This window comes from Notechis scutatus, chromosome 8 (genome assembly GCF_049901735.1).
Source record: "Notechis scutatus isolate UNSWTSFEM ecotype Mainland chromosome 8, rNotScu1.2, whole genome shotgun sequence".
Classification (NCBI taxonomy): Eukaryota; Metazoa; Chordata; class Lepidosauria; order Squamata; family Elapidae; genus Notechis; species Notechis scutatus.
This window is the reverse complement of record NC_142016.1, coordinates 25,501,701-25,604,784: the sequence shown is the minus strand read 5'-3', so window position 1 is coordinate 25,604,784 and position 103,084 is coordinate 25,501,701. Positions and strand designations below refer to the sequence as shown.

The following is a 103,084-nucleotide window of genomic DNA, read 5'->3' as shown; positions in this document are numbered from 1 at the left end:
GTGAAGCGTTCCAGTGCGGCTGTGTTTTTGGACCTGCCGGCTGTTTTCCGTGCTGGGATGTGACCTATTCATTATTTCTCAAGGGTGGGATTGAGGGAGGGAATTACTCCTGGTTTTGACCTGGTTCTCCTAAACCCTGATCCACGGGAGAAACGACGTCATTGTGCCGGGGTCAATCCTTCACCGACGGCACCTCTTGGCTGCACCTGGAGAGCAAACCGGGGCCAGCAATGGTGAACCTTGGCCGTCCAAGCACCCAATTGTAACCCGTCTCCTCTCTCGGCCAGATTCCATTACTGGGACTTACTGGGACCTCCAGGTTCTCTCCCTCCCCCCCCCCCCCTTTGGACCAGTTCCTAAAGCAACCCTTCCTGGATGCATGAGTGGCCTCTCTCCTCTCGGTGCACGGAGGGACAGTGTTGCTTGAGCAAAGCAGTGGTGAAACAAGACTTTTGAGCTTTTTCATGTGCCAAATATGAGCCAGATGTTTTTTCTGAAACCCATAAGGACAGATATTTTTGGGGTGGGGGGAAGGCAGCCGGGGAAAGTGTCCTGGCCCCGCTGGACTTGTGCGATGCTCCCTCTTCCTGGTGTCTAATCCATGGCCTCCTGTCCTGCTTGGATTCACTCCCTAAGTTGCTCCCGTCTCCTGCCAAACCGGAGCAGGGAAAACCTCCTTGGTGCTTCTGAATACAAGCTTGGAAGATGAGGCCTGAAAGATGGTCAACCCCGGAGGAAAAACACAGACACAAACGGGGGTGCGTGTGTGTGAAACGTTCCTCTCCCCAAATCCCAAACCCCGAACGACCAAGACGCAACGTCGTCGTAGCTCCTATAAGTCACCGTTCACCCAGCCGGAGAAACGCAAGTGGCGAGTTGCGTCCTTGCGTTCCTTCCCTTCCTCTCCGCATCAATCATCTCCGTGGTGGCTGGTTTCTTGTCTTCTTCCTTTCTTCCTTTCCAGGGGATTTGGATCAAAACCAGTGGTTTGGTGGCAGGAGGAAGGGGGAATGAGCAAAGGGGGCCTTCTGCAGCTAAGGTCTTCTCCCGGGGTGACCACACGCAGTTGTACATGTACATTGGCCAGGCGCAATTACCACCCCTCGTGTGAACATCCCCATGTTTCGAATACCAAGCCTTCATATGTTTTCCCTCTCCGCCGCCCCTTTCCTTAAAAGCCGCCTGATAACGTCTTATTTTGGTTTGTGTCGGGACATTCTCATTTACCCGGAGCATCTTTTTTTCCATTCAGCATTTTGACACGTCCGCTCACCACAAAGTTCTCTCTATAAATATATATATAAGTAAATATATATATATATATATATACATATTATTTAAAAAAAACCAAACACACACTTACTCTAAAGCAGCGTGGGACTCTTTATTACAATAGCTGGCTACCTCCGGACTGCTCTTTTTCCCTCACCCACCCACCCAAAATCCACTCCATATCTTCCTCCACATCAAGAACATTTCTCAAGTGTTGTTTTCTTGGGCGACGCAACCTTTCATCTTTTCCAACGTTTGTTTGTTCGTTTTTTCCCCAAAGTCAACTTTTTGGCTTCATCTGAATTTGGGGGGGGGACTCCCCCATCTCGAATTATCCCGCTGCCGGGGACCGCTCATCTCGTTCCGCTCCGTCTTCTGAACTTTTGAACTTCACCCCTTTCATCATTTTGAACTTTTTAACAACCCACCTTCTGTGTTCATTCAACCTGTGTTTTTATGGAATTTTTCCTCATCTTCCATATTACAAAAAAAAAGAAAGAAAGAAAGAAAGAAACAAAGAAAAACATTTCAAAAATTATATATATAAGTATATATAAACATTAGGGGCGGGAGGGTGCGAAAGGAAGACAAAAAAAAAAAAAAAACCCTGCAAAAGACTGTCCAATTCTTAACGAGTTAGATTGAAGAGGGGATTTGATGTTACAATTTTTTCCCTTTTAACTGTGAAGAAAAAGAAAGAAAGAACGAAAGAAAAACCGTTTCTCCACCATTGCTTCATTGTAAATGCTTGATTTCTGTTTCAAACATGTCTGCGGAGTTGTGGGAGGTGGGGTAGACAGGGGTAGAAGGGAGACTATGACTTATTTTATTTTGTTTTACTTTGGGGGATTTTTGTGTGTGTGTGTGTGTGTTCTCAAACATCAGAGACACGGCCGTGCATAAAAGAACTGGAGGTTTGGAATGCAAAACAGGTCCGTTAATTTAATTGCCTGCGAAAAGTTGGCGAGCCATGAAGACATGGGGACCATTTCCTATTTATTATTGCTCGCTAATGCAACTGGAAGTGATGGAATGGTACCCCTTCCGTCGTGAGGGGAAATGTTGCCCATGAAACCATCTCACACGGAAAAAAGAAAATGAAACTTACCTTTCATGGTCTACAGCTTTGAGAGAAGGATACGTACAAAAACACTCAAAAATTGAAGTCTCTTTGTCCCTAATGGGATGACGCCATTCAAATTTGGGAGGAATTTCAAGACAGTTCAAATGAATCTTCTGGTGAACCCGGATGGACGATATTGGCACCATTCGTGGGTTAACCCAACTTAGTCCCCAACATTTGCAGCCAAACAGCAGGACGAGTCTCTGTTCCTTTCTTCTTTCTGGTCATAATGGACTCGCTGAGGAAATGAAGGAAGATTGGAGATACAGGGCCGAGAATGAGTTGGAACAGGCAGAGGATGGACAATCCCATCCTACCGTATTAGGAACTGTCCAGTTTGAGGAGTGAAGTGAATCCCGTCATTCTTGGGATGTCTAGAACCAGGAAAAGGAGAACTACCAATTAATTTTGCATGATTTCAGTTCTGCTGTCTTTAGATAGCCTTTAGTGGTCAACAGTTCTCTGCTTCATGCTTAATGTTTCTCAACTTTAACCATGTTAAGATGTTAAGCATAGCTGGCTGGGGTATTCTGGGAGATGAAGTCCACACTTCTTCACATGGCTAAGGTTGAGAAACCACATGCCTTAAAACCACATGTCTCTTTCTTTCTTAGTGACCATATCTTAGAGAGTCTCAGGTATGGGGGCCTCTTTACAGATGCTTTCCCCCCTGAACCCCCCCCCCCTCAAGTTCTGACCAAGATCTCCCCAGTTGACACCACAGGGAAAATCCGGAGAACTCCAAACAGGGCAGCCTTCCAGGCGGTCAATTCAAGTCAAGATGATGACCACTGTAGAGCAATCAATCTTCTCGAGAACTTCCATCGCACAGGTGCAACCCCTATCGGGACGACTTCTTTTTTTTTGACCATCCCTTGTAGAACGTCTTGGGCAGGGGTCTGCAACCTTAAATGCTCAAAGAGCCATTTCCCAAAGAAGAGAAAACACCGGGAGCCTCAAACCCTGGGTGGGCGTGGCCAACTCAACATCACTCCCACTCAGTCACATGACCCCACCACCACCACACTTACCCTGGTTTTGTGGCTCCCGGTGTTTTCTGTGGGAAATGGGTCTCTCCCTTCTGTTTTTTGTGTTTTACTTTCTCAGGCCAGGTGAGGAGTGACTGGGAAGGGAGGGCGAGGGGCAGAGCCAGCCAGTGATGGGATCATCCAACAGGGAGCTTCAGCAGAGGGCCCAAAGAGCCTCATGCGGCTCCAGAGCCATGGGATGCTGACACCCGATCTTGGGGAAGAGGTTTCCTCGATCTGGTTCTCTCCAAGCTGAATTGGGGTTCAGTTCCACTCCATCCTTGGTCAACATCGGTCTGACCATCCTGGTAACCCAACACCTGTGAGGTTGTCCATTTCGGAAAGGCGGCTAAAGACAGTTGAAGGTTCAACCATGCCCACTTGAAGAAGACCAGCGGGACGTGTCTCCTTACAGACCCACAAACCTCCAGTTCCTTTTATACAAAACTCGCTTGCAAATCATTCCGGAACTTTTTTTGTTTCTCCATCTAAACCTCTCCCTTTGAGACAGAAGGTCTTCTTTAAATCTTACGGGGGCGTTGGTGCCAAAGGGAGTGGCCACTCAGCCAAGGAAGGGGTTATGGTCGAAAATGGGGTTATTTTTAATTGTTATTATTTTTTAAAAAGGAGCAACTAAGTAAACCAATTCCATCGTCATGGCTACCTAGCAAAAAACAAGAGAAGAGACAAAAAACAATTTAAGAAAAAAAAATTCTGAATGTCTTGGTAGGTTTGTGTGTTTTAGTGTAAAGTTGTGTATTGATTTTGTGCTTGGTGGAGTCAGCCTTTTTTTTTTTTTTAGTGCTAATACTATTAACTCATTTCTTGTCATGATAAATGTCCATTCACGACATCTCTTCCGTCTTCTGTTGTCGTTTTTTCTTTACATTTCACGACAATCTCTTAACCCATTTTAACGAATGGAGTTTGGGGAGGGGGGAAGGGGGCCTACCAACAAGGAAAAGGCATCGAGGGTTCATCATCTCCCCACCCCACCCCCTTCACACACCCCTCCTTCGTCCCATTAACCGGGCAGAAGGGTCATTCTCAAACCGCCATCCCACCACGCACCAGGTTCCTTCACCTGTGTTGGACTTCCTTCATCCTCACCCACCAGAGGTGTTGTCTGTGCCAGAGATCACAACATTTGGGGGGTTGCTCTCAAAAGTGTGGCCTGGGGGGGGAACCAGTGAGGGGTCCCCAAGACCCTTTTTCACGGGCTTCTCCCGTGTCCGATGTTTTAAAATTTCTCCAATCTTAATTTCTGCAGGAACTACGGCTAGATGCCACCTTAAAACTCTTTCTGAGTTCCTCAGTCAGAAGCTAACAGGATCCCTGAGAGCAAATTTTGATCCCTGATCCCGATGGACCTACAGAACTTCCAGTCTTTGGCTGAAGGTCCACCTCTTAGTTGCTCCCCACCCACGTCTTCAGCCATCAGGGGATCAAGTCAATCCAAAAATGTCCCAAGGAAGCTGCCCTGATGTTTCTTCTGCATGAAGCGTGGTTGAAGGACGGGGGAGACTAAAGAGGGAAACGAAGCCAGCGCCCCCCCCCCCCAAAAGCAGCTCCCCAGGGTCTAATATTAAAGTAGTACGGCCATTTTCTTCCCTCAGGGGCACGGCTGGCTCAGTCCTTGGCTCCAGAATGTCTCAATCAGCTACGCTCAAGTAGTTATGGAAGCTACCTGAGATACATTAGTGGCTTGGGCAGAGATGCAACCCCACCGTGCCCTGTTTCGGCCGTTCTGTTGGTGACCCTAGGAGTAGAGGAGTTGGTGGGTCTTCCAGGTGGGGCATGGTCCATCTGCTTGGCAGCCCCAGCTACAATCGCCACTGGCCGGAAGCGTTGAATTCCTGCATCCTCTGCAGAAGATCTCAGAACTTCTCAAACGCTCTAAACAGAGGTGTCCAACCTTGGCCCCTTTAAGACCTGTGGACTTCAACTCCCAGAATTCCCCAGCCAGCAAAGCTGGCTGGGGAATTCTGGGAATTGAAGTCCACAAATCTTAAAAGTCCTCAAGGTTGGATATCCCTGCTCCAAAATAATTGTTCCTTCAATTCGCCCAACGTGGCAGGTCCCAACCCAGCCAGATCTCCTGATCGATGATTATGACAACGCTTAATTGCCTTAATTGGATCAAACATCACGATTCAGTCCCATCCCGCTTGCTATGTCACCATCTCGGTGCCAGGTGACTGGCAAGGCTTCATGGCTTCACCAGCTCTTTTTTTTCCTTTTTTTTTCTTTTTCCCATTGGCTGAGTAAGAAATAATAGGCGTGGCACGATGACCACAGCAGCCAATCCCTGTTTGGGAGAGACAGTCTGGGCTTCCAGGTCTTTGTGACCGGTTCTGTGATGGAGACCTTTTTGTGGGGTGGGTGGGTTTCAGCCTCTCTTTCTCTCCATCTCTTTGACTTGGAGGACCACAGAAGCAAAAAGGGTCAATTAATTGGATTGGCATTGGCAGGCTGCTTTTTTTTTTTTAACCCTGTATACAGGATGGTGGTGCAATGGTTAGAGTGCTTCTATTGCAAGTACTTCTGCTGCAACCAGCTGCCTGCAGTTGGCAGTTCGAATCCCACCAGGCTCAAGGTTGACTCAGCTTCCCGTCCTTCCGAGGTGGGTAAAATGAGGACCTAGATTGTTGGGGGCAAGAGGCTGACTCTGTCTTCCTTCCTTCCTTCCTTCCTTCCTTCCTTCCTTCCTTCCTTCCTTCCTTCCCTTCCCAATTCCCTTCCTTCTGACTGGCTCCTTCCACTTCCGCCTTCCCCCAGATTCCTTCCTTCCTTCCTTCCTTTCCTTCCTTCCTTCCTTCCTTCCTTCCTTCCTTCCTTCCTTCCTTCCTTCCTTCCTTCCTTCCTTCCTTCCTTCCTTCCTTCCTTCCTTCCTTCCTTCCTTCCTTCCTTCCTTCCTTTCCTTCCTTCCTTCCTTCCTTCCTTCCTTCCTTCTGGTTAGAATGCAGTATTGCAGGCTAATTCTGCCAATTGCCAGGAGTTCAATTCTGACTGGCTCAAGGTTGACTCAGCCTTCCGTCCTTCCAAGATGTGTAAAATGAGGACCCAGATTGTTGGAAGCAAGAGGCTGACTCTATAAACCTTCCTTCTTCCTTCCTTCCTTCCTCCCTCCCTCCCTCCCTCCTGGTTAGAATGCAGTATTGCAGGCTAGCTCTGTCCACTGCCAAGAGTTTGAATCCCACCAGGCTCAAGGTTGACTCAGCCTTCCATCCTTCTGAGGTGGGTCAAATGAGGACCCAGGTTGTTGGGGGCAAGAGCCTGACTCCGTAAGCCACTTAAGATGGTTGTAAAGCACTATAAAGCGGTATATAAGTCTACGTGCTATTGCTATTTGGGTTTTTGGCTAGTCTAAAGAAAAGCAGAATTCAGGGCGACATGATATTAATATTCCAGTATTTGAGGGGCTGCCCCAAAGAAGAGGGGGTTAAATTAATTTTCAAAGCACCTGAGGGCAGGACAAGAAACAACGGATGGAAACTAATGAAGGAGAGAAGCAACCTGACATTAAGGAGAAACTTCCTAACAGTGGGGACAATTAACCAGGGGAACAGCTTGCCACTAGAAATTGTGGGTGTTCCATCCCTGGAGGTTTTTAAGAAGAGATTGGACAGTCACTTATCTGAAATACGATAGGTTCTCCTGCTTGAACAGTGGGCTGGACTAGAAGACCTCCAAGGTCCCTTACAGCCTTAGGATTCTATGAGTCAGGGAGGGAGGGAGGGAGGAAGGAAGGAAATGGATAAAAACTCATCAAGGAGGTTTGTAAGAAGAGACTAAACAGCCACTTGTCTGACATAAATATAGATTTCCCTGCTTCCACAGATTGGAAGACTTTTAACCCCCAGAATTCCCCAGCCAGCCGTATATGACTGAGGAATTCTGGGAGTTGAAGTCCATCCACCTTTAATTTTGCCAGGGTCGAAAAACACGGCCTGCCCTCCCAACTCAAATCCAGCCCCAATATTCCCCCCTCCTCCCTTCTTTACAAGAGGTCAAGGGAGTCTCCCTGAGGGCAGGGACCAATCACGTCCGGCTCTATAGCCAAGTGGTCCTCGACTTACGACCACCACGCAGACCAACATGGCTGTTGTTAAGCGAGACCTCCATTAAGTGAGTCTCTCGCCCCCATTTGACGACCGGCCTTGCCCCAGTCACTGAGTGAATCCCTGGCCATTGAGAAGTTTAGTCACCTTTGACTAAACTTGTTAAGTGAATCTGGCTTGTTAAGTGAATCTGGCTTTGACTTGGTCGCAAAAGGAGAATCGCGTGGGCCCCTGACGACACTGCAACCGTCGTAAGTCGGAACCAGTGGCCAAGCATCTGAATTCAGATCACATGCCCCGCCCCAGGGAATGCCGCAAAAGACCGTAAGTGTGAAAAGGGGTCATAAGTCAGGGTTATTTTTTTTTTCCAGTGCCGTTGTAACTTTGGACGGTCACTAAACAAAATAAGTCCAGGACATCCCGTCATTCGAACCCAGAAGCCGTTTTTCTTCCTTCAAATTGAGGGTGAATCTCAGCCTTGGATGTTCCTGTCGAGTTTTATGCCCCGAATTTTCCTTTCTAACATAAAAAGAAGAAAGAATGGCTCCCATTAACATCCCCTCCCCCAAAATCTATAGGGCAAAGGGTGAGGGAGGACACAGGCTGCTGACCGCTCCCCCCCAAGGAATCTGTGGGGTTTCATGCTACCACCCTCTCCTCACTCATCCCCCATCGACTGCATCCCCTCCCCCCAACGCCTCACCCTGAAGCCACGGCAGGAAGTCCTCGACTTACGACACCCAATTTGGACCCCAAATTTCTGGGGCGGAGCAAGACGTTCCTTCGGGGGGGGGGCATGTCCCCTTTCACGGATTTCCTTGCCACCGTCGTTAAGCAAAACACCGCAGTCGGGAAGGCCGTTCGCCCAGATTGCTTGCCGAATGGGGAAATCTCGCGACGTGGCCCTCCCTTGCGACGCTGCGACCGTTGTAAGTACGAGTCCAGCACCTGAATTTTAATCACCTGACCAACAAGGGGGCGGCCATGTTTTTTTCTTCAGGGTGAAGCACAACCGTCCCCAATTCGCTTTTGTGTCCGTGCTGTCGTAACTCTGAACGGCCACTAAACAAACCGTTGTAAGTCGAGGACTACCGAGGGCCGATTCATTGTCACGACCACCTGTGTGACTTTAGGGTGGAAGCCCCAATGTTGCTTAATGTCAGCCCTGCCCATGTGGTGAGACTCCAATGTGTAAATGCTTAGTAGGGGGATCGGGGCAGGGGGGAGGGTCGAACAGGATAAGAATAGGGCTCTCCTTGACCAAGTTCATTGGCCGGGTACTGAGTTCGAATCCAGATCTCTCAAGGACTTCAATAGCCACTGACTCTAGAAATTGAACTTGCCCAGTTGCCTTGATTGATTGTGTTCATAAGGTAAGGAGTCAGATTTCCAACAGGTGAGCATGGTGGTGGTTTCCCTTAACAACGGCTTCACTTAACGACCGAGTTGCCAATCCCAATTGTGGTCGGTCAAACAAAGACCAGTAGTCCTTTCATCACAATCCCCAGTTTTCTCCCCACCGCAGCCCAATGAGGTCAATTAAAAGCTAACAGACTCCTCAAAGTACCTGATTCAGATTGGCTCCTGAGCATATGGTGAGTTCCAAAGCCGGATCTTCCACAGGTTTCTGACTCAGCCTCTCTCTCCTAACCAACCTCCGCTGCTGGATTTGAACTCTCGCCGCTAAACCTGCGAACGCATCGCAAAATGTTGGAAGGTGAGTTTAGCCACGAAAATACGATTGTTAAAAGATTGAAAAATGAATTTAAAACTCTGACCGCATCGGTGGGAGGGGGAACAGAAAGGGAGTCTTTTTTTAACATTGGTTCGAGAGCAAAGTGCATCCTCTCTTATAAGCATTAAAAAAAACACACAAAAAAACGATGTGGGTTTTTTTCATTTTTGGCCGATGGAGCGTAAGGCCCTTTTTAAGTTAATTAAAACTGGCCTAATGGATCCCGCCCGACAATTAATCAGCGAGAAAGGTTGCACGGTTTTCCCGGCTTTTTTCCCTTCCAGCGGTGCAATTTTGAATGTGTGCGAGAAAAGGATGGGTGGGGGGGAGAGAAGGGGGGGGCTTTGGAGGCCATCGTGCCAGGCTGCCCTTTGGTAGGAGGTGGGTGCAATTTGGACGCCGGCCAAGAGGCAACGGTCCGAAGCCGCCGCTGCGCCTTCCCTTTCTCCAACGGCCAGGAGTCATATGAGGTCAACGTCGGTCTGCACTCTCACAACTAGGATGGGAAATGACCGCCTTCAACTAGGGAGAAGATGGCCAAGTGTAGAACGTCTTCAATCCTTCACCTGGAGAGAGTCGAGCGGCACGAGGAGCTGAGAAGGCAGTCCTTGACTTACAACAGGACCAAGAGACAGCAAAGTGTTCTTTCCCCCCAAAAGCACTAAGCCGACTCTTTGTCCCGGCAAAACCCCTTTTATTAAACAAAGGTGAATTTCTTGCATTCGCTTTCCGCCAAAGGCCTGGCAAACAGGCTTTCAAGGGTGCGATTAGGAGCACAGACCTCATCTAGCTTGGAGAGCTGCCCAGTAACTATTTCCAAACGCAGTGCTGACAAGGAAGGACTCGGCACAAAGTCTCTGATTTGCACAGACAGATCTTCACACGGCTGCAACGGATGAATTCTTTCCTGCAAAATCCCCCTCCCCTTTTGCTCCTCTTTTAATCCCTATGGGAGGGGGCCATTCACCGTTCACCCTTGCCTTTACTCCCAAGTCGACACTTGTTCTTTAGCTGTTCCCTTCTTCTGGCAGCTCTGCGCATGTGCACATCGGGAACAGGCTCCAGCTGTTCTTCTGCCTCACTGATGTCCAACTCCGAAGGCAGCTGATAACTGCCAGACTGCCCTGGCCCCACCTCTGCCTCCAACGCAGAGCCCTCGTCCGAGCCTTCCTCAGCCTCCAGGACTGGCCCAGGTTCCTCCCCAACCTCTTCCCCGTCCGAATATGCTGCCAGCTCCGCTAGCCACCGGCGGGCCACAACACAAAGCTTAGATCGTTTGTTTGGGAGGAAGAGAGTTAAGATGCCTCCTCCCTAGACATTCTCGGAGTCTGTCTTTAACGGTGCAAGCACAGGTCGTCCTCCACTTACAATGGCTCATTAAGCGACCGTCCGAAGTTACCACGGCGCTGAAAAAAGGGGGACTCGTGACCGTTTTTCACCAATACGACCTTTGCAGCTTCCCTGTGATCACGGGATCCAAATTCGGACATTTGGCAATGGGCTCGTATTTACGATGATTGCCATGTCCCGGGGGTGGGTGGGTCACGGGATTCCCTTTTGCGACCATCAAAGAAGATGAGTCAATGGGAAGCCGGATTCATTTAACGACCGGGTTAACAACGAACTGAACCCCTGCAGTGATTCATTGAACCGATGAGGCAAGAGAGGTGGTGAAACAGGGCAAAACTCCACAAAGGTTTCACTTAGCAACAGAAATGTTGAGCTCAAATTGTGGTCATAAGTGGAGGACCGGTGCCATCAAGAGTGAAACCTCTCGGCAGAACGATGCCCCATCCTCTTCACCGTCTTCTCGCAAGCTTTGGATCGCACCTTCTCGGCTGAGCCTCCCTCCAACACCCTTTTGTCCCCAAGCAGGCTGCCCTTCCTCCTTCCAAAGCTTCAAATAGTAATTTTCTTTTTCTTTTATAAAAAAGGAACTGCTTCATTCATTGGGATGGAAAAGAAAGGGCTTTGCATGATTTTATTTCAAAATTATAACGTTAGGGCCCCGTTCTGGGAAATTCTGGGCGTTGGAATCCACCCATCTTAAAGTTGCCAAGGCTTCAAAAGACTTAGAATAACAGAGTCGGAAGGGACCTTGGAGGTCTTCTAGTCCAACCCCCTGCTTAGGCAGGAAAACCCTACACCAACTTCAGGCAAATGGTTATCCAATCTCTGCTTTAAAAAAAAAAAACTTCCAGTGTTGGAGCATTTACAACTTTTGGAGGCAAGTTGTTCTGGTCAGTGCTTTGTCAACAGACCTCTGGAAAAAGTCTGTATTTTCACTACCGGAGTCACATTCAAACTCTTGAAATCTGTTGAACGCAGCCAAAGAACTCAGAGCTTCCTTTCCTACTTCCACACATTGTTTGCGCTACACAATTGTTGCTCGATTCAGTTTCCCTTTGCCAGCCTGCATGCTGGCGCATAATGTTGTGCTAAGCATCGGTCAGGAATGGTCAGAGTGCCTAGGGTTTCCTGCATGAGCAAAGGGTTGGACTAGAAGACCTCTGGGGGCGGGGGCTTCCAACTCTGTTCTGATCGATTGAGTGTAGCTGGACCTTTTCATGGCTGAACAAGGCTCTGAATTAATACTCAAGAGTCCATTATCCCACCTGAATAATTTTTGGTGGTCGTGTGGATATACACCGCAGGGCTGCCAGAACAGCCAACCTCCCCACCAGTATATATAGGGAGACAGGAGATAGGCAGCTCCGATCACATTTTGCTTGCACAAGCACGAAGCCGAAAGCACCAGCCTGAAGATGGTGAGTGGGACCTTGTCGAAACGTACAGAAGCCTGATGATGGCAGATGAGATTCTGCTGAAACGTCATTCGCTACAACTTTAAAAGCACAACTACTATGACGTGGGAAAATACCGAACAAAGCTGAATGCCATACATGTAAGTACCCACGAAAACTTAAGAAAATATATAAATACCCGAACCAAGCTGAACACCATATATATATATATATATATATATATATATATATATATATATATATATATATATATATATATATATATATATATATATATATGTGTGTGTGTGTGTGTGTGTGTGTGTGTGTGTGTGTGTATATGGTATTCAGCTTTGTTCGGGTATTTTCCCACGTCATTATAGTTGTAGCAACGTTTCAGCAGAATCTCATCTGCCATCATCAGGCTTCTGTATTGTGTTCACCAGAAGCCTGAATACCATACATATAAGTACCCGCGAAAACTTAAGAAAACAAATATCAATATATATATATATATCAACATATTAAATTAGATACATAGATATATCAATATATATATATATATATTGATATATATCAATATATATCGAGAGAGATATATATATCCGTCTATCTATATCTCTATCCATCCATCCATCCATCCATCTACACACACACACACACATGGTATTCAGCTCTGTTTGGGTATTAACTATACATACAAATACTCACGAAAACATAAGAAAACATATCTATATCTATATCTATATCTATCTATCTATCATCTATCTCTCTCTCTCTCTCTCTCTCTCTATCTATCTATCTATCTATCTATCTATCTATATCTATATCTATATCTATATATTGTTAAGAACTTGAGCCCAGCAGGTTGCAAATAATACTGCAGCCGTTGCTAAGCAACCGCCTCCCCTCCAGGTACCACAAAGGGGCTTCCAATACAGATAGCCAAATCCCCGATGTCAGTTTTTTGTTTTTTTTTGCTGCTGTTTAGAGGAATCCAAATAAATAGGTGGACAAAAAAAATGATAAATCTGATCTAAACATTTAGCTGACCACACAACCAACCTTAATAACAATCATAACTTTCACCTTCTATCCGGTTTGCCTGCAAAAAGAAATATCAGTTTTCAGTTTTGAAATACAGGTAATAAGTATTCCTTATGATCATAATTCAGCCCAAAATTTCTGTTACTGAGTGAATCTTTTGTTAACTGAGTGTTGTCCCATTTTATAACCTTTCCTATACTTAACTCTGCAGTTGTTAAGTTCGTAATACGGTTGTTAGTGCCTCCCCCATTGACTGTGTCCAGTCTCTTCTTAAAAACCTCCGTTGATGGAGCCCCCACGACTTCTGGTGGCAAGTAGTTCCACTGGTTAATTGTTCTCACTGTCAGGAAATTCCTCCTTAGTTCTAAGTTGCTTCTCTCCTTGATCAGTTTCCATCCGTTGCTTCTTGTCCTGCCTTCCAGTGCTTTGGAGAATAGCTTGACCCCCCCTTCTTTGGGGCAGCCCCCCCCCAAATCCTGGAAGACTGCTATCAATCACCCCTAGTCCTTCTTTTCATTAACCCAGACTAGATTTAGGAACAATTCAAAGGAACGACAAATAAGAGGAGGAGGAGGAGGAGGAGGAGGAGGAGGAGGAGGGCGGCTATGGGATCCTTGGTGCTCTCTGAGCTTGGTTGCTTTCTTGCAGACATTTCATGACCCAACTAGGTAACATCATCAGTGCTAGAAGGGAGAGGGGTTTGTGGAGAGGAGGAGGAGGAGAAGGAGAAGAGATTTATTCTCAGGTAGCATCTAAATGAGGGCAGCTGTCAGAAGAGATTTTACTCCAGGGGGGACAAAAGGCTTGAAACAAAAATGATTTGCAAAAAAAAGAAAAGAGATCAGAGGAAATGCCTCCGAGAACGGATGAAAAGAAGAATTAAGCAAGAAGAAGGGAGACAAGCAATATCCCCTTAAGGTTGTGTATATATTTTTACACACACACACACACACACACACACACACACACACACACACACACACACACACACAAAGGGGGGGCAATGGTCATATGACCAATGACCAATTCAGCATCCTGATCACGTGGCGCCCCCTAGTGGACTCTTTGGAACCAGCACATTTTCAGGACCTGAATTGGCCCTAAAATGTCATTCTCTCTTTCGGAATTTCAGGTGGAGCTCGACTTATGACCATAATTGAGCCCCAAATGTCTGCCATTAAATCAGACATTGGTTATATGAGTTTTGCCCCATTTTTACAATCTTTCTTGCTCCAGTCGTTAAGGGAATCACGACAGTTGATAAATTAGTAACCCGGTTGTTAAGTGAATCCGGGTTTCCCCACTTGACCTGGCTTGCCTGAAGGTCGCAAAAGGAGATCACGTGACCTCAGGTGACCGTCATAAGTATCAGCCAGTGAATTTTGATCAGGCAACTGTGGGGAGGCTGCAACAGTCATTAAGTGTGAAAAAAGCATCATAATAAGTCACTTTTTTTCAGTGCCGTTGTTCACCTTCGGTCACTAAATGAACTGTTGTAATGTTGAGGACCGCCTGTATTTACCACATTCTCTGACCAAGCAGGAGCCCACAACTCAGCCTCTTCCTACAAGGAGTAACCCTGCCCTCGAGGACCAGTGTTTATTCCTGGAGCAATGGATCTAGATAAATGATGAAGCTTAAAAATCAGGCCACCAATCATGGCTTGAATCTTTTCTGCTTCCCACCGGGCAGTTTTTGTTTTTTTAAGTTATTAAACAAAAACATTTAAAAGCATTGAACGTGGTGTAATCATCCTGTTGTCTTACATAGCTAGTAAATAATACATATTGACATAATACATACATCAATATCACCAATTCTTATACATTCCTAGTCTGTCATCTTAACATCCTTATCTTGTTTTAATTTAAAGTTTTAAGTCCTTCCTTTTTCCCAACCAGTGGTAAAACTTTTCCCATACTTTGTAACATTCAGATTCATCTTTATTTTTTAGTTCCAGTGTTAATTTGTCTATTTCTGTGCATGTCCATATCTTTTTAATTATCTCCACTTCATCTGGAATTTCCTTAAGTTTCCACTTTTGAGCTTAGACTAGTCTTGCAGCCGGAATCACAGGTATGATTAGGTGCATCATATCTTTATTATGTCTCTCTATATTAATTCCCAATAAGAAGAATTTTGGTTTGTATTCAAGTTTGATTTCACCCATTTCCTCCAACCAGCTCTGAATTTTATGCCAGAAATCCTGGGCTTTCCTATAAGTCCGCCATATATGCCAGAAATCCTGGGCTTTCCTATAAGTCCGCCATACATGATAGTACGATCCTTATTTCCTGGGCGATAAATTTAGATACATTTTAGCTAATTTTATTTATTTATTCATTTATTTATTTATTCATTTATTGTTTATTTATTATTTTATTTGGTTTGTCAATTGCTTACAAGGTAATAGGTATAAGTAAAAACATAGTTATGAATACATGGGTGCATATAAGAAAAATAAAAAGAAACAATAGGACAGGGACAGTAGGCACGATTGGTGCGCTTATGCACGCCCCCTACAGACCTCTTAGGAAAGGGGTGAGGTCAATAGTAGACAGTCTAAGGTTAAAGGTTTTGGGGTTTGGGGAAGGAACCACAGAGTCAGGTAGAGTATTCCAGACATTGACCACTCTGTGGCTGAAGTCGTATTTCCTGCAATCAAGTTTGGTGCGGTTAACCTTGAGTTTGTATCTATTGTGTGCTTTTGTGTTGTTATGGTTGAAGCTGAAGTATTCATTGACAGGTAGGACATTGCAATATATAATTTTATGTACTATACCTAGATCAAACCGAAGGCAGCGTAGTTCTAGGTTGTCTAGGTCTAGAATTTGTTGGTCACCAGACAGTTTTGATTTCCTACTGCAGATATTCTTCCCTCCCACTCCCTCTCCCGGTACTTGGTACCACCCTGCTCTCCTCTTTCTTGTCCCCATGGCGATGAGAGGCAGCCCCAACAAGAGATGCTTGAGGTTGTCATGGTGATGCCTGAGGTTCAGGGGAGAAGCAAATGTGGCCCCCAGTTTCTCCCCAAGCCCACTTCTTTTTTTGGGGGGGGGGGCAGAGTTAACTGTGGCAAGAAAGCTCGTAAAACGGGGCAAAACTCCGTTAACAAATATTTCACTTGGCAGAAGAGATTTTGGCCTCAATTGCAGTCATAAGTCAAAGATGACCTGTCACAGGTGAAACTGGGAGAAACAGGGCACGATGGAAGGCTTTCAGAAGTTGTGAGAGCTTCATCGCTGGAGGTGATGATCAGGGAGCTGGACTAGAAGACCTCCCAGGTCCCTTCCAGCTCTGTTCTGATTGACTGATTGATTGATTGACTGGAGACACCGCTGAAGAGAGGCTGAAGGTCTTCTGCCGATGCTGGCTGGTTGTGATGCTTGGCAGTTGGCCTGGCCAACTTCCTAAAAGCTGAGTGTGTAGCAAACACGGTGAAGAGAAAGAAAGAAACATTTATCCCACTGGATGGGGAAAACGGAAACAAAACAAAACAAAACAAAATAAAAGGAAACATGCACCAAGTGGATGTGAATTTTGTTTGATAATGGGAACAAACTCTACTGCTCTTCTTTGGAATGCCTCTCTCTTCTCCTCCCTCTATCAGAGAGAGAGAGAGAGAGATGGAAAGAAAGAAAGAAAGAAAGAAAGAAAGAAAGAAAGAAAGAAAGAAAGAAAGAAAGAAAGAAAGAAAGAAAGAAAGAAAGAAAGATGAAGAAAAAAGGAAGGAAGGAAAGAAGAAAGGAGAAAGAAAAAGGAAAGAAAAAGGAAAGATGAAGAAAAAAGGAAGGGAGGAAGAAAAATAAAGAAGGAAGGAAGGAAGGGAGGGAGGGAGGTTGGTTTTATCCTTTCTCAGATCCTTGCACTTGGAAATAGCAAAAGATAAGCCATGCAGCTCAAAGTGAGCCCTGATGCAGGGACTTTATCATTCTTTTTCCTTCCTGGGAGAATTCTTGTGTGCAACAATTTACTTGCAAAAGGAACAACGGGGAAAAAAAAATAAACCGCGGGGAGCCCATTCTCCTTCGTGGCTTCATTATCTCCGCATTCAACCCATAGCTAACGAAGGAAGCCAGTGCCCTCCAACCTCAGCCATGGGAGCATGGGAGCCCCCAAATCCTGTGGATCTGCAGGCATCCCCCACCATGCTGAGCCGTAGCCCACATTTGGGGTCTTCAAGGGTGGAGTGCAAGGCAGCCACATACCCTCCCTCTTGGCTGCAGCCTGACCCCACCTGGAAAATGGGGGGGGGGACTTCAGGAAGTCCAAGATTAAGGCCCCTCCTTGCCCCCAGCAAGCTTAAGTAAAGCTGCTTTGGAATAATGGATCGCTTGGGGTTGTGAGAGTCCCCACCATGAACCTCTTGTTACCATTGAAGGGGTCCACAACAATACACAATAGATACAAACTCAAGGTAAACCGCTCCAGACTCGATGGCAGGAAATACAATTTCAGCAACAGAGCGGTCAATGCTCTACCTGACTCTGTGATTTCTTCCCCAAACCCTTTAACCTCAGACTGTTTACTGTTGACCTCACCCCCATTTCTAAGAGGTCTTTAAGGGGGCGTGCATAAGTGCACCAGCGTGCCTACCGTCCCTGTCCTAATGCCCCCCCCCTTTTATCCGTACCCATTTCATGTCATCCTAATCATGTTTATACTTCTGTATATGATCAAAAGCATGCTTGGCAAAATAAATAAAACAAAAATCTTTGTAGCTCAGGGTTGAAACAAAATATTGGTAGCTTGGTGCATGGTGTAGGGTCTGCTGCTTTGGTCAGGGGGTTGGACTAGATGACCTACAAGGTCCCTTCCAACTCTGATTATCTGTTACCAACTCTCAGCTCAGAGCAGACCCCAGACCCCTAACCTCTTATTTTGGGATGAATGGAGTGGGATGGGGCGGGAGGGGGGAGGGAGGGGAGGGCAGGGCAGGAGGGTCCCAATGTTTTCTCTTCTCCCTGTAGCTGTTAGGTCAGTTTGAAGAGAGTGTCTACTTCAAACCCCCCACTGCTTTCAGCAGAAGGGTCGTCTGCTGAAAGATACAAAATTCCAGTTTGACCCAGGACTTTCTGCTCTCAGAGGCAGAAATCTTGTGGCTGGGGGGAAGGAGGGTTGGGTTTCCTGCAAGGAGGAGCTGGAAACACAGCCTGAAGCTGCAGCCCAGCCATGCAAACCCAGGAACCACCTGGGGGTGGGATGGGGGCTATCAAGGCTCCATGCATCCAACCATGAGGGGGGGGGATGCAGGAGGAGCATTTAAAGGCAGACCCTCCTCCAGATCTCTGCAAACACATCTGCCTTCCTTCAACTTGGGTCACCTGCAAAGGTGCTGGACCTGCGAGCCCCCATGCTCCTCCCCAACGGATCTTGGAGGTTCTCTAGGTCAGGGATCCCCAAACTTGGCAACTTTAAGACTTGTGGACTTCAATTCCCACAATTCTCCAGCCAGCTATACTAAGCCAGCTATCCTCAGCCAACAGCTATGCTGGCTGGAGAATTCTGGGAGTTGAAGTCCACAAGTCTTAAAGTTGCCAAGTTTGGAGACCTCTGCTCTAGGTGAAGGAAGACTGAGAGAAGGTTGACCACGCCCAACTCAAGGTGGACAATAGGAAGTGAAAGCGTGCGGCTCTGGAAGGACATTGGTGTGGTGGGAATGTTCTAATTCGATTGTTCAATTTTGGCTGCTTGAAGACGGGTGGACTTCAACTCCCAGAATTCCCCAGCCAACCAATGAAGCCCACCCATCTTCAATTAGCCAATGCTGAGATACCACTCTTCTAAATGGAATTTCTGCCCAATCCATCATCTTCCAGGGTCTGCAATAGCCATAAGGCCGGGACAGGCTGTTCTATTCTCCTGCCAAATGGCTTTTCCTAATCATCCAAGATCAAAGCATGCTGGCTGGGGAATTCTGGGACTTAAAGTCCACACATCTTAAAGCAACCTAACTGATTGAATTAAATCAGTGTTTTTCAACTCATCAGTTGAAAAACACTGATTTAGAGTTATATAAACAGTATTTTAGGAGCTACAATCACAACACATGTGAAAACACCAGTTGGTGGAGGACTGAGGAGGCTCTTCCTCTCCCTTATCTTATTCTTTCTCTTTCCTACACACAAACACACACACACAGACATTCACGGGTTATTGGAGAATTGTTGCTATTCAAACAAACACCTGATGTTTTGGGGCAGAGTTGTTTCCTAACTTGGTCCAACTGCCAAACTGACTGTTTAATCCTTTCCTTTTTCTTTCTCTCTCAACTGATTGCAAACCCTGAGAAAAGTTCATTTGGATTTGCAGGATGGAATGATATGAACGAATCAAGTTTCTAGCCCCTGGGAAGGCTCAGGTAATAATGTTGGGAGAAACCCCTCCAGCTGGGCAGATGGGATTGCCTCTTGCAGGAAAGAATCCAGCACGTTTTGTGACGTTTCCAAACTTTTCAAATAGGTGTTGCTGCCTGGGCTTGGGTTCTGTGCAGGACAAGAAGCAATGGGTGGAAACGAATCAAGGAGAAAAGCAACCTAGAACTCAGGAGAAATTTACTGACAGTGAGAACAATTAACCAGTGGAACAACTGGCCTCCAGAAGTTGTGAATCCTGCAACCCTGGAAGTTTTTAAAAAGAGGTTGGATAACAATTTGTCTGAAGCGGTGTAGGGTTTCCTGCCTAGGCAGGGGGCTGGACTAGAAGACCTCCAAGGTCCCTTCCAACTCTGTTATTCTAAGTTCTAGGTTTCATTTGGAGCTGCTTAGAATTCCATTCTTCCTCATGCCAGCAAGGCAAACCTAATATCAGCAATGGATTGCAACCCTTTGTGTGCTATTTAAGTCTATACAAAACCCATACCACAATAAATGTGTGCAAACTAAGACAAAATGATGATGGTGCGAGACTCAAGAGCCAAAAAGAGAATCTGGAATTTTTCAAGAGAGTTTTCACTGCTGGAAGTAAAAACTTGATCCTCCCCAAGCATTAAAAAGCTATGCGGATTGCAGAAATAACGGCTGGTTTTCAAGATTTGCAGAGGTTGCAAAAATAAAACAAAAAACAGGATTGGCGTGCAGAAAAAAGAATATCATTTTCAGTTTGTGATTTCCCCCCCTAACTGGTGCGTCAAAATACCACAAGAATTGCATCTTAAGATACAACTACGCAACTTGAACCAAGTGAAATCTTCTTCGGTCCAAATCAAAATTAAATGTGAAGTTTTGAGTATCACCCAAAGAATCAACTGTAGAGAACCCAGGAAACTTCAACCCAGGGATTAAAAACAAAGAAAGGAAGCAGTGATTTGATGCACTCATGAAAAAAAACACTGTTTATTAAAAGTCAACATGGTAGTTTAAAAACAACCCAATCATAATAAACTTTACCTATTACAAACCCAGATATAAATACTGTTCAAGGTAGCTCAAAACTTTGTCTAACATGGGCCAGTAAGGAACATTTCAAGAAAAGGAAAGTAACCCACCACCTATTTTCCTTTTATCAATTTAAGGCAAACGGTGACTTCTTTTGCACATTATTATTCAAGACAATTACAAACAAACAAACAAACAAACACAAGTTTAATTTTGGAAAATAAGAGTCCTGCTTTTTTCTGTCCGAAACTGAAGTTTGGTGCAGTTGAAAGACACAAATCTTCCTCTTTTTCAAAACTAAAGTTTGGTCTCACCCATCATATATATATATATATATAAATATATAAATATAATAACACTAAAGTCATGCAAAATCACCTCTTTGGCAACTGTGATTTTTGAAGAACTGGAAACTGGAAGAAGGATCAGGGAGGGGGGTGTAGCTCCTCTCGGGGGTGTCCCTTTATCTCTTGATCATGCGTCCGGCCGAGTTGCGCCCACTTCTGCGGTACAAAGATTGCTTGGCCTTATTGTTGGGGCAGTATTTCAGCGTGTGGGCCTTGTCGGCGGTGGCCCCGCAAAGCGGGCAGGTGTAATTGCGCAGAATGGGGCAAACTACCACCCCGTCGGCCCTCTTCAAGGTGTGAGAAGAATACACCTTTTTGGACTCTCCGTTGTGCTTGCAAAAGTTGCAGGTGCCTTGGCTTGGTTGGTCTCTGCGGGTGCCGTGGGTCTTGGGACTGGGGTTCTTACTCTTGTTGCCTCCATTCACCCAATGCAGAACGGTGACGCTCAAAGGGTCTTTCCGAGGAGGGGAGAACCTTTGTGGCTTCTTCCGCTCCCCAACGATCTCCATCACCACTTTGGAGAGGTTGAGGTAATCCTTCCATCGGTCAAAGAAGACCCCTTGGGCCATAGCTGGAACGCAGGCTGGAGAAGACCAGGATGAAGTGGAGAACATGGTGACCAGGGCAATCTATCCCAGCCAGGCCCCCCTCTCTGAATGAGCAGAGGACACACAAACACACACATGAAACTGCAATTTAAACAATGTTAATAACTGCACCGGAGAGGTGGAGTCTGAAATGTAAATGGCCAGGGAAAACAGCTCTTCCTTTTCAAAGGTCTCCATCTAGGTCTTCCTGGAGTGGATCCTGACCAGATCGAGACAGATCCCTTGATCTGCCAAGGAAGAAAGCTCAACTCTCCCCCCCCCCCTTTTTTAAAAATTGCAATATTAGCTTAGGCATTGGGCAACCCTGAGCGCAAAAGCTGCAAAATTGTCATTGGATCCGTCTAAAATTTGGTCCCGCTCCATTTCTGTTTTAGGTGATGTATTGATGGTGGAGATGGTGGTGGAGGAGGAGGAGGAGGAGGAAATCGTTTGTCAACTGTGGTTGGAAACTGATGAGATTTCCCTGTCAAAGTCTCATAAAACTGAGAAAAAGGGGCCACCGTTTTAATTGACCATTTTTCTCTTCAAGAATTGCCGGCTAGTAGTACACTCGTGATGTGAACTGATTGGCTGACGTCTGCAAGAAAACCACCAACTCAGAGAGCACCAAGGACCCCACAGTCCTCCTCCTCCTCCTCCTCCTCCTCCTCTTCTCTACTCCACAAACCCAACTGCCTTGTAGCCCTGATGATGCTACCTGGTTGGGTAGTGAAACATCTGGAAAAAAGCAACAACGCTCAGAGAGCACCAAGGACCTCAGGGTCCTGGAGCTGTGGTGGCACAATGGTTAGAATGCAGTATTGAGGGCTATTTCTTTCCACTGCCAAGAGTTCAATCCTGACCGGCTCAAGGTTGGCAGTTGTTAAGTGAATCTGGCTTCCCCTCCATTGGCTTTGCTGGTCGGAAGGTCACAAAAAGGGGACCCGTGACCCCGAGACACTGCAACTGTCATAAGTCCATGCCAGTGGCCAAGCCTCTGAATTTTGATCACGTGACCACGGGGAAGCTGCGACGGTGTTAAAAAAACTGTCATTAAGTCCCTTTATTCAGTGCTGTTGTAACTTTGGTCACTAAATGAACTGTTGTAAGCTGAGGGCGATGTGTAGAACTTTACTTCGAGCTCCAACACTGGAAGTTTTTCAAAAGAGATTGGATGACTATTTGTCTGAAGTGGTGTAGGGTGTCCTGCCTAGGCAGGGGGTTGGACTAGAAGACCTCCAAGGTCCCTTCCAACTCTGTTATTCTATTCTATTGTATTCTCTATACTCTCTTCTATTTTCTCTTCTATTTTCTCTTCTCTTCTATTTCTACTTCTCTTCTATTCTCTTATGTTTTGTATTCTCTTCTATTTTCTCTTCTCTTTTATTCCATTCCATTCCTTATTCTATTCTATTTACAGAATACAGGCTAACAGAGTTGGAAGGGACCTTGAAGATCTTCTAGTCCAACCCCCTGCTTTACAATGTGCTATTTATAGTGTTTCCCAGCCTATAATGATAGCAGAAAAGTATCACCCAGCACTCAATGCAACAAAAACCTGCACCAGGATAGCTTGGACTTTTGAATTCAGGGTGGGCTCCGAACTTTTGTCTAATTTCCAAGGGACTGAAAATATCCTTGTCCGGCCTTTTCGGGATGGGTCAAGCCCCTAGATCTATGGCCCTCTTTAAGAGCTCACTCAAAACAAAACCAAAGTTTTCCTGTGACAAAGATCTTCCAAGGCCGAACTACCAGGCACACATGTGTGTGTGTGTGTGTGTGTGTGTGTGTGTCCCCGTTGTGTTACCTTTCCCTGCGAACTCCTCTCTATTTCAGACAGAGTCATCAAGGGAAGGGGGGGGAGAACGGAAATCATGAATGGAAAAGGGGCGGAGTTGTCGTTCCCATGCTGAATGGAAGTGGGTGGGGCCCAAGGGCCCTCCCGTGGGACGATAATCCAATCAGAGGACGCAGGGAAGAATGGCAGAATCGGCCTCCAGTAAGAAACTGAAACATGAAGAAGAAATCAAAACATGTCACTAAAAATTCCTCAGAATAACAATGACCTTCTGCATTGAAACTGCTTTCCACTTTAGGTAGATTTCCAGATGTTGATGTTGTCTTCTTTGACCGATTGTCTGTATTCAGTATAGGTCTAAGTCTACATGGAGGGAAGTAGGCAGTGGGGTGCCACAAGGTTCCGTCTTAGACCCAGGACTCTTCAATATCTTCATTAATGACTTAGATGAGGGAGTAGAAGGGGAACTTACCAAATTTGCAGAGGATACTAAGCTGGCAGGAATAGCCAAGAAGATAGGCTCAAGATCCAGATGGATCTTGACAGACTAGAACACTGGGCCCTATCTAACAAAATGAAATTCAATGTAGAGAAAAGTCAAGTCCTGCACTTAGGCAAGAAAAAACAAAAGGACACATATAGACTGGGTGAAACCAGGCTCAATAGCAGGAACTGGGAGAGAGATCTTGGAGTCTTCGTGGACAACCAGCCAAATAGGGGCCAGCCGTGTGCAGCAGCCGCCAAAAAAGCTAATGCAATCCTAAGTTGCATGAACAGAGGGATACAATCGAGATCAAGGGAGGGACTAAGACCACTCTATAAAGCCTTAGTAAGACCACACCTAGAGTCCTGCGTCCAGTTTTGGTCATCATATTATAAAAAGGAGGTTGAGACTCTAGAAAGAGTGCAGAGAAGAGCAACCAGGATGATGAGGGGACTGGAGATTAAAACATACGATGAACAGTTACAGGAACTGGGCCTGGCTAGTCTAGGGAAGGGAAGGACCAGGGGAGACAGGAGAGCATCTTCCAATATTCGAGGGGCTGCCACAGAGAGGAGGAGGGGGTCAAGCTATTATCCAAGGCACCCAAGGGCCAGACAAGGAATAATGGAGGGAAACTGAACAAGGAGAGATTCAACCTGGCAATAAGGAGAAATTTTCTGACAGTGGGAAGAATCAACCAAGGGAACAGAAGTTGCCTTCAGAAGTTGTGGGAGCTTCATCCCTGGAGGCTTTCAAGAAGAGACTGGACTGCTGCTGGTCAGAAATGGTGTAGGGTCTCCCGCTTGGGCGGGGGGTTGGACTAGATGACCTACAAGGTCCCTTCCAACTCTGATTATCTGTAATTATAATCACATTATTTATTATTATTATTATTATTATTATTATTATTATTATTATTATTATTATTATTGTCATCATCATCATCATCACCACCACCTAGGCTTAATGCTGAACAGGAAGAGACCCCTCTTAATTCCCCATTGTGAATACAATCACCCTGTTTCCAAAGACCAGGTGGGAAGAAGCAGTAATAGAATAGCATTACAATGGAGCTGTCAGAAACGACTGTCAGAAAATTTCTTCTTATTTCCAGGTTGCTTCTCTCCTTGACCAGTTTGCATCCATTATTCCTTGTCTGGCCTTCGGGTGCTTTGGAAAATAACCTGACCCCCTTCCTCCTCTCTGTAGCAGCCCCTCAAATATTGGAAGATGCTCTCCTATCTCCCCTGGTCCTTCTCTTCCCTAGTCTAGCCAGGCCCAGTTCATTGTATGTTTCAGCCTCAAGTCACTCTCTCTTGCTCTCTCCCCCCTCTTTCTCTCCCTCTTTCTCTCCTTCCTTCCTTCCTTTTTCTCTCCCTCTTTCTTTCCCTCTTTTTTCTTTCTCTCCTTCCTTCCTTTCTCTTTCTCTTTCCTTTCCTTTCTCTCCCTCTCCCTTCAAATATTGAAAGATGCTCTCCTGTCTCCCCTGGTCCTTCTCTTCCCTAGACGAGCCAGGCCCAGTTCCTGCAACCGTTCCTCGTATCTTTTAGCCTCCAGTCCCCTCAACATCCTGGTTGCTCTTCTCTGTACTCTTTCCAGAGTCTCGACATCTTTTTTATAGTGTGGTGACCAAAACTGGATGCAGGATTCTAAGTGTGGCCTTACTAAGGCTTTATAGAGTGGTATTAGTACCTCCCTTGATCTTGACTGTATCCCTCTGTTGATGCAACTTAGGATTGTGTTGGCTTTTTTGAGATGACAGACTCCAAATCACCTCTGATGAGGAATGGCTGCCTCTTCCCCCAACCAACCCCTGGGTTGGGAAGACGACATCCCACAATTCTGAAGGAGTTGGCAGGTGTGATCTCAGAACCACTGAACCATATCTTTCAACAGTCTTGGAGCCCCTGAGGACTGGAAAACAGCGGATGTGGTTCCCATCTTCAAAAAAAAAGTGGGGGGAAACAGACCCAGGAAACTACAAACCCATCAGCCTGACATCAATATCCGGGAAGATCCTGGAAAAGATAATCAAGCAACCGATCTGTAAAAAGAAGTATGCAGTTATAACCAGAAGTCAACATGGGTTCATCAAAAACAGATCATGCCAAACCAATCTTATTTGAATTGAATTGAATTCTTTATTGGCCAAGTGTGATTGGACACACAAGGAATTTGTCTTGGTGCAAATGCTCTCAGGGTACATAAAAGAAAAGATGCATTCATCAAGAATCATCAGGTCCAACACTTAATGATAGTCATAGGGTACAATAAGCAATCAAATCATACTAGGAAATAGTCAATATAAATTGTAAGGATACAAGTTACATTCATACAGTCCAGAGTTGGTATTTCAGCAGGTTCTGACTGGTTTTGGAGAACCGGTAACGGAAACTTTGAGTAGTTTGGAGAACCGGCAAATCCCACCTCTGACTGGCCCCGCTCCCATCTATTCTCTGCCTCCCATTGAGTCCCAGCTGATCGGCTGGGTCTCCTTGGGTTGCCCTGCACAGGCGAACGGAGCTGGAAAGCAGGTTAGTGGGGTGGGGAGGGAAGGGGGATTTTGCAGTAACCTTCTCCTGCCATGCCCACCAAGCCACGCCCACCAAGCCACACCCACAGAACTGTTAATAAAAAAATTTGAATCCCACCACTGATACAGTCATTCATACAGTCATACAATAATTCTTCAACAAAGCGACTAAGTGAATGAATAAAATGCTGTGGACATAGTATATTTAGATTTCAGCAAGGCATTTGACAAAGTAGACTACAACCTACCTCTTAGTAAGTTAGAAAAAGTGGGATAGGAAGCATCACCACCAGATGGATTTGTAACTGGCTGCCAAACCGTACTCAAGAGTCATCCTTAATGGTACTACATGGAGGGAAGTAAGCAGTGGGGTACCACGAAGTTCCATCTTAGGCCCAGTACTCTTCAATATCTTCATAAATGATTTGGGTGAGGGAATAGAAGGGGGCCTTATCAAATTTGCAGGTGATACTCACCTGGCAGGACTACCTCCCAAACCCAAACCCAACCTCCCCAAAAGATTTTGACAGACTTGAACAATTGGCCCTATCCAACAAAATGAAATTTAATGTGGAGAAAGCAAGGTTTTACACCCAGGCAAGAAATAGCCCTGAAAGCTAGCTTGGTGACTTTGGGCCAATCCTCAGGAGACTGGGAGTTCTAGTCCAACATTAGGCATGAGAGCCAGCTGGGTTTCTCTGGGTCATTCCCAACCCACCTCACAGGGTTGTTGTTGCGGGAAAATTAGGAGGTGTGTTGGATATGTTTGCCACTTTGTAAAAATAATAAAGGCAAGATCGAAGTCAATACATTATTTTCTCTGTTTTCAGAGTTCCAGGCAGAAATGGCGTAGGAGCAGAGAACGGCTTTCCCATCCTTTGTGCACTCTTAAAAAAAACAAGAGAGACCCCTGAAGTTTTCTATTTGCCACAATTCTGCTCCTTTGGTCCTGATGCAAAAGCTAGCTAAGATCTTATAAGGATTTGTGGATTTTCCTTGTGTCGTATTCCAGAATGTCTGATGACATCCTGCTGGAGTTTCATGCTGCCACACTTAATTGAAATTTGTTTTTAATGAGAGGAGGATCAATTTTCTTCATTAAAGAAGTCTTGATGATGCTGATTCTTTTAAATCGGATATGGATTTGGATGTTCTCATTTTTTCCCAGAATTTATTCAGACTTCAGTTCTGCAATTTCTGGCTCTTTTTTTTTTTTTTTTTAATGGTCAGGTTTCTTAGTTGAAGCAATTTTCTGTTGGTGCCTGGAGAGGTTTGGAATAAAGACAAGCAACTTCTGGAAAACCAGGCAGAAAATATTAAAGCTTGAGAAGGAGAAGTGTCCTGATGTGCCTCCATCCGTCGCTCTTGGATACTGAATTACTTACATAGTAACTGAACAGTTATTGATTTGCCATTCACTACATTTCACTGAATGCTCAGGAAAATGCCCACGTTGCCACTTGTCCCGTTAAATCAAAAGAGCTGCACGTCTAACAATGCAGAATTCTTAAAATTTCCAGTCCAATGAAATAACAACCAATGCATCGAAAACTCCACATGCCAGTTTCGTATCTGTTTGGAAACTGGAGCGTAAGCGCATCCCTAATTGAATACCGTACACTAACGGAGGTAAAAAAACAAAAAAAAAGCAATTTTGCTTTCGGTTTCTGCAACGCGCATCCTTTTGCCTGCTTTACACCTGGCGCAGGCGGGTCTCGAACCTGCGAAGTCTATGTCTGAAAAGTGCTGGTCGCTCCGCTTCGCCCCGAACAGCCGCTAGGTGACGCTAAAGGCGGAATCTTTTTTCAACCTTTTCTCCTCCCCTTCGGAGGGGCGAGGAGCATCCCCGCCGGCTCCAGGATTGACAAGCTGAGCCTCCAGTAGACGGGCAAACGGGAGTTCTATGCGTCCTCAAGGGACGAATCAGGGACGAGCTGCCGCGTCCCCACCCCACCCCCGCGACGCAGATGGGGCGGCTCTTCAATCAGAGGGCGCGACACCAACAAAGCGAAGGGCGGGGCTTCGCTAGGGGGTAGGCTCTATTTCTTTGAATGACGGGCAGCTAGGCCTACCACGAAGGGAAAGGAGGATGGACGTTTCCATGAGCCAATGACAGCTCGGAAGCGGTTGAAGCAGAGCCCAATGGAGGGAAGAAGGCGGAGCATCTCCCAGAGGCGGCAGTTGAGGTTCGACGGCGCGCAGGTGAGGGCATTTTTTTTTGGGGGTCTCGTCGTGTTGCGCCCCTTGAGACGCCCCCCCGTTTCCTCGAGCTGCCCCCGTTTTCCTTCCTCCGTTGCCTTCAATCCTGCCCGGCCGGAAGCTCGCGGGGCGTTGCGGACTACACCTCCCATCCTCCCCAGCCAGCCTCCTCTGCTGAGCGGGGAGGGCGGCGTGGGTCCCCGTCCTTCCCCGAAGATGCCAGGCTCTCCCGGGAGGCGGCTTCCCGTCGAGATCCCGTGGCTGGGGAGGATGGGATGTGTAGTCCGACCCCCCACCCGGTCTTCCTTGGACGCCAGGTGGCCCCCGCGGGTGGGGGGGGGGGTTGTGGGCGGCTGATGGGAGCTGATGGCCCGACCCCCGTGGGACTCATTCTGCGTGGGATGATGGGTTGTGTAGTCTCGCTTGCCAGCCAGCCAGACTGCATTTGCCTCCTTTCTCATCTCCCCCCTCCCTAAACTAGCCCCCCTCCCCATTGAACCCCCTTATACGCGCACATAGAGGAGGATTCCTTCATTTGGGTTCATACAACAGGGCTTAACTAAGTTACTGAACTGGCCCACTTTCTTGGTCTGCCCAGGAATAGTGAATAACAGAATTGGAAGGGACCTTGGAGGTCATCTAGTCCACAGGTCTCCAACCTTGGCCACTTGAAGACTGGTGGACTGCAACTCCCAGAATTCCTCCGCCAACCTTGGCCACTTGAAGACTGGTGGACTGCAACTCCCAGAATTCCTCCGCCAACCTTGGCCACTTGAAGACTTGTGGACTGCAACTCCCAGAATTCCTTAGCCAACCTTGGCCACTTGAAGACTTGTGGACTTCAACTCCCAGAATTCCTCAGCCAACCTTGGCCACTTGAAGACTGGTGGACTGCAACTCCCAGAATTCCTCCGCCAACCTTGGCCACTTGAAGACTTGTGGACTGCAACTCCCAGAATTCCTCCGCCAACCTTGGCCACTTGAAGACTTGTGGACTTCAACTCCCAGAATTCCTCCGCCAACCTTGGCCACTTGAAGACTTGTGGACTTCAACTCCCAGAATTCCTCAGCCAACCTTGGCCACTTGAAGACTGGTGGACTTCAACTCCCAGAATTCCTCCGCCAACCTTGGCCACTTGAAGACTTGTGGACTTCAACTCCCAGAATTCCTCCGCCAACCTTGGCCACTTGAAGACTGGTGGACTGCAACTCCCAGAATTCCTCCGCCAACCTTGGCCACTTGAAGACTTGTGGACTGCAACTCCCAGAATTCCTTAGCCAACCTTGGCCACTTGAAGACTGGTGGACTGCAACTCCCAGAATTCCTCCGCCAACCTTGGCCACTTGAAGACTGGTGGACTGCAACTCCCAGAATTCCTCCGCCAACCTTGGCCACTTGAAGACTTGTGGACTTCAACTCCCAGAATTCCTCAGCCAACCTTGGCCACTTGAAGACTGTGGACTGCAACTCCCAGAATTCCTCAGCCAACCTTGGCCACTTGAAGACTGGTGGACTTCAACTCCCAGAATTCCTCCGCCAACCTTGGCCACTTGAAGACTTGTGGACTTCAACTCCCAGAATTCCTCCGCCAACCTTGGCCACTTGAAGACTGGTGGACTGCAACTCCCAGAATTCCTCACAACCTCCATGAGCTGTGGACTGCACCGATTCTTGGCCACTTGAAGACTTGTGGACTGCAACTCCCAGAATTCCTCAGCCAGCTTTGCTGGCTGAGGAATTCTGGGAGTTGAAGTCCACAAGTCTTCAAGTGGCCAAGGTTGGAGACCCCTGTTCTGGTCCAACCACGCTGCTCAAATACAAAACCCTAAAACCTTTCAAAAACCTCCCGTGATGCTTCACCCACAACTTGTGAAGGCCACATGGAGTCCCCAGGGCACCAGGTCAGAAGGTTCCCCTTTTGGCGTGTCAGTAGAAACACCTTCCCTCTCTTGTCCCCAAGCAGGTGACGAGCACGTTTTGTGCGTCCCGGTCCCGCCATGGCCAAACAAACCGACTACGGCCTGCAGGTCGACTATGTTTTCCGCGGAATGGAGCACGTCATCCGGATGACAACGGAAGGGAACCTGCTCGAAGTGGAGGTGGAAGACCGGCTAACCACTGACCAGTGGCGAGGGGAATTCGACGCTGCTTGTGAGTCTGGGAGGACAGGCGAGAAGGTTGGGGGGGAGGTCATCCTGAATGTTGTTGTTTTTTTGAAAACAATTTTATTGATTTTTAAAGACAAACAAAACAGACAAAACATAAAAACATCCAATTTTCTTTCATAAATATACAAACAGTGTATTGGTTGGTTTACCAATTTTTTGTGCATCCATTTCGTGGTCTCAATTACAATTACATTACATAATATCTCATTGTCAATCAGAAATTATATACCCTAGTATCGGTATTAAACAATCATTTGACCATGATTTTATTCATTCATACTTTGCGAGATAACAATAGTTTACTTAATTTATTTTATAACAAATCATATCATCATACCAAATCTATCCTAATAACATTTTATAAATATAATATCAAAAAAGAAAAGAAATAGATTTTTATATATTCGTTATTTTCTAAAATACTAAATATTCTATTATTGTATTTTATTATCTAACCATTGATAGAAAAGGTCCCAAATTTTATAGAATTATTTATCCTCTTGTTCTCTAATTTCAAATGTCAATCTACTCATTTCAGCACATTCCAATATTTTCTTAAGAGGTCATCCTGAATCTTGAGGAAGCTTTGCGGAGGTAAACCTGGCTAGTTTGCCTGGTCATTGGGCACATGATGGTCAAGAAAACACCCCCTCATCCTCATAAGCCACTGGTCCTGTTCTGACCGAGCTCCCGAAACAAGACAAACTCTCTGACGTGAACTCAAAAGATTCCTTTATTAGGAATGCCAGCAGCCCCGACAAAACGTTTCTCTCTCACTGCGGGCTAATAAGCCTGTCCGGTAGGGAGATGAATAGTTGTCTACCACATCTATTAATCTCCTCCCCCTGCCTTTTCTCCCCGGAGCTACGGTGGGGCTTCGCTAGCAGTGGTGACTTTTCCGTCCTAAGGACCGGCTCATAGATTTCCACTGCTCTCTCCTCTCCTCTGCCTTCTGCCATCCATGTATCAGGCACTGGGCCCAGCTGTTCCTCCTCTTCTTCATCAGCCACCTCCAGACCTGGGGGCTGTTGACTCTCCATCTGAGGGCTGACGGGATGGCCCAGGCCCTGCCTCTCTCTCTTTCTCTCCCCTTGGAGCTCACAGTTGCCCTGACTCCCACGCCGCCGCCTCCTCCGATTTGGCAGCTGGAGGGGCTGGCGACTAACAGGCCACAACAGGTCCTGAACCTTTCTGGCTCTGCGGAGTGGTGGCTCCAAGGGTGGGGATGGGGAAGAGAGAGGATGGTTCAGTGCAAATGGAACTTCGTGTGCAAGCGTGCGTGCCTGCTGCTTGTGCAAATGGGGTTTTGCACACACACCTGCCCCTTGCCAGGACCCCAGAGTGGGAAAGCAGGTAAGACTGCAAACCTCCCGTCCCTGAAATGCAGCCATTTCTTGAGAAACTCAGGTCTCTCTCTCTCTCTCCCTCGTTCTCCCCCCCCAGTTATTGAAGATCTGACCCACAAACGGGGAATTTCAAGCAATTTGGGATTTTCTGCAACATGCTGGAATCCGCCCTGGCTCAGGTGAGGCACGAACCAGCTTCCGGTACGTGTGCCCCCCCCCCTGCCCCCATGCACCACTTTCACATTCTGGGCAGGAGTGGGATTCCAAATTGTGTGCTACCAATTCTGTGTGCTTCGCGCACACACCCTGTGCTCAAAGATTACTTCCCGCACGCACACAGCACTCAAAGATCACATTGCATGCGCGTGCAACACTCAAAAGATCTCTGTCCGTGTGCATAGAACTCAAGGATCACTTCACATGTGCGCGCAGAACTCAAATATCGCCCTCGGTGAGGTGAGCTGTTTTTTACCTCAGCTGAGGCACGGCAATTTGCTTTGCCGCACGAATCAGCTGAGGTAAAAATCAGTGGAATATAGGACGGGAAAGGGTGTGGCGTGTGGGCGGAGCCAGTCAGAGGCGGTATTTGCTGGTTCTCTGAACTGGTCAAAATTTCCACTACCGGTTCTGAAGAACCGGTCCAAACCAGGTGAATATCACCTCTGGTTCTGGGCCTACATTCAGACTCTGGCTCAGCACGAAGATTTATCAAGGCAGGGGTTGGCCCAGTCTTCCATCCTCCTCCCTGCCACCTCCTGTTTGCTTATACATAGGTAGTCCTCGACTTGCGACAACATTTCTGTGGCCAAGTGAGACGTTTAAAGTGAATTTTCTACAGCCCGGGAAAGGGCTCCGTTGGAGAATGTGATTTATGACACGCCCTGGGAGGAGGAGGGGGGGGAAACAGGGTCATAGGTTGGCAATAAATTACCTAGGACAGAGCCGACTGCACTTGGGAAAAGTGCCGACAGATTGCTCCTAATAAATAATTGGATTTCTTTTGAAACTTGGCTGGCGGCTCATGAATTAATTAGGGCGTCCGTTGGAACCCTGACATTCTTGTTGATCAGTAACAAGTTTTTGGACTCCAAAACCTGTCTGTGTGAACGATTCTGGGAACAATCTGGTGTGTCTTTTTCTCTTCTTTTTTTTTAACCTCTTTAAAACAGAGCAGCGAGTCTGTAACATTGGACCTCCTCACCTACGCAGACCTGGAGGCGCTGCGGAACAGGAAAATCGGGGTGGGACCCCGACATCCCTCAGCCTCCAAAACCTCCCCCTTGAACTCCAAGCGTTACCTCATCCTGATTTACTCCGTGGAATTTGACAGGCAGGTTTGGGGGGTCACCTGGAATCAGGGTTTAAATATTTTCTTTTTGGGGGGGGGGGTAAATTTTTTATTATTATTTAACATTTCAAAAACATCTTTTTTAGCGAACAGCACGATTCTAGGTTTTCATATTTCCATACAAACATGAATGAATGAATGAATTTGATTACAAATTCATCTTTCACATTTAATTTCATATCCTATCCTTACATTACATATTTTCTATACATTTTCTCAAAATATTTTTCTCAAACTTATTTTATCTATTTTCTAGTCTTTTCTTGACCTATTTCTTTGAACTTTAAATAATTCTTATTCCTTCGTATTCATTATACTTTATACTTTTATCTGTCAGGTGTGCTATTGCATCGCATATTCTTATTTCATCATTTCAAAAATTCCATCCCAATTCAAACAATTCCACAATTACCCATTTGAGTGTACCACCCCTTTACCTTATACATCATTGAATAGGGTTCAAATCTTGAGTAATGGGTATTTTGAGAGACTCTGTTGCTGGTTTAGGTCTTCAGGGGTGAGGGATGGAAAATTTGAGGGACACTCAGTCAAAATTCAGGTGCAACCCTCTGGCCACTTGCGACTTCACTGCTAATCAGGTGAAACTGCACCCCGCAGGCCAGGATGGGGCAACGACAGTAGTCCTCAACTTAAAACCGCAACTGAGACGCAAAGTTGGGTTAAGTGAGACATTTAAATGAGTTTTGCTCTATTTTACATCCTTCCCTGCCACGGTTGTTAAGCAAAGCACTGCTGTTGATAAGTTAGTCCCCCATTGTTAAATGAGTCTGGCTTCCCCACTGAGAATCACGTGAGCTTGGGACACAGCCACGGTCATAAGTATGAAGCAGTTGGCGACCGTCTGAATTTTGATCCCATGATTGTGTCGCAAAGGTCGTAAGTGTGAAAAAACAACGGTCCTAATTCATTTTCTTCCATGCCGTTGTAACTTTGGACGGTCACAAAATGAACTGTTGTAAGTCGAGGGCTGCCTGTATGACAACTATACGACCTGCGGACTTCAACTCCCAGAATTCCTGAGCCAGCCAATATGGCTGGCTCAGGAATTCTGGGAGTTGAAGTCCACAGATTGTAAAGTTGCCATCACCCCGCCATTGTATAGGGCCAGAAATTCAAAATGGCGGCTGGATTTGGGATTCCTCCCCCCCACCCTTTGGGGCATCGAGGAGACCTCGGCTCTCGACCCTGTGAGCCTGTTTGGGATGCTGTGTTTGTCCCAGTCTTCCGCCATTCCTGACTTGCGGCCTGGTTGTCTCGATTCCCGGCAGGATCCATTACCCCCTACCCCTGCCCTACGTTGGAAAGCCGGATCCGGTGGTCCTGCAGAAAGTGATCCGGGAGCTGAAGCAGGAATTGGCCATGTTGAAGGCTAAGCCAGGCAAGGACTTCCGGGACGTGGAGATCCGTCGTCTTCGGGAGGAGTGAGTGAGACCGAAAAGGAGGGCGGGTAGATCTGGGCAAGGGGGGTTGATCCGGAGACAGGGCAGGGGTCTGCAAACTCTCCTTGGAATACACAGAGGGATAGAATTAGATTCCAGCAGTTCCCCCCATTTAAATTCTGAGTCTCGAGCCAAACTTCCAGAACTGCGAAAGGATTTATTGGGAGTTTAACATGTCCTGCACTGCCTGGGTGTAGCCAACTCTGAGGCACATCATTCATTGTCACCCTTGACCCTGGTTTTCCCTCCACCCCCCTGGATGTATCATAATTCATATTCTCCAATGGGACACATCCATAGCCCAAAGTCATCAATCATGCTCTCCAATTAGGATTGTGCACGGCAGAAAACTTCGGTCACCTAGTTACTATCTTTGAAAACATTTATGGAATGCACTTTTGGTTTCCAAGCTGCTGCACTGCTCCCCCCTCCTCCCTTTCTGTTGGCAACTCTAAAAAGACCAGAGAAATATTTGATGAGTTGACAACTGGAGGGTCTAAGAGCCAGGAGTTAAATTGCAGAGAGCAATTAAATTAAATCTTAAGGTAGTCCTCCATTTATGACCTAAAATATCTGTTTCTCTCTCTCTCTCTCTCCTCTCTCACCCGCCACCCCCCGCCCTGCCCTGCAGGCTGCAGCGCGCTCTGGAGGAGAAGCAGCTGATGGAGTCGGTGCTGCTGAACTCCCAGGAGGAGCTGCAGGTGGCCGCCAAGGGCAGCGGCTTGAAGGAGGTGAAGATCCTGAAGAAGGTGGTGCAGACGCTGGAAGAGCAGCTGGCCAAGGAGCGGGCCAAGCACCAGCGCCTGGCCGCCCGGCGCCTGCAGGAGAGCCGGCAGCTGGCGGACGAGGTAGGCAGAAGCCCCGCCCAGTCTGGAAGCCCCACCCCCCCACCCCCGGGCTAGGGCCAGCATCCTCCCGCTGGGAGGGCAGGCGGACTGGAGCCACTCGTTTGGGGTTACGAGAGAGACACACACACACACCCTTGAAAAAAATGCTATTTATCACCCGGTTTCCAAGTTCAGAAGTTTGGATTTTCCACCACCGCATCGGGTTGCGGAAAAAGGACGTGCAATCTAGTGGTTAAGGCACCGGGCTGAAAAATAGGAGACAGGGAATTCTAGTCCCGCTTCAGTCATGAAAGCCAACTGGGCCAATCCCCAGGAGACGGGGGGTTCTAGCCCTGCCTCAGCCCTGAAAGGGTTGGGTGACTTTGGGCCGGTCTCTCTCCCTCCCTCTCTCAGCCCAACCCACCTCAAAAGGTTGTGGTTGTCGTAGGGAAAGGAGGAGGAGGAGGAGGAAGGCCGCGTCGGATAGATGTTTCATGACCCAACTAGGTAACATCCTCAGTGATCTCCCTCCCTCTGGGCCCTCTGAGCTTAGTGGTTTTCTTGCAGACATTTCACGACCCAAATAGGTAACATCAGTGATTTTCCTCCCTCCATTCCTCTTTTTCCTTCCTTCCCCCTTCCTTTCCCCCCTTCTCTTTCCTTCCTCCCTCCCTCTTTCTTCCTTCCTTCCTCCCTCTTTTCCTTCCTTCCCCCCTCTTTCCTTCTCCTTCCATCTCCTCCCTCCCTTTCCTTCCTCTTTCCTTTCCCTCCCTCTTTCTTCCCTCTCCCTCTCCTTCCTTTCCTTCTTCCTTCCTTTCCTTCCTTCCATCTCTTCCTTCCATTCCTTCCTCTTTTCCTTCCTTCCTCCCCTTTCCATCATCCCTCCCTCCCCTCTTTTCTCCTCCCTTTTCCTTTCTTCCTCCCCCTCTTTCCTTCCCTCCCTCCTCTCTCCCTCCCTCCTTCCTCCTCCTTCCTCTTTCCCCTCTTTTCCTTCTTCCTTCCTTCCTTCCTTCCTTCCATCTACTTCCTTCCCTCCCCTCCCTTCCTTCCTTCCTTTCTTCCGTCCTTCCTTCCTTCCCTCTCCTCCCTTTCCTCTCCCTCCTTTTCCTTCCCTTCCCTCCCCTCTTCCCTCCCTTTTCTCCCTGAGCTTACAAACATTTTCCATTGTGGTTGTGGTTTGTGTGTTGTGTTCCACACAACACCCTCTTTGATCCCTCTTTCCGATCCTCACAGCTGGCCGAAGTGAAAGCGGCCGAGAGAAGCCTCCGGATCCGTGTGAAGAACCTAACCAACGAGCTGGCTTTATACAAAAAGGGAAGGCAAGTGGTCCTCGCTTAACGACCGTTCAAAGTTACAGCAGTCTCCGAACGTTACTCACAACTCTTCCTCAAGGCTACCTCCACAGTCAACTGGGTCCCATTTTGGCCCCCTGGCAGCTGGTTCAACATTTGCCGTATCCCTGAGTCACAAAAATGCCCATTTGGGAGCGTGGGTTCCCCTTAACGGCCCTGTGACTCACTTAGTGACCAGGGGGGACTTGCTTTACGGCCTTTGTAAAATCAAGTCAGGTCATATGTGGCGACTGGATTTAAAACCGCAGTGATTTATAAACACCCCAAAATCGCCCAGGCTCCGTTTTGGTCATTAGGTGAGGATCACCTACATTTGCCACGTAGGTGCCTGCTTTTTCCAAGCTGAGCCCATTCCATTTCCACTTTCCCTCCCTCCACTTCACGCCCACTTTATACAGGCAGTCCTTGACTTACGACGACAAGCCCAAAATGTTCTGTGGTTAAGTGAGACCTTGGTACAGTGAATTTGGCTCCGTTTCCTCACCTTTCTTGTCCCTGTTGTTAAATGAATCACCACCATTGATAAGTCGGTAACATGGTCGTTAAATGAATCTGGCTTCCCCTGTTGACTTTGCTCGTTGCAAAAGGGGATCACATCTCGATAAACAGCAATGGTCATAAGTATGAGACGGTGGCCAAGTACCTGGCTCTTGATTCCATGATCCTAGGGATATCAAGGTCGTAAGTGTGGGGGGAAAAGGACCCTCAGTCCCTTTTTCCCCCCAGTGCCGTTGTTAATGTCAAGCGGTCACTAAACCGAACCATTGTAAGTTGAGGACTACTGTTCTGACCCAAACCTTGTTCCAAGGTAACAAACACGAAACAGAGGTAACAGCAAAACCTTTTTAATGCTTCTCTGCGAATTCCTCACGGTTAAAAGGCTGTTTTAAACTCATTGTCTCTGATAAGAACGAGCCTTGCCAAGGTGGTGCAAGGCTGCCAAGAACACTAGAGAAAGTGACTAAGAAATATTTCAAACCCAAAGAGTCTCCAAACACCAACCAAGATAGTCCGAACGTCCACAAGGCTTGAGTGCAAAAACGTCTTTGCTTCCTGCAAAGAACTCCGGTTTCTCAGCTGGCTTTTATCTCTTGAGGGAGGGGCCATTATCTTGCAGCCTTACTCCCGAATCCCCTGTGCTGCTGCAGCTGCTCTTTCCTTCGAGCAGCCCTGCACGCACGCTTTGCACTGGGCACAGGCTCCTCGGGGTGCTCTTCATCACTGCTGCCAGCCTCCACAATCTCCGAAGGCAGCACTCCACTCCCTGATGGTCCTGGCCCCATCCCTGCATCCCACGCAGGCCCCTCACCTGAGTCCTCGCTCTCCGAGACCTCAGCCAGGTCCCACACCTGCTGCCGGCGAACCACAACAACTACCCGCCTCCCCTCTCAAAACGTCCTCTTGCCCTCTCTCTCCTCCCAGCCTGAACCGAGCCGGCATCCCAAAGCGAGACGGCCATCGCTCTGCCTCATGTGAACGGTCCCATTCCCAGGAGCGCAGCAGCGGCGTTCCCTGGGCAGCCAGCCGGCCGCGATCCACTTCCAGGGACGGGCGCAGTGGGAGCCAACAGAGCCGCCTCTCCCGCCAATCTCCTTCTCCGACAGGTGGGTTATTCTGACTTAGGCTTCCTTAGAAAGCATAAAGCACAGTTTTTTTTGAATAATAGTTTTTATAAAACATAACATTTAAAAACATTGAACGTGGTGGAGTTGTTTTGACATAACTTTTGGTCAACATTCTAGTATAATATAGATCTTATATACATTTGTGTGTGTGATCATCTAGACCAGGGTGTCCAACCTTGGCAACTTTAAGACTTGTGGACTTCAACTCCCAGAATTCCTCAGCCAGCTTTGCTGGCTGAGGAATTCTGGGAGTTGAAGTCCACAAGTCTTAAAGTTGCCAAGGTTGGACACCCCTGATCTAGACAAATCTCTCAGTAAAAACAAATGATTTATTAGGAGTGACCATGTCGGCGTTAGCTGGGTGCAGCCAACACTAAAATACATCATCCATTTCCTCCTTGACCCTGATCTTTCCCCTCCACCCCCTGGATGTATATTCTCCAATGGGACACATCCATAGCCAAGAGTCATCAATCATGCTCTCCAGTAATAATCTTGCGTGCCAACAGCTTTGGGCTGCCAAGGCTATTATCTGAGGCATTTAAGGAATGCACTGCTTTCCCCCACTCCCTTTCTGCTGGCCACTAAAAAGACTAAAGGAGCATTTTTTTTAAGTTGATATATACATTTATTCATCCTTAATTACATCCTCCAACATCCTTAGTCTCTTAGTCTCGGATATCCTCTCATTTCCATCTCAGGTCCTTCCTTTCTGTCCCCACCAATGATAAAAATCTATTCCAGATTATGTAATATTCCGATTCATCCTTATTTTTCATCTCTAGGGTTAGTCTTATCCATTTCAGGGCTTTTATCAGAATTTTGTTTATTGCTTCCATCTTCGCTAGGGATTTCTTTCTCCTTCCACTTCTGGGCAAATAGCATTCTTGCCACAGTCATGACATGTATGATCAAGGATAGCTCTTCATTACGATGTTTATGTCTGAAAATCCCATCCTGTAGCCCAAACAGATTCCTTACAAGTCCATTCCTCGCCTTCTTTTCCGACTGCAGGTATCCGGACCTCTCGCTTTGATCCGACAGCTTTCGTGAAGGCCAAGGAACGGAAACAAAAGGAGATCGAACAGAAAAAGTGAGTGGACTTTCCTGCAGAAATGGCTTTTTTTTCTCCAGTCCACTAAGCAGAGTTCTTGTCCACACCTGGCCTGAATCTATATATTAAAAAGCGAAATGCTATCATCACAAAATCTCCAGAACCGTAAAGTCTACAAACTTGAAATTTGGCACCTATGTTCCTCTGGGCTTCTAAGTGCTCACTAAGAAAAGATTTTTCAAATGACCATCGGAGCATTTAGAGCAGTGGTCCCCAACCTTTTTTGTACCAGGGACCGGTTTCAAGCAGAAAATTTTTCCAAGGACCGGGGGGGGAGAGAAGAGAAGGGGGGGCTTTTCCTGTCGTCGCAGCTATTCCGAAGCGCCCGTTTCACCCCCACCCCACCCCGCCCGCCCGCCACGCTTCAATCCACAGTGTCCCGTTCTGCCTGCCTGCCTGCCTGCCTTAGTTTCTGGTTGTTTGGGAGCAGCTTCGGCTGAGAATAATAACTATTCGCCTCTTTTACTCAGCCGAAGCTGTTCCGATTCAACCATTAACGAAGGCAGGCAGGCAGGCAGAACGGAGCACTGCGGGCGGGCGGGCGGGCGGACGGGGTGGGGAGAAAGGCGACAGGAAAAGCCCCCCCGCTTCTTTGAAGCAGTTTCTTCCTGGGCTGGTGGAGGAGCGAGAGAGCGACTGAGAGAGCTGACCCAGAGAGAAGGACAGGCTTCGGTTGCTTCCTCCCTCCCCTTCTTTCATTTGTGTCCTTGATCCCCGATCCCAGCAGCATTCACCGAAGGTGAAGAAAGCCGCCATTTTTTAAAAAAAATTCTTTGCGGCCCGGTAGAGAGTGCTGCACGGCCGGTACCGGTCCGCGGCCCGGTGGTTGGGGACCCTGATTTAGAGTATTTCCTATATTATTATTATTAACACGCTCTGATGCAAAGGAGTTCTACTCCCCTCCCCACCTGAAATGAAATCTCTTGCAAAGGCAAAACCCAAGCAGAGGAGTTTCAGTTTTAATTTCATGGCAGCAATCAGCTTTAGTACAGAACAGTTGAGCTAAGCCACGCCCAGGCTCCTTGCTGTCTCCTTGCTCACACAGCAAATACTGTTTCAGTTTCCAAACAGCCCTCAATTGTCTCACACACTGCCAGGATGCTAGCCAGATGAATACCGATGGATGCTGGTAGGCAGAGGCAGAATTTTTCCCCCCTTATTTTCCTCCCCCAAAAGCTAAATCCGACCACATAGTTTTGTGGCAAAGCACGGGCATCCAGCTAGTGACTACTAAACCACGGGGCAGAGAGCCACGTTTGGCAAATTAAAAATAATTGCAAGGCTCCAAAATGGAATAGTTAGTGCACAAATCGGCTCTTAGGTGGCTGGCTGCATAGCATATTTTTTTGGGGGCAGCGGCAAAATTTGGCCGTGGGGGGGGGGGGTTTCATAAATTTCATGTTTAATTTCACGTTACTTTGCATCTCACCCAAGTGACTCTGGGAGGTTGACAGACAGCACAATAAATACGGAAACCCGTCGGTTAAAAAAGCAAGGTTAATATTGACCAGGGAAAAATAAGCCAGTAAGGTTATCGTGCCGATCTGCTCTGCGCTTTGTCTGATAACGGATCCGAAAAGCGATCGTTTCATTCCCGGTCTTCCTTCCCAGCAAACGGAACCTCCATCGGGCCATGGGAGACACCCCGCCCAGCGGCTGGTACCACCACACCCAGCTCAGGGGCTCCTCGGTCCGCCTCCCCGGCGGAAGCAGCCTTGGGAAGCCGCGCGGCCGCAGCTCTTCAGGTATGGCAGGTGCGCCAGGAGAGTTTAGCCTTTATTCTCGCCAGGGCAGCAGGGGGCAAAGGGTTGGCGGGGGGGTGGGAGAGTGCAAGACTTGGGTCCTCCAACTCTCCGTATTCAAGAAGGAAATGGCAGAGGAACAAGAAGGAAGTGAGCAAGCGGGATATGCTGGGCTCCTGTAGAACAGGGGTCTCCAACCTTGGCAACTTTTAAGACTTGTGGACTTCAACTCCCAGAGTTCCTCAGCCAGCTTTGCTGGCTGAGGAACTCTGGGAGTTGAAGTCCACAAGTCTTAAAAGTTGCCAAGGTTGGAGACCCCTGCTGTAGAAAGCAATCCAGTTCCAGGTCGCCCTCCAACTGTTCTGACCCAGCTCCCCAAACAGACAATCTCTCTGACGTGAACTCAAAAGATTCCTCAACTTACAACCCCATTGGAGCCTTGGTGACTCACGAGCGTGGAATCACCCCTGGAGGGGGGAATGGGTGGGACCCTGCCCCAAAATGCCCCTTTCCGTTTTTTTATACCCCCAGTGGAAAGTTTCCGCAGCAAACGCACCTCGGCCAGCTCAGGGAGCGAGATGGAGGATTATTCAGAACCTGTTGCACCAAGGTAAGGGATTTTTTTGGGGGGGGGAGATGGGGTTTCTTATAATGGGGGGGAGAAGGGGGGGCACTGGGGTCTGCTAAGCTGATTCTGGCAATCCATCTACTACCTTTCCAACCGTAACTATTCACTCCCCGATTCTGGTGTATGTAATAGCGGCGTATCTCAACCTTAACGTGATGACTCGTCGTCTCTCAAAATAACCCAAAACATACCTTAAAAGTCCGGTAAGGCCTTCCACTTAACTTCACTGTTTTATTAGGCACAGTTTAAAGTCACAAAAGTAAACAATGAGGCAAAAAAGAAAACCAAAACAAACCACATTGACCAGAGTTCCGAAGCAAACCAAGATAACTAATCATAAACCCCAGGAAAATAACCGAGGAGAGTCCATGGGAAGAACGCCAGCAAAGATAAACCTCTGTCAAAGCAAACACTAAATTGACTCCAGCAATTCTGACTGCGCAGTTGCAAACTTACATACATAGCTCCCAGATGCAAGCCACGAGGGGGATCGTGGTAATCTCCTCCTGAGTAGACCTCGCTTTTCCCTGATCCTCTCCTCCCTGCGTGACCTAGGATGGAGAGGGGGTGGGCCTGGGTCCTCCTCTGACTGCTCAGCCGGCCTCTGCCCTTCCCCAGCCTCCTCCACCACCTCTGGAGCCACACTCCCACTCCCTGTTGGCTGTTCCTCCTCTTCCTCAGAGTCAGACTCCACCAGGGGCAGGACACTTGGTGAATTGAAGCTGCTTAGACCAACTCCCAGAATTCCCTAGCCAGCCAAGGGGGAAGAAGTCCTCTGGGAGTTGAAGTCCCCACATCTTAAAGTTCATCAGGCTGACTGGGGAATTCTGGGAGCTGGAGTCCAAATATCTTCAAAATTCATCAGCAAGATGGCTGGGGAATTCTGGGAGCTGGAGTCCAAATATCTTAAGAATTCATCAGCAAGATGGCTGGGGAATTCTGGGAGCTGGAGTCCAAATATCTTCAAAATTCATCAGTAGGCTGGTTGGGGAATTCTGGGAGCTGAAGTACAAATATCTTCAAAATTCATCAGTAGGATGGCTGGGGAATTCTGGGAGCTGGAGTCCAAATATCTTAAGAATTCATCAGTAGGCTGGCTGGGGAATTCTGGGAGCTGGAGTCCAAATATCTTCAGAATTCATCAGCAAGATGGCTGGGGAATTCTGGGAGCTGGAGTCCAAATATCTTAAGAATTCATCAGTAGGCTGGCTGGGGAATTCTGGGAGCTGGAGTCCAAATATCTTCAGAATTCATCAGCAAGATGGCTGGGGAATTCTGGGAGCTGGAGTCCAAATATCTTCAAAATTCATCAGCAAGATGGCTGGGGAATTCTGGGAGCTGGAGTCCAAATATCTTCAGAATTCATCAGCAGGCTGGCTGGGGAATTCTGGGAGCTGGAGTCCAAATATCTTCAGAATTCATCAGTAGGCTGACTGGGGAATTCTGGGAGCTGAAGTCCATGCAAACCAGCCAAGTTTCAGAAACACTACTCTAGTCTGCCCACGGAACGTGGCTCTTTTAAGCCACGTAGAACAAAATGTTTCCCGTTATTTAAGATCTGACACATCTGCAATTTCACCGTTGGGTGTTGCCCCATCTAACGGATTCTGTCCTTGTTCGTTCAGAGGCAGGAAACGGCTAGCCAGGAACAGGAAGCCCTTCAGCTCTTCGTCTTGGAACGGCCCCACGGCGGTGAGTGGTCAACAGAGGGTTCCTCTTTCCAACGTTGGCCCTGGGTTCGAGGCGAGCCCTCCATGTGACACCGCCCACTAATTCTTGTTCTGCATTCAGGGCCCCCGTGCGGACAACGCTCACAAGAAACGTTTCTCCAGCACCCCACATACAGGCAAGGCCAGGGGGAAAGGTAAAGCAGAGGAGATCTTGGAAAACTCAGGTGGGTGGCTGTCTCTGGGTCAAGCCTATTTTATTTTAATCTCTGTGTATAAAAGCAAAATGCCCCTCAGGCATCATCACAAAATCTCCAGAACCGTAAAGCCTACAAACTTGAAATTTGGCCCCTATGTTCCTCTTGGCTTCTAGGGGCTCACTAAGAAAGGATTTTTCCAAATGACCATCAGAGCATTTAGAGTATTTCCTATATTATTATTATTATTAACACGCTCTGATGCTAAGGAGTTCTACTCCCCCTCCCCACTTGGAAAGAAAGCTGTTCCAAATGCAAAAGGAGCAAGCGGAGGAGTTTCAGTTTCAGAGCAGTAAAGCAGCTTTAGTACAGAACAGTTGAGCCACGCCACGCCCAGGCTTCTTGCTGTCTCCTTGCTCACACAGCAAATACTGTTTCCGTTTCGAAACAGCCCTCGACTCTCCCTCTGACAGGACACTAGCCAGGTGAATGCCGACGGAGGCAGAATTCCCCTCCCCTTATTTTGGCAGTTTGGGATGATCCCCCTCCGGCTGCCCCACCTGATCCTGTCATCTCCCAACAGAGAACCTCTACGACGAGCCCTCGGCGGATCTCTCCGAGATCGACGCCCGTCTGCAGGCGCTGCAGGAGTACATGAATAAGCTGGAAACGCAGACATAGCCCGAGCGAGGGAGCCGAGCCTTGGCCCAGCTCGATCCGGTCCAAACGTCGATGATGTCCTTTTCCTCCACTCTCGCTACCCTGGTTGTGGGTCTTCCTCCTACGGCTACGTCCTTAAGGGGTGGGGAGGGCTGGGGTGGGGAGGGGGAATGGGAGACGGCTGTCCTGCCAAACCTCAGCTGTGGAAAGCCTTCCTAAGAACGATTTCATTAAAGGTTTCTAAGAACAACCTTCCCGAGAAGTTTTCCCTTCTTGCAAGAATCCTTTTTACGGCAGTGATTCTTAAGCTCAGCAGCTTTAAAGGTGAACATAGAGTAACAGAGTTGGAAGGGACCATGTAGGTATGTGATGGCAAACCTATGGCACATGGGCCACAGGTGGCCCGCAGAGCCGTTTGCGCCAGCACGCGCGCCCCAGCCAAACTTACCTGCACTGCGCATGCGTGCGCCTCTCCGCTGATTTTTCGGCCCGTTTTGAGGCCTTTTTCGGCCTCCCAGAGACTCAAGAGAAGCCTCTGCAGCTTTTGGAGGGGCGAAAACCAGGCCCTTCACCCCTTCCTGTTTTTCCGGAAATACCAGAAGTGACTAAACAGGCCCATTTTTCGGCCTCCAAAGCCTGCAGAGGCTTCCCTTGAGCCCCTGGAAAGTTGAAAAAGGACTCAAAACAGGCCAAAAATTCAGCTGGGAGGGGCACGCATGTGCGGTGTAGGTAAGAGGGTGGCGGCAGGGGAGGGTGTCGTGTGCTTGTGGAGGGGGGCTGGGGGGGGCACACACATTGCCTTCTGGGTGCTGGCACATGAGCGTGCAAGCACAAGCGTACGCACAATTTTTGGCCCAGGAGCCCAAAAAGGTTAGCCACCACTGCCCTACACCATCCCTGATTGGACAATGGCAAGTCCAATCTAAGTGGACTTCCAATTCCCAGAATTCCCCGGCCAGCCATGTGGCCCCCTTGGCTACATTTTGCTATATTCTCCTTTGCAAAGTTCGCATCCGGCGTCTCCGTGTTTTTTTTAAAGAGTCCACCTGCCATTTGTTTTCGCCTATGAAATTCTGCTTTACAGGTTTATTTTTTTTAAAATATCTGCTTTCTTCCAATCCAAGCCATCCTGAATCCCATTCAAATCCTTGGAAGTTTTTTTTGAAGTTTGGCTCGAGAATCCTGATTTAATTAGGGTGATTGCTGGAATCCTGACACCTTAATTTTCCCCAAATGTCGGAATTTCAGCAGAGCACAGAGCGGTTGACTTTGTTCCGTTTCGCCCACCAAATCATCCCTGGGCTTAAGAAATTTGGACCACACACACACACACACAAAATGAGACAACTTTTATTAGAAAGGGTTTTTTCCCCTCCCCCCCCCCGCAAACCGAAATCCGAGGGGCTTAAATCAACCCATGAAACGACAGGAAGGCAGGCAGGAACGAATGTATTGCTAAAATCCCGTGGTGGAAAAAACAAGTTATACCGCAGTAGATCGCATGAAAAGAGGAATGTTACTTGATAAAAACACACAACTGCTTTGTAGACAGACATTTTGACTGGCAAGAAAAGGGCTAAGGCAAGGGGTGTGCAAACCCTTGGCAACTTTTAAAAGGGCTTCTTCCGGAATTCTCCAGCCAGCAACTTTTTAAGATGCTGTGGGGTTCAATTCCCAGAATTCCTCAGCCAGCTGTGCTGGAATTCTGGGAGTTGGAAGTCCACAAGTCTTAAAAGTTGCCAAGGTTGGACACCTCTAGGCTCTTCAGATCAATGACGGGCTGGCTGTTTTTTTGTTTTTTGTTTACTTGCGAGGCGTTTCCAACAGGAAATGCTCAGAAACTGCGTCCTGTTCTATTACTCCTCCCATGTTTACATCGCCAAATTCAAGGATGCTTTCCATTTTGAAAGAAAGGAGCGTGCACCACCCAGAGATTTCTGGTGAGATTTTAAAAATAAAAATCCTGATATATTTTTTTTAAAAAAAGAAGTCCCGCTTTTCTCAGAACAAGAAAGAAAAAAGGGGTAGGGGAGTAGGAAACTTACGACCCCTTGTCCACTCTGGGGGATCAAGGACTGGCTTTTTGCACCGACTACTTTAAAGCCGTGCTTGGTTTCAAGAGACAATCTGGACCGAGCAGAAGGCCAATGGTTGGCAGTGCCCAACCGCTCTTCTGAAGAGGGAAAGAAACCCACCCTGTTGTGGTTAGCCGGCAGCAGGTGAGGACGGCTGAGGAGAGCGAGGACTCAGATGAGGGGCCAGGACCATCAGGGAGTGGACTGCTGCCTTCAGAGATTGTGGGGGCTGGCAGCAGCGATAAGGAGGGTCCCGAGGAGCCTGTGCTAAGTGCACATGTGCGCAGGATTGCTTGCAAGAGCAGCTGCAGCAGCATGGGTGACTCGGGAGTAAGGCTGCAAGGTAATGGCCTCCTTCAAGAAGATAAAAGCTAGCTGTGAAAGGAACGTACATTGCAGAAGGCAAAGACGTTTTGAAACTCGGCCTCGTGGACATTCCAGTAACCTGAGTTTTTATTTGAAGATTCTTGTATTGCAAATTATTTCTTGTCTGTTATCTTCTGGCAAGTCTCTTCACAGTTTGGCAAGGCTTGTGCTTATCACAGCTAATTATTTTGTAAAAGCATTACAAGGTTTCTGTTCCTTTTGGATTGTGTTTGATTTGTCGGAAAAGGGCGTGGGTCAGAACACACCCTTTCCGAATCTTTCACTTATTTAAGGCACCCCTATCCCATCCCAATGGCAGGAAAGCCAATTTTGGATCTTCTCCTTCCACCATTTTGGTTTGGTGGTTCCCATCAGTGGGGGAGACAGCCACGCAACCTTCGTGGTAGATCCACTTCCAGAGCTCCAAGGAGAACCTCACCCCTCTTCCACAGCTTTGCAATCCTCTCTGCCTCTTGGGCCGCAGCCGTCGCCTCCCGAGAAACCAGTGCCATCGTTCTCATCCCAGCCACGTCCGGTAGAACCGAGGAGACCTTCCGAAGGTTGGAAGAACCTCCGTCCGCCTTAGAGGGCCAGGTATTCCGCCAGGAAGGCAGCCAAGATCTTACTCAGGTTCTCCACGGTGGGGCGGTCCAGGTTGGCTTCGGTGTCGTCCAGGGTGTGCCAGACCTTGGGGAACGGGGTGGCGATGAGGTGGAGGACTGGGACGCCTAAGTCAGAAAGAAATACACGAAACACACACATAGGAAGATGCTTCGGATAGCTACCAGGGGAAGACCGGATGCAGAAGTTGGCGGAAATGGCAAAATGGACTAGTGTGCTCGAAGAAAAGAACTTAAGTACGCTTGTTTCTCTCGAAAGAGACTCTACAAAGAGTGCAGAGAAGAGCAACAAAGGATTAGGGGACTGGGAGGCTAAAATATAGGAAGAGCGGTTGCTGGAATTGGGTCTCTGTAGTTTAATGAAGAGGAGGATTATGGGGGGAACATGATAGCAGTCTTCCAATATCTCGGGGGCTGCCCCAAAGAAGTAGGGCTCAAATTATTCTCCAAAGCACCAAAGAAGGCAGGACAATAAGCAATGGACGGAAACTCATCAAGGAGAGAAGCAAACTGAATTTGAGGAGAAACTTCCTAATCAGGAGGACAATTAACCAGTGGAACTGCTTGCCACCAGAGGTTATGAATGCTCCAACACTGGAAGTTTTTTAAAATAAGAAGAAGAAAAAAGAAACAATAGGACAGGGACGGTAGGCACTTTGGTGCGCTTATGCACCGACCATTGGTCTGAACTGGTATAGGTTTCCAGCCTAGGCAGGGGGTTGGACTATAAGACCTCCAAAGTCCTTTCCAACTCTTATCTATCTATCTATCTATCTATCTATCTATCTATCTATCTATCTATCTATCTATCTATCTATCTCTTTTCTATCTATCTATCTATCTATCTATCTATCTATCTATCTATCTACCTACTTATCTATCTATCTATCATCTATCTATCTATCATCTATCTATCTATCTATCTATCTATCTATCTATCTATCTATCTCTTATCTATCTCTCTCTTTTCTATCTATCTATCTATCTATCTATCTATCTATCTATCTCTTATCTATCTATCTCTTTTCTATCTATCTATCTATCTATCTATCTATCTATCTATCTACCTACTTATCTATCTATCTATCATCTATCTATCTATCATCTATCTATCTATCTATCTATCTATCTATCTATCTCTCTTTATCTATCTATCTGTCTTTCTATCTATCTATCTATCTATCTATCTATCTATCTACCTACCTACCTACTTATCTATCTATCTATCATCTATCTATCTATCATCTATCTATCTATCTATCTATCTATCTATCTATCTATCTATCTATCATCTATCTATCTATCTATATCTATCTCTTATCTATCTCTCTCTCTTTCTATCTATCTATCTATCTATCTATCTATCATCTATCTATCTATCTATCTATCTACCTACCTACCTTATCTATCTATCTATCATCTATCTATCTATCATCTATCTATCTATCTATCTATCTATCTATCTATCTATCTCTTATCTATCTATCTCTATCTATCTATCTATCTATCATCTATCTATCTATCTATCTATCTACCTCTGTCTTTCTACCTTCCTATCTATCTATCTATCATCTATCTATCTATCTATCTATCTATCTATCTCTTATCTATCTCTCTCTTTTCTATCTATCTATCTATCTATCTATCTATCTACCTACCTACTTATCTATCTATCTATCATCTATCTATCTATCTATCTCTCTTATCTATCTATTTATCTATCTATCTATCTATCTATCTATCTATCTACCTATCTCTTATCTATCTATTTATCTATCTATCTATCTATCTATCTATCTATCTATCTATCTATCTATCTATCTATCTCTACACACACACACATCTACGTCTGTCTATCTACCAATCTATTTCTGTCTATCTATTTGTGTCTATCATCTATCTACATCTCTCTCTCTCTCTCTCTCTCTCCACACACACACACACACCCCGTGTTTATCATATAATAAGGCCGGGTCTTTTTTTTTTTTTTGAGCCCCCCAAAAATGGCTAGGCCGTCTTTGTCTTTTCGGGGGTGACATAATTCCCCCCCCTTGCATCTTCGGGTGGGCGGGCAGCGACGGCTTGGATGTTGACCTCGGCGTTGGTGGGGCACTTCGTATCGGGGTCAACGCGGGCAGCACCATATCCGGGTGTGCCACAAAAGTACTTCCTAACGGCAAGCCCCCCCACCGCCATTCCCCCCCCATTTCGCATGTTTTAATATAGGCCTTAATTTGGGGGGGGAGGGGCTTAATTTCATTTCATGCCTATAAAACATGCTGGGACTTCCTCTTGGGGGAGGCCGTATTGTTGGAGAAACACGGTATATATTTGTGTGTGTGTTTCCACATGGAAACTGCTTCTGCACTTCGTGCTTGACGTGGAAAAGAAAGTAATTTTGACTTTGGGTTTTGCAGGTTAGATTGATCGATCTTTATCGAAATGACTTGTTCATATTATTATGGGAAATCAAAAAGCGGTGATTTGATGTTAATGCCATATTCTACTGCAACAGAGAGAGAGTTGGAAGTCAATGCTGCTTTTTTTCGTTTCTTTTTCCTATCTTTCCTCACTTCTCTTTCCCCTCCCCTCTCATTGCTCTTTTATTTACTTTTGTATTTTGCATTTTATAATACTTTTATAACCTAATAAAAAAAAGTGGTTTGGAAAAAATAAATACGCAAACACACACCTTAACCCCACCAGCTACCTTTGATTTCACACCAAGGCTTGATTTTAAGAAGGTTTAAATTAGACTTCTATGATCGTTGCAATCTATCAGTGTTGAACATGGGGGAGGGGAACTCTGTTTTTCGGGGGGGGGGGGTTGTCCTTTTAATCCATATCTTTTTTTTCCCTGTATACAGGTAGTCCTCAAGGTACGGCCACAATCATGCCCCAAACTTCTGTCATTAAGTGAGACAGTTGTGAAGTGAGTTTTGTCGTGGTGGTTAAGGGAAGCACTGCAGCTGATAAGCTAAAGTCACCTGATAAAAGATGACTCTACTTTTCCCCGTTGACTTCGCTGGTCAGACGGTCGCAAAACGGGAGTCACAGCACCCCGGGATGCTGCAACCGGTCATAAATATGAGTCAATTTGCTCAGCATTTGAATTTGGATCACGTGACATTGGGAATGCTTGAAAGGTCGTAACTGAATTATGGCCGTAAGTCACTTTCCCCCCCCCGCCCCCCAGTGACGTTGTGACTTCGAACGGTCGCTAAACGAAATGGTTTTTTTTTCTCTAGCTTTGTTTTGCCTTTGTAATTCCCCCCCCCTTTGGATTAGGTGTTTTAACTTTTGGAATAAAATAAAAAATTGATTACCAAAGAAGGAGACGAGAGAAAAGAGGCCGGTTTTGGCAAACGGGGCAGTGGTGGGATTCAATTATTTTTTTTACTACCGGTTCTGTGGGCGTGGCTTGGTGGGCGTGGCAGGGGAAGGATATACTGCAAAATCCCCCTTGCTTTTCTCCACATTAAATTTCATTTTGTTGGATAGGGCCAATTGTTCAAGTCTGTCAAGATCTTTTTGGGAGGTTGGCTAGTCCTGCCAGGTGAGTATCACCTGCAAATTTGATGAGGCCCCCTTCTATTCCCTCACCCAAATCATTTATGAAGATATTGAAGAGTACTGGGCCTAAGATGGAACTTCGTGGTACCCCACTGCTTACTTCCCTCCATGTAGTACCATTAAGGATGACTCTTGAGTACGGTTTGGCAGCCAGTTACAAATCCATCTGGTGGTGATGCTGCCTATCCCACTTTTTCTAACTTACTAAGAGGTAGGTTGTAGTCTACTTTGTCAAATGCCTTGCTGAAGTCTAAATATACTATGTCCACAGCATTTTATTCATTCACTTAGTCACTTTGTTGAAGAATTATTGTATGACTGTATGAATGACCGTATCAGTGGTGGGATTCAAATTTTTTTTATTACCGGTTCTGTGGGTGTGGCTTGGTGGGCGTGGGGTGGCTTAGTGGGCGTGGCTTGGTGGGCATGGCAGGGGAAGGATATACTGCAAAATCTCCCTTCCCTCCCCACCCCACTAACCTGCTTTCCAGCTCCGTTCTCCTGTGCAGGGCAACCAAAGGAGACCCAGCCGATCAGCTGGGACTCAATGGGAGGCAGAGAATAGATGGGGGTGGGGCCAGTCAGAGGGGGTCTTTGCCGGTTCTCCAAACAACTCAAAATTTCCGCTACCGGTTCTCCAGAACTGGTCAGAACAGGCTGAATATCACCTTTAGAACGGTGTGTGTGTGTGTGTGTGTGTGTGTGTGTCAAAGGGGATTGGGGGCTGGGAACGTACCTTTCCTGAGGAAGGGGGCATGGTCATCTTCGACAGAGCCGTAGAGGGACCTTCTGTGGAAATACAGCTGTTCCTGGGAATGGGATTGGAGCAGTCCAAGGCGGTGCAGCCGTTTTTCTACCGAATGCAAAGCAGGGATTAGCCAAGGTGTCTCCTTGCACCCAGGTCTGCTTGCCTACAAGGGGGTATTCTGGCTATAGAGCCAGGACTGCATTCCTGCAAGTTTCAAGACAATCTTACCATGTTTCCCTGAAAATAAGACCGGGTCCTATATTAATTTTTGCTCCAAAGGATACATTAGGACTTATTTTTCCAGTTGAGTCTTATTTGGGGGGGGAATACGGGGCACCAAATGCATCCGTCCAGCTAACAATCTTAACTGGGGCTTATTTTCGGGGCATTTTTATAATTACGAGCATCCTGAAAAAATCATGCTTAGGGCTTATTTTCCAATTGGGTCTTATTTTCAGGGAAACAGGGTACTTACAATCACACTTGTTGACCAGAGTTGCGCAGCGAAGAGCTTGTTAAGGGAATCGTGCGTGGTTTTTATGACTCTTTTGGCCACGTCGTTAAATGAATCACTGCAACCGTTAACTGAATCTTGCGGTCGTTAAACAAATCTGACCCCCACCCCCCTCCAACTGACTTTGCTGGGCACCAAATAGCGATCACGTGACCCCCAGAGATCCCTGAAGCTTATGGTAAATGCCAAGCACCCAAATTCTGACCCCATGGCCGTGCGGATGCTACGATGGTTATAAGTGCAAGGACCGATTGTTTTCAGGGTTGTTTTAATTGCAAACGTGTCGCTAAGCAAAGGATTGCAAGCCGAGAACTGCCTGTCCCTGAGGTAGAGGCATGGCTGAGGTCCTGCTATTCTCTCACTTGCAAATTTCATTCTCCCATTGCACCGATGATACTGGTAATGAAACATTTGCATGGGAATCAGGAAATGCCTGTAAACTTCTGCTAACTCAGTTTCTGGATCTTACCGAGGCTAATAAGCCTCTCGAACCAACCGGATGTTGCATGGAAATGATTTTGAAAGGACGGCTGAGGGGCGCCCAAGAGATCCAGCAAAACGAAGAGAGACTGCAAGGGAAAAAATATATAGAAATTGCTGATTTTTTTTTACCACGGTTTTTCTCAGCCTTGGCAAAGTTAAGATGGGTGGCTCCAACTGTCAGAGTTCTCCAGCCAACATAATTTAGGATGGACAGACTTCAACTCCCAGAATTCCCCAGTCAGCATGCTTTAAGATGGGTGGACTTCAATTCCCAGAATTCCCCAGCCAGCATAGTTTAGGATGGATGGATTTCAAGTCGTGGACTTCCTCAGCTAGCATGCTTTCAGACAGGTAGACTCCAACTCCCAGAATTCCTCAATCAGTGTGCTTTAAGGTGGGTGGACTTCAACTCCCAGAATTCCCCAGAAAGCTTCCCTTAAGATGAATGGACTTCAACTCCCAGAATTCCCCAGCCAACATGCTTTAGGGTGGGTGGACTTCAATTCCCACAATTCTCTAGCCAGCATGCTTTAAAGTGAGCAGACTTCAACTCCCAGAATTCCCCAAAAAGCTTCCTTTAAGATGGGATTACTTCAATTCCCAGAATTCCCCCAAAAGCTTCCTTTAAGATGGGAGGACTTCAATTCCCAGAATTCCCAACCAGCTTGCTTTAAAGTGAGCAGACTTCAACTCCCAGAATTCCCCAGTCTGCATGCTTTAAGGTGGGTGGACTTCAATTCCCAGAATTCCCCAGTCTGCATGCCAACCAGATTGCACAAGAGGGAACTGGTTGAATCCTCAATGACGTCACCTGAGATGATAATGATGTCACCCGGCCCAGGTGACGAAGAGTTCACCTGCTTGATGACCTCATCATGGCTTCTACTTCTGATTTCTATCCACATTATCCACTCCCAGAGAGAGAGAAAGAGGGACTCACTATCGCCTGCAGGTGAGTGATGCCCAGCCGATGTGGGGTCCTGCCCATGTGCTCAGCTAGGTGTCGGGCCCCATAGAGGGAATCTGTCTCACTCCACTCGCGGAAGGCTTCTTCCCCATCAAAGAAGAGCAGCTGCAGGGTTATTTTCGAAGCCTGAAACCACAAAGGGTTTCAGTTGTGTGTTGTGGCCACAAAGTCACAAAAGAGGATCAACAGCCATCTCAACCTTGGCCGCTTTAAGACCTACGGACTTCAACTCCCAGAATTCCCCAGCCAGCATGCCAACCAGATCGTACTAAAGGAAACTGGTCGAAGCCCCAATGATGCCACCTGCTTGATGATGTCATCCTGCCCAGGTCATAGCTGGTTGGGGAATTCTGGAAGTGGAAGTCCGCAGGTCTTAAAATGGCCGCGGTTGGGGATTTATTCATCTAAATCCATCTCTTAGGTTCTTAATACCCGTGGCAAATATTTTGCAGGTAGTTTTCTCAGGAAATGCAATTTTATGTGTTGGCCAAATTTTTCTTGCCCAATTCCAAAATTCCTTTTTTTTTTTTTTAACGTACAAATTTTAAAAATCAACATTTTGCAGGCCACGGAAGCCTTTACAATACTTTGGGGGGAAAATAAAGAAATGCAATTTATTTCTGCATTGAAAAGCGTCCCACCCCAAACAGACGGCAAGGATGATAAACGGCACTCTGCCAGCTCTAACCTCTAGTCTCTACTCCCTCCTCCTGACACTTTCCCAGCTTCCCACCTTGACCGTCTCACCTGCTCTTTGGCCTTCTGGAGTCTGTGGTCCAACGCGGTTGCTAGCTCCAGCAGGATGGCGCAGGGCACGGCTGAATCGGTGGCCCCCACGAAAACCCGTCCGTGCTTGTCTCGGGGGAAGTATTTGGAGTCGTAGTGGCAGGCGAAAACCAGGCGCCAGGTGGCCGCGGGGTCCAGCGTGGCCACCACGTTGGCAAAGCTAACCGTGCCATGCGGAGTCCGGTCTTTGAAAGCATCCAGTTCCACCTGCCAAGAAGCCTTCAGGGCCTTTAGCCGTTCCACGATGAACTCGAGAGAAACCGAGGGAAAAACAAAACATCAGGACCAGCTAAGTCGCTTAGTCAAGTTTCTCGTCCTGAGTGATAATGTAAATAGTCCTCGGCTTATGGCCACAAATGAGCCACAAATTTATGGCCAGTTGTTCAGTGAGCTTTGGCCCCATTGTACAACCTTTCTTGCTGTCGTGAACACCACTGTCGTTAAGTGAATCCAGCTTCCCCGTTGACTTTGCTCGTCGGAACGGCCGCAAAAGGGAACCACAGGATCCTGAGACATTGCAACCGTCATAAATATGAGTTGGTGGCCAAGAGTTTGAATTTTGATCGCGTGACCGTGTGGGAAAAACAGCCATAAGTCAGTGCTAGTGTAACTTCGGTCACTAAATGAACCGTTGTAAGTCAAGGACTACCTGTATATAAATTTAGTATAACTCTAAATGCCAAGCAACCATGCTAGATGCTTCCAAAGATAATAAAAATGTTGTTTTCCTGTGACAGCATATTCTCCATCGAGCTTTCTGGATGCTGTCCGCCATTTTTAAAAATTCCTTTTAATCCCTTCAAAAACCACTTTTACTTGGGGGGCCTCAAGACACATAAAATGTGGTATACAAAATACTGAATAAATAAATTATTGAGCAGGGCGCTCATACGTGTCTCTCTCAGGATCTGGCCAAAGATGTATTTTAGTTGCATATCTTCTATCTATATAAAAGCAAAATGCCCCTCACGCATCATCACGAAATCTCCAGAACCGTAAACCCTACAAACTTCACATTTGGCACCTATGTTCCTCTTGGCTTCTAGGTGCTCACAAAGGAAGGATTTTTCCAAATGACCATCAGAGTATTAATATTTCCTATATTATTATTATTATTAACACACTCTGATGCTAAATGGTTCTACTCCCCCTCCCCACCTGAAATCTATTCCAAATGCAAAAGCCAAGCAGAGGAGTAGAGTTTCTGTTTCAGAGCAGAAAGCAGTTTTAGTACATAACAGTTGAGCTAAGCCACGCCTAGGCTCCTTGCTGTCTCCCTGTCTCCTTGCTCACACAGCAAATACTGTTTCAGTTTACAAACAGTCCTCAACTCTCTCACACACTGACAGGACTCTAGCCAGGTGAATACCGATGGATGCTGGTAGGCAGAGGCACAATTTTTCCCCTTATTTTCCTCCCCAAAAACTAAGCCCCACCACATAGTTTCATAGCGAAGCACACGGGTATCGAGCTAGTATTCATATACGCAGCAACCTTTGAAGGACAGAATCCAGCTGCAAAATGTCACAGTGGGCACCAACTCACCTGCCGTATCTTGATGTTGCCAGAGCTGCCTGAATACCTCTCCACCAACATGGGCTGCAGGTAAGTCGTCCAAAGGCATTGCAAATCCAGCTGGGACGTCAGATGTTTTAACTGGCTGCTCGACAAACTTCGGGGTTTATGGATCAGCTGTGGGAAGGAGACCACCATTTATTTATTCCTCACTTATGGGAGCATTTCAAAGCAGCTGTATGGGCTTTGTGTTCCTCCGAAGGCCACCTTGGCAACTTGAAGATGGATGGACCAGCTCCCAGAATTCCCCAGTTCAACATGCCAGTGAATTTTAAGATGGAGGGACTTCAACTCCCAGAATTCCCTGGCTTAGTAGGTGAATGAACTTTAAGATAGGTAGTCTTCAACTCCCAGAATTCCCCAGCCAGCATGCTAGTGAATTTTAAGATGGGGGGGACTTCAACTCCCAGAATTCCCTAGCTGGCATACTATACCAAGCCCTCCTTCACTGGCCCATTTGACTTTTCATTCCTTTTTAAAAAAAATTGGCCAAGGGTCCTTGTGTGCCCTGGTTGACTTTGATCTGCATTGTTGGAAATGCCCCAAATGCATTTTCTGTGGTGGCCGTGAAGGGCTAAAGCAGAGGTCTCCAACCTTGGCCACTTTAAGCGTGGTGGATTTCAACTCCCAGAATTCCCCAGCCAATTCTCCCCAATTCTGGGAGTTGAAGTCCGCCAGGCTTAAAGTGGCCAAGGTTGGAGACCTCTGGGCTAAAGTATACTAACATTCGCCTTCATGTCTTAATGTGGGCAGAGAGTTGGCAGGGCTGTGAGGCACACCATCGGTGGCCTTAATCTGGCCTCAATGGGGTCTGCCAGCTTTTCTTATCTCCCTGGGCAGCTGAGAAACGGGGCTCCGATCCGTAGGGTTTCCTGTCTAAGCAGGGGGTTTGGACTAGATGACCTCCAAGGTCCCTCTTCCAACTCTGTTCTATTTTTCTCTCTCTTGCCCCAAAGGGGCGATCCTTTGGGGCAGAAGAAGATTGGGGGTTTGGACTAGATGACCTCCAAGATCTCTCTTCCAACTCTGTTATTTTATTTTTTCTCTCTCTTTCCTTTGCGGCGGAGGAAGAGGAGCCCACCAATAGGGGGAGGTTGGACTAGATGACCTCCAAGATCTCTCTTCCAACTCTGTTTTTCTATTTTCTCTCTCTCTTTGCGGCGGAGGAAGAGGAGCCCACCAATAGGGGGAGGTTGGACTAGATGACCTCCAAGATCTCTCTTCCAACTCTGTTTTTCTATTTTTTCTCTCTCTTTCCTTTGGGGCGGAGGAAGAGGAGCCCACTGATTGGGGGGTTGGACTAGATGACCTCCAAAATCTCTCTTCCAACTCTGTTATTCTATTTTTTCTCTCTCTTTGCGGCGGAGGAAGAGGAGCCCACCAATAGGGGGAGGTTGGACTAGATGACCTCCAAGGTCCCTTCCAACTCTGATGACCTGACCTTTGTCCACCTGGCTGCGCCTTATGGGGGATGTGGTCCCCCACTAAGGCACTGTTGGGTGCCTGGGGGCGAGGGGGCCTTCAGCCGGGCCAGGACACACACACACCCCGCCCCAGCCTTACCCGGCCCGCCTACCTGGCTGCCCGGCTCCGCTGGCTGCTCGGCTCCCGGCTGCCCGTTCCAGAGGAGGCAGAGCCCCAGCGCGCAGCCCGCCGCCGCCGCCGCCAGCCCCAGCGGGAGCGCCCAGCGCCGGAGGAAGCGCCGGATCGGGCGCCGCTGGGGGGCCGCGGAGAGAGCCCCGAGCTCCGCCATCCCGCGCCCGTCCGGGAGCCCCCCGCCCGCCCGGCTCCTGCGCGGCCCCTTCCGCATGGCCGGAGCCCACCTGGCCGGGAATGGGCGGGGGAGCGCCTCGACCTGGCCGGGAGGTCCGCGCCTGGCCACGCCCCCGCCGGGCTGGGCCAATCCGAGGCGGCGGGGGAAGGGGGCGCGGCTTCGGGGGACCGCCCCCTTCCTGGTGAAAGCCACGTGGGCAGAGTCGGCGGATTCGGACGGGCGGGGGAGCGGAGCGGCGCCTGGAGGGAGGGGGAGGTTGCTCTTATTTTGAGAGGACTACAGGTCCCATCGCTCCCGGCGGAGGGAAGGGAAGGAGAGGGAGGGAGGGAAGGAAGGGAGGGGAAAGGAAGTGGAGGAAGGAAGGGAGGGAAGGAAAAGAGGGCTGGAGGGAGGAAAGAGGGAGGAAGGAAAAGGAGGAAGGAAAAGGGAGGGAGGAAGGGAGGAAAAAGGAGGGAGGAAAGTGGGGAGGGAGAGAGGAAGAGGAAGGAAGGAAAAGAGAGAGGGAGGGGGCAAGGAAGGAAGGGGAACGGAAGTGGAGGAAGGAAGGGAGGGAAGGAAAAGAGGGCTGGAGGGAGGAAAGAGGGGAGGAAGGAAAAGGAGGAAGGAAAAGGGAGGGAGGAAGGGAGGAAAAAGGAGGGAGGAAAGTGGGGAGGGAGAGAGGAAGAGGAAGGAAGGAAAAGAGAGAGGGAGGGGGGCAAGGAAGGAAGGGGAAAGGAAGTGGAGGAAGGAAGGGAGGGAAGGAAAAGAGGGCTGGAGGGAGGAAAGAGGGGAGGAAGGAAAAGGAGGAAGGAAAAGGGAGGGAGGAAGGGAGGAAAAAGGAGGGAGGAAAGTGGGGAGGGAGAGAGGAAGAGGAAGGAAGGAAAAGAGAGAGGGAGGGGGGAAAGGAAGGAAGGGGAAAGGAAGTGGAGGAAGGAAGGGAAGGAAGGAAAAGAGGGCTGGAGGGAGGAAAGAGGGGAGGAAGGAAAAGGAGGAAGGAAAAGGGAGGGAGGAAGGGAGGAAAAAGGAGGGAGGAAAGTGGGGAGGGAGAGAGGAAGAGGAAGGAAGGAAAAGAGAGAGGAGGGGAGGGAAAGGAAGGAAGGGGAAAGGAAGTGGAGGAAGGAAGGGAAGGAAGGAAAAGAGGGCTGGAGGGAGGAAAGAGGGGAGGAAGGAAAAGGAGGAAGGAAAAGGGAGGGAGGAAGGGAGGAAAAAGGAGGGAGGAAAGTGGGGAGGGAGAGAGGAAGAGGAAGGAAGGAAAAGAGAGAGGGAGGGGGGAAAGGAAGGAAGGGGAAAGGAAGTGGAGGAAGGAAGGGAGGGAAGGAAAAGAGGGCTGGAGGGAGGAAAGAGGGGAGGAAGGAAAAGGAGGAAGGAAAAGGGAGGGAGGAAGGGAGGAAAAAGGAGGGAGGAAAGTGGGGAGGGAGAGAGGAAGAGGAAGGAAGGAAAAGAGAGAGGGAGGGGAGGGAAAGGAAGGAAGGGGAAAGGAAGTGGAGGAAGGAAGGGAGGGAAGGAAAAGAGGGCTGGAGGGAGGAAAGAGGGGAGGAAGGAAAAGGAGGAAGGAAAAGGGAGGGAGGAAGGGAGGAAAAAGGAGGGAGGAAAGTGGGGAGGGAGAGAGAAAGAGGAAGGAAGGAAAAGAGAGAGGGAGGGGGGAAAGGAAGGAAGGGGAAAGGAAGTGGAGGAAGGAAGGGAGGGAAGGAAAAGAGGGCTGGAGGGAGGAAAGAGGGGAGGAAGGAAAAGGAGGAAGGAAAAGGGAGGGAGGGAGGGAGGAAAGTGGGGAGGGAGAGAGGAAGAGGAAGGAAGGAAAAGAGAGAGGGAGGGGGAAAGGAAGGAAGGGGAAAGGAAGTGGAGGAAGGAAGGGAGGGAAGGAGGGAGGGAAGGAGAAGAGGGCTGGAGGGAGGAAAGAGGGGAGGAAGGAAAAGGAGGAAGGAAGGGAGGAAAAGAGAGGAGGGAAAAGGGAGGAAGGAAGGAAAGTGGGGAAGAAGGGAGGAAAAGAGGAAGGAAGGAAAGAGGGCAGGAAGGAAAAGTGGGAGGGAGGAAAAAGGGGATGAATGAAGGAAAGTGGGGAGGGAGAGGAAGAGGAAGGAAGGAAGGAAAAGAGGAAGGGAGAGAGGAATAGACACCTTGACTGCAATCCCAAAACATCTGGTATACCAATTGAACTCCATTGGACACATTCACAGTCAATTGCAAAAGGCAGCTTTGTTCCAAAGATCATGGGCTGATCCCTCTAAGACCACCAGGCATTCACATCCGCCTATCCCAGGTTGTTGGGAAGGACTCCATACAAGTGCCAAATCCAGTCTGAAGATCTGGCTGACTGGGCGAACAACCATCATAAGAATAATACTTTAAAAAGAGGTGGCAGTTATCTTGAATTCCAGCAAGCACAGAGAGACTTTTTCAAAATCCTCAGTTGCGGGGAGGGGGGGGGAGAAACAAACCAGAAATTATCTTCCTTTGGGATTGTCTGGTTTCAGCTAAGTTCTTTTTCTCTTTCTGTTACAAAATCTTTTTTGAAAAAAAAAAAAAAAAAAGTAGGGGAAAAAAACGTCCTTGAGTGATGTAACACCTGTGTTGTGTAAACATGGAAGCCACACCATTTCCCCCCACCCCCCATATGTTACACATCCACAATGATAACCTTAAACGGTTGTAGTAGTTAATAGCCTTGAAATCTGCAAATACCAGTTTTCAGAGTATTAAGGTTGGCTTGCCTTAAGTGCAACCTCTTGCATGGTTCGTTTAGTCGTGATCTATATCATCTTAGAGGTCTATGGATATTCTCAATTATCCAGATCATGGTTGTCCCAAATATGTTTTTTTTCCTCTCTTTTTTTTTGTCAAGAAGCAAATGGACTTTCTGGATTTTTTTTGTACCAGAAAGTCCAGCTGCCTCTTCAAAAAAAAAAAAAAAGGAAGGAAAGAAAGAAAAGCACCTTTGGGACGATATATATAATGTAAAATAATTGTAATGTGTAGCAATAATCTACATACAAGAATATGTCAGTGTGAGTGAACCCCACTACAAACATGCTGAAATGAATGGAAATATGTTTTTAATTGTAGAATTTGACTAATAAAGACTTTAAAAAAAGAAAGAAAAGAAAAGCACCTTTGGAACTATCATCTTAAAATGCTTTTCCAAAGTTTTCCACAAGCCATGTTCGTGTAGTGCAGGAGTCTCCAAACTTGGCAACTTTATGACTTGTGGACTTCAACTCCCAGAATTCTCCAGCTAGCTGGTTGGAGAATTCTGGGAGTTGAAGTCCACAAGTCTTAAAGTTGCCAAGTTTGGAGACCCTGATGTAGCGTGTAAACCAAGATCCAACAATGCTTTATGCGGATGGATTGTCTGAACTCAAAAATCATGTGGGAGCTCCATCATTGGAGGTTGAGACTGGACAGTCACTTGTCTGGAATGTTATAGGGCAGTGGTGGCTAACCTTTTTGGGCTCCTGTGCCAAAAGTTGTGTGCGCTTGTACGCTTGCACTCGTGTGCCAACACCCAAGAAGGCAATGCGTGCCCCCCCCATGCTCCCTATGCGTGCGTGCGTAATCCCCACCCACCCACCTCCGCCGCCCCCTTACCTGCACTGCACCTCACAGCTGATTTTCGGGCAGTTTGAGGCCTTTTTCGGCCTCCCAAAGGCTTCAGGAAGGCTTCTGCAGGCTTTGCAGGCCGAAAATTAGCCCCATTTCGTCACTTCTGGTATTTTCGGAAAAACAGGAAGTGACGAAACGGGCCTAGTTTTCGGCCTGCAAAGCCTGCAGAAGCCTTCCTCAAGCCCATTTGGGAGGCCGAAAAAGGCCTCAAACCAGCAAAAAATCAGCTGTGAAGTACGCCCAATGAGGTAAGTTTGCCTGCAGCTCGCATGCCAGCACAAATGGCTCTGCGTGCCCCCTGTGGCACCCGTGTCCTAGGTTCGCCATCACGGGTGTAGGGTCTCCTGCGGGGGTTGTACTAGAAGACCTCCAAGGTCCCTTCTGACTGTTATTCCCAAATTCTTCCAGCAACGAGCAAGCGAGGCTTGTTTCGTTTCTTTCCTGTTTTTATTTATTTTTTCTCCACTTGACATTCATTTGAAAATGCCACACATGTATACAGACAAACAAGCTTATAAATACCAGTGTGAATAAGTAGCAAAAAGTGTCCTGCTCTGAACACACAGACGCACATCCCCACCGCCCAACCCTCAGCGGTGCCAATCGGCCAGCATCACCTGAAGCAGCAGGTTGGCATCAAATCACTGCAAATCAACATCTGATCCAAGGGGAAACAACAACGCGAATCCTGTCGTGGAAGGGAAGGGAGCTGGAGAGAAGATAAAATAGTTAGAAATGACAAAAATCATCAGGGAAGGGAAGACAGGTGGAGTTGTGAAGAATGGTGGCGTGCAGGAGAAAGGGAAGGGATGAGAAGATTGAAATCCCAGGTCAGGAATGCGGCTTGCAATTATTCCTACAAGCAAAGCATGCGCAGAAGCAAATCTGTGCCCAGGTTAAAAGAAAAGAGAAGCAAAAGAGAAGAGAAAGGAGGCAGGGAAATTATATTCCAATGGAACATGATGACAATTTTTAAGATGGGTGGACTTCAACTCCCAGGATTCCCCAGCCAGCTAAGGAGTTGAAGCCCACCCATCTTAAAATGGCCATGGTTGAGAAACACTCCCATAATGCTTTTCACCCCCAAAACACAGTGCTTTCAATATCAAGCTGCTTTCCGCCCTGCTCAGTGGTGGGTCCAATTGGACGCTAGTAAGGGTAAGCATTCAAACTGTGGGTAAAAAATAATAATTCCTGAGCTAAAGGAAGATTTTAGGAGGAACAAGGCATAGAAAAGTGTGGAAGAGGTAGCTGGAGCGGGGACCTCAAGAAGTTGGGATCATAGAGCCCTTGACATGAAGGCCAACTCAACTTGGACTTTGGGTGAGGACCTTAAGGGTGGAGAAGGTGTGCCGCTGTCTTCCAAGGTGGCCTTTTGACTTTCCACTCTAGCCCATAGCTCTTGGGGTTCCTGTGGGCTCCCAACCAAGTATCAACCAGGTTAGTAGGGGGTCAAAAGGTCTTCCTATGGTGTAGAGATGCCTAAGGATGGAGACAGCGTGCCATGTCTTCCGAGGTGGTCTTTTGACTTTCCACTCCAGCCCTTAGGGTTTCTGTGGGCTCAACCAGGTGTACAGATGCCTTCCTCTATGGTGTAGAGATGCCTTCTCAATGTCCTCAGACCTTTCCTTGAAGATGGGCAAGTGGGAAAAAGTTTGGAGAGTCTACAAACACTAAATAGGGGAGTAGCCCTTGGCCACCAAGAAGCAGCCCAACCACCATTCTCATGGTGAAGAACTCATGGTCACCCAAACCCCCTTTAGATCTGGAGCTAAGACAATACCAGTGAGTTTCTGAAAAAAAAGGAAGCCTAAGGAGATGACTGAAGGAAGACCCCAGGACTGGTGGGAAGGGGAAGACCATAAACATTTTGGTCTCCTCCCCGACTACTAGCTTACACCAGATTGTGAAGACCTCCACACAAGAGGCCAACGAAGGAAAACAAACGACGTTATGGGTCCCTGAATCTACAGCAGAGATCTCTAAAACTTGGCCACTTAAAGACTTGCGGACTTCAACTCCCAGAATTGAGAATGGGAGTTGAAGTCCACAAGTCTGAAAGTGGCCAAGTTTGGGGACCTCTGATCTACAGGATTGTTAACAAGGTCAGAAAGACAACCCCATGATTTGATTAGTCAAGCTCAGATGAATTCAGCTGCCCAACCAGGACCGGTTTCACACCCGCCGAGTACAATATTGGCATTTTCCAGGGAAAACATTGGCCATGTTCTAGACCAGGGGTCCCCAAACTTGGCCACTTTAAGACTTGTGGACTTCAACTCCCAGAATTCCCCAGCCAGTTATGCTGGCTGGAGAATTCTGGGAATTGAAGTCCACAAGTCTTAAAGTCGCCAAGTTTGGAGACTTCTGCCTCTGGATGATATAAATCAGCTTTAAGGTCTAGGTGGAACTTCAACACCCAGAATTCCCCCACCAACATGGCCGGCAGGGGGAATTCTGGGAGTTGAAGTCCACAAGTCTTAAAAGTCGCCAAGTTTAGAGACCTCTGTTACAGACTCTTTTGCACGCTTTTTTTTTCCCGTACAGTTTCCGAGGAAGTGGTTGAGTTTGGGAGACGCTCCCCTCTCCCTTCCTTGCTAGTCTTCCCATCCCCAAGCCAATTGGGTCACAATTCAAGTAAGGCAGAAACATCGCTGATGGGTTTCATTTTAGCTAGAATAAATAAGAGTTTTTAAACCTCCAGGAGAAAATATATATATATATAAAATTTGTTTTCTGAGGTTCTCATGGGTATTTGTATGTGGATCTTTGGTTATTGGGTTTTCTCACGTAAGATTGAGATCTAGGCAACGTTTCGATGAAGTCTCATTCATCATCTTCAGGCTTGTGTCTTCCGCTCTGTGCTTCTCAGAGTGTTTCTCTGTGCTTACTCTGAGAAGCACAGAGCGGAAGACACAAGCCTGAAGATGATGAATGAGACTTTATTGAAACGCTTGCCTGGATACTTCAATCTACGCGAGAAACCCATAACCAAAGATACATACATACATACATACATACATACATACATACATACATACATACATATATATGGCCTTCGCTTGTTGGTATACGCATAGTAGTGGTGCTTAGCAGAGCAGAATATCTGCCATCATCAGGCTTCTGTATTGAAGCCTGATGATGGCAGATGAATTCTGCTGAAACGCTACAACTTTAAAAGAACAACTACAATGACGTGGGAAAATATACATGTAAGTACCAAAACTTAAGAAAACAAATATATATATATATATATATATATATATATATATATATATATATATATATATATATATATATATATATATATATGAGAACCACAATGCATTGCTGTAGAACGGAAGGGGTCTTTGATTTGAGGGGGGGCTACAAGGCTGAGAGCGGAGGAACCCTTAGCAGAAGAGCGAGCGTTCCCACCCACTCCTGCGAACCCCCTCCCCAGGACTGAAGACGATCAACCGACCAAGAGAGTGAAGGTTAAGGAAGATGCCACCCCCTCCCCAAGATAGGGGTCTCTTTATTACCCACCACATAGGATGGGAGAGAGGAGTCCAGGAATATAAAAAAGCCCCCAAATTCTCAACCATCATATCTTGTGTGATGGTTGTGCCAGGATAAGTTCAAGGGTTGGGTGGAATTAGGGGACAGATGGTTGGCCTCTCCTGACCCAGAGGGGAAATTATATATATATAATATATATAGTCCCCAAGAAGGCTGACATTTTCACGGTCGAGGGAAAAAGCAGATCCCAAAGTTGGAATTTTTGCCCTCTTTTTTTCAAACTCCCCGATGGCAACAAAGACGTTCTTCCTGAAAATGGCATTTAATGGGCTTGTGCTCTGGGCAAGAGGAGGGAAGAGGAGATGGGAAAGTCATTTCTGATTTTACTTCGGCGCTGTCCAACTTTGGCGATTTGAAGACCCGTGGACTTCAACTCCCAGAATTCCCCAGCCAGCCATGAATGATAAGAGTTGGAAGGGACCAGAAGGATCACCGAGTCCAGTTTTTGTTTTTTTTTCAATCTAGGCAACCTTAAAGACTTGTGGACTTCAATTCCCAGAATTCCCCAGCCAGCTGGCTGGGGAATTCTGGGAGTTGAAGTCCACATGTCTTCTAGTTTCCAAGCTTGGACACCCCTCTTTTAAAGGATAAAGGAGCTTATTGGGGCAGTCTCCCCAAATCTGGTGAGCTACACTGACTGGCCGATCCACGCCCTTCCCCTTCCTCAACCCTACATATATATATATATTTTTTAAAAGGGGCCTCGGGACTCTTTATACATATATTTTATTTTTAATACATGGGTGTTAATTCTTTTTCCCTCCTCTTCAATTTCCTTCCACAGCTCATTTGGAGCAGGAGGGGGACCAGCAGAGACCAAATCTGAGCCCCACACGCTGACAGGATCAAGGCATTCTTTAAAATACACACACACACACACACACCACGCAGGCCAGAGCTGTTGTCCAACGCACTCGCACTCCCATCGCACACGCATGGAGAATTAAGACAGGAGAGAAAAAGGAGGGCCCCCTCGTCCCCCCCGCCGCCAGTCCTGAAGCCCCTCACCTCCCATCCTCCCTCCGGGCTGCCCTCTCTCTCAACATATCGCATGGCTGCACCCAGTTGTTGTCGTGCAGTCCCACCCGGCAGCCCGGCGTGTCTTTGTCCGTCCGGCGGCAGCACATCCAGTAAGAGCGTCCGTAAGGCAAGTCGTGATGGTAAGGTTTGGGGTGCCAGCGGCAGAGGGAGACGTCGCCCTTCTCGTAGTGTCTCTTGCACTGCTTGCAGGGGTCGTCGCGGTACAAGGGGTCCCGGTTCCACTTGGAGTCCGTGGCCAGCACACCAAAGGTCTCGATGATGGACTTGAAGTAGTGGCAGGAGCACTTTAAAGCCGCCAGCGCCTGGGTGGGCAGGTAGCTGAAGATCTTCACCATGATGTGATCGGGGAGCAGCAGCATGTACTGGCGAGGCTCCAGCAACCGCTGGATCTTGAAACGGATCTCCAGGAAGTCGTGCGAGACGTGGCGATACAGGCGGCACAAGGACGTGTCAGCGACGGAAGGCTCCAAGACGGAGCCATCGGCCCTCTCCAGCCCGCCCTCACTGGACGAGTCCAGGAAGGCGCTGTCCGCGTCACGGCTGTCCTCCTGTCGCGGCGTCTGAGCGTGGAGGAAGAAGAGCTGCCCTGGTGGAGGGTCATCGCAAGAGGCGCACAACCCTTCTTGGCTTGGCGAGCCCACCGTCAAGCACACCGTCTCTTCCTTCATGTTCTTGGTGCTGTCCTTGCCGAAGAAGACACACTGGTCCACCACCCCCGTGACCACCACGTCCACGTGGAAACCGGACACGCAGTCTCTGGCCGCAGAGGTTGGGGAGCCTCCCATCTTTTCCACGGGGGCCCGGACGTCTTCGGGGATCGTGTCCAGTTTGACGGAGCCAGTCTGGGCCATCTCCGTGTCGGCGGGCTCGCGGCCGGATCCTTCTGAGCCCTTGGGGGAGGCACTCGCCAACAGGAAATCCACATTGTTGGGGAGGGTATCCCGAGAGGGACTGATCAGCTGGTAGAGGTCACAGGTTATCTTGTCTTTCGACCGGGCTGTGGTGCCAGTGGGCGACCCTCCGCAGCTCATGAACATGCAGTTGGGCCGGGGGACGGAGCTGCTCTCCGAGGGCGAACGGGGATCTCGGCTGCTGGAAATACGGAAGGCAATGCGGACTTCGCCGGGGCTGTGTTGGGAGTTGGCCATGCATTCAGCGGACTCCCGGCGGAGGCCGTTCTGACACATGACGCTGCGCTCTCGAGACTCGAAGTGGGCAATGGCCTCAGCCACGCGGCTGCAGTCCGAGCTTCCCCCGGAGGTTGGCGCTTTCTTCTCCCCGCTCTCCTCTTGCTCCGTAGACACAAAAACCATCGGGGACGGCGGGGCGCTCGGCCGGGAACAATTCTGCTCCGCCCGCGCCGTCCGCTGCTCCACCAAGGCCACCATCTCAGCCACCGAGAGCAGGTCGGTGGCATCCCCGCTGGCAGGATCAGTGTGGGACTCGGGCCAAAGGCAAACATCCTCGGCTTCCTTGCTGCCACCGTCCTTGGGTTTGACCGGGCAGGCTTTACTCCGGGCAGGATCGTGCGACCTCCGCCGGCGCTTCGCCTTGGAGCTATCGCTGCCCCAGTTTCCTTTGACCTTCATGGCGCTGGCCCTGTTGCCGCTGCTGCACTGGTGGGCCACGAAGAAGGCAATCTTCTCCTTGGTGTTGCCCGGCTTGATCACATACCAGGTGTCCAAGAGGACTCGGCCCTCCTCCACCTGGCTGGGATTGGAGGCAGCCGCTAGGGGAGGCGGCGGGGGAGGCGGAGCTGGGGGGGTGTTCTCCGAGGAGACCTCGCCACTGTCCCCCTCCTCCTCTTTGGCTTTGCAGGCAAAGTCCCCAAAAGTTTTCTTCCCCTGGTTGCCACGGCAGGGCTTGTTCTCTGAGTAGGTGCCAAATGGGCGGGGACACCACAGCTGGATGTGGGAGAAGGTGTTGTGATCCATCACGCTCTCATGGCCAAGAGGAGGGGGAAGGACGGTCCTCCCCTCTAGTGCATGATTGGCTGCTCCTGTGGATCTTCCCAGGGCCCTGGAGTAGCCTGCGGGAAAGCGAAGGAAAAACAGACATCCATCAGGTGTGCAAAATGCAGCAGATTTAAGATTGTCGACAAAGCACAGGACACAGGTGCGCATGCAACACTTTGCTACCTTAGAATTTATTTTCCATGGGGTGGGGGGGGAAGGAATCAATAGAGGTATTCCTCGACTTACAACCACAATTGAGCCCATTTAATGAGACATGTGTTAAACTCCCTCAACACTGTCCCAACTATTTTCAAGGTCTGCACTACTATTACTGTTAACCTTCTCATCACTCCTTATCGCCCACCCCCTCCCACTTATGACTGTATGACTGTAACTTTGTCACTTGAATCCTTACGATTCATATTGACTGTTTCCTAGTGTGATTTGATTGCTTATTGTACCCTATGACTATCACTAAGTGATGGATCTGATGATTCTTGAGTCTTGACTAATGTATCTTTTCTTTTATGTACACTGAGAGCATTCGCACCAAAGACAAATTCCTTGTGTGTCCAATCACACTTGGCCAATAAAAGAATTCTATTCTATTCTATTCTATTCTATTCTATTCTATTCTATTCTATTCTATTCCATTCCATTCTTGTTTTATTCTTATTCTACTCTATTATATTCCATTCTATTATTGTTTTTCTATTCTATTCTATTCTATTCTATTCTATTCTATTCTATTCTATTCTATTCTATTCTATTCTATTCCATTCCATTCCATTCCATTCCATTCCATTCCATTATTCCTCTTCCTCTTCCATTCCATTCTACCCTATTCTATTCTATTCCATTATTAATCTTCCTCTTCTATTTCTGTTCTACTCTATTGTATTGTATTGTATGGTATTCCTTCCATTTATTCTATTTCTATTCTATTCCATTATTCCTATTCCATTCCATTCCATTCTATTCTATTCTATTCCATTATTAATCTTCCTCTTCTATTTCTATTCTACTCTATTGTATTGTATTCTAAAAAAAAGTGAATTTTGCCCCATTTTACAACTTAGCTGTTGAGTGAATCCCTGCAGCTGGTTAAGTTGGTCACAGGGTTGATAAGTGAACTTTGACTTTGCTTGTCAGAAGGTCGCAAAGGGGGATTATCTGACACCCCTCCCCTCCCCAAGAGATTGCAACCGTCATGAGTACATGCCAGTTGCCAAGTGTCTGAATTTTAATCCTGGGACCACTGGGATGCTGGGTCATCAGTGTGAAAAACAGCCATTAAGTCACTTCTTTCAGTGGTCGTTGTGGCTTGGAATGGACCCTAAACAGGACAGTTGTAAATCATGGGCGACCTGTAGCTAGTCCTCATCGTGCCAGTAAAAAGGAAAACATGGCAATGGAGTCCAGAGACCGCCTGGAGCTGCCCAATCCCACACAAGTAGTATCTTTCACTGTCCTTGCCTTGCACCCAGACTCTCAGTCGTAAAGAATGCGGGGGCTTTGATTTAGGGATGCCAATTTTATTGGGACATCAATCGTTTCAGGGTTTTGTTTTGTTTTTAAATTTTATTTTAATGATTGCCCAGTGCTTTTCTTCCTTTGGGTAGATGGGCAGCCCTATACATTGGTGAAATAATCCATCGGTAAATTGTCCAAGCTTCGGAAGTTTCAGGGAGGGGCGCTCTGCATAATTTATTCCTACGGCTTCAAAGGGGACATGCCAAAGTTGCAGACGCCAAGGGCAAGCAAAGGACCACGTGGGTGGCCCCTGCTGCGGCAGATGGCTGGCAGGATGCCACCAGCCCAAGAGGGACATCAGAGCTGATCCCAGGAGTCGGCAACTATGGCAAATTTACGGCCTGTGGACTTCAACTCCCAGAATTCCTGAGCCAGCCATGTTGATTCTCACCTATCTGGGGTCAGTTTAGAGGCAACATTACGGCCTTCAACTCCCAGAATTCCTGAGCCAGCCATGTTGATTCTCACCTATCCATGGTCAGTTGAGAGGGCAACTTTACGGCCTGTAGACTTCAACTCCCAGAATTCCTGAGCCAGCCAGATTGATTCTCACCTATCTGGGGTCAGTTTAGAGGCAACTTTACGGCCTTCAACTCCCAGAATTCCTGAGCCAGCCATGTTGATTCTCACCTATCCATGGTCAGTTTAGAGGGCAACTTACGGCCTGTGGACTTCAACTCCCAGAATTCCTGAGCCAGCCATGTTGATTCTCACCTATCTGGGGTCAGTTTAGAGGCAACATTACAGCCTTCAACTCCCAGAATTCCTGAGCCAGCCATGTTGATTCTCACCTATCCACGGTCAGTTTAGAGGGCAACTTTATGGCCTGTGGACTTCAATTCCCAGAATTCCTGAGCCAGCCATGTTGATTCTCACCTATCTGGGGTCAGTTTAGAGGCAACATTACAGCCTTCAACTCCCAGAATTCCTGAGCCAGCCATGTTGATTCTCACCTATCCATGGTCAGTTTAGAGGGCAACTTTACGGCCTGTGGACTTCAATTCCCAGAATTCCTGAGCCAGCCATGCTGAGTCCCATGTATCTGAGGTCAGCATCAGCTCGGCCTCTGCCACACCAAATACCTCTGTAGCCATGGCAACATATTGGCCTACCTTAAAGGGCTGTTCGAAGACAGTTTCTCAGCCTTCGCAATTTGAAGAGATGTGGACACCGATTCCCAGAATTCCCCATCATATTGGCTGGGGAATCCTGGGAGGTGAGTTCCACACTTCTTAAATCAGGCTGGCTGGGGAATTTTAGGAAATCAGATAACCTTTATTGTCATTTTTTTTTTTTTTACTGAATAAAATTCTGTTTCCTAATCTCAGAAGAAAGTATATATCTACCCTTATACATACAATACACACATATATACATTCTATATACATACATTACAACCATCTTTCTCTCTGTGTATATACTGTATATATATGTATGTATATATATCTATCTGTATCTATCTATATGTAATCTATCTATACCCACACACATACACACACATACACCCCTACATTTGTATACATGTATATACCAGGAGTCTTCAAACTTGGCAGCTTTAAGACTTGTGGACTTCAACGCCCAGAATTCCTCCTCCAGTCATGTTAGCTCAGGCATTATGGGAGTTGAAGTCCACAAGTCTTAAACTTGCCAAGTTGGAAGACCTTTTGTATATATGCAGTATATTAATCACTGTCCATCTTGAATACGTAGCGGAAAGAGGAAACCTGAGAGCTCACAAAGTTGATGTACATGGGACACAAATGATAGAATCTAGATTTTCGGTAACAAGGAAAAGAGGCCATGGAGAGGATATACAGAGCCCCAGACAACCTGGCAAATTCCATGCAAGGTTGAACCATCATCCTTAGTGCCCTCTTCAGCTTGGTGGTTTTCTGGCAGATGCTTCCTTACCAGCGCTGTAGCGCTGATGTTGTTCCCTAGCTAGGTTATGAAACGTCTGCAAGGCAAACACCAAGATCTAAGGACTCCACAGTTCTCCTCCTCTTCCTTTGCAAATCCCCTTCCTTCAAGCACTGATAGAAGTTACCGAGCTGGGTCACAAAACATCGGCAAGGAAACCACCAGGCTCCAAAAGCGCCGAGCATTTTACAGCGATGGCTGCGCAGCATGGCGCATGTTACCCCTTCCCATAAAAAAATGCCCCTTTCTCAGCCCCTCCTAAGCTAAACACTACACCCTGTTCAAACCCAGGAGATTCTTTGGCAAAAGACCGCACAGCGCTCTGGCAGGGGGGTTGACAGCTTGGAAAACCGGCCCCATCTCCCCCTGGAAACCTGTGGAGAAGGGGGTCAGAGGGGGCCAGAGGGAAAGGGGCATCCTGGAATGCCATCCCCTCCTCCCTTGGGCCTATGTTGTCATTGTGATGGAAGCCCCCCCCCCCCGCCCAAGAAAAGTCACACGTGCACTTGTTGATTGTGCAAAGAGACAGGTCTCGATGGGTGTGCAAGGGAAGAACGTGCAAGAATTGTCCTGGATGGACACACACGCGCACACACAGCCTTGCAAGCGCATCCTTGAGACCCCCTCCCCAAATGCAATCACCACCAGCATCAAAGCCAGCTTCCCCAACTCAAGCTTTTCCGTGCACGGAAAAAAAAAAGAAAAGAATTCGACTAGTATCATCGCAATAATCACAACAATCCCAACAATTCCTCCCTCCCCCACCCCAAGGCTGAAATCCCCCCCACTCCCAGCGATGGCATCATCCCTTCCCTCCTTTGCTAACAAATTCTCCCTCCTTCCAATCAACCCCCCCCCGCCCCCCCACCCCACGCTTCTTACCTGGTACCCCACAGCCAAGGGAAGGGGAGGAGCCTCAGCGGGCCCTTACATCCTGGCTCGCAAGCCTGCAAAATAATATTATTACTATTATTTTTCTTTAAATCATCTTCATCAGCAATAAATAAATCCACAGGTCCTTTTGCAATGCCAGGGAGAGTGAAGGGGGGAGGAAAAAAAGGTGGGGGGAGGAGGGAGGGAACGGTCCAAAATGGGGGCGTGTGTGGGGGTGTGGGGGTGAAAGTGGGAATATTGTTCCCAACCGAGGAGGCACCTCCTCCTCCTCCTGCTGACAGAATGGGTCGCCCCCGCCTCCACTCCCGCACCCCCACCAATGCTACCTGGATCTCTTAAAGGGCCAGCTGCCCCATTCCACTGGCCAGGGCAGGCAGATTTCCCCCCACTTTGCACTCAATAAGGGGCCTTGAAATGCACCAGACTGTAACTCTTACCCCCCCATCTTCCAACACACACACACACACACACACAAACACACACACCATCAGCAAGTTCAGCCATTTGTTGACAGACATATGCATGAGGCCGAGCGGCCAATCAGAAAGCCGAGTTTGGGGCATGCCCATATATGGATGACAGCAGAGTTCTGGCCTCTCCTCCTCCTCCTGGTGTTTTTCCTGCCCCCCCCCCTTTAAATCCCCGCTGCCAGCCTGCCAACACAAGCCAGCCAAGGGATCGGGTGCAATTTCCACCCTCGACCAGGAACAAAGGCCGCTTGCCCAGCTGTTAACACCATTCTTAGCTCTCCCCACTATCGAATTTATTTTCCGGCTATGTGTTGCCACAGGAGCAACTGTAACCCATTCGGAATGCAGAATAACAAGACTTGGAAGGGACCTTGGAGGTCATCTAGTCCCTGCTCTCGACCACTTTCAGACCACGGCTGTGTTCCTAGATCACAAGAGACACATTGATAATCTCGGGATGGGTGGGGAATAGGGGCAAGATGGGGACCGGATCTCCCAGCCTCTCCAGTCTGAATGCAGAATAGCAGAATTGGAAGGGACCTTGGAGGTCATCTAGTTCAACCCCTGCTGAAGCCAGGGACTCTTCTCAGACCAGCGGCTGTGTTCCCCTTCCTAGATCACAGAGAGCATTGATAGTTTGGGGGCGGGGGGGGGGGCGAGACGGGGACTAAATCTCCCAGCCTCTCCAAACTGATCACAGAATGAACAGAGTTGGAAGAGGACCTTGGAGGTCATCTAGCCCAACCCCCTCTGCTCAAGCAGGAGACCCTGTACGGTTCCAGACACAAATGGCTGTCCGGTCTCTTCTTGAAAGCCTCCAGGGATGGAGCACCCACAACTTCTGAAGGAAAAACCGTTCCCGAAATTCTCCCCTAGTTCTACATTAGTTCTAGCCGCAAGGATCCTTCGAGATCATTTAGCCTGGCCTTATTCTAGCTGGGAATTCTTTGGGGGGGGGGGTTTGTTGCAACGGGTTCAAGGTTCAAGTCACACACACACACACACACACCCAGGCAGGTTTCTCAAGGCAGAAAGATGCAATCATGCTTCGGCCCTTTTGTCCCAGGGTGCAATGAATTGTAGCTCAGCCAAACTTGGATAGGCGCAGCCCTCCCCAGGGACCAAATCTTGAATCAGAAGCAGGCTTATTTCCTGATAGTGGGAAATTAATCCAAGCCCTTTAATCCAAGAAATGGGAACCGGAAGCTGCAAGGCGCAAGGAATTAAAGCACCAAAGAGGGAGGTTAATCGAGCTCTGCTGGCTAGGGAATTCTGGGTGTTGAAGTCCACAAGTCTTAAAGTTGCCAGGTTTGGGAACCTCTGAGGTAGGGGGGTCTCCAATCTTTGGCAACTGGTGGACTTCAACTCCCAGAATTCCCCAGTCATGCTGGCTGAGCAATTCTGGGAGTTGAAGTCTCCAAGTCGTAAAGTTGCCAAGGTTGGAGGATACCCCCCCCCCGCCGCCGCCTTAAGGGGTCTTTCTCTCTTTGCAAACTTTCTGTTATAGCTAACTTAAGATTAATTTCCCTTCTTTTCTTGATGAAGTCTTTTTCTGGGCCTCTTCCTAATTCCCTGAGCTCCAAAGATCAAAAAAGCTTCTCTTTTTCCCCCCCATTATATTCCTTTAAAAAAAATTGGTAGTTGCCGCTGAAGGCAGATGAGGGACTTAAGGTGCAAAGAGGACTGCAGCGAAAGTACAGAACTTTTTAAACCCTTTTAACAGGCCATTCTCGCAGGTCCCAGCTTTTCGTAAATGTGCGTGAGGCGGCCGCTTCCAGGTAAGGAGGCAGGTGTACATCCTCTTAAATACTGTATCAGTGCAGTATCGATATAAATACAACGGCCACATTGAAGAGGAAGGAGGACATGCTGAGTAATTCTACCGAAGTTATTGCCAGGGAATCTTCAGTCCAGATTCCAGGCAAACCTTGGACCCGTGAAAAAAAAAATTCCTCTAGGTTCATTGGTGTCTACTTGGACATAAATACACTGCACCTCTACAACGGTCTGGTTTGGCTCTGCAATCCCACGAGACGGACACAGATTTCAACGGATAATTAGAACTGCGGGAAAAACAATTACTACCAACCCGCCTTCTATCGAGGACTGTATAACACTGCATGAGTCAAAAAGGGGGGCTGTGAAAATATCTACAGACCCCTCACAACTTGGACATAAATTGTTTCAACTCCTACCCTCAAAACGACGCTATAGAGCCCTGCACATCAGAACAACTAGACACGAGGAGAGTTTTTTTTTCTCTGAACGCCATCACTCTGCTAAACAAATAACTCCCTCCACACTGTCCAACTATTTACAAAGTCTGATTGCTATTCCTATTAATCTTCTCATCCCTCCTTATCACCCACCCCCTCCCACTTGTGACTGTATGACTGCAACTTTGTCGCTTGTATCCTTACGATTTATATGGACTGTTTCCAAGTATGATTGGATTGCTTATTGTACCCGATGACTATCACTAAGTGTTGTACCTGATGATTCTCGACTCTTGACGAATGTCTCTTTTCTTTTATGTACTCTGAGAGCATTTGCACCAAGACAAATTCCTTGTCTGTCCAATCACATTTGGCCAATAAAGAATTCTATTACTCTTCTCATCCTTCCTAGTACCTATCTCTTCCCACTTATGACTATAACCGTGTTGTTTGTATCTTTACCATTTATATTGTTTTGTTTGTTCCCTAGTATGATTCAATTGCTTATTAGTGACCTATGACCATCACTAAGTATTGCATCCTATGATTCTTGACGAATGTATTTTATTTTTTCATTATGTACACCGAGAGGTTCTGCACCAAGGACAAATTCCTTGTGTGTCCAATCGCACTTGGCCAATAATAAAGAATTCTATTCTATTCTATAGACAATTAAGAACAGAAACTCCACTCACTGGCCTGTAAGACTGAGGAAAGGACCAGCAGTCCCAAAACTTTAGGTAGCCCTTGAATTACGAGAATTGAACCCTAAATTTCTATAGCTAAGCGAGACCTTTGTGAAGTGAATGTTGTCCCATCTTACCGTTTTTCTGGCTGCACTTAAGTTAGTAAAAACGGCCGTTAAGTGAATCGGGCTTCCCTATTTGCTTGTCAGAAGGTCGCAAAAGGGGATTGCATGACCTTGGGGACACAGCAACGGTCGTAAGTATGAGCCCATCGCCAAGCCTTTTGAATTTTGGTCATTAAGCGTGTAAAATGGTCCTAAGTCAGTTTTTTTTTTCCAGCGCCGTTGTAACTTCGGTCACTAAAGGAACTGTTGTTAAGTCGAGGGTTATCTGTATTAAAAACAGAATAACGGGGTTGGAAGGGGCCTTAAAAGGTCTTCTAGTCCAACCCCCCCCTCCTCAGGCAGGAAAGCCCGCACTGTTTCAGACAAATGGTTGGCCACAGTCTCTTCGCGAAAACCTCCCCAGGGTAACAACGAAACCGTGCTTTTCCTTCTCCACTGAAAAAAGGCAAGCCCTTCTCCGCCGTGTCGGCTGGCTTCACGCCAAGCGCAATGTTTATGATTAACTTAACATCCACCAGCGTATAATTAAGCCTGTGTTACGCAGAACATCGGGAGAGATAAGAGCGCACCGAAAGGCTGTAAAATCAGGGCGGATTTGCACAAGGCAGGTGAAAGTGACACGGGCAGCAACTGAGCGCTCCCAGGCACAACATTCACAAGCACACCTAAATGGTTTTCTTTTGTTTGTTTGGAGACACCGCTGTCCTCTTTTGTCTTTTGCAAGGGGGTCTGGGAGAGGGGTCTTCTTAAGGCAGGGAGGGGAGGACGCCACTTGGGCGCCCTGGATGGTGTTAGTACCCGGGGACAGAGATGGAGACCTGTCCTTAATCAAGGGAAGATAGAGATAGACAGACACAGACAGATATAGATGAGAAAGTGTGTGTGATAGGGAGATAGAAAGAAATGGATGGCGATAGATAGATAGATAGATAGATAGATAGATAGATAGATAGATAGATAGATAGATAGATAGACAGACAGACAGACAGACAGAGGCAGAAAGAAAGAGGCAGATAGATGATAAATGGATGGATGATAGATAGAAATGCATGGATGGATGTAGATAGATAGATAGGTAGGTAGGTAGAGGCAGACAGACATATAGATGAGAGAGAAAGAGTGTGTGATAGATAGAAATGGATGGCTGTAGATGATAGATAGATAGATAGATAGATAGATAGATAGATAGATAGATAGATAGATAGATAGATAGATAGATAGATAGATAAACTGGTAGACAGATGATAGACAGATAGAAATGGATGTAGGTAGAAGATAGATAGATAGACAATACAGACAGATGATAGAGACAGAGATAGAAGAACAGATGAGATAGACAATAATTTCCCTCCCTCCCTTCTATCCAAAACCCTTGGAAGAAGGAAGCGGTACAGTCCAATCCAGAGCACCGCTGCCCCCAAACTGGAAGACTCCTCTTTTTATTAACCCTCTGCCAAGTTTGGATCAGGAACAAGCATATGGGGCAGACAATATACTTCAAGGTCTTGAAATCAAGTGGATTATACCTCCACTTAACAGGGGGACGTGAAACTGAGAGCCACCAATGTCCGTGGGGCTCCCACTACAGAGCTGGCACCAACCCCCAAAAGCAGAGCTCCTAAACTTGGGGCTTCAGGGATAAGCTGCACTCCTTTCTCCCCAGATACGGCAGCCGTGCCAAGATCCAGATGGAAAGCCGGCTCATAAACCAACGATGCTGCTCTTCAATGACGGCGGCGCGTTAACAGTCCTCGAGTTACGGCAAACCCAGCCTGAAAGCTGCAAAGTCTCTTGCTGGGGGATTCTGTGCAAAATCAGAGGCCCCTCTCCAGAACTTTTGTACCCTTCCCTCCCCCCCCCAACCCCTCGGCCCTTTGGAATTGCCAAGAGCTCAGAATCAGAGAAGAGCTGGAAGGGACCCTTGAGGTCTTCTAGACCAGCCCCCACCCACCCCGAGCTGCCAAACTCAGCCCATCCAGGGAGAAACTTTCCAAAGACGCTTTTCCATTGCACCCAGGGGATCTGATTGTGCTTCTGGGGGAGAGGCAGGAGAAGGGAAGGGGGGGATCCCTGTCTCAGGGAAGGTTGCCACCTGCTTTTCTCTCGGGCTGCTCCTCTGCCTCTCCCAGCAGCAGCAGCAGCAGCAGCAGCAACCTGGCCTGGTGAAATGGAGCCTCTGCCCTTTACTTTTAATCCGCGGCTGTCAGGTCCTGGGGCTGCTGCGGAGAGCAGAGGAGCAACGCTGGGGCAGATCAGTTGGCAACCTCCATCAATATTCCTCCTGTCTCCTCCAGCCCCTCCCGCCTCTTCTATGCTGGGCTTCCGAGCCCTCTCCCCCACCCCCCCTCCAGCCTCCGATGCACTTGCACCCCGGCGCCTCTTACCTTCCACGCAGCGGGACCGCCCGCCCGCCTGCCACCTCCACTCTCCTCTCTCTCTCTCTCTCCCTTTGCAAAGCAGTGGACTCCTCGGCATTTCCTGGTTCCCCCTCTGCGCAGGCGCCCGTCCTCGAACCGCCCACTTTCGGACTTAAGCCGACCAATGGGCTGCCCGTCCTCCCCCTCCCGCTCGGGATTCCGAGTCGCGAAGGCCTCTGGGAGTTAGAGTTCTTGGAGCTGCATTGGCAGCCTCTGGTGCAGCTGTGAGGATGGGAAGGGCAGGAAAGCTTTTTTTTGAGGGGGGGAAGAGGATTATAATAAAAGAATAGAGACCCCCCTTCCTTTTTTTTTTCTGGAGTTTTGCAATCATGCATGATTCTTCTTTTTTGGGGGGGGGGGGAGTTGCATTGCTTAGGCTCAAAAATTCGGTGCCTCTGAGCATGTACAGATAGTCCTGGACTTCCAAACCACAACTGAGCCCCAAATTTGTGGTTGTTGCTAAGCGAGACATTCGCTAAGTGAATTTTGCTCCGTTTGACAACCTTCCTTGCCACCGTTGTTAAAGCGGTAAAACCACGGGCCGTTAAGTGAAATCTGGCTTCCCTGTTGACTTGGCTCGTCAGAAAGTCGCAAGCCGTCGTAAATATGAGTCAGCACCCGAATGTAAATCACAGGACCAGGGAGATGCTGCAACGGTCATGTAGGAAGTTGGCACCCACCCCCTCTCCTAGGAAAATGAAATATCCTAGGAAATATTTTTAAAAAGGCAGAATATCTCCCCTAAAAAGGGAAGTAGAAACTCAGAGAGGCAGAAACTCACCCCCCACCCTTGTTAATGGGCAGGCCATTAAGGCCTGGGCCAGACTACTCTACATAAGAAAAGGCCTTTACCCATCTCACCACCTGGCCTGGGAAGGTTGCATCAGCCATCATCACTCAGGTGAAGCCATGTGGTCCAGCTAAGATCCCCTGGCCTCAGGAGTCTGACAGCCAATGACAGCCAATACATTTCTTACAGAGGAACAGGAAACACTAAGACTGGGCCCAAGAGAGAGTATAAAATTAAGGGTCTCTCAACCTCTTGCCTCTCCTTCTTTTCCTTCACCCAACGTCTTGAAGCATGGGATTGTCCTTTTTCCTTTGGAGTGCCAAGCCAGGTGGTCCTGTCCACCATTAAACCATCTTTCCAAACAGCCTCCATGTTTCCAGTGTCTTTCTTCCCCATTTGGAACTGAACCCAGAAGGATAATTCTTCCAACAGTCATAAGTGTGAAAAATGGTCATAACTCAAGTTTTTCAGTGCTGTTGTAACTTTGCACGGTCGCTTATATGAACTTGTTGTAAGTCGAGGACTAGCTGTAGTGCATCGTGCAGCTACAGGTGAAAGCTGCCTTAGGATTTCGCATGAACAGTTTGTAACCCTTGTATAAGAATAGAATAAATAATATTCTCACCCATCAGAATCAATGATATTATTCTACCACTGCACCAGAGAGAGTATCTTAACTTACTGCACCTCTGTATGGTTTCCCAATTGCACAGGGGCAGATAGGACGGCACTCCAGAGGGTGAACGTCATTGCCCAGAAGATCATGGGTTGCCCTCTCCCCTCTTTGGAAGAGCTTTATAGATCCCGCTGCCTTAAGAAAGTTCAAAACATCCTCAAAGATCCAGCTTATCCTGGGCACACCCTTTTTCTTTCTTTTTTGAACTATTACTCTCTGGCAGACAGTACAAAATAATAATAAAAACAAGGATAAACAGGCTGAAAAACAGCTTATATCCCAGGGCAGTAACTCTTTTGAATTCTGATGTATAGTGCAGTGTTGGTGCGGTGTTGGGGGTTTTCGGTTTAATGTGTGGAGTGTGAAGGATGTGTATTGGTGTTTATTTTCATGGTCATGAAGAAGGTGTTTGACTTCGTTGTATGAGGTGCAATAAACTAAACTAAACTAATATCAGAACAAACATTCTCATTTATCGGAATAAATAAATAGAGAGAAAAAAAGAAGGTAAGGAGGAGGCTGGAGAAGGGCACAGGCCAGCTGGGCAGTAGGCAGAGGAGGACTCAGACCCATCCCTTCTCCATCCTAGGACATGCAGGGAGGAACGGAGAAGGAAACAACTTGGCTTACGAGAGAAGAAGCGGCCATGATCCCCCTCATTGGTTGCGGTTGGGGAGAATAGTATATAAGAGAGACGGGCATGTGTTATTTTGGGCTGAAGTTATCTTGGTTGGCGTCCTTCCAACAGACTGTGCCTTGAAGTTGGTAATTACTTATCCAGGTCCAGTTGTGGAATTTCCTTTGTTGTAGATTGTTTTGGGTTTTTTATTTCACCTTTATCTGATCATTAAGTTTGGACTGTATTGCTTTCTTTTGAAGACTGTTTTTGAATACATTTTATCTCCAACTGAGAATTATTGAACAGTGGGGCCAAGTTGGAGGCACTAAAGGACATTTATTTACATTTTGGAGTTTGTTACGTTTGTGTTACACTCTGGGTCATCACAGTAACAAACGGAAGCTTTGGCCTCAATTATGATCGTATGTCGAGGACTACTAATCAATCATTACTGCATGACAACGCACAATCCATCAGGCACAGCGAGGAATCTGGAGAGAGAAAACGCCACTCGATCGATATTTTAGTTTCGGTCGCTTATCTTGACTATCCCTCCAGAAGCAGATGATCTCAGCTCATCAAACATTCCTGTGCCTGTTTTAGTAGTTGCCATAAAAAAGGGTGTGTGGGGGGGGAGGAAATGTGGAAGAGCAGTTGAAAGTGGAAGTACATTCCAACTCTTATCTTTAAAAGATTATAACTGAAATACCAGAGTTTTTGCCCACCAATATATTTAATGGGAGAACATGAATGAGGACACCCAGACCGTGAAGGTGCTCCAGTTGGAGAATCTGATTTATGACATACCTGGGGGGGGGGGAAACAGGGTCACAGGGGACTACAAATTACATATGCCAGAGTTGGCTCCATACAGGGCAGGGCCAGGATGTCACCTCTAGTTGTTAGTTAACTTTATTGTCATTGCACATTGTACAACGAAATTAAATGTCATTTCAGCGCACATTGTAACTATAAAAATAAAACACAAACATACCTGCCTCGCATTCTGTACATTGAATTGAAAACCCCTGATATTGCATTAATATTACACTATATAGTAGAATTCAATAGAGTTACTGCCCTGGGATAGAAGCTGTTTTTCAGACTATTTGTCCTTGTTTTTATTATTGTCCTGTACCGTCTGCCAGATGGTAATAGTTCAAAAAAAAAAAAGGGTTCCCAGGATGAGATGGATCTTTGAGGATGTTTTGAACTTTCTTAAGGCAGCGGGAGCTATAAAGCTCTTCCAAAGAGGGGAGAGGGCAACCCAGGATCCTCTGGGCAATGACCTTCACCCTCTGGAGTGCTGTCCTATCTGCCCCTGTGCAAGTGGCAAACCCTACACAGATGTGTAGTAAGTTAAAATATTCTCTATGGTGCAGCGGTAGAAGGTCACCAGCAGTTTTTCATCCAGTTGTCGTTTTCTGAGAAACCTCAGGTAGTCTAATCTCTGCTGGGCCCTTTTGACCAGGGCTGCAATGTGGGCACCCCCAGGTCAGGTCCTCTTTTAGGATAACACCCAGAAACTTAAAATTGGCCACTTGCTCCACTCAGTCTCCATTGAGAAGCCAGGGCTGGAGGCCTGATCTGCTCCTTCTATAGTCCACTATCAGCTCCTTGGTCTTATTGGTGTTGAGGACCAAGTTATGGTCTCCACACCACGAAAGCAACCGGTCCACCTCATCTCGCTAGGCAGACTCATCCCTCCCCCCGGAGGTGAGTCCCACCACTGTTGTATCTAGTAAATCCTTTGAAGTTTTTTGAACTTTGGCTCGAGAATCATTATTCAATTAGGGCGATTGCTGGAATCCTGACAGCATGGGTTATTTTGTGTAATACTTTCTGATTTTTTAAATTTGTCTTCTGTGGCGGTCTGCTCCTTCATAAAAGGAAGGCTGAAAAAAAGAAAAGAGGAAGAGGACACTCCCGTTCAGCCTGTACTTTGAAAAAATTGACTTTTGTTTCCTGCCTTTCTTATCTCTTGTTCCTCTTCCAAAGTCCTTTCCGAAGAATGCAGATACACCTATGGTCTCTTGATGAGTGATTAATCTGGCTGAAATCATGGAACCTTTGAACTGCCTCGAATGATGGCATCTACGGTCCCAGAGTCCTGATTGTGCCAATCTCCAGATCTTGCCAAACAAAGAGCTCATTTTATTATGTCCTTTGTTGTTCTTAACTAGCATTGTCTTTGGAGTTAGTCATAAGCTTATTATCTTACCTTTGTACACTTAGAACCTTGTTTCTTAAATGTTGGGTTAGTTTGGTATCGAGTCATTGTCGGAGGAGATCCGTGTTAGTGTACCTACCATGATTTAAAAAAAAAAAAAATCAGGAATCTGGAAACATTTTTTTCCCCACTAGCTAGTGTCAGGATTCCAGCAGTGGCCCTAATTACTGTAAATCATGAGCTTGGAGCCAAGCTTCAAAAACTCCAGAGGATTTATTAGGAGCTAACATGACCTGTATGACCTGTGCGATAACATGACCTGTATGACCTCCCGATTCTGAGACACGTAATTCACTGTCATCCTTGACCCTGGTTTCCCCACCCCCACCCCTCTGGGTGTATCATAATTCATATTCTCCAATGAAACACGTCCATAGCCAAGAGTCATCAATCATGTTCTCCAATTAGAGATTTGCTGCAGCAGAAACTTCAGTCGCCTAGTTACAATCTCTGCAAGATATGAATGGAATGCACTTTTGTTTCCTAACGGTTGCACTGTTCTTTCTTTTTGTTGGCAACCATAAAATGGGCACTGAAATTTTTTATGACTTGACAGCTAGTCTTATTCAAAGTCTGATATTTTTTTGGTGGGGGGGGGGGATCTAGTATCTTTCCTCAGGAAATTTTATTTTGAAATAAAAGATTATTTGAGGGGCTGCCACAGAGAAGAGGGGAGTCAAGCTATTCTCCAAAGCCCCTGAGGGCAGGACAAGAAGCAATGGACGGAAACTAATCAAGGAGAGAAGCAACCTAGAACTAAGGAGGAATTTCCTGACATGGAGAACAATTAATCAGTGGGATGTCTTGCCACCAGAAGTTGGACTAGATTCACTAGACTAGAAGACCTCCAGGATCCCTTCCAACTCTGTTACTCTGTTATTCAAAAATCTCCGTTCTACCTGCCATAATAACTGGGATTTATAAATGACTGTGGGTGATAAATCAACTGATCCTACTGGGATAGGTGAACCTAAACCTCAGATTAAGCATCTGACCAAGTTGACCGACATTTTATTTTACTTTTAATGAGAAAAATACTTTATTAAGCAACTTTATATAAATACAATAAAACCAAACCTTCTGCTTATCACAATGTGAGCAAGGCAGTGTTCGCTCAATCTGATATCTCTCAAATTATTGTAAAATAACCATTCACACTTATTACATTAATATATAACACAAAGTTTCATCTAGTTATATATTACAAATGTATATCTGATTGCATGTGATATTACTAATTTCCATCATAACTTCTTATTTGACTTTCTTTTGTTCATTTCATGTCTACCTTCCAACCAACTGTACCATAAATTCCAAACCTCATAGTACTCTAACTCCTCTTTGTTTTTAAGTTCCATTGACAACCTATCCATTTCTGCGCATTCCAAATTTTCCTTTATAATCATAAAGTCGGGGGCAGTATTTTCGCATTTCCCATTTTGTGCAAAGGTAAGCATTGCTGCTGTTAATATATGGAGTATAATATATAATATTTTTTTACTAATTTTTTGCTTTAAAATTCCTAATAAACATATATCTCTGGTTTCAATTCAATTTTAACATTTGGAATTTCTTCTAGCCAATTTCTAATTTTCCACCAATATTTTTTTGCTTTGGGGCAGGTCCACCACATACGACAGTTGGTTCCCTGCTCATAGCCACATTTCTAACAGCTTGCCGAATTATTGGGAAACATTTTTGCAAGTCTCGCTGGTGGTAACTGCCAGCAATAAAATGTTTTATATAAGTTGCTGACAGAGTTAATTTATAATTTATTTTCCATAGATTTTTCCCAATCTTCCAAATTAATACTATATCCAAAATTTTTGGCCCAGGTTATCATTGTTTCCTTCACAATTTCTTCTTCCAATTTATATCTGAACAAATACTTGTACATTTTGGCAATCATTTTTCTCTCTGGCCTCTGTAAAATTTTATCCAATTCTCGTTGATTGACCAACATTTTATATAATGTTGACCAAATGTTGACCAAAATTTATTATGGTCAACAAGCAAATATCCTTATTGATTCTGTTTCTGGCATTGACTCTTTGGTTTGCATTAAAACTAAGCCCCTTTTAAGTAACTCTGAATGTAACTTAATTGGGTAAAGGTTCCAAAACACTTATAATAATTGGTAAACTTTAGAGCAATGGACTTCAGCTCCCAGAATTCCCCAGCCATCACCTACCCCAAATCCACTCCAATCCAGGTAAACACAGGATCTCCAATTGAGTTATCTAGGCAATAATTGCACTGTGCCCACAAAAGCTGCAGAGACCACCATTTTTAATTCACAACAATAAATAAAATATTGCACCAGGAAGAGATTAACTTGCAAGAAAACTACATCGTAAGAAGTCCCAAACTTCTTATGTCTTCAAGTAACCTGGAAATCCCAGTGAAAATGTGTCCATTGGTTCTACAGTTAATTCAAGGAACCCTTCAATATATTCCTGTATCCAGAAATCTGAAGGTTGGATGAGATATCTTATTTTAGCAGATTGCATCAGCCCTGGGGGTTTGGGCACCACAGTTTAAATCTGCACCAGTTGAGGTCAACAAAATAATTCCCGTAACTCCTCTTGATCTCAGCAGTTTTAATCCAGAGGGATTTTGACATTAGCAGCAGATCCAAGAGCTTTTGTCATTCAGGTCCTGCCCCATCTTGGATTCTGATTTCAGTCCAGAGTGACAATGGGATGGGAAGGTGAAATCTCAGAACTCAGGCACTGGAAAACCGTTTCTATGCTGTCGCCCCAAACAAAATATGGTGTTTGCGTAAAGTCATCGTGAGATCTCAAGATCACAAAAGTTCCGACCCATTGTTCCAGATTGTGTCTGTCACAACAGCTGGGTGTAAGTCTCGCCTGCTGCCTTAGTAAACCCCCCCAAAAGGCAAAGTAAAATCTACCCTCTTGTAGTTTTGCAAAGTTTTCATGGTAACTTTTTTTCTGCCTGCAGGAAAGGGACAATTTTCTTCCCCTGTTCCTCCAGATGTTCACAGCTGCATTGGCTTCTTGTCTTGTCTGAAGATCTCTTCATTTTTGGTATGGCGGGCAGAATTTCCCCACATCTGGAAGGCAGAGGTGGGTATTCAGCAGGTTCGGACCAGTTCTGGAGAACCGGTAGTGGAAATTTTGAGTAGTTCGGAGAACCGGCAAGTATCCCCTCTGACTGGCCCCACCAACCCCATCTATTCTCTGCCTCCCATCGAGTCGCAGCTGATCGGCTGGGTCTCCTTTGGTTGCCCTGCACAGGAGAACGGAGCTGGAAAGCAGGTTAGTGGGGTGGGGAGGGAAGGGGGATTTTGCAGTAGCCTTCCCCTGCCACACACGCCAAGCCACAATACGCACGCCATGCCACTCCACGCCAACAGAACTGGTAGTAAATTTTTTTGAATCCCACCACTGCTGAAAGGGAGCTGGTCTCAGCCCTGGTCTTGAAGACACGGTCGCTGTGCTAATTCTCCGCTTTCATCTTGACGGGGATATACCAATGGGAGTTGTAGTTTGCGGGCGCCTGCTGGAACGGAGTGCCCACCCCATTGTCCAAGTCTCTCGGGGCAACATTGGGTTCTACTTGGATGTAAATCTGAGCACAGCTGGGCTTCCTGGTCGGGCTTTTTCGGTTACACCAGGAACGGCAGGGTCCAAAATGGCATCCCGGTCTCTCCAGCACGCCGATGTTCACCTGGCACATCCGCCAGTTTCTCTGGATCTCGGACTGGACCTGGAGAAGGAAGAGAAACAAAAGATTTCCACTTGTTTTTGATAAACAGACGACTGGTTTCCTTCGAGTTCCAGAAGTGACGTGGGGTTGGATTGGATGACCTCGAGGGAGACCTGCCCAATTCGGGGATTCTTTAAGCCTCCCCCCGCCAGCCCTCTGAGACCCCTGAGCAGCCAGGCCTCAGCCTTATGCCTGCATTGCAAAAAGGGTCAGCTGGAAAATGACCTACCTCTTTATTGACAAAGCAGTAAAGCGTGCTCACCAACAAACCCTGAAAATGAACAAAGAAGAAAAAAAAATGGAATTATTTGGCTGGTTTTAAGCAATTTCAGGCCCCTTTGGGGAAGAAAAGCCGCACCAGCTGTGATAACTTGGGTTGGTTTTCTTTTTTTAAATTTAGAGGTTGCCCGGTTCTGGAGAGTTTACCCTTTAAAAAAAAAACACCATTTGGGTTTTCCTTGTGCTTGCTGTAATTCTAATTACAGAGCTGTATAAATCTAATGACAAGTAGTCCTTGACTTACAGCCATTCATTTAATGACTGTTCGAACTTACAACAGCACTGGGAAAAGTGACTTAGGATCTTTTTCCACACTTACGACTGTTGGTCACATGATCAAAATTCAGAGCTCGGCGACCGGCTCCTCTTTATGACCATTGCAGTATCACGCGATCACAAGCGAAGTCAAAGGGGCAGCCAGATTCACTTAATGAATCCCTTTTTTTCTAGCCGAACGACTGCCGTGATTTCACTTAACAGCTGCGGCAAGAGAGGCCATAAAACGGGGAAAAACTCCTTCCACCGATGTCTCGCTTAGCGACAGAAGCTTAGTGTGGCTCGACTGCGGTCGTGGGTCGAGGGCTACCTGTCATGAATCCGACCAATTCTATGGCTGCTTCCCAAATTGGCGCCTCACCTGGAAGGAGTTGAAGAAGAGCTCAAAGAAGAATTTGACGTAGCGCAGGGGGCCCAGGGCCTGCTCCTCTGTCACCAGGGCGAAGGCCACCCCGTGGGTGCCAAGCAGAGGGATGAGGGTCAGAGTCGACCTGGCCAACCTGAGCATGGAGAAGGAGAGAGGCCTTAGCGTAGCTCACCTGTCGTTCCGGCTGGGAAACGTGGGTGCTGCGTTTTAAGCATTTGTCGTCTGACTGCAAAAGGGACTGTAGACAACATTCACACACGCACTGTGTTGTATAATGAAAAGAAGGCCTAGTGGGGACATGATAGCAGGATTCCAGTATTTGAGGGGCTGCCCCAAAGAAGAGGGAGTCAAGCTATTCTCCAAAGCACCAAAGGAGGCAGGACGAGAAGCAATGGATGGAAACTAAACAAGGAGAGAAGCAACTTAGAAATAAGGAGGAATTTCCTGACAGTGAGAACAATTAACCAGTGGAACAACTGGCCTCCAGAAGTTGTAAATGCTCCAACACTGGAAGGTTTTAAAAAGATGTTGGATAACCATTTGTCTGAAGTGGTGTAGGGTTGCCTGCCTAAACGGGGTTGGACTAGAAGATCTTCAAGGTCCCTTCTAACTCTTGTTATTCTATTCTATTCTATTCTATTCTATTCTATTCTATTCTATTCTATTCTATTCTATTCTATTCTATTCTTCTCTATTCTATTCTATTCTATTCTATTCTACTCTATCTATTCTGTTCTGTTCTATTCTATTCTATTCTATTCTTCTATTCTACTGTATTCTATTCTTCTTCTCCTTTATTCTATTCTATTCTTCTCATTCTATTCTATTCTCTATTCTATTTTATTCTTCTCTATTCTATTCTTCATTCTATTCTCTATTCTTCTCTACTTTATTCTATTCTATTCTTCTCTATTCTATTCTATTCTATTCTATTCTATTCTTCTCTATTCTATTCTATTCTATTCTATTCTTCTCTATTCTATTCTTCTCTATTCTATTCTTCTCTATTCTATTCTATTCTATTCTATTCTTCTCTACTTTATTCTATTCTACTTTATTCTCTTCGCTTCTACTTTATTCTACTCTACTCTACTCTATTCTATTCGCACCCAAAGCCAAAGCCAGGGATGGGATCCAGCTTGGCCTTCTGGTGAAGGTACAAGGCTAAAAACCAGGTGGGGGTGAGTTCTAGCTCCACCTTGGGCATGAAAACCGACTGGGTGACTTTGGTCCAGTCCCTCTCTCTCTCTCAGCCCCACCCACCTCACAGGGTTGTTGTTGGAGGGATAAAAGGAGGTTGGAGGGTATATTAGGCACGCCTGCCACTTTGCTTTTAAAAATAATAAAAGCAGGGAATAAATACATACATAAATAAAAATTCTTCTGGCCTTCCCACCCCATCATGGCTCCGTCTTATCCGGAAGTTAATTCCTCACCTACACTTATAATCCGTGTAATGGATTTGCTGGGCCCGAAGCTTGGAGTTCACGATCTTAAGCACCCGGATAAAAATCACGAAGTTAACCTAGGGTGGGGAAAAAAATAATTTGGATCTTCACAAATCCCAGTTTTGCTGCGTTCATCCAGTAGACTCTAGAGCACTTCGACAGATGCACCCATGATATGTTAAAAGAAACTACTATAAACGTTGCAGGGCATAGTTAAAAAAAAACCCTCCCAAAACGTAGCTCCATTCTATGGGCACCCATCACATCTGGACTTTTGCTTTTTCTAGACCAGTGTATCTGAACTTGGCAATTTGGAGATGTGTGGACTTCAATTCCCAGAATCCCCCAGCCAGCAACTTTAAAATTGTGGACTTCAGCTCCCAGCATCCCCCAGCCAGCAACTGAAAGTTTCTAAGATAAATAAATTCTGTTTTACATGGTTTCTGACAGATGGCACAAAATTTATATTTATCCCATTTATATTTCAGCCCCCAGAAATCTGGGTGGAAAAGGAAGTTGAAGATATATTTTTTTTCACTTGGGAGGAGCCTCAATTCCACATCTCTGTTTTTTCCCAAGGAAAAGCATACAGGTAGAAACAAGAATTTAAAAGGCTCATTTCAAAACCTAGTAAAAAAAGCAAGAATGCAGAAAACAAAGCAATATACAGGTATAATAAATCTAGGAATGTGTTTTTAGTGCTTGCCTTCCTGCTAAGCCTACTCCTGTCACCTGTCACCTACTTATCATGCAGAAAACCAGCTCAGGTTTTCTTGGCAGTTTGTACTGGTGTCCTCGACTTACGATTGCAATGGAGCCCAACATGTCTGTTGTTAAGCGAGACAGTTGTTCAGTGATCACCTTGTGACAAGGTTCCATGCAGAAAACCCAACCAAGCCTGCGGGGTGTGTGTGTGTGTGTGTGTGTGTGGTATTTGCAACCCTGCAATAAATTGTTTTTTTGTGTGTGTTGTACACAAGGTCACCTTTAAAAAGTGAGGGGAGCCAAATGTCAACTCATAAAATATTTCTATGTTCTTTTTAGAGTTGCCAACAGAAAGGGAAGGGGGAGCAGTGCGGCAGCTTGGAAATTGAAAGTGCATTCCATAAATAGTTTTTCAAAGATAGTAACTAGGTGACTGAGGTTTCTGCCGCACAAAATTCTAACTGGAGTGCATGATTGATGACTCTTGGCTATGGATGTGTCCCATTGGAGAATATGAATTACGATACACCCAGGGGGTAGGGGTGGGAAATCAGGGTCAAGGGTGACAAGCCACACCCAACAAGCCACACCCAACAAGCTATGCCCACAGAACCAGTCATAAACAATTTTGAATCCCACCACTGGAACTGTTGTAAGTCAAGGACTACCGGTATTAAAATCTTACCAGTCAGGATGGAACTGGTCTTGCAAGAAAACGCAAGAGCTTTTTGCTCTTTTGGGACTTACCAAAATTGATACCAAAATTGGGCAACGGATGATCCACCAGTAGCCCAGGTTCTCATTTCTCTCCCAGCACCTAAAAATTAACAATAACAATAACAACTCCACAATTTAGAAGGAAGAAGGCTATTTATGTTACGGGAATAATCTGCTTTCTTTTTTTTCTTTTTTCTTTTTGTAAATGGGATATTTTTAGTAAACCTGGCAGGACTTAAAATGAAGGAACTTCCAGGCAGCAATAAGTCTACCGAGAAATCTTTAATTTGGCAATTCAAAAGAGGCACTTTGTTCCGTGAAAACCACACACGGCGAAGCTAAAAATAAAACGCGGCTCCTTCCTCCCTCTCCCCTTTAGAACAATTGGTTATTCTGGGATGTGCATTTAAGCAGATTAAATCGAGTCATTAATTAACTGGCCCTAACAGGTCACTGACTCACTGAGTGAACCTGTGGGTTTTTAACCGTAATAAATCTGCTGGGTTGAACAGGATTGGTTCCCAAATTGAAAATACAAGGTAGTGCTTGACTGACTAACATTCATTTAGTGCTGGGGTCCCCAAACTTGTCAACTTTAAGACTTGTAGACTTCAACTCCCAGAATTCTCCAGCCAGCAGAGCATTCTGGGAGTTGAAGTCCACAAGTCTTAAAGTTGCCAAGTTTGGAGACCTCTGGTTTAGTGACTTTAAGATTCGTGGACTACAACTCCCAAATTTTAAAGTGGCCAAAGCTGGACCTCCCCTGGTTTAAAGCATGACTGAAAAGTTCTCTGTAACTTGCATGCTCCAAGTTACTTTTTTCCTGTCCGTTCTGGATTGATGCATAATCCTAATCGTGGATATTTATTTATATTCGTCTATTTGTAGTTCGCATTAATTTTTTTTTTAATAAGATGCAACGGAAGGTTTATTCCAGCTAAACTTACTCATTGTTTTCATCGAGGTATCTCATGATCCCCCACGGGATGACAAAAAGGAGAGGTGTCCCTAGAGAGAGAGAAAATGTTCACAGGTCAGGATGTTCTTCCTTCGATTGTAATGAAATCCAGGTAGCTACAGCTTGCACCTGTCTTACAGGTAGAACTATTGACTTCCATCGTCTCCGGGGTAAGATAAGACTGTTTATAACTTTATCATCTGGGATAAGATGACTTTTTATAACTCTCCTTCCATAAAAATGCCTAAGACAGAGGGGGTGTCCCAGCTTGGCAACTTTAAGATCTGTAAACTTCAACTCCCCAAATTCTCGGCCCAATTGAGGTCATAAGTCAAGGACTATCCATAGAAGGTTCCTATAGCCAGGATTGTTTAATATCATGACATGCTTCCAATTTAATTGCTAATTGCCCACCACTTCTGGGTAGGCCGGCATATTAAACCTCAGGGTAGGAAGACCAATAAATAACACCAATTAAAAATTTCACTTCAGTTTCCTTCTGAAATGTTACACCAACTAAGTGACTCACCCCATCCTAGGAGTAGGTAGGCAGGGAGGTAGCTTTCTTCCAAGAAGGCCATGGGTCCGAGAAGGTTGTGCAGGTAGAGGCCTTCTACTAGTAGCCAAAAGTAGTTTGCACAGACGCAATAGTGGGTTAGGATTTGTGCCAGCCGACAGCCAGTTACAGCCTGGAGAGAAAGAGAGAGAGAGGGAGGGAGGGAAGGAGGGAGGGAGGGGAGAGGGAGAGAGAGAGAGGAGGGGGAGGGAGGGAGGGAGAGGAGAGAGAAAAGAATGAAGGAAGAAAAGAGAAAAAGAAAATAAAAGAAAGAAAGAGGGAAAGGAAAAAGGAAGGAAGGAAGGAAGGAAAGAAGGAAGGAAGGAAGGAAGGCAGGCAGGCAGGCAGGCAGGCAGGCAGGCAGGAAGGAAGGAAGCAAGGAAGGAAGGGAGGAAGGAAGGAAGGAAGGAAGGAAGGAAGGAAGGAAGGAAGGAAGGAAGGAAGGAAGGAAGGAAGGAGAGAAAGAAAAAGAAAGAAAGAAGGAGGGAGGCAGGGAGAAAGAAAGAGAGAAAGGAAGGAAGAAAAGAAAAAGAAAAGGAAAGAAAGAAAGAAAGAAAGAAAGAGGGAAAGGAGGAAGGAAGGAAAGAGAAAGAACAAGAAAGAAAGAAAAAGAGAGAGAAAAAGAAAGAGGAAGGAAGATAGGAAGAGGAAGGAAGAGAAAGAAAAAGAAGGGAGAAAGACAGAAAGGAAGAAAAAAAGAGGGAAAGGAGGAAGGAAGGAAGAGAAAGAAAAAGAAGGGAGGAAGAGAGAGAAAGGAAGAAAGAAAGAATGAAAGAGGGAAAGAAGGAAGGAACAGAAAGAAAAAGGAGGGAGAAAGAGAAAGAAAGAAAGAAGAAGAAGGGAGGAAGAGAAAGAAAAAGGGAGGGAGGATGAGAGAGAAAGGAAGAAAGAGAGAAAGAAAGAAAGAAAGAAAGAAAGAAAGAAAGAAAGAAAGAAAGAAAGAAAGAAAGAAAGAAAGAAAGAGGAAGGGAGGAAGAAAGGAAGGAAGGAAGGAAGGAAGGAAGGAAGGAAGGAAGGAAGGAAGGAAGGAAGGAAGGAAAATTGAACGCAAACCCAGAACCCTCCAACTCCTCTCCTCCTCCCACCTTCATCCTGCCTCTTTCCTATCTGACTCCAGGATCCTCCATGGCAGGAAGAGATACCTGATCCCTTGGAAGAGCCGAGAGATCCACCTGGAGGCCCCTGGGGAAGTGTAGCCAGAGCAGGGAGTCTCGGAGAAGGATGGCAGCTGCCCGCAGCACGTGGGACAGGAACAGGTTCATATGGATGAAGTTGCGCATGCATCGAAGCTTCCTGGGGGAAGAGACGGGGTGTGCATTGGCATACTATCAGGTCAGCCTCCCAAGAAGACCAGACAGGGAACATACGTCCCACGAGACGAATTCTACATTATTGTCAGAACGTTGCAGGTCCGAAAACATGGGGAGCCCTTGACTTACAACCGTTCACTTAGGAACGCTGCAGGAATCGTAAGTGTGAAAAACAGCCCGACGTCCCTTCTTTCAGTGCCATGGTGTTGTGGTTAGCTGGCAGCAGGTGCAGACGGCTGAGGAGAGTGAGGACTCAGGTGAGGGGCCAGGACCATTAGGGAGTGGACTGCTGCCTTCAGAGATTGGGGGGGCTGGCAGCAGCGATGACGAGGTTCCCGAGGAGCCTGTGCCAAGTGCGCATGCATGCAGGATTGCTCGCAGGAAAGAGCAGCTGCAACAGCATGGGTGACTCGGGAGTAAGGCTGCAAGGTAATGGCCCCTCCTTCAAGAAGATAAAAGCCAGCTGTGAAGCAAACGTTCTTTGCAGGAAGCAAAGACGTTTTGAAACTCGGCCTCGGGGACATTGCAGTATCTTAAGTTGCTATTTGAAGACTCTTGTGTTGTGAAATATTTCTTATCTGTGATTCTTGGCAGCCTCGCACAGTTTTGGCGAAGTTTGTGCTTATCAAAGTTAATTAGTTTGCAGCAGCCTTTTAACCGGGGATTCGTGAGAATCATTAAAAGGTTTCTGTTCCCTTTGGTTCGTGGTTTGTTTTATTATTGGAAAAGGGTTTGGGTCAGAACACATGGTAACTTCAAACGGTCACTAAACGAACTGTCGTAAGTCAAGGACGGCCTGCATTTCAGAGCCCAGAGCAATGCATTGTGGATCCAGTTTTTCCCTACCTGAAGGCTGCCAGCAGTGTCAAAGCCACAAGGAGCGACACCAGCGAGAGGGAGTAGCCTACGGTGTACATCCAGCGGAATTGTTCCAGGATCCACAAACGTTTCTGAAGGAAAAGAGAAATCCAGAGGGGAGCTTGTGATCTAAAAACATCAGCACCCCTGTAAGGAGAGGAATGTACGAATGGATCCTGCTTGGATGATGACCAAGAGAAGATTTTTTCAAACCAGAGTTTCCCTGCCGATGCCTGTTTGGTCTGGGGGTTAAGGCACTGGCTTGGGAACCCGGTGATTGTGAGTTCTAGTCCCATCTTCAGCACGAAAGCTGACCGGAGGACTCTGGGCCAATCACCAGGAGACGGTGAGTTCTAGTCCTACCTTAGGCATTAAAATCAACTGGTTGACTTTGGGCCAATTACTGGGAATCAACTCACAAGGTTGTTATTGTTGTTGTGGGAAAAAATAGGGGGGAAAGGTGTATAAGACTAAGTGCTATTGCTATTCAGTATATTTGCCATCTTGAGTTATTTATAAACAACAATAAAGGCAGGTTAAAAGTCGAATAAATATAAATTATTATCTGTGGCTGCAGTCTTAGTTAACATCTGACATTTTTACTGAATTTAAGGTGCCCCAAAGGTGCTTTTTCAAGAGACAACATGCTGGCTGGGGAATTCTGGGAGGTGAAGACGTCCACAGTTCTTAAAAGTTGCCATGATGGGGCCATCTCTGGTCTAATAGATTTTACCTGCAAAGGGAGGTCATCATCGGGGCCCAAGCACTGGGAATGATCCCGCCACGGCAGTCCAGAGGCATCAACCACCCACTGCCCATCTGCGCCACATTTCTGGAACACGAACCCATCTTGCACTGCCAGGGAAAGAAAGAGGTTGAATCCGATGATGCCAGTTAAACAGCCGACTAACGTCTCCTTCTACATTTTAAAAGTTATATCAAACATCGCCTGCTTGTTGCCTAGCGGCCTGCCTTGCCCCAACTTGAGATCCAGACAGCCTGGAGTACAACTCCCATCATCCACAGCCAGCCCAACCAAGGGGGCTCTTATCCAGTAATCACAATTTGCGATAGGTTTTTTTTTTTTTTTGGCCAGTATTGGTTTATTTCTGACAGTCGCGGTGTCTGATCACGCATTGGCAAACTTCCCAGCAGTCAATTAAAGGAGGCGATTCGCTTAAGGACTGCAGCATTCACTGAACAATGCTGCAATTCGCTTAAGGACCGTGGTAAAACTGCAAAAATCTGATGATGACTCCTTTTAACAATTGCATCACTTAGCGATTGGAATTCTGGTTCTGATTTGCAGCCATAATTCGAGAGCCACCTGTGTTCTGGTCCAGTCCAATTGAAGAAATCAATGCTATCTACCTATTTTTCCAAGGTATAGATCAGGAATCTTCAAACTTGACAGCTTTAAGACTTGTGGACCTCAACTCCCAGAATTCCTCTTCCAGTCACGTTAGCTGAGGAATTCTGGGAGTTGAAGTCCACAAGTCTTAAATTAGCCAAGTTTGAAGACCCTTGTGATAGATGATAGATAGATGATAGATACATACATAGATTTATTTATTTACTTTATTTATTTATTTTTGTCAATTGCTTACAAGATAATAGGTATAAGTAAAAACATAGTTATGAATACATGTAAGAAAAATAAAATATAAAAGAAACAATAGGACAGGGACAGTAGGCACGTTGGTGTGCTTATGCACGTCCCCTACAGACCTCTTAGGAAAGGGGTGAGGTCAATAGTAGACAGTTTAAGGTTAAAGTTTTTGGGGTTTGGGGAAGAAACCACAGAGTCTTGATTGATTGATAGATAGATAGGTAAATAGATAGGTAGGTATGGAGAGAGAGAGAGAGATGAAAGATAGACAGACAGGCAGGCAGGCAGGCAGGCAGATAGATGATTAGATCAGGGGGTCTTCAAACTTGACAGCTTTAAGACTTGTGGACTTCAAATCCCAGAATTCCTCCTCCAGTCACGTTAGCTGAGGAATTCTGGGAGTTGAAGTCCACAAGTCTTAAACTTGCCAAGTTGGAAGACCCTTGGTATAGATGATAGATAGATGATAGATATATACATAGATTTAAATTGAGTATAGATTGAGTCTTTCTACCTGCCTCAAACTGCACTCACCTTGCTGGTGCCAAGGGAGGTACCAGGGGCAAGGAACCTGGGCCGATGTATTAGGGAGGGCATCGTCCCAACAGGCGTACATATCAAACGTACGGTTACACACCAGGCCTGCAACGCAACAAAAGAGAGGAAGAAGGGTATGAGCAGGATGAGAAATCAACAATCACGCTGAGGATGGCGAACATCCACATGTGCTATCTAATCACCCCATGCCCCCAGAACCCCGATTCATCAATATTTCTTAAGGTCAGCGCTTCACAACCTTTATAACCTGGAGATGAGTGGACTTCAACCCCCAGAATTTCCCAGCCAGGCATGCTAATAAACTTGAAAATAGGTAGACTTCAACTCCCAGAATTCTCTGGCCAGCATGCTAATGAACTTGAAGATGGGTGGACTTCAACCCCCAGAATTCTCTGGCCGGCATGCTAATAAACTTGAAAATAGGTAGACTTCAACTCCCAGAATTCTCTGGCCGGCATGCTAATGAACTTGAAGATGGGTGGACTTCAAGCCCCAGAATTCCCCAGCCAGCATGCTAATAAACTTGAAAATAGGTAGACTTCAACTCCCAGAATTCTCTGGCCGGCATGCTAATGAACTTGAAGATGGGTGGACTTCAACCCCAGAATTCCCAGCCAGCATGCTAATAAACTTGAAAATAGGTAGACTTCAACTCCCAGAATTCTCTGGCCGGCATGCTAATGAACTTGAAGATGGGTGGACTTCAACTCCCAGAATTCCCCAACCAGCATGCTAATAAACTTGAAAATAGGTAGACTTCAACTCCCAGAATTCTCTGGCCGGCATGCTAATGAACTTGAAGATGAGTGGACTTCAACCCCCAGAATTCCCCAGCCAGCATGCTAATAAACTTGAAAATAGGTGGACTTCAACTCCCAGAATTCTCTGGCCGGCGTGCTAATGAACTTGAAGATAGGTGGACTTCAACTCCCAGAATTCCCCAACTAGCAACCTAGTGAACTTGAAGATAGATGGACTTCAACTCCCAGAATTCCCCAGCCGGCATGCTAATGAACTTGAAGGTGGCTGGCTGGGGAATTCTGGGAGTTGAAGTCCACACATCTTAAAGTTACTATGGCTGAGAAGAACTCTTTAAGGTGCCTATCAAGAGGTACCCATTAATGATATAATGTGAGACACATTATTTCTTTCCTTAACCCTTTTTCAAACCGCTTGCCAACCACTAAATCTTTTCAGGATTGGCAGGCGCTTTAAACGTCACTACTTTGACAAAGAGGGTAGAAATACACACAGCAAGAAAAACAGAGCCAGCAGCAATCAACTCAGGTTGAAAAGCTCCATCATCACGGCATAATTATTACCTGATAGATACGTTAAAAATCACTGGTGAAAACAAATATAGTTAGATCCCAGGCTGAAAAATGTGACCCAATTTTGCATTTGACAATAAAAAGGATGCAATTTTTCCTTGACAGCATCTGTGCCACGAAAAACGGTTTCTTAGGAATGTATATCTGGTTTTTTTGCATAACGGATTCTGTTTCCCTTTGTTATGGAAAAGAGCAAAAAATATGGCAATAACAATCTTTGAAATTTACTCACCCACACGCCCAAAAAGTGCATTGCACCATCTTTTGGGCTTGTGAGACATTGCAAGTTTTTCCACACCCTTTTTAAAGATTACAAGCCAGAGGTGGTATTCAGCAGGTTCTGACCGGTTCTGGAGAACCGGTAGCGGAAATTTTGAGTACTTCGGAGAACCGGCGAAGACCACCTCTGACTGTAGATTTTACAGTATCCTTCCCCTGTCAGGCCCACCAAGCCACGCCCACAGAACCGGTAGTAAAAAAAATTTGAATCCCACCACTGTTACAACCACCTCCGTTAAGGGTGAGACGTTTGTCCTGGTTGATGCCAAGTCAATATTCCAAATTGCCTTTTGGAAAACCAGTACAAAATTTGGTGTTTTGGCCGCACTGGTGCAGCGTACACCTCGTTTGGGTTGGCTGTGAACTCGTTATACATTAGCATATTGCAAATATACCCCCCGGGGGGCTGAAACGCTTCTTGTTGTGTTATTTACACACAGATGATATCTCTGCCTCTATCATTTCCCAAACAATGCAAGCAGCTGCAAAAAAACCCACCAAAACCAGAGTTTGTTTTTTCTTTGAGGACAGGCCGGACAATGTTTGCAATGTGCATTAAGAAAATTTCACCTTGCAAAATAAACTATTGGTTTGCATGAGCATGGAGAAACTACTGTATATAATAGCATGGTGTTTCTTGCCCTTAGGAACTTTAAGATGGGTGGACTTCAACTCCCATAATTCCCCAGCCAGCATGCAAGTTTAAGATGGGTGGACTTCAACTCCCAGAATTCCCCAGCCAGCATGCAATTTTACGATAGGTGGACTTCAACTCCCAGAATTCCCCAGCCAGCATGCAATTTTACGATAGGTGGACTTCAACTCCCAGAATTCCCCAGCCAGCATGCAATTTTACGATAGGTGGACTTCAACTCCCAGAATTCCCCAGCCAGCATGCAATTTACGATAGGTGGACTTCAACTCCCAGAATTCCCCAGCCAGCATGCAATTTTACGATAGGTGGACTTCAACTCCCAGAATTCCCCAGCCAGCATGCTAATAAACTTGAAAATAGGTAGACTTCAACTCCTAGAATTCCCCAGCCAGCATGCAATTTTAAGATGGGTGAACTTCAACTCCCAGAATTCTCCAGCCAGCATGCAATTTTACAATAGGTGGACTTCAACTCCTAGAATTCCCCAGCCAGCATGCAATTTTACAATAGGTGGACTTCAACTCCTAGAATTCCCAGCCAGCATGAAATTTTAAGATGGGTGGACTGTCATAATTCCCTGGTTGGCATGAAATGTAAAGATATGTGACTTCAACTCCCAGATTTCCTTAGGCAGCATGCAACTTTAGGATATGTAGACTTCAACTCCCAGAATTCCATGCTGGCTGAGGAATTCTGGGAGTTGAAGTCCACACATCTTAAAATTGCCAAGGTTAAAGAATGCTCTATTGGGAGAAGCCTGAGGTGGATATGGATTCACAAGACTGAAAAAAATAAAGCATCTAAGTGTTACTGCACCTGTTGGTTGAGGCTCTTCTGTCATCTTTCGAATGCAGGCCTCTTGGTATCCCTGCCAGGCTTCCAACATCTCTTGGAGCGAAGACCCCGTGGGGTGAGCCTGCAACACAGGAGGGAGAAGAGGGGTACATTCCCCCAACATTTGGAAGTTTGAAAACAAAGAATAGAATAGAATAGAATAGAGTAGAGTAGAGTAGAGTAGAGTAGAATAGAATAGAATAGAATAGAGTAGAGTAGAGTAGAGTAGAGTAGAGTAGAGTAGAGTAGAGTAGAATAGAATAGAATAGAATAGAATAGAATAGAATTCTTTATTGGTCAAGTGTGTTTGGACACACACAAGGAATTTGTCTTTGGTGCAAATACTCTCAATGTACATAAAAGAAAAAATATATTCGTCAAGAATCATCAGGTACAACACATAATAATAACAATATAAAAATAAAAATGAGGGGGGATGGAGGAAGGAAAGGGAGGGGAGGAAGGGAGGGTGATTGGAAGGAGGGAAGGAAGAAGGATGGATGGAGAGAGGGACGGAAGAGGGAGGGAAGGAGGGAGGAAGGATGGAGGGAAGGAGGGACGGAAGGAGGGAGGAAAGAAGGGGGTTGCTGCAAAAAAAGAAGAAGAAGAAGCCACACCCACCCAGTCACATGGCCACGCCCACCTGGCCACACCTATCTGGCCACGCCCACAGAGCCGGTTGTTAAAAAAATTTGAATCTCACCCCTGGGCACGGATCCTCCATCTGCTCACCTCTATTGTCTGGTAGATCTGAATCAACAGCAGGAAGAGCTCCAGGGTTTTCTGCATACTGGGGAGGGTAGAATTGTGGGGGCTACAGATCAGTTAAGCTCCCACCTCAAGACCCTTTTTTCAGCCAAGATCCCTGGCCCACGTTCATCAACTTGTCCAGCCTGAAAAAGGACAAAACGGAGGTTGCCCAGAAATAAGACACCTGGTGTGTAACACAGGTAGTGCTCGACTGACAACAGTTCATTTAGTGACCCCCTCAAAGTTACAACGGCACTGGAAAAATGTGATTTGTGAGTGTTTTTCATACTCACAACCAGGGGTGGGGTTCAAAAATCACCAGCAACCGGTTTGATGCCCAGTTGCTAGGTGGACTTGGACGTGGTGGGTGTGGACTACCGGACCTTCCTGGAGGGCCATTTTTCACCTTCCCCAGAGTCCGGAGGCTTTCCTCGGGCCTCCGGGAGCGTGAAAACAGCCTCCCCTGGGCTCTGGAGGCCGTCCAGAAACTGGAAACAGGCCCGTTTCTGGACTTCCAGAAGGCCCATTTTTTCCCCTCCCAGAGCCTCCATGCAGACCCTGCAAAATGGGCCACGTGGAGACTCCTGGGAGGGGAGGGGAGAGGAGGGGAGGGGAGAGGAGGGGAGGGGTGAGCAGGGCCAGCTGGCCGGTTCAACTACCAGCTTGGCGAACCAGATGCAAATTTAACATCCGGTTCGCTCGAACCAGTCCGAACTGGTAGAATCCCACTCCTGCTCACAACTACTGCAGCCTCCCCAGGGTCACGTGATCAAAATTCAGGTGCTTGGCAAGGGGTTCCTGTTTAAGGACGGTCCCCGTGTCCCCGTGATCCTCTTTTGCGACCAGCAAAGTTTATGGAGAACCCAAATTCACTTACTAACTGAATGAGTGCAGGGATTCACTCAACAACGGTGCCAAGTCCGTACCATGGGGCAAAATTCCCTCAGCCAATGTTTCACTTGGTGACATGAATTTTGGGCTCAGTTGTGGTCATGAGTCGAGTATTTTAAAAGTAAATTTGAGAATTTACTGGCTTTTCACCCGGGATGGGGTTCTACCTGGTCGGACCAGTTCTATAGAACCGGTTGTTACGATTCTGTGCAGTTCAGAGAACCGGCAAATTGTGACATTAGCTGGCCCCACCCCACCCATTCACTTCTTACCTGGCACGTGCACCATCCAACCTGCCCGTGTTGTGCCTTCACCTAATTTTTGGTAAGTTGCTATTTTTCCTTTTACTCCCCCCCCCCCGACCATCAGCTGTTCCTACTATCAGCTTACTGGGAGATTTAGATTAGCTAGAAAGCAGGAAATCGTTGGATTTCTTGCTTTCTAGCTAATCTAAAAGCAGAGCTGAACCTTCCTTAGGACTGAAGCTTCTATTTTTCAGTGCAGACTCAGGTAGCAGATTGCAGAAAGATAGATCTCTGGGTGAATCTGTGATTCTGCAAGCAACTTAATCTGCCTGCCTGCTTTGCCTGATTTTGGGTAAAAGTTGCTCTTTTTTTATAAAAACAAATCAATATTTACATCAATATTTATAATATTGACATACAGTCTGGCAGCTGAATCTCAGAGCTGATAGGATAATTTCTGGGTGCCTAACACAAGCCATGCCCAGCCAGTCACATCAGCACCAAGCCACACCCACAAATTAGGCCACGCCCACAGAACTGGTTGTGAAGAAATTTGAATACCACCCTTGCTTTTCATTTCCGCAGGTTAGCTTGTCTTGCAAGATAGGGAAGTTTCATTGAATTTCACAGGAGAGACATTTCAATTTCTTCAATTAAAAGATCAGGTCTAAAAATTCCACTGGCTCTGGAGTTTTTGTTTGCTTGTTTTCATTTGCAAGAGATGATGGTTAGCTTCATACAACATGGCTTGTTTAGCCACCTACTTGGGTTGCCATTTCTCCAACATTTTAATCCATAAATCCCATGTACACAATCAAACCACTCCTGGGCTTCGCACAATGTTTGGAGAAGGATCTATAATTCATCCACCAGACAATCGATACGGTGCCATCTGAAACATTTCCTTAGGTAAACTGAAAACGGGATGATGGGTGTTTTTTTTGTTCGACACCCACTTCAAAATTGCTTCTAGCGCTTTTCCCCAAGTTTTTCCTCTTTCTTTTTTTTTTAACCCTCCTCGACTCGACGAAAAGAAAATTGCCAAATGAACAGGGAATTTAAAAAACAACAACATAGCTTGATAGCGGTTTGAAAAACAAGAGATTCAACTTCACAAGAGACATACAGTAGTTGTGTACATACAGATTCATAACACTGCCAGACGAAGCAGCTACTGCCAGCTCCCCAACAGCAATTTCACACTACCCTGGAAACATCTCAGAATAACAGAGTCAAAAGGGACCTTTGAGGTCTTCTAGTCCAACCCCCTGCTCAAGCTGGAGACCTTATCCCACCTGGACAAATGGCTGTTTGGTCTCTTCTTAAAAACCTACAGTGATGGAGCACCCACAACTTCTGGTGTTCCACTGGTTAATTGTCCTCACCATCAAGAAATTTCTCCTTAGTTCTAGGTTGCTTCTCTTCTGATTTGTTTTCATCCGTTGCTTCCTCTCTTGCCTTTTGGTGCTTTGGAGGACAGCAAAACCTCTTCCTCTCTGTGACAGCCCCTCAAATATTGGAAGACAGCTGTCGTGTCACCCCTAATCCTTCTCTCTGTTAGATTAGACATACTCAGTTCCTGCAACTGTTCTCACAGCCTTGGAACAGACCTGTCCCCCCAAAAGCGGTCTTGAACCAAGAGCTAGAAGGAGAACCAACCCCACAGCCAAACAGGAACACACTCACAAAAAAGTCAGAGAATCCTACCTTCAGCCGGTCTCAGGAGCTGGAAAAGCAGGGGGACGTTTTACCTGTTCAAAAGGTAAGTCACCCAGAGGCTTCCAGGCTGCTGCCCTTGCCTTATCAAGGCTTCGAGTGGGTGGCCTGAGCCGAGTGCAAAAGTAGTCAGAAGAGGGGTGGAGGGGGGTGTTCTCACGTCATCCCCCTGGGGAGGGTGCAAGCAGGGGTGGAGGGCATCTCTTGAGAAGCTCACGCCGGCTTTGGATGTCATCCAGAAAAGGGCAGGGTCTCGCTTCAGGTAGCAAACCAGGAGTAGGTGGGTGATGGGGGAGGAAATGTTTTCACATATTCCGTGTTTGTCGTGTTACGAGCAGGATGAAAAATGCA

The 103,084-nt window shown here is 46.8% G+C and overlaps 5 protein-coding genes across 9 annotated transcripts; 1 reads left to right on the top strand and 4 right to left on the bottom strand.

Moving 5' to 3' along the window:
* Nucleotides 1–20,849: 20,849 nt before the first annotated feature.
* Nucleotides 20,850–21,347, bottom strand: NANOS2 (nanos C2HC-type zinc finger 2). Its single transcript, XM_026689494.2, has one exon. The coding sequence runs from the start codon at nucleotides 21,345–21,347 to the stop codon at nucleotides 20,850–20,852; it is 498 nt and encodes a 165-aa protein (XP_026545279.2).
* Nucleotides 21,348–28,256: 6,909 nt separating this feature from the next.
* Nucleotides 28,257–44,720, top strand: CCDC61 (coiled-coil domain containing 61). Its single transcript, XM_087971231.1, is given in 15 exon segments — nucleotides 28,257–28,337; nucleotides 30,299–30,486; nucleotides 31,947–31,964; nucleotides 31,967–32,028; nucleotides 33,019–33,179; nucleotides 34,487–34,639; nucleotides 35,289–35,505; nucleotides 36,718–36,803; nucleotides 38,259–38,440; nucleotides 39,476–39,554; nucleotides 41,187–41,320; nucleotides 41,849–41,927; nucleotides 43,571–43,637; nucleotides 43,737–43,839; nucleotides 44,393–44,720. Coding segments are annotated over 14 exon segments (1,593 nt in total). The 5' UTR covers nucleotides 28,257–28,337; nucleotides 30,299–30,332; the 3' UTR covers nucleotides 44,491–44,720.
* Nucleotides 44,721–45,802: 1,082 nt separating this feature from the next.
* QPCTL (glutaminyl-peptide cyclotransferase like) lies at nucleotides 45,803–58,058 on the bottom strand. The gene is made up of 7 exons (XM_087971235.1): nucleotides 57,753–58,058; nucleotides 56,147–56,293; nucleotides 54,563–54,850; nucleotides 53,789–53,941; nucleotides 52,835–52,934; nucleotides 51,840–51,956; nucleotides 45,803–47,638 (listed from the first exon to the last, which is right to left on the bottom strand). The coding sequence occupies exons 1-7, from the start codon at nucleotides 57,984–57,986 to the stop codon at nucleotides 47,493–47,495; spliced, it is 1,185 nt and encodes a 394-aa protein (XP_087827361.1). The 5' UTR covers nucleotides 57,987–58,058; the 3' UTR covers nucleotides 45,803–47,492.
* Nucleotides 58,059–61,954: 3,896 nt separating this feature from the next.
* Nucleotides 61,955–78,421, bottom strand: FBXO46 (F-box protein 46). Of its 5 annotated transcripts, none has more exons than XM_087971230.1 (3): nucleotides 78,312–78,402; nucleotides 66,096–68,157; nucleotides 61,955–62,235 (listed from the first exon to the last, which is right to left on the bottom strand). In XM_087971230.1, the coding sequence occupies exons 1-3, from the start codon at nucleotides 78,400–78,402 to the stop codon at nucleotides 62,178–62,180; spliced, it is 2,211 nt and encodes a 736-aa protein (XP_087827356.1). In that variant the 3' UTR covers nucleotides 61,955–62,177. The 5 variants fall into 5 exon arrangements, with proteins under 5 accessions (XP_087827356.1, XP_087827353.1, XP_087827355.1 ...); XM_087971227.1 differs by lacking the exon at nucleotides 61,955–62,235 and adding an exon at nucleotides 72,419–72,483 and having other exon boundaries at nucleotides 65,949–68,157; nucleotides 78,312–78,421; XM_087971229.1 differs by lacking the exons at nucleotides 61,955–62,235; nucleotides 78,312–78,402 and adding exons at nucleotides 72,419–72,483; nucleotides 72,916–72,937 and having other exon boundaries at nucleotides 65,949–68,157.
* Nucleotides 78,422–86,121: 7,700 nt separating this feature from the next.
* Nucleotides 86,122–99,926, bottom strand: GIPR (gastric inhibitory polypeptide receptor). Its single transcript, XM_087970388.1, has 13 exons — nucleotides 99,864–99,926; nucleotides 99,114–99,213; nucleotides 96,009–96,116; nucleotides 94,599–94,720; nucleotides 93,854–93,957; nucleotides 92,840–92,990; nucleotides 91,671–91,830; nucleotides 91,131–91,191; nucleotides 90,214–90,283; nucleotides 88,750–88,838; nucleotides 87,308–87,446; nucleotides 86,621–86,662; nucleotides 86,122–86,391 (listed from the first exon to the last, which is right to left on the bottom strand). Exons 1-13 carry the CDS (start codon nucleotides 99,918–99,920, stop codon nucleotides 86,122–86,124), a joined length of 1,473 nt encoding a protein of 490 aa, XP_087826514.1. The 5' UTR covers nucleotides 99,921–99,926.
* Nucleotides 99,927–103,084: the final 3,158 nt, after the last annotated feature.

Coding starts and splice junctions, on each gene's coding strand:
- NANOS2 (XM_026689494.2), bottom strand. CDS start 21,347: ATGTTCTCCACTTCATCCTGGTCTTCTCCAGCCTGCGTTCCAGCTATG.
- QPCTL (XM_087971235.1), bottom strand. CDS start 57,986: ATGCGGAAGGGGCCGCGCAGGAGCCGGGCGGGCGGGGGGCTCCCGGAC. Junction 52,935..53,788: donor TCACTCACCTGCAGGCGATA/GTGAGTCCCTCT, acceptor TTTCCCTTGCAG/TCTCTCTTCGTTTTGCTGGA. Junction 47,639..51,839: donor TGCCCCCTTCCTCAGGAAAG/GTACGTTCCCAG, acceptor TTTCTGACTTAG/GCGTCCCAGTCCTCCACCTC.
- FBXO46 (XM_087971230.1), bottom strand. CDS start 78,402: ATGCCGAGGAGTCCACTGCTTTGCAAAGGGAGAGAGAGAGAGAGAGGA. Junction 68,158..78,311: donor GCGGTCCCGCTGCGTGGAAG/GTAAGAGGCGCC, acceptor GCTTTCCCGCAG/GCTACTCCAGGGCCCTGGGA. Junction 62,236..66,095: donor GCCCGGAGGGAGGATGGGAG/GTGAGGGGCTTC, acceptor TCTTCTCTCCAG/CTCCCTTCCCTTCCACGACA.
- GIPR (XM_087970388.1), bottom strand. CDS start 99,920: ATGCAGAAAACCCTGGAGCTCTTCCTGCTGTTGATTCAGATCTACCAG. Junction 96,117..99,113: donor AGAAGAGCCTCAACCAACAG/GTGCAGTAACAC, acceptor GTTGCGTTGCAG/GCCTGGTGTGTAACCGTACG. Junction 94,721..96,008: donor CCTCCCTTGGCACCAGCAAG/GTGAGTGCAGTT, acceptor TTTCCCTGGCAG/TGCAAGATGGGTTCGTGTTC.